General features: G+C 39.0%; 1 protein-coding gene and 1 pseudogene across 1 annotated transcript; both read left to right on the top strand.

Moving 5' to 3' along the window:
- The first annotated feature begins 10,847 nt into the window (after positions 1 to 10,847).
- ZDHHC15 (zinc finger DHHC-type palmitoyltransferase 15) lies at positions 10,848 to 120,036 on the top strand. Its single transcript, XM_037139551.2, has 12 exons — positions 10,848 to 11,285; positions 28,341 to 28,367; positions 42,561 to 42,655; positions 57,293 to 57,413; positions 62,238 to 62,307; positions 65,911 to 65,943; positions 66,703 to 66,823; positions 71,128 to 71,260; positions 72,795 to 72,921; positions 85,192 to 85,295; positions 107,195 to 107,273; positions 112,980 to 120,036. The coding sequence occupies exons 1-11, from the start codon at positions 11,150 to 11,152 to the stop codon at positions 107,239 to 107,241; spliced, it is 1,014 nt and encodes a 337-aa protein (XP_036995446.1). The 5' UTR covers positions 10,848 to 11,149; the 3' UTR covers positions 107,242 to 107,273; positions 112,980 to 120,036.
- LOC119044964 (leucine-rich repeat-containing protein 59-like) lies at positions 86,691 to 87,569 on the top strand (annotated as a pseudogene).
- Positions 120,037 to 138,774: the final 18,738 nt, after the last annotated feature.

Below are 138,774 nucleotides of genomic sequence, written 5' to 3' on the forward strand. Positions count from 1 at the left end.
AAACAAGGTATTACTAGAGGATTTTGAAATCTCTTGTGCCCATAGCAACAACAAAATCCAAGTCTGATAACCATAGCAACAAATTCCAGCTCTGGCAACCATAGCAACTAAGTAAATTTCATACCTAGTTTAACTCCTAACTAGATCAATCCAAACATCCACATTTAACACCCAGAAGAAAAAGCATGCTAATCTTAAATTATAAATAATTTATCTCAGTACATACTATTCTATACATGTTCAGCTTTCAACAACAAAAAAACTATGTGTCATAACAGAAAGCATAAAAAACAGTTTGAAGACACAAAATATCATTTGAAGTGTATTCATATATAACATGGCTGTTAGAGCTTTCAGATAGGGCATTTAAAACACCTGTGAGTAATAAGTTTAAGCAGTGGTTCTCAAAGGAGGGCAATTTTGCCTACAGGGCACATTTGGCAATGTCTGGAGGTATTTGTAATTGTCATAAAATGTGCTACTGTTATCTGTTGGGTAGAGGACAAGATGATGCTAAATATCTTAAAAGGCACAAAACAGCACCTTACAACAGAATTATCTGGCTGAGTATGTATATTATACTGAGCTTGGGAAACCTTGAAAAGCCTATGTTAAAAGTTATATTGGAAAAAGTAGAAATCATACAAGATTATATCAGGTCTTTTATTAGAGGAAAGAACATAAGAGAATAAAATAGAGATGCCAGAAATATAAAACACAAAAGCAGAAATTAGATTGTCTTTGATGGGCTCATTAGTATACTCACTACAGTTGAGAAAAATATCACTAATCTTAAAGAGGAGTCAATAGAAAATACGCAAGCTGAAATACTAAGAGGAAAGAGTAGAAAATAGGGCAGAATATGCAAGTACTGTAGAACAATAACAAATGGTGTAATTTATGTCATTGGAATCCTATAAGTAGAAGAGGGAACAAAACAGAAAAATAATATGAAAAAATAATAGCTGAGAATTCCCCAAATTACTAATAAGCTCTATTGACTAAAGAATTTCAGGGAACATCAAGTGGGGTAAATACAAAACAAAATAAAAACATATACGCACATAGCACATCATATTCACACTACTAAAAGCTAATAGCAAAAAGAAAATCTTGCAGTCAGCCAGGGATCAGGGCACATTGTCTACAGAGGAAGAAGGATAAAAATTACAGTAGATGTCTCTTCAGAAACCATACAAGCAACAAATCTCTTTTTAAGTGTTGAAAGAAAAAAACTATCATCCTAGTATTCTATATCAAGTGAAAATATCCTTGAAAAATCAACCAATGTGGCCTGACTGTTAAAGAGCACCCTGCCAGCAACAGCAGAATACACATTCTACTCAAGTACACATAAAGCATTTACCAAAATAGACCCTATCCTGAGTCATAAAACAAATCTTAACAAATGTAAAAGAATAAAAATTATACGAAGTATATTCTCTAGTAATAACATAATTAAACTAGGATCAATAATATAAACACTTCTGGAAAACCTCCACAAATTTGGAAATTAAATTAAGCACGTGTGATAGAGGAAATCTCCAAGGAAATTAAATATTTCCAACTAAGTTAAAATGAAAATATATATCAAAATTTGTGCTATGCAGCTAGAGCCCTACTTAGAGAAAAATGTATGGCATTAAATGCATCCATTAGAGGGCCTTTGGTCAAAATGGCAGTGTAGGTAAATGGAGTACTCAAATCCTTGAACAACCACATCAAAGTTACAACTAAACTACAGAACAACAACCGTTCAAAACCACCTGAGATCTAGCTGAATGGAAGTCCTACAAATAAGGATATAAAGAAATCAGCACATCAAGACTGGTAGGAGGGGTGGAGACAAGGAACAGGCAGGTCCAACAACCCACATGTGGCAGATAAAAATTGGGAGTAATATTTTGGTTGTAGAGGTCCCCAGGGAGTGAGAGTTCCCAGCCCCACAACAGGCACCCCCACTCCAGGATTCCAGTGTTGGGAAAAGAAGCCTTCATAATTGCTTGCTGTAAAAACAGTGGGCATTGTGGCCCCGGGGGACAGAGAGTTTCTGGATTCCCAGGAAATTTCTCTTAAAGGGCCCACACACTGACTTATGTGGACTCACTCCCTCTGAGCTCCAGCATGGGGGCAGCAGATTGAAAGACATCAGGGACATATGGAAAGGAACTGAAGTATCTGGCACCAGGGTGAGAACTGGAAGGGGAGCTTTCCCTCAGATAGAAATGGTGGCAGAGGCCATTTTTTTTCTGAGCACTCCCCCAAACAGAGCCCATAGGTGGGCATCATATCTGACACTCCATCAACCTGGCTCACAGTGTTTGCCCGACCCTGGTGATTCCCTGAGGCCCTGCCCCACACACCTTTCAGGCCCTCCCAAGCTGTTTCCAGTGGCTTGTCCATACAAATGGCTTGTCTTGACACACGCTTCAGATTTTCCTAAAAATCTCTCAAACAAGCAGCATCTGGCCTCAAAATGCCCAGTTAGTGGCCCCAGATCCAGAACTAGTAGCACCTGGCCTTGGTTTGCAGCTTGGCCCCACCTGGGCACCTCCGAGCCCAGTAAAAACAGCAGCCATCTGCAGATTGCTTTGTAGGTTATGATGGGTGGTCGCAGGCAGAATACAGGCTGCAGCTAACCTTAGGCTATAGCTAACTTTGGCCTGCACCTCCCTGGAGGCCACAGAACCAGGGTACCTGGTAAACAACTTCAGACCCAACCACAAACAGCACACTCAAGGGGCAGACTCAGCATGCACCAGAGTCCAGCTGAAGTAAGTCCTGCTATGTGGGGTGGACCCCAACGCAGCTGATCCTCCACAGTGGTCAGAGGTCAGTGGTTGGTTTTCACATCCAGTTCTTGCTGCTGATTGGCCAGGGGTGTGTGTAAATTTCTCCTATTGATGTGCCAATAGCAGTCAATGCTTGACTATAACAGGATGAACCTAGAGGGTATTATGCTGAGGGAAATAAATCAAAGAGAGAAAGACAAATGCTATATGATTTTACTTATATGTGGGATCTAAAGAATAAAATAAATGAATAAAGAATACAGAAACATATTCATAGGTACAGACGACAAACTGTTGCCATATAGAAGGAGGGGTGAGGGGTTGGTTAAAAAGGTGAAGTAATTAAGAAGTACAAATTGGTAGTTACAAAATAGTTACAGGGATGTAAAGTAGAGCACAGGGAATATAGTCAATAATATTGTAATAACCGTGTATGGTGTCAGGTGGGTACTACATTGATTGAGGGGATCTGGCCTAGAGAGGTTAAGTAGGGTTCTCAGGATGTTAAAGCTGATAAATGGTGGAGCTTGGATTACAACCCTAAAATCTGGCTCCAGAATTGATTTTTCTAATTAATCAAGACTCAAACTCAAACATCTATACTTGAAGTTATCTTCCCCTACATTCAAACCATACTCAGTTTGGACCTCATCCCAGAGGCCTCACTAGATATTAGTAAGTTCAGTTATACTAAACAATGTTCCCCCAGCCATTCAGATACTTACTTGTAAAACCACAACACCAGGCATAAAAGGATTTTTATAGCTACTGTTGTAGAGTTCTTTCCCAGTCTACATGCTATTGTAGATTATACCAGGGATAGTGTTACAAGATTGATAGGACTAGGTTCAGGAAAGAGGTAGAAAAGAGAAGGAAATAGTGAAAACAAAAAAAAGAAAGCAGGAAGGGCAATTCTATCTTCTACTCATCTGTGTCCTAGAATACGTAATTTCTTTAGGAAATATTCAGGCAGAGTCAGAAGCCAGCAGTCTTTTGGGTAACAAGGCCATAAAATCTGTGCTTAAGCATAGTCGATCTGCCACAAACATAATGGCACTATCACAACTAGTCACTACTTATTCTAATTATACTATGCCAAAATAATTGGTGACTGAGAACAAAACAAAGTTCATGGCACCTGCCTCATTATACTCTTTTTACTTATACTTTCAATTTGGTCCCCCTAATGTATACCCAGCCCATGGCTGTCTGCCATTCCTGGCTCCTTGAGGCTCATTGCAAAAGATAGTCCAGTTTCCCCTGATAAGGTGTAATGGAGGACTGTGGACTTATCTGACACAGTATGTGTACATGGTGGAAAGTAAAACCTCATGGTTGACACTTATGTTCATCTCCTGAAGGAGAATGGACTGATATGAAGTCTTGTATATTATAGGGTGGTACTTTGCACAGCAAGGGTTGTATCCTGACTTGTCATATTCTTTCCGCTTTCACATTTTCACAGGGCTAAGTAGAAAGGAAGCAACTGGCCTGAGAGGGAAAGGTAATGAATTCAGTAGTTATTGCCCATGACCACCCATAATAAATGACACTCAAACTTCTTAAGGTGCTATTCTTAGTGCATGCCCATGTAGATATAGCAGAACTTAAGACAGTTTCTTGAAAGTGGATCTTGCTATTTCATGCTTCAGACTTATATGAACTGACCTCACAAGGAAAAAACCCATCAGGTCCACCATCACTGATGGCCTTTTCTCAATGACTAGACTATACCAATGTATTTCTGATGAGAGTATATTTGGTCACCAATATCAAATATTTTTTAAATATTTATTTATTTTTTAGACAGAGGGGAAGAGAAAGAGAGAGGGAGAGAAACATCAATGTGTGGTTGCCTCTTACATACCCCCTATTGGGGACCTGGCCTGCAACCCAGGTACGTACCCTGGACTAGGAAGCGAACTGGGGATTCTTTGTTTTGCAGGCCTGCATCAATCCACTGAGCTACACCAGCCAGGGCTCAATTTTGATAAAGAAAGAAAAACTGGGCAATATAATCTCTGCAATCAGTCTATACCATTTTCAGCCCTGATCAAGTGATCTTCACAACCTTCCTTCTATCATAGTGACATGTAAATACTAGGAGCAATGTTACCTAATAACATACAGACCTTGGAAGACCAGCTTCAGAGAAAATGTCTAGAACTTTCTCTGCATCAAGGAACTTAGTGGTCATTTCAAATATAAATGAAAGAAAATGAGGGTATTTTCTCCTCTACCTGCGTTTGTACTATATTCCTCTATCTTTTTTTTTTGTTAGAAGGGAAACTCTTCCTTTTCCCAACCCTGCAACATACATACACATACACACACACACACATACACACACTTCAATAGAATTCTAGGGAACTTATCTGCAGTGGCATCTCTAAAAGCTGATCCCTTTTATCTATTTTCACTAAGCCCTCACTGTTTCTTTTCTACCTGTATTGATAACTTCCTCTGTGGTTTGATCTGCTGCCTATAGTTTTGACCTGCAGCTATTTGACAGATATAATATCTATTTATGATTACTTCAACATAATAAAAGTCATATATGACAAACCCTCACTGAACATACACAGTGGTGAAAAACTGCAAGTTTGTTTTGTAAGATCAGAAACAAGACAAAGATGTTCACTCTCATCACTGTTATTCAACACAGTACAGGAAATCCTAGTCAGAGCACCCAGGCAAAAATAAAATAAAAGCCATCCAAATTTGGGATAAAAAGTAATACAGTTATTATTCAGCAAGGACATGATTCTTTATATAGAAAGCCCTAACGACTTCACAAAATATTAGAAACAATAAACAAATAAAGTTGCAGTATTTCAAACCAATGTGCAAAAATCTGTTGCATTACTATACACTAAAAATGAAACCTCATGCCCTGGATGGTGTAGCTCAGTGGACTGAGCATGGGCCTGTGAAGCAAAGGGTCACTGGTTCAATTCCCAGTCAGGGCACATGCCTGGGTTGCAGGCCAGGTTCCCAGTAGGGGACACATGAGAGGCAACCATACATTGATATTTCTCTCCCACTCTTTCTTCTTCCCTTCCCCTCTCTCTAAAAATAAAATAAATAAAATATTTAAAAAAAAGAAACATCAGAAAGAGAAAGCAATGAAGAAAACAATCCTATTTACAACCACAACAAAAATTAAAATATCTAGTAATAAACTTCACAAAGGAGGTGAAAGACCTATACACTGAAAACTACAAGACACTGTTGAAAGAAATTGAGGAAAACATAAAGAAATGGAAAGATAGTCCATGTTCATGTATTGGTAGAATTAACATTGTTAAAATGGCCATATTATCTAAATCAATATACAGATTTAATGCAATCTATATCAAAGTACCAATGGCATTTTTCACATAAGTAGAAAAAATTCTCAGATTTGTATGGGGCCATGAAAGACCCCAAATAGCTATATTAATCCTGAGGGAAAAAAAGAACAAAGCCATAAATATTACAATGTCTGACTTCAAAGTATGTGTATACTACAAAGCTATAGTAATCAAAACAGTATGATATTGGCAGAAGAACAGAAACACATATTACTATAACAGAATTGGGAGCCCAGAAGTAAACCCATACATATGTGAGCAACTAATTTTTATCCAAAGAGCCAAAAACATACAATGGAGAAAGAAAATGTTCTTCAATAAATGGTGCTGGGAGAATTGAAAAGCCACATGAAGAAAAATGAAACTAGTCTTTTGACACCATACATAAATATTAATTTAAAATGGGATAAAGACTTGAACATAAGACCTGAAACAATAAAATACATAGAAGAAAGCATAGGCACTAAACTTAGGTTCTCTGCTGTCAGAGTGGGTTTTTGGAAACTTGACCCCATAGGGAAGGGATGTAAAAACAAAACTAAACAAATAGTACTAGATCAAATTAAAAAGATTCTACACAGCAAAAGAACCCATCAACAAAACAAAAAGGCAACCAGCAAAATGGGACAGGATATTTGCAAACAATACCTCTGACAAGGGGCTAATATCCAAAATACATAAAGAAAGAAGAGGACCTACATCCAAGATTGCTCTATCCAGCAAAGCTATAATTTAATAGAAGGGTAGATAAAGTGCTTCCCAGATAAGGTCAACTTGAAGGAGTTCATCATCACCCAGCCCTTATTATATGAAATGTTAAAGGGACTTATCTAAGAAAAAGAAGATGAAAATATGAACAATAAAATGACAATAAACTCACAGTTATTAACAACTGAACCTTAAAAAAAACTAAGCAAACAACTAGAACAGCAACAGAATCACAGAAATGGAGATCACATAGAGGGTTATCAGTGAGAGAATGGGAGGGGGAGAAAGAGGGAAAAGGTACAGGGAATAAGTAACATAAATGGTAGGTAGAAAATAGACAGGGGGAGGGTAAGAACAGTATAGAAAATGGAGAAGCCAAAGAACTTATATGTATGACCCATGGACATGAACTAAAGGGAGGGAATGTGGGTGAGAGGGGTTGTGCAGGGCAAAGGGGAATAAAGATAAGGGCGGGGGAATGGGACAACTGTAATAGCATAATCAATAAAATATATTTTTAAAAAGGAATACAACAACAACAAACAAACAATAAATTAAAAATAGAGAACCGGAACAGACACTTTTCTAAGGAAGACACACAGATGGCCAACATATACATAAAAGATGCTCAACATCAATGGGTATAAGGGAAATGCAAATGAAAATCATAATGAGATACCACTTCACACTTCTTAGAATTTCTATTATCAAAAAGACAAGAAATAACAAGTGTTGGAAAGGCTGTGAAGAAAAAGGAACCCTCATTCACTGCTGGTAGGAATGTAAACCACAGCCATTTTGGAAAACGATATAGAGGTTCCTCAAAAAATGAAGAATAGAGCTACTAACATTCCCTCTTCTGGGTATGTACTTGAAAAGTTTGGTAACATTATTTGTAAAGATAATATACCCCTGTGTTCATCACAGCGTTATTCACAGTAGCTGAAATATGGAAACAACCAAAGTGTCATTTGACCGATGTTTGAAAAAAAATACATGGTACATGCATACAGTGTAAATCTGCTCAGCCATAAAAAGATGAAATATTGCCATTTGTTGTGGACCACTCTGCCTGGTTTCAGGAATTGTAACTACCTCCCATGGCTAAGGATGAGTGAGCGACCTCTGGCATGCAAGCCACAGGAAACAAAGCTTGTCTCTGGTAGCAAACACTGCCTCGGTTTCCTCTCCTTGTCCCCAAAGCATGGTTGGAAGTCAATGATGGGTAAGACCCCTCACAGCAGGGGTGGGTCAACCCAAGTCAGACTTGATTGCTTGGGAGGCCATCATGGAAGGACTGGGGGGGGCTGCAACAAAGAGCAAGCAATAGACCCATGCCCCCTGGCTATGTGACATAGCCCAAGTTCCCCAGTCCTCTGGGAGAAGCACTTCCTGGCTCTAATCCACTTAAGCCTGAGAACCTGATGGGATAAAAAACCAAAAGCAACAAAAGAATAAGCAAAACAAACAAACAAATGGATACAGACAACAGTATGGTGGTTCCCAGAAGGGAAGGGGTATGGAGGAAGGGTGAAGAAGGTAAAGGGGGTCAAATATATGGTGACAGAAGGAGACTAGAATTTGGGTGGTGAGCACACAATAGAAGGAAATCCTGCTATTTGAAACAACACAGATGTAACGTGGTCATATTATGCTGAGGCAGATAAATCAGAGAAAGAAAAATACTATATGGTATCTCTTATATGTGGAATCTAACCCCCCCGAAATCTTTAAAATTTTGTATTGAATTTATTGGTACTAGATTGATTAATAAAATTATATAGGTTTCAGGTATATAATTCTGTAATACATCATCTGTACACTGTATTGTGCTCAATACCAAAATCAAGTCTCCTTCCACACCATTTCTCCTTCTTTACCCTCCTTTACCTCCTCCTACCCCCCTTTTCTTTTGGTAATCACCACACTGTTGTCTGTGTCTATGATTTTTTTCTTAGTCCCTTCATGGGCCTGTAGAGTCTTATAAGTGAAATAAGCCAGTCAGAGAATGACAAATACTTTATAATTTTAATTATATGTAGAATCTAATGAACAAAATAAACTACCAAAAAAATAGAAAGAGACATACATTCAGAGAATAAACTGACATCTGTCAGAGGGAAAACACCTGAAATCTTAAAAGCAGAGAGTAAAATGATGGCTACTGGGGAATAGAGAATGAGAGAGATGTTGTTTAAGGGCACACACCTGCAACCAGTAGATAAATAAGCCCCAGAGATCTAATACACTGTACAATGATTATAGACAACAAAACTGTAGTATAAACACTAAACTTGGTAAGAAAGTATATTTTAGTTGTTTCTAACACTATAAGAAATTATAATTATGTGATATAAGAGAAGTTTTAGCTAATGGTACAATGGCAATCATATTGCAATTATAAATGTATCAAAACAACATATTTTCACCTTAAACTTACTCAATGCTGCATGTCAAATATATCTTAAAAATTGTCAAAAAAGGGTAATTATGTGAGGTGGTGGATATGTTAACCAGCTTGATTGTGGTAATCATTGCACATAAACATTGCAGTATATATATAGCAAATCATCATGCTATACATTTTAATTGTGTACAATTTTTATTCATCAATCATATCTTGATAAAGCTGAAAAACCATATTTAATTATCCATGTCAGTACCTTAGGGCTCAGATAATTAATTGGGCTATTAAAATATTACAACTGCAATGAGTCTGCATTTCATTATATCATCAATTTAGTAATATAACCACTAAGTTACCTCAATCTAAAAAGAAAAAAAAACAAAAAACAAAGCTCTTCTACCTTCTGGAAATTTACTGTGTATATAACCATGAATAAAAAATATAGAAAACCTCGTCGAAATCCTTGTTCCCATACTGCAGTGATACAGAATGTGAATCAATGATGGGTCTCAACAAAATTGTAAATTTCTTCTTGTCATAGACCTTTGAAAATCATTAAACAGTGAGTATCAAATCCATAAATGTCAGAAGCTTGCTATACTTCTATTTTTGCACTTGCACTTTTGTCACTGAACAACTATTGCACCGATGAGAACGTAAGCTTCTTGGGGATAGGGCCTCTGTTTTGTCATTTCTTTTCTACTAAATTCGGCCTAACACAGAGCAACCACTGCAAAAACATTTGTTGAATTAACTTGCTTCCCTAATTGGTCTCCCTGCTTTCAGGCCATCCTCCTCTCTGAAATTCTGACAGTTCTTTTAGAAAAATACATCTCTGACAATGTAATTCCATGGTTCTCAAATCTTTAGTGGCTGTTCATAATCTGTTTTACAGGATTATGTACACATATCCTGTGGGGGGGCATATAAGGACCTTCAAACCCTGCCCTCAGTCAATATTCTGTCTTACAACCAGGCTCTTCTCTTCACACACCCTCTTCTCAAGCCATACTAAGTATGCCTCGAACATACTGGATTTTTTTTTTTACTCTGTACCCTTGCAAATGCTGTTTCCTCTGTTTAAAGCTCCTTCCACTCTCATGTGCCTGGCACACTTATTACCTATTAAAGCTCAGCTTAAATATCACTACCTTTGTAGCTTTTCCTGACCCGTCGCAGAATTAATGTCTCCCCCATTTGTTTTTTCTATATCAATATGTTTATTTATTCTGAAAAATGAACTAATCTGAGGGAAAAGGGAAGAAGAGAAGGAAGGAGAAAGCACCCTGTCAATGGACTTACTCAAGCAGGGACTGCAGGATTACGTGTTAAGCGTATTGTTCAAGCAACAGTGGGAGGATGAAGCTGAGTGACCTTTAAGTTATGACATGTTAAGGTGCCTCTTTGACACTGCGTGTATGTGTTGTCATGTGTGTTGGGGGCAGAGTGCAAAGAGGAAGAGAAAGAAACAGAGCTCAGAGAGGAGATGAGCATGGACTCAGTGCAGTAAGAGCAGATGGGCAGACCCAAATTTCTTCTTCTTTACAGTTTTGCAGAGGTCTAGCCCTGCATCTAGCACTGTAGCAAGTGGGTGGGAGAGGAGAAAAGGGGAGGGCTGGTACTCTCTGAGCGTGCCCAGGCTCCACTGCCTGACGGGATCACCTTCCGCTCCCAAATAGCCAGTCCCTATTCGCCGTGACTCATGCTTATTGTGCCAGCAAGGGCGCACTCGGCCCTGCAGCCCCACAGGTGGTGGTAGCTGGGTGAGAAGGTTCCAGCCAGGGTAGGCAGTGGAGCGCCGCGCAACGAGCTTTCCTGCCTCCCAGCTGCGGCCCCAACAGTTCCGACCCAGCGCCAGCAGGCCTGCTCGGTCGATCTTCGAGCTGAAGATGCGGCGGGGCTGGAAGATGGCTCTGTCCGCGGCGCTGCGGTGCTGCCGCCGGGTACTTTCTTGGGTGCCAGTGCTTGTTATCGTCCTCGTCGTGCTCTGGTCTTATTATGCCTACGTCTTTGAACTCTGCCTGGGTAAGTGGAGCTGGGCACGTAAGGTAGGGACATTATGCTCCAGCATTACGGTCTTCACGGTGGTGTTCCCTGTGCTCTTCGCCCTCACACTGCGGTTTTTCTTTACTTCTCTACAGAGCCCCCCCACCTCCAGCTGCTGGTTTCCCACAGTATTTCTTGCACCCTCCCACGAGGGTCCCGCCTGGTCTCCATCCCTTCTCACCTAGGGTTTCTCACATTATTTCCTGGCCTTGCTCACAAGGAATTCCTTGCTCTTCCCACTAGGGCTCCCTTTTCTCATACCGGACAAACACTTGTGCCGCCTTGTATTTTCGTTCTGGGGTCTCCCGCCCTACCAAAGTGAGGAAACAGCATATCCCCTATCCTTAAACTATCTACTTACATTTTGAATCCCACCAATGCATTCAACTAGGAGCGCCACATTTCCCAAATCCTCTTCCTGAGAATCTCAAAATATTTCTTGTATTATCTTACTAGCTCTCCTTTTTCCAACACAGGGATTCATCCTTTTCCTGTATCTGCTCACATTGTCTGAAGTGCTTCACATTTTCTCCCACTTGGGACTCCCCAGCACACCTTGTTCTACACCATCAATGTTAATTAACCCTTTCGCAAAGTGGTAAACCGTCCATTCACTTTCCCTGTGAGGTTCACTATTTTTTTTTTCCATTTTTCTCCACTGTAATGGGAGCCCTACAGTATTTCCTACCTTGTTCCCTCACACTAGAGCCCCTAACTTTATCACACTAAGGTTCCCTTTAGGCTCCTGCCTTCCTGCTTTGAGGAGCATTCAGTACTTCCCTTAGAGGCTCCACATTATTTTCTGACACCTCATGCTACTCAGCTTGCTTTTTATCACACTATGGCCCTGCCTTGTCCATTGTTTTCTCACACTAGAATGTCCTCTTTACTCTCTCACAAGGGTTCTCACAGTATCTGTTATACTCTTTCCAAGGGCCACTACTTTTCTAATGTTGATCTGCCCTTTCATCTTTTTTGAGATCTACTCCACACCTCCTCAATTCCTCTTCCACAGTTAGCCCCACATTTGCCATCCTCTTTCTCTGGGATTCTTCCTGTTATTTTTCTCTTACTTTCCCCTAGGATTACACTTGTACACACTGTCTTCTCAAACAGGAAAAACACCATCTGTTCCCTCTGAAATTTCCAATATTTCCTGTCCCTTTCATTGGGAACTTATTTCCTGCCCCCCTTCATTAGACCACCCATTTTTATAAATTCGAGATGTCCTCTTGTGCTCTGTCCTATCACACTAGGGAACATTCCATCTTCTCCTTATATATAAAATGGTTTCCACAGTATATCCTATTCCTATAAACTCAAAATTCCACAATTTTTCTAGACATAAACCCTAAGACCCTATCCTGTGGTTCCACTACTTGGATTACCCTAGAGTCCCTTATCTTTATCGCTAATGTCCTTATTTTATCCTATCTCCTCAGAGCATAACCTTTGCTTTTCTCACAGTGAAATCTCCCCCTGCCCCTATTGTCTCATATTGAGGAATTCCCGTTTCTTCTCTGAGATTTGACTAATAGTTATTGTCACCTTAATACTAGAATCCTATTTCTATCACCCTCAAACTTGTGTCCTATAATGTTCCCTATTCATTCAGGGTGAGCTCCCAAGATATTTCCTATCCTCTCACGTTAGGACTCCTATTTGTCCTGTTGGACATTCCCTCCCAATTTCTTCCAAGACTGCTTTATTTCTTCATACCAAATTCCTCTCGCCTTAAAAATTATGGTTAGGGTCCTGCTTTATTCCAACCCCAGGACTGACTCCACTTGTAACTCCTTTCTCTTACATATTTTACAAAGCAATAGTCCATTCCAGGTAGACTGGGTTTAACTAGGGAGGTGGCAGGTAACCTTTTCCAATATAGTATTTTCTTCTAATCAGTTTTGTGCATCAGAGTTTAAAATTTTCTCATCACCTTCTTAGATTTATTGTAGAAAATGGTGAAACAATTATTAAAATTAAATACAATTAGTTGCCTTCACAGGTACAAATTTTGGCTTTGTTCTTTTTTTGTCTAAACATGATATTGGGGTTCATTAAGTGGGCTGTGCAATGACGAAGTTTTTCTATTCTTAGACCTCACCATCTTGCTTTTTTGAAGGATTGATTGAAGGGTTAAAAGTTCAGCTCCATTATCATGGCATGGACTTTGTGTCTAAGTTCAATGCCATATTGTAGATACTGTTACACATATTTTGGAATTTTTCAATACTGACCTACATGAGCTTTGCAAAGGAAACATTTAAAAATTAATATGATTATGGCTAACAGTTACATTGTTCTTAATCTGTGGCAGGCAATACTCTAACCACTATAGATATATTATTCTCTATATATTAACTTATTCAACCCTCACAATAATCAAACTGTCTCCACTGTACAAAATGTGCAAACTAAGGCACAGATGAGCAAAATGGGGTAAAGACTAAGTTAGAACCAGTGCAAGCAGTCTATGTGTTAACTACTACAGTGCCTCCTTTCAACTAATACAGAGGTCAAAACTTATGACTCACAGGCCAAATGTAGGCTGCAGATGTATGTTATTTGGCCAGAACAGTGTTTTCTTAACATTTTGCCCCACTTACTATTATTTAAAACACAAGAGAGTAAGGTAGCCTTCACTTTCAGTTTGGCTCCACCAGTCTATCCCGTCATTTTAACATTTTACAATCTTTAACAAATTAAAGACCTGGATTTCAGAAAGATTAAATTACATTTTCTTAGTCACATGTTTAGTAAGTTAATGGACAATTGGATGTCAAGACTGCCTGATATAAAAGAAACACAACCAAATTAACAGATTTGAGTTTCAGTATGTCTCAAAAAGTAATATTAAGGACTTCTTTCCAGAAATAGAACCTGATGTCTTCCTCTCTAATGTGAGGTTAGAGCTGAAGCCCAAAAAAAGGGGGTATTTTTGTCTTAGAGTGTGAATTTTGCCATTTACTAACTACAGGACCTTCAGAAAGTTAAGAACATTTTCAGCCCCACATGGCTCACACAAACCTTAATTGTGCACTTGTTCATTCATATCAAAGACGTTGCTTAGCATCTACTATATGCCATTATAACATTGTTATTGTGAGATTATAAATAATGTAGTATGTGGAAAACCTGTATCACATTTGATAACACATTCTATGAGCTTATTAAATAATTTGTTACTATTTATTTTATTTTATTTTAATTGTTCAAGTACAGTTTTCTGCCCTTTACCCCTTTCCCAGCCCAACCCTCCAACCCTCCCAACCTCCCTCCCAAGTAACTTGTTACTATTATTAATGAGGATATAAGGGATTCTGCTTGGCTCAAGAAAATAACCAGCTTAGACTTTTAGGCAGGGAGAAAATGAAGAAATTCACTTTTTGAGGTAAAATTCTCGAGATAAAATTAACTAATTTCAAAGTATTCACTTCAGTGACCTTTAGAATATTCACGATGTTGCACACCATAACTAATATCTAGTTTCAAAACATTTAATCACTCCAAAAGGAAACCTCATTGTCATTAAAAAGTCCCTCTCCATTTCCTTCTATCCCCAGTGTCTACCGATCACTAATCTGTATTTTGTCAGTATGGATTTACCTACTTTAGATGTTTCACATAAATGGCATCATACAACACAAAGTGGGGCAAAACTAGGTTTACAATAGTTCATATGGAAAATAATATAATAATAAATAATACAAGAATAAACTCTGTTCTTCATACTCACAACTATGAACCTACTTTTGCCCCACTCTCTATGTGTGCATTTGTGTCTAGATTGTTTCAGTTAGTATAATATTTTTAAGGTCCATCCACAATGTAGTATCTAACAGTACTTCATTCATTTTTATGGCTGAATAATATTCTATTTTATGTACATACATTACTTTATTCATTCATTAGTTGATAGACATTTGGGTTGTTTCCACCTTTTGTCTATTTTGAACAGTGCTGCTATTAACAAATATTTGTTTGAATACTTGTTTTCAATTTTTTGAGTAAATATCAGGGAGTATGTGGAAATTGCTGGGCTGTATTCTATGTTAAACTTTTTAAGAAATCTCCAACATAATTTCCACAGTGGTTACACAATTTGACATTCCTACCTGTAATATAGGAGGGTTCTAATTTCTCCACATCCTCACTAACACTTGTGGTCTTCCCTTTTTATTACAGATATCATAGAGGGTGTGGAGCATCTCATGATTTTTATTTGTATTTCTATGATGATTAGTGGCGTTGAGCGTCTTCTCTTGTGCTTGTTGGCCATTTGTATATCTTCTTTTAAGAAATGCCTAGCCCTGGCTGGTGTAGCTCAGTGTACTGAGCACAGGCCTGTGAAGCAAAGGGTTGCTGGTTTGGTTCCCAGTCAGGGCACATGCCTGGGTTGCAGGCCAGGTCCCCAGTAGGGGGCACATGGGAGGGAGCCACACATTGATGTTTCTCTCCCACTCTTTCTCCTTCCCATTCCCTCTCTCTAAAAATAAGTAGGTAAAATTTTTTTAAAAAAAGAAATGCCTATTCAGGTTCTTTGCCTTTTAAAAATTGGGTTATCTGTCTTTTTGTTTTTGAATAGTAATATTTCTTTGTATATTCTTTATACTTGACTCCTATCAGATAAATAATTTACAAATACTTTCTCCCATTCCATGAGTTGCCTTTTCACTTTTTTGATAGTATTGCTTGATACATGCACAATTTTAATTTTGATAAAATTCGGTTTATCTATGTCTTTTTGTGGCCTGTGCTTTTGGTGCAAATCCAAGAATCCATTGCCAAGTGCAAGGTCATAGAAAATTATCCCTGTGTTTTCTCCTAAAAGTTGTATAGTGTTAGCTCTTACATTTGAGTCTTTGATCTATTAAGTCGATTTTTGTATATGGCATGAGGTATGAGTCCAGCTTCATTCTTTTGGATGTGGCTATGCAGTTGTTCCAGTATCATTTGTGGAAGAGGCTATTCTTTCTCCATTAAATAGTTCTGACATGATTGTCAAAGATCAACTGACCATAGGTATATGGATTTATTTCTGATCTCTTAAATCTGTCCCATCGATCCACTGTCTGTCTTTAAGCAAGTATCACAGTGTTGAGTGCTGTACCTTTGTAATAAATTTTGAAATCAAGAAGTCTGATTTTTACAACTTTATTTTTCTTCATTAAGACTGTTTTGAAATGGCATGTCTACAAAAAAAAAGACTGTTTTGCTTAGGGTCTCTTGCAATTCCACATGAATTTTAGGATGAGCTTTCCACTTCTGCAAAATGGTCAGTGAAATTTTGATTGTACTGAATTTGTATATTGTTTTGGAGAGAATTGTCATCTTAACAATATCAATTTTTCCAACCCTTTTAACATGGAGTATCTTTTCATTTATTTAGGTGTTTAATTATTTTCAGTAGTATTTTGGGATTTTATTTTATGTATTTTTTCTTTCACCCTTATTTATTATTTATTCTATTACAGTTATCCAAGTTTTTTTCCTTTTGCCCCCTCTGCCCAACCCACTCCTTTTGACCACAGTCAATCCATTCCCGTGGATTGTTCATGTCCATGAGTCATTCATATATGTTCTTTGACTAGTCCCTTCCTTTTGCTTCCACCATTAGCTGCCCCCCTCCTACAGCTATCAGTCTGTTCCATGTTTCTGTGTCTCTGATTATATTTTTCTCATTAGTTTATTTTGTTCATTAGTTATTTTATATTTTTAAATCATTACCCAAGGATATGTTTATTGATTTTACAGAAAGAGAGGGGGAGAGAGAGAGAAATTAATGTGAGAGAGAAACATTGATCAGCCATCTCCCATGTGCACCCTGACTGGGGATCCAACTGACAACCTGGGTATGTGTCTTGCCCAGGGATTGAACCCACAACCCTTTGTTGTATGGGACAGTGCTCCAATGACCTGAGCCATCCAGCCAGGGCAGTATTTTGCAATTTTAAGTGTGTAAGTCTTGAGTCTCTTTCATTAAATTTATTCCTAATATATTATTCTTTTTGATGCTATTATAAATGGAATGGTTTTCTTAATTTCTTTTTCTGATTTTTCATTGCTTGTACATAGAAATAAAACTGATATGGAGTGCTGATCCTGTGTTTTGCAACTTTGATGAATTTGTTCATTAGGTCTGACAGGTGTTTTGGTGGATTCTTTAGAATTATTTATACATAAGATCATATCATCTGAAAATAAAGATAACTTTACTTCTTTCCAATCTGGATGCTTTTTTGCTTTGCCTAATTGCACTGGTTAGAACATCCTGTTGAATAGAAGTAGTGAAAACAGGCATCCTAACCTTGTTTCTTATCTGGGGGAGAAAGCTTTCACTGAATAGCTATGGATTTTCCATAAATGCCCTTATCAAGTTGTGGAACTTCTCTTCTATTTTTATTTTCTTCAGAATTTTTTCATGAAAGTGTGTGCATAATATTGTCAAATGCTTTTCTAGTATCAGTTGAGGTTATTATGTGGGGTTTTTATTTATTCTATTAATGTAGTGCCTTACATGATTGGTTTTTATATGTTGAACTACCCTTAGATTTCTTGGACTCATCTCACTTGATCACAATGTATAATCCTTTAACATGCTGCTGAATTTGACTTGCCAGTAATTAAGCAGTTTTGTACCTATATTCATAAGAGATATTTGTATGTAGTTTTCTTTTTTTTGTAATTTCTCTATTTAGGTTGAGTGTCAGGATAATGCCGGCTTCATATAATGAGTTAGAAAGTGTTCTTTCATCTTCAAAATTGTGTAAGAGTTTGAAAAGGATTAGTGTCCATTCTTTACATATTTGGTACAATTCACTAGTGAAAACATGTGGACTTGACTTTGCTTTGTTGGGAGGCTTTTGATTACTGATTCAATGTTTTTAAAAAAAGATTTATCGCCCTGGCTGGTGTAGCTCAGTGGATTGAGCACGGGCCTGTGAAGCAAAGGATCGTGGTTTGATTCCTGGTAGGGGAATATGCCTGGGTTACAGGCCAGTTCCTAGTGGGGAACATGTGAGACACAACCACACAGTGATATTTCTCTCCCTCTCTCCTTCCCTTCCCCTATCTCTGAAAATAAATAAATATAATATTTTTTTAATTAAAGAAAAAAGATTTATTTATTTATCTTTAGAGAGAAGGGAAGGGAGGGAGAAAGAGATGGAGAGAAACATCAATGTGTGGTTGCCTCTGAGCTCCCCCAACTGGGGATCTGGCCCAGTACCTAGGCATGTGCCCTGACTTGGAATCAAACCAGCAACCCTATGATTTACCGGCCAGCGCTCAATCCACTGAGCCACACCAGTCAGGGCCTTCCAGCTAATATTTTAATATTGTTTACATCTCCCTTCAATTCTATCAAAGTTTGCTTCCTGCATTTTAGAACTTTGTTGTTAGGTGTGTATTTGTTTATAATTGTTATGTTGCCTTGATGGATTGGCCCCTTTATCAATATATAATATTCTCCATTGTCTCCTGTATCAGTTTTAACTTAAAATCTATCGTGTCTTATCATAGCCACCCTAGCTCTCTTTTGGTTACTATTTACATGGTTATCTTTGAAAAAGTGTCTTCCAAAGTGGCTGTACCATTTTGTATTCTTACCAGCAATGAATAAGAGTTCCTGTTACTCCACATACTTATCAGCACTTGGTGTCTTAAGTATTTTGGAATTTTACCATTCTAATATGTGTGTAGTGATAGCTCATTGTTTGTGCTGAATTATTATTTGATTAATTTATTTTTAATGTACCCATTTTGCTTTCCTTTACTTTCATTTTATATATTTTCAGTTTTTGTAATGCTTATCCTGTGTATTACAATTTATATGTTAACTTTATAACAATGAAATTTGAATTAATACCAGCTTAGTTTAATCGTATATGAAACTCTGCTTCTTTACAGCTCCATTCCCCACTTTATGTTGTTATTGTCATGAATTACATTTTATACATTGTGTGCCTATTAATATAGATTTATCATTGCCATTTTATGCATTTTTTAAAAATCGTGTAGTAAATAAGAATGGAAAACCAAATATACAATACTACTGGCCTGTATATTTATCTATGTAAATAGAAATCAGATTCTCCCTGCTGGGGGGGTTGTTTTTGCTGCCTGTTGTGAGTTGCTGTTTGCTTGTTCAGTGATTTTTCTGTATTAAAAACTATTCTCTGGTATGTGTGCTCTCTAAAGTCTCTGTTCCTTAAGCTTTTGGTCAGTCATTTGATAAAGATTTCACAAATGTCTGGAGACATATAAGAAATAGAAAAGAAGAAAAATATTCTACCAGCCTTTGCAGATTAGCTCTGTGTAGGGGGCACTCCTTCCACTTCTTCTAAGCCATTTAAGACTTCCTTAGCATTTACCCCTTGCTTGCCAGTGGCTGAAGGACAGTTAGAGGTAAAAGCTTAGAGTGTTCTCAGCCTTTTTGGACCATGTATCCCACCTTCTCAGTGTATGTTTCCTTCCCAGTTCCATGGTACACATAGTAGTTTTTAAACACTTACTTCCCTACCAATCTCCTTTTCAATGTTTTTTCCCCAAGCTTTTTATTCTGTCAATTGCCTATCTCAAGTGTTGTCCTGTGCTCCATGGGGGCTGCTGCAGTCAATACCTGTGCTTACAAATGCTTTCAGCAAAAGCCACCCAAGAAGGTGCCTCAAGCCTGGGAATGCTCTGACAGACAAAACATAGGAAAGCGTTTGTGTGGGTTTTTCAGGGAGACACCAGGAAGGCAAGACTCACAACCACAATTTGAGAATTGTATTATGTATTCAGTCTCTAAGCATTGGTAACCTGTATGAAGCCATTCTTTTTTAAAAAAGATTTTATGTATTATTTTTAGAGAGAGGGGAAGGGAGAGAGAAAGAGAGGGAGAGAAACAGCAATGTGTGGCTAACTCTGACATGCCCCCACTGGGGACCTGGCCCACAACCCAGCCATGTGTCCTGACTGGGAATTGAACCAGTGACCCTTTGGTTCCCAGTCCGCACTCAATCCACTGAGCTACACCAGCCAGGGCTGAAGCTGTTCTTACGGACTCTCCAGATCTTGGGTGTGGGGAATGGTAGACAGTCAGTTTACCATATTGCAGTATTCTCGTGTGAAAAAGCAGCAGCTCCTTTTTCGCCAACTCTTCCCTCCTAATTATTGGACATTCTTTACTAGATTCCACAGTTCTGCAAAAGTTGATTCTGACAGTTTTTGCCACTCTGTCCTTTGGGGAAAGGACAGAAAAACCTGTTATTCTCTACTCTACTATTTTGGAGTGACTAACAGTATCCATTTTGAGATTAAAAAACAGAATAACCAAGAGATTCATGCTTAAAGATTCATTTTGTAAAAGTTTAGTATGACTATAACATTTTCCTTTTAAATATAACTGAATTATTTTTAGTCTCTTACTTTAATAACAAAAAAGGGCAATATTAGAAAAATAAAGAAAAGGCCAAACTACCAAGATAAGTGCCACGATGCTTTAGAATAAAGGCCCTCTTTTTTCAAAGAATTCTGTAACTTCTAACAGATAAGTTTGCAAGAAAGTATTTTCCCTTATACTTATTGACTCCTTACAGATTTCATGAGTTAAAGGACATAAAAGTCAAGTCTCTTATCTAATTAATTGTTGATAGTTGTGAATTTTTTGACATTTCAGTGTTCATAGTTTTGATCTTCTTTTTCTTAGATAAGTCCCTCTAACATTTCATATAATAATGGTTTGATGATGATGAACTTCAGTTTTTCCTTGTCTGGGAAGACTTTATCTGCTCTTCCATTCTAAATGACAGCTTTTCTGGATACAGTCATCTTGGCTGTAGATCCCTGCTTTTTATGACTTAATACTTCTTGTCAGTCCCTTCTAGCCTGCAAAGTTTCTTTTGAGAAATCAGCTGACAGTCTGATGGAAACTCCCTTGTAGGTAACTGTCTCATTTTCCATGCTACTTTTCAGATTGTCTCTTCATCTTTAATCTTTGGCATTTTAATTAATTAACATGTTGCTTGGAGTGGGTCTCTTTGTGTCCATCTTGTTTGGGACTCTGTGTGCTTCTTAGACTTGCATGTCTATTTCTTTCACCAAATTAGGGAAGTTTCTTTCATTATTTTTTCAAATACATTTTCTATTTCTTGCTCTTTTTCTTCTCCTTCTGGCACCCCTATGATGTGAAAGTTGGTACATTTGAAGTTGTCCCAGAGGCTGCTTACACTATCCTCATTTTTCTGAATTCCTTTTTCTTCCTGTTGCTCTGATTGATTTTTTTTTTTGCTTCCTTACATTTTAAGTCATTGATTTAATTCTTGGCTTATTCCACTCTATTGTTGTTTCCCTGTAAATTGTTCTTTATTTCAATGAGTGTATCCTTCATTTCTGACTGGGTCTTTTTTATGCTGTTGAGGTCCTCACTAAGTTCCTTGAGCATCTCTATAACCAGTGTTTTGAGCTCTGCATCCAATAGATTGTTTATCTCCATTTTGTTTAGGTTTTTTTTTTCTGAATTTTTGATCTGTTCTTTCATTTGGGCCGTGTTTCTTTCTGTCCTTGTTTTAGCAGCCTCCCTGTGTTTGTTTCTCTGCGTTAGGTAGAGCTGCTATGACTCCCTGTCTTGGTAACATAGCCTAATGTAGTAGGTGTCCTGTGGGATCCAGTGGCACTCAAGCTGGGTACTCAAGGTGTGCCCTTCATATGGGCTGAGTAACCTCTACTCTTGTAGTTGAGTCTTGGTTGCTGTTGGCAGATCAATGAGAGGGATTTACCCATGCCATTCAGGTGCTAGGACTAACTATGACTGCTGACCACCAACCTCCACTCTCCATGGAAGATCACCTGCACAGGGTCAGGGTGGTGGTGCTGTGACATGGTCTGTAGCTGTCCACCGGGTACACAGGCTCTGGGGTTTCCCAGGTGGTGCAGGCCAAAGGTAGCTCCCGTCTGTGTTCTACCTGTGGCCACCTGCATGATCTTATATAGCAACCTGAGATGGCTGCTGTTTGTACTGGGCTTGGACATTCCCAGGCAAAGCCAAACTATGAATCTAGCTTGGCTGCTGCTAGTGCCAGGCCTGGGGCCACTTAAGAGGTATGGGGGCTGGGGGCTCACTGGGGCTGGCTGTTGCTTGTTTGAGAGGATTTAGGGAATTGTGAAGCATGAGCCAAGAGCATCCATTCGTATGCAAAACTCACAGTTAATAGTGTGGGTAGGCCCATAAGTTGAGTGGGGTGGAATCTCAGGGAATCACCAGGGTGGGGCAAACAGTGTTAGCCAGGTTGATAGTGCCTCAGATATGGCACCTGCCTGCTGGTTCTGTGGCGCTGTGGGCAGAAGGCTGATAAAAGGGACAGTGGCCTCTGCTTGCCTTTCTATGTGGGAAAAAGTTGTCCCCTAACTCCTGCCTTGACACTTCAGTTCTTCTCTGAATGCCACTGGTGTCTTTCAAACTGTTACCCTGGTGCTGGAGCTCAGAGGGAATGAGTCTGAGTAAGTCCATGTATGTGTATTTAAGTAGAACTGCTTGGGACTCCAGGAGTTTCTTCCACTGACTCAATCCCTGATGGTTTTTGCAGCCAGAAGCTATGGGGACTCACTTTCCTGGTGCTGGAACCCTGTACTGGGGTTTGTGGTGTGGAGCAGGGGCTCTTCACTCCCAAGATATCCCTCTCAAATTTTTATCTACCATATGTGTTTGTGGAACCAGCTCATTCTGCATCCCTGCCCTCCTACCAGTCTGAATAAATGTGATTTCTTTAATTCCATAGTTGTCAGACTTCCATTCAACTTGAATTCTGATGGTTCTGAATGATGGCTGTTATATTTTTTAGTTGAAATTTTAATGTGGTTGTGCAAGGAGGCAAGCCATGTTTACTTATGTCTCATCTTGACTGGAAGCCTCAGAAGTCTTTTGTAAGAGTTTATTTCAGCCAAACTGAGGACATATGCCAGGGAGCAAGATCTCAAATGCTCCCAATATGTATGTATTTATTGCCATTTCATTCTTTGTAATTATGTTTTTATTTTCTTCTTTTTCATATTAACATTTTAACTTTATTATTACTCTTTTACCTTTTTATTGAATTTATTATGGCAACATTGCTTAATAAAATTATATGTCAGGTGTATAATTCTATAATATATTATCTGTATATTGCATTGCATGTTCACCACCAAAATTTTTTCTTTTTCTAATAGAAGTCCCTTGAACATTTTTTTGGTATTACTGGTTTGTTGGTGATTAACTCTTAGTTTTTATTGTCTGGGATGGTATTTCTCCTTCAGTTTTAAATGATAGCCCTCCTGGGTAGAGTAGTCTTGGTTATATTAAATTTTGGCCAATATTTTCTGCTGAGAAATCAGGTGACAGGCTTATGTGGGTCTCCTGCAGGTGACTAAGTGCTTTTCTCTCACTGCTTTTAAGATTCTTTCTTTGTCTTTACCTTTGTCATTGTAGTTATTATGTATCTTAGTGTGAACTTCTTTGGGTTCATTTTCTTTGGGACTTTGTGTGGTTCCAGGAGTTATGTGTGTTTTTCATTCACCATGTTAGGGAAGTTTTCTTTTCTTTTGATTTAATCTATATTCTATTTTTCCCCTTACCATTTAGTCCCCTCATACCCCCCTGAGTATATCTTCACTGGCTGGTGTAGCTCAGTGGATTGAGCACAGACTTGAGAACCAAAGGTTTGCCAGTTCGATTCCCAGTCAGGGTACATGCCTGGGTTGCTGGACAGGTCCCCAGTTGGGGGCATGCGAGAGGCAACCACACATGGATGTTTCTCTCCTTCTCCTTCCCTTCCCTTCTTTCTAAAAACAAATAAATAAAATATTCAAAAAAATAAAATTGTTTTTTTTCTTTTTGCTGTTCTGATTAGTTGTTTTCTCCTACCTTGTTTTCCAAAACATTGATTCGATCCCCTGCTTCATTTAATCTATTCTGTATTTCTTCTAATGTCTTCTTTGTTCCAGATATTGTATTCTTCATGTCTGACTTATCCTTTTTTATGGTTTCTGTGTCATTTTTATGCTGTTGAAGTTCTCACTAAGTTCTTTGAGCATCCTTAGAAGTATTGTTTTGAACTCTGTATCTGGTAGATTGCTTACCTTCATTTCTTTTAGTTATTTTTCTTAAAATTTCTTGTGTTATTTCATTTGGGACATAAGTCTTTGTCTTCCCATCTTGGCTGCTTCCCTGTATTTATTTTTATGTATTAGGTAGATCTGCTACATCTCCCAGTCTTTGCACAGTGGTCTTATGTAGTAGGGGCTCATTGGTGCAGTCTCCCTTATTTTCTGATCCAAGTGATCCAGGAGTATGTCTTATGTGAACCCTCCTGTTGTAGTTGAGTCTTGATTGCTGTTGATTTAGTAGACTTCTTAAATAAAAACGAGAATGAGCCACTGCTCTTACTTGTCCCTGCTTTTACAAGCTGACATTGATCTTACTATTTAATTTTGAAACCTTGATTAGAAATGTGGTTTCTAATTATAATGTTGTACCAAAGAGGATACTGGAGTCTTTGGGGGGGCATCTTTAATATTGATTCATTCATCTATTCAGCCATTATTTATTAAAAGGCTTATATTTGCCAGGTGTTATGCTGAACAAGATTACTGATTTATTATAAAAGAGTTTAACTCAGGAATAGCCAAACAAAGAGATGCAGAGGGCAAGGTAGTAGGAAGGAGCATAGAATTTCCATGCCCTCTGCAGGTGTACCACTCTCCCTGCACCTCCACCTGTTCACCAACCAGAAGAATGTCAGCTACTCTTTATTAAGATGACCTCCAAGCTACTATTATCTCTCTCTCACTCCTTTTGAAAGAGATGTTATTAACCAAATGCAGGGTCTGGTAGAATTGATGTAGTCATGTAACATGTATGTGTAAAAGTCATGAGTTTCCAGGTTAACTTATCAAGGATTCTTGTTTCCACTTCTATTTTTATTGTCTAAGTTGTATATGTGCTTCTTTTCATCATTTTTAAGCAAAATTCATTAACTGGAAACAAAAAAGTAATTGCTGTAAATCTCCAGATAGATCTATTACCAAAAAAGGACACTATGTTGTCTGATTTTTAGCGCAGATCAAAAAAAATGGAACAAGTTTCACAAAGTCCATTCAAATGATCATTAAAAGAAGAATGTTTAAAGACTCAACAAAAATAGATGTGCAAATGAAGAAAAACAGGAGGTATAACTGATGAAGTATCTAAGGAAATAGCTTCTACAATACAGTAAAATTCCCTGTTTATTTTTAACCCAACTTTTCTGGCCTTTAAGTATTTATCATTGTGTGCCCAAACTATCTTAATTTAATAACATTTCATGATTGATAGTCATGCTTTACAATTTCACCTGACCTTAGTATCTAGTACAAGTGCATACAGATGTTTGTTAGTGAGTAAAAACAAGTAGGTCTCACTTTGCACAAATGACATTTTGAATGAAAGTTTTGTATATGTCACAATATGCCAGGAAGAAATGATTGTGAAAGGTAGACACAGCACATGGAAAAAGCCTATGAGGCTGGAATCTAATCCCAACTCTACCACTAACTTGCCATATGACCTTGAGCAAATTAGTTGATACTACTCTAATTCATTTTTCCCATCTTTAAAATGATACAGATAAATGAGATAATCCCTAAATTCTCTCTCATTTCTGATATTCTATGAAATCTTAGTTAAATACTTGCCTTGTGCCAGATACTATGCTAAACAGTATTTCCATGCATTAACTCATTTTAAATGTCAAGTAAACTTATGAAGTAGGTACTGTTAGGGAAGTTAAGGATTACACTAGGTCACAAAATAGTGTGACTGGGCCTCTCACTGAGACAGTTTGACTTCAGAGCCAGCATGCAACCTCTACACTATGTTACCTGTAAATACACAAAAGATGCTTAGTATTTAAAGATGTTCTATAGTGAATAGTTTGGAGAAATGCAAAGTCATCTCCTAACTTATCAGCTTTTAAATTCTTAACTTTTAAGTGTTTCCATTTGCTATTTTCTTATAGATATATATATTTTATTGATTATGCCATTACAGTTGTTCTATTTCCCCCCTTCATTACCCACCACCCTGCACACCCCCTCCCCCACCATTCCCCCTTTAGTTTATCACCATGTGTCTCAAGTTCTTTAGATTCTATATTTCCCCTACTATTCTTGCCCTCCCCCTATCTATTTTCTACCTACCATCTATGCTACTTATTTTCTGTACCTTCTCCTCCCTTCTCCTTTTCCCACTTCCCTGTTGCTAACCCTCCATGTGATCTTCATTTCTATGGTTCTGCTCCTGATCTAGCTGTCCTTTTAGTTTGCTTTTGTTTTAGGTATGGTTGTTAATAACTGTGAGTTTGCTGTCCTTTCACTGTTCATCTTTTTTAATCTTATTTTTCTTAGATAAGTCCCTTTAACATTTCATATAATAAGGGCTTGGTGATGATGAACTTCTTGAATTTGATCTTATCTGAGAAGCACTTTATGTGTCCTTCCATTCTAAATGAAAGCTTTGCTGGATAGAGCAATCTTGGTTGTAGGTCTTTGGATTTCATGACTTAGAATACTTCTTTCCAGCTCCTTCTTGCCTGTAAGGTCTCTTTTGAGAAATCCACTGACAGTCTGATGGGAACTCCTTTGTAGGTGACTGTCCCCTTATCTGTTGCTGCTTCTAGAATTCTCTCTTTCATTTTAATCTTGGCTAATGTAATTATGATGTGCCTTGGTGTGTTCCTTCTTGGGTCCACCTTCTTTGGGACTCTCCGAGCTTCCTGGATTTCCTGGAAGTCTATTTCCTTTGCCAGATTGGGGAAGTTCTCCTTTATTATTTGTTCAAATAAATTTTCCACTTGTGGCTGTTCCTCTTCCCCTTCTAGTATCCCTATAATTCGGACATTGGAACGTTTAAAGATGTCCTGGAGGTTCCTAAGCCTCTCCTCATTTTTTTGAATTCTTGTCTCTTCATCCTTTTCTGTTTGGTCATTTTTTTCTTCCTTCTGGTCCACTCCCTTGATTTGAGTCCCAGTTTCCTTCCCATTACTATTGGTTTCCTGTGCACTTCCCTTCATTTCAATTAGTTTAGCCTTCATATGTTTCTCTAATTTGTGACTAAAATCAACCAGTTCTGTGAACATCCTGATCAGCAGTGTTTTGAACTGTGCATCTAAGAGTTTGGCTATTTTTTGGACACTTAGAGTTATTGGCTCTGGGGCTTTGAGCTGTTCTTCTTGAACCATAATGTTTTGCTCTGTTCGCACCTGTCAGGTATAAGGAGTGGAGCCTTAAGTGTTCACCAGGGCAGGGCCACCCAGGTCGCTGGTTTGTGATGCTGTATGTGGGGGCGGGGTCAGAGAGGGACAATGGCGGTTCCCTCTGCTGCTTCCTGCCACTGGGGCCTGTGTGGTCTGTCTCAGTCTCACTTCTCGCTCCTTTGCCAGTTTATCTGCGTGCGAATGTGTGACCTAGGTCAGCCCACAGTGGGTCCAGCGCCTTGCACCCTCAGTGGGTCCGCCCACTACTCCACACCTGGGATCCACCCACTGCCTGTGGGCCTGGGTTGCTCGCCTAGGTTGGTCCAGTGGATCTTTCCTGCCCAACCCGCTCTGCTGCTGGCTCTACCCCCTTACCAGTTTGGCTGAAGGGTTCATTGTTGTCAGACTTCCGTGTAGTTCAATTTTCTATGGTTTGGCTGTGTTTTTATTGCTAAAACTTTGTTGTTTTTAAACTTAGTCGTGGGATAAGGCAGAGTGTTTCCACCTACGCCTCCATCTTGGGAGAAGTCCCTGCTATTTTATTTTAAATCAGGCTATACCTATATTTGTTTAATGAGTACCAGTTCTTAATTACTCAAGGTTTAAGATAAAGAAGATAACAAAGGATGAAATTTAATCCTTCCCTTCACTTATCTTAGCAGGCTGATGATTTCTTAAAGTACCATTGACAAACTTTATTAAAAATAGTGCTATGGAAAAATGGATTACAAAAATAGTATTTTTTAAATGCCACTAATTTTGTCCTTTTTCTCTCTTTTCACAGTCACTGTTTTGAGCTCAGCAGAAAAAGGTAAGAAGAGAGTATTGTGGATTATATTGACAGCACTGTGTCCCCTTTTCTATTTAAAAGTGAATTAATTACATAAAAACCTATAATTTGAACAACTTTTCCAGGAATACACTGAGGTGAGTGGAAGTTATGGATGATGGTTTTCAGGAAACTTACCCAGAGGTAGAGCAGAACATATTTTCTGTTGCCCTTTTGTCTATAGGACAAGAATTGAAAGTTACCAAGATTTATGAAAGCAAAGAACACAGATAAAGAACTCTGTTGGCCATAGTACTTTGTTTTCCTAGGTACCTTGCCTTTTTACCCAATTCACCCCCACTTCCAGGCATGAAGTAAGGGCTCCACAGAGAGCTTCTGAGTCTTTTACTGTCACAGTTCCTATATATTTATTGTACTCCTGTCCATTTCTCATTCTCATCTTGACCTTATCTGCAATTTATACTACCATTCCAATGAGATTGAGGTATTTTCCATTAAAAAATGTGTAAGCCAAGCACAAGTATTCACAAACCTTTAGCTTTACATTATTTTTCAGGTACAATCATAAGTATTTATGTAGCTACTTTATATAGTCACTTCTTTTTGTTTTTTTAAATTTATTTAAATTGTTGTTCAAGTACAGTTTTCTGTCTTTTATTCCCATCCCAGTCCACCCCTTCCAGTCCTCCCTCCCTCCTTCCCTCCCATTTCCACCCCCCTTAGTTTTTGTCCATGTGTCCTTTATACTTGTTCCTGTAAACCCTGCCCCCTTTCCCTTGAAATTCCCTCCTCTCTCCCCTCTGGTCACTGTCAGCCTGTTCTATATTTTGGTGTCTTTGGTTATATTTTGCTTGCTTGTTTTATTGTTTAGCTTCCTGTTAAAGGTGAGATTGTATGGTATTGTCTTTCACCTCCTGGCTTATTTCACTCAGCATAATACTTTCTTTTTTTTTAATTTATTTTTTAAAATTGATTATGCTGTTACAGTTGTTCTATTCCCCCCTTCATTCCCTTCCACCCTGCCCCCCATCCCCACCATTACCCCCCTTTAGTTTATGTCCATGTGTCCCAAGTCCTTTAGATTCTATATTTCCCATGCTATTCTTGCCCCCCATCTATTTTCTATCTACTGTCTATGCTACTTATTTTCTGTACCTCCTCCCCCCCCATCTCCTCCTCCCACTCCCCTGTTGCTAACCCTCCTTGAGATCTTCATTTCTATGTTTCCACTCCTGATCTAGCTGTTCTTTTAGTTTGCTTTCGTTTTAGGTGTGGTTGTTAATAACTGTGAGCTTGTTGTTCTTTCACTGTTCATGTTTCTTTAACTTCTTTTTCTTAGATAAGTCCCTTTAACATTTCATATAATAAGGGCTTGGTGATGATGAACTCCTTGAATTTGATCTTATCTGAGAAGCACCTTATCTGTCCTTCCATTCTAAATGAAAGTTTTGCTGGATAGAGCAATCTTGGTTGTAGGTCTTTAGATTTCATGACTTGGAATATTTCTTTCCAGCCCCTTCTTGCCTGTAAGGTCTCTTTTGAGAAATCTGCTGACAGTCTGATGGGGACTCCTTTGTAGGTGATTGTCCCCTTAGCTCTTGCTGCTTCTAGGATTCTCTCCTTCATTTTAATTTTGGCTAATGTAATTATGATATGCCTTGGTGTGTTTCTTCTTGAGTCCAACTTCTTTGGTACTCTCTGTGCTTCCTGGATTTCCTGGAAGTCTATTTCCTTTGCCAGATTGGGGAAATTCTCCTTTATTATTTGTTCAAATAAGTTTTCCACTGGTGGCTGTGCCTTTCCCCCTTCTGGTACCCCTATAATTCGGATATTGGAGCGTTTAAAGATGTCCTGGAGGTTCCTAAGACTCTCCTCATTTCTTTGAATTCTTGCTCCTTGACTCTTTTCTGTTTGGCCATTATTTGGTTTCTTCTGGGCCACTTCATTGATTTGAGTCCCAGTTTCCTTTTCATCTCTATGGGTTTTCTGTGGAATTCCATTCATTTCCCTTAGTTTAGCCTTCATATGTTTCTCTAATTTGTGGCTATAATCAACCAGATCTGTTAGGAACCTGATGACCAGTGTTTTAAACTGTGCGTCTGAGAGTTTTGCTATTTCTTCGTCGCTTAGATTTATCTCTGGGGCTCTGAGGTCTTCCTGCGACATTTTTGGTCTGTTCTGGCCCTTTAAGCGGGAGAAGCGGCGCCTTGGACTCCCAGGTCGCTGGGTTGTGACGCTGTATGTGGGGGCGTGGTCAGAGCGGGGATATGGCGGCGCCCTCTACTGCCGCAAGCCAGGGGGACCGCCGGGGCCGGTCCAAGCGCCCACTCCCTCGCCTGTCCGCTCGCCCACAGATAGGCAACCGCAGTCAACACGCAGCACCGCCTCCCCACTGTCTCCTCAGCAGTCGCTCACCTGGTGGGTTGCTCGGTCGCTCACTAGGTCCAATCCTGGGTTTGGAACCCGTGCATCTGGATTCCGCGCCTGGGTCCGTCCGACCGGAGTCCTGTGCAACCCCTCACGAGACGCCAGTTTCGCCCCTTACCGGTCAGGCTGAAGAATTTGTTGTTACTGGACTTCTGAAAAGTTCAATTTTCCGTGTTCTGGTTGTGTTTTCTGATGCTCATATTTAGTTGTCCCTAAACTTGGTTGTGTGAGAAGGTACGGCACATCCACCTATACCTCCATCTTGGCGGAAGTCGCCAGCATAATACTTTCTAGTTCCATCCATGCTGTTGCAAAGGGTAGTAGCTCCTTCTTTCTTTCTGCTGCATAGAATTCTACTGTGTAAATGTACCATAGTTTTTGGATCCATTCATTTACTGATGGACACCTAGGTTGCTTCCAACTCTTGGCTATTGTAAATTGTGCTGCTATGAACATTGGGGTGCATAGGTTCTTTTGGATTGGTGTTTCAGGGTTCTTAGGACATAATCCTGGCAGTGGAATTGCTGGGTCAAAAGGCAGGTCCATTTTTAGTTTTCTGAGAAAATTCCATACTGTTTTCCATAATGGTTGTACCAGTCTGCAATCCCACCAGCAGTGAACTAGGGTCTCCTTTTCCCCACAACCTCTCCAACATTTGTTTGTTGCTTTGTTTATGATGGCCATTCTGACCAGTGTAAAGTGGTATCTCATTGTGGTTTTAATTTGCATCTCTCTGATAGCTAGTGATATTGAGCATCTTTTCATGTGTCTCTGGATCCTCTGCATGTCCTCCTTGGAGAAATGTCTGTTCAAGTCCTTTGCCAACTTTTTAATTGGGTTAGTTGTCTTAAGAGTGGAGTCGTGTAAGTTCTTTGTATATTTTGGAGGTTAAACCCTTGTCTGAGGTATTATTGGCAAATATATTTTCCCATACAGTTGGTTTTCTTTTTATCTTAATACTGTTTTCTTTATCTGTGCAGAAGCTTTTTATTTTGATGAGATCCCATTAGTTTATTCTTTATGTCCCTTGCTGTAGGGGACATATCAGTAAAAATGTTGCTTCGTGAAATATCTGAGGTTTTCCTGCCTATGGTCTCCTCTGTATAGTCACTTTTAATTCTCATTTCATAGATATTATTGTAATTCATTAACTACAAAGCATTCATATTATGCTATTTAGAGCTCCATTTTGCTATTATTCATTCAACAGAGGTGTTGGTTATAGAGGTCACAGAGTTATGGTAAGATAGTAGGTCATAATAGTTAAAAGTGTGAGTTCTGGAGCTGAACTGTCCAAATTCAAATCCTGCCTTCAATACTTCTCAGTAAATTATGTACCCTCCTTTTGCTCATCTTATTCATATGTAAAATAGAATTATTAATACTACCTAGTTCATAAAGTTGTGAAAATTTAATGAGTTAATGTGTGTAAAGCAAAATAGTGGTAAGTAGAGCACCTTCGAGTAAGTCTTGAGTTGCCTCGTATTCTTATGTATGGTTCTTAAGGTAAGAAATCATATATAAAATAAATACTTTCTGCAATAAACACTTAAAATAACTTAGGTGGGGGTTTAGGTGTTGTTCTACCACAGTAGGAATAATAATAATATTGTTATTATTATTGAAAACTATAATTTATTGTGCTATTAGCAGGATACCTGTATCCTGCTAATACCTAGCACAATAAATTTTATATATACATATACTTATGTCCATTTTATTGAGAATGAAACTGAAGTTTAAAGAGGTTAAATAACATCCCAGGTAATCTAACTAGTAAATAGTAGCATTTAAACCCAGAACTTTCTCACTTCAAATTCCATGCTCTTAAGCAAACCTGAACTTCTCTTTTACTTTTCAATCTACAACTCCCTTATTTGCTTACTTGAGCTTCATCCTTAAACCGGATGCTCATTTACTCCTTTTTCTAGTGTTCAAAGTACTATATCTTCATGTTTTGTGTCTTATGAGTAACTCAGTCACACCAGTATAGATTGTCATTTGTAAACCCCACTGGGTTCAAAGCCTTCTTGGTAGCATCAGTCTAATTACAGAATTTGAGCTCTTTAGGAGATTATGTTGCCACAGTGTATGATTTTTAAGGTACCTTTGGAGTCTAGAATTCTGTGATCCCAAAGCACTTTCTACCTGATAACTTTTGAATTTATCAATATAGTAAAATTAAAAATAAGATTAAATTTTGCTTCTACACTGGGGCAACATGGGACAAAATGCAGGATTTAGAGACAATATCTGGGTTGGTGTTCTAGCACTACCATTTACTAACTTTGTTATCTTTGGTAAGTAACTCAGCTTCCATGAACCTCAAATTCTGTAAAATGATGCTAGTTTAATAACATCTTGCCAATTTCTTTTAAACTAGAGAGAGTAAATGTATACAGCAGTAAAATAAACTGCTTTGTAAATGTTAAGTATTAACAATCTCACTTGTAATATTATTTATTTACTTATTATTTTTCTTTTTTTCACATTTTTTTAATTTAGTTATTTTTCAAGTACAGTTTTTTGTCTATTTCTCCCATCCAAGCCCACCCCTCTGTCCCGCGCTCCTCCCTCCCCCTCCCCCCCCCCCCAGCCCTCCTACCTGTGTCCCTCTCATTTGTTCCCCCAAATCCCTCCCCCCTTCCCCCTTAAATTTCCTTCCCTCTCCCCTCTGGTCACTGTCCACTTGTTCTCTATTTCAGTGTCTTTGTTTTTATTCTCCTTGTTTGTTCGTTTTGTTGTTTAGCTTCCTGTTAAAGGTGAGATCATATGGTATTTGTCTTTCAACACCTGGCCTATTTTACTCAGCATAATGCTTTCCAGTTTCATCCATGTTGTTGCAAAGGGTAGTAGCTCCTTCTTTCTCTCTGCTGCATAGAACACTTGTAACATTTTTTATGTGTTAGGATTCTCAAAGACAGAGGAATTCATAAACTCAAATTAAATTAAATTGTAACCAGAAGGTTGAAAGTTAGACCTGTCAAGAACTTCTGAACACTAAGGCAGATGAACACTAGGAGATGCTGTGGAACCTCCTTTTCAGAAAGTATCAGACACTCAATTACCTGGCATGAGTCAGTGAGCCTTGCCTAGAAGCACACTAGTAGACCTAATGACTATTTGAGGTCTCTGCTATCCCTGTGCCTGTCTTGTGACTTGTTTCAAATTACACTGCACTGTTAAAAATGCAGTACAGCATATTGCTGCCAGCAGGAACATTGGCATACACAAAGAAAATATAAGGGACAAAGAAATGAAAGCCTCAAACATATAACCTGTTATTGTCTCCACAGCTCAAGAAAACTATAGTTAAAACATACTTTAAATGTTCCCCACCCATCCCCACCTCATATTTTTTGTCTGCTCAGTGGTTCCTCTACTAGGTTGAAGAATGTCTCTCCAAAATTAGTGTCCACCTGAAACCTGTGAGTGTGACTTAATTTAGAAATAATGTCTTTGTAGGTGTAATTAAGTTAAGTTGAAATTGTACTGGATTTTGTGGGCTCTGGCATCAATATAAGAAAAGGGAAAAGTGGATACATAGATACAGAGAGAAGATGGCCATGTGAAAACAGAGGCAGAATTTAGAGTTATGCTGCCACAAACCAAAGAACAAGAAGTATTTTCAGGAACCTCCAGAAACTAAGAAGAGGCAAGGAAGGATCCTCCCTTGGAGCCTTCCGAGAGACCATGACCTTGCCTATACCTTAATTTCCAACTTCTAGCCTCCAGCACTGTAAGAGAATAAATTTTTGTTTTTGTAAAGCCACTCAGATTGTGGTAATTTGTTATGACAGTCCTAGGAATCTAATATAGTACCTCATAAATTTTAATCTGTAATGTACTGTTAAGAACATTGTATCAGGAGCAGATAAGCACAGACTTGGGTGTCAGATATACCTGAGATCAAATCTTGATTTTGCCACTTAGTATATATATGACCATAGGGAACTTAACTTCACTAAGTTTCACTTTCTTTGTCTTTAAAATGAGGATAACAGTACCTACCTTTCATGGTTGTATGGAGCATGAAATGAGATGATGTACAAGGTATGTCCTGAAAGTGTCCAGCCATTTAGTGTCAAAATAGAGACATTTAATGAAGAAGATAACAAGATATAAGAAACATTGTACACAGGACAAGGATGCCTCAGTCCCCTTCAAAGTAGGCACCTGGGGACCTCACACAGTTCTCCCAGCATTTCTTCCACTGTTTAAAACCCTCTGCAAAATCCTTTCAGTACTATGTTGAATAAGAGAGGTGAAAGTGGGTATACCTGTATTGTTCCCTATCTTAAAGGGGAATGCTTCTAATTTTTGCCCATTGAATATGATGTTGGCTGTGGTTTTGTCACATGTGGCCTTTATTAAGTTGAAGTGCAATCCCTCTATTCTCACTTTGCTTAGGGTTTATATCATAAATGGGTGCTAGAGTTCATCAAATGCTTTTTCTGTATATAATAGATGATATGATCATTCAGTTTTTATCCTTCATTTTGTTTATGTGGTGTATCACATTTATTGATTTGTGGATTATATAAGCCTTGCATTCCTAGTATAAATCCCACTTGATCATGGTGTATGAACTTTTTAATGTGTTGCTGTATTCAGTTTGTTAATATTTGTTGAGGGTTTTAGTATGTATGTTCATGAAGTTTAATGATTTATAATTTTCTTTCTTTGTCTGGTTTTGAAATTAGGATAATGCTGACACTGTAAAATGAGCTTGGGAGTCTTCTCTCTTCTTCAAGTTTTTGGAATAGTTCGAAAAGGAGAGGTCTTAGTTCTTACCTGAATGTTTGGTAAATTCACTTGTAATGTTATCCAATCCAGGACTTTTGTTTGTTGAGAGGTTTTTTGGTTACTGTTTCAGCTAAGCTAGTTATCTGTCTATTCAAATTATCTGATTCATCCCAATTTAGTTTTGGAAGATTGTACATCTAGGAATTTATTAATTTCATCCAGATAGTCCAGTTTTTGGCATATAGTTGTTTGCAGTATTTTCTTACAATCCTTTCTATTTCTTTGGTGTCAGTTGTACTTCTACTCTTTTATTTCTGATTTTCTTCATTTGGGTCCTCTCTCTTTTTTTCTTTATGTGTCTTGTTAAGGGTTTGTCAATTTTGTTTATCTTTAAAAGAAAACCAGCTCTTGGATTCATTGATTTTTATTATTATTTTTTTAGACTATTTCATTTATTTCTGGTCTGATTTTTTATTATTTCATTCCTTCTATTTCATTACTTTGGGCTTTTTAAAAAGTGTTTTAAGTGTAATGTTAGATTGCTTATGAGCTTTTTTTGTTGTTTCTTGAGATAGTCTTATAATGCTATGAATTTCTCTCTTAGGATGGCTTTCCCTGTGTCCCACATTTTTTTGGTTCTTGTGTTTTCATTTTCATTTTTTAAATCATCTTTTGATTTCTACCTTTATCTCATTGTTAACCCATGCACTGTTTAGTAACATGTTACTTAGCTTCCATGTTTTTCAGTGTTCTTCTTGTGATCAATTTCTAGTTTTACAGCATTGTGGTCAGAGAAGATATTTGATATTATTTCAGTTTTCTTAAATTTATTGGGACTTGTTTTGTGTTCTAACATGTGATATATCCTAAAAAACATTCCATGTGCACTTGAAAAGAATGTATATTCTGCAGCTTTGGGATGAAATGCTTTGAAGGTATCAATTAAATCCATTTGATCTAGTGTGTCATCTAAGACCACCTTCTTCTTGTTGATTTTCTACTTGGGAGATCTGTCCATTGGTAAATGGGGTGTTAAATGCCTTACTATGATTGTATTTCTGTCAGTCTCTTCCTTTATATCCATCAAGATTTGCTTTACATATTTGGGTGCTCCTATGTTGGGTGCATAAATGTTTACAAGAGTTATATCCTCTTGTTGGATTGTTCCTTTTATCATTATGTAGTGTTCTTTTTTTGTCTCTTACTGTAGCCTTGGTTTTAAAGTCTATTTTGTCAGATATAAGTATTGCTACTCCAGCTTTTTATCCTTTCCATTTGCATAAAATGTCTTTTTCTATCCATTTACTTTTAGTATCTGTGTATCTTTCATCTGAGATGAGTTTCTGGAAGACAGCATATATATGAGTCTTATTTTCTTATCCATTCAGCTGCCTTATGTCTTTCATTGGAACACTTAAGCCACTTTCATTTAAATTGACTATTGATAGGTATATATCTGTTTCCATTTTATTCATTCAACTTTGTTCCTCTGATTTTTAATTTTTCTTCTTCTTAAAGAAAACCCTTTAACATTTTTTGTAATACTGGTTGGTGGTAACAAACTCCTTTAACTTTTTCTTGTCTTGGAAGCTCTCTATTTCTCCTTCAACTTTTAATGATAGCCTTTCTGAGGAAAATAGTGCCAATTATAAGTTTTTGCTTTTCAGTCCTTTGAATATTTCATGGCATGGGAATCTCTTCTGGCCTTAAATGTTTCTGTTAGGAAATCAGCTGGTAGTTTTATGGGAGCTCCTTGTAAGGTGATTAACTGCCTTTCTCTTTTGGCTCTTAAGATTCTCTCCTCTTCAGACTTTGCTGTTTATATATGATATATCTTGGTGTGGGCCTCTTTGGGTTCAACTTGTTTAGGTCTATCTGCACTTCCTGGACTTGTGTGTCTTTTTCCTTTACCACATTACAGAATTTTCTTAGTCAATATTTCTTTTTTTTTAAGATTTTATTTATTTATTTTTAGAGAAAGGGGAATCAGGAAAGAGATGGAGAGAAACATCAGTGAGTGGTTGCCTCTTGCAGGCCCCCACTGGGGACCTGGCCCACAAGTCAGGCATGTGCTTTGACTGAGAATTAAACCAAAAACCCCTTTGGTTTGCAGTCTGCACTCAGTCCACTGAGCTACACCAGCCAGGGCTACTTGATATTTCTTTAAATAGGTTCTCAATCCCTTGCTGTCTCTCTTCTCCTCTAGTATTCCTGTGATGCAGATATTTTTACAGTTCATATTATCCCAAAGGTCTTGTAAACTATCCTCATTTTTAAAATTCCTGTACTTTTTGGTTTTCTTATTGTGTGTTTTATGTAACCTTGTCTTCCAAGTCACTGATTCGATCCTCTTTTTCATCCAACCTGTTTATTCATTGTAGTCTATTTTTCAAAATATTTTATTTCTTTTTAGAGATAAGGAAAGGGAGGGAGAGAGGGAGGAAGCAAAACAGATGTACGAGAGAAACATTGATTGGTTGCCTCTCACATGCCCCCAAATGGGGACCTGGCCTGCAACCCAGACATGTATCCTGACTAGGAATTGAATCAGCAACCCTTTGGTTCACAGACTGGTGCTCAATCCACTGAGCCACACCAGCCAGGGCTATTGTAGTCTATTTTTTATTTTAGATATTGTATTCTTCATTTCTATGTTTTTATACTATTGTAGTTCTTGCTAAATTCCTTGAGCATCCTTATAACCATTAAAAAATTCTTTATGTGGTAAATTGCTTGCCATTTCATTTAGCTCCTTAAAAGAAAAGATTTCTCCTGTCTTTTCATTTGGGACATGTTTCTTTGTCTCCCCATTTTGTCTACCTCTTTGTATTTGTGTCTATGTATTAGGGAGATCTGCTTTGTCTCCCAAACTTGGGAGGATCTTTGGTGTAGCTCAGTATCAGATGCTGCATGTGATTGGCCCCTGGCAACCTGTTTGGAGTTTCCATGTGATCCAGTTTGTGGCTACCTTGGCTGGCCATGGGTGTACTTGGGAAGGACTAAGATGTAAATCAATGTCAGCTTCAACTATCACCAAATTCAGGGGCATGCAAATAAAAGGTCCTAAGTACCCTGAGATTTGCCTGTGCTCACCTTCACTTTTTCACTGTCTGTTAGGCTCACTCACTAAGGGGCCTCTGGCTGTACTTGTGTTGCATGAGAATGGTTCTCAGTGAATCACCAGGTAGGAGTGAGTAGTGTTCACCAGATACATGCAGGCTAAATCTTGGTGCCAGTGTTGGGTCTGAGGTCTTTCAGCAAGTGTCTCAGGGTATAAAAAGTCTAACTGGCACCTATCAGTTGCCCACAGACTGCTGAGATGCAGCAGGGTCTCAGGAAATCAGCGGGATGAGCCCAGTAGTGTCTATCAAGCCTGAACAATTCAAGATTTGGCTGTGTAAAGAAGGGCTCTGCACTCATTAGGACTGAAAGGAAAAAATGGCCTCCTTCCTAGGGCCACACAACTCAGTCTGTCTTAGAGTCTACCAGGAGGCAGATCTCAGCAGGACAGGGCTGTCAGGAGTTGGGAGAGTGGGACTAGCATATTTTCCATAAGTGTGATTGCCTGTCAGTCTTGGGAGTAACAGAGGAGTGGCTCTTACTGCAGAGCCACAAAACCCAGTCGCTGACGCCCCTTGATTCTCTCAGACCTCTATGCCTCTACCCAGGCAGCTGTCTCTTCAGCAGGGTGTGAGCTCTGCAGGATGGTGTGACAGGGAGTCCAGAGGGTGGAGCTATAACATTTCCCCAGACTGATGCTCTAAGGAGGTCAATGCTCCACCCATTTCACATCTCCATCCTTCCTACCTGTCTTAATGTGGCTTTTTCTGTAAATCCTTGGTTATAAAACTTCTGTTCATATGAGTATATCCTAAGAACCCTGAAACACCAATCCAAAAGAACCTATGCACGCCAACATTCATAGCAGCACAATTTACAATAGCCAAGAGTTGGAAGCAACCTAGATGCCCATCAGTAAGTGAATGGATCCAAAAACTATGGTACATTTACACAGTGGAATTCTATGCAGCAGAAAGAAAGAAGGAGCTACTACCCTTTGCAACAGCATGGATGGAACTGGAAAGCATTATGCTGAGTGAAATAAGCCAGCTGGTAGAAGACAAATACCATATGATCTCACCTTTAACAGGAACCTAAACAACAAAACAAACAAACAAGCAAAATATAACCAAAGACACCGAAATACAGACAGGCTGACAGGGACCAGAGGGGAGAGGGGAGAAAATTTCAGGGGAAAAGGGGAAGGATTCACAGGAACAAGTATAAAGGACACATGGACAAAAACTAAGGTGGCGGGGGAGTGGGAGGGAGGTGGGGAGGGCTGGGGGTGGGCTGGGATGGGAGTAAAAGACAGAAAACTGTACTTGAACAATAATTAAATAAATTTAAAAAAAAGACTTCTGTTCAGCTACTCTTCAGCTGGTTTTTCAAGTTGATTCTTTTATATTTTAGTTGTAATTCCAGTTTGGTCCTGGGAATATGTAAGTGTAACTTTTACCCATTCTGCTGCTATCTTGAATCTCCATCAACTTTTTAAAAGGAGAATGAAGAATCTTAATCTTGCCCTAGCTCATGTGGTTCAGTGGATTGAGCCAGCTTGTGAACCAAAAGGTCACCAGTTCTATTCCCAGTCAAGGCACATGCCTGGGTTGCAGGCCAGGTCCCGAGTTGGGAGCATGTGAAAGGCAACCACACACTGATATTTCCCTCCTTCCCTTTCTCCCTCCCTTCCCCTCTCTCTAAAAATAAATAAATAAGATCTTTAAAAATAAGTACAATGTTTATTTTAAAAAGAATCTCCTTTCTCAGTTATATTAAGTGAGCAATCTGTAACTTATTAACAAATGAAAAAGAAATAATGTGGAAAAACAGTATGTATTGTATACTGTTGTGGTGCTTTGTATACATAAAATATGAAAAAATACAGAACAAAATTATGACACTGTGACATTTCTTGATTTCAGGTAGGGAAATTGGGTTGCTGAGGGACAGGGATAGAAGGGAGACTTTTTACTGTGTACTATTTTATACCTTTTAATTTTGAATCTTGTGTTCGAAATAAAGAACAAACTTACAGTGACCAGAGGGGAGGAGGGAGGGGCATAACAGGGAAAAGAAGGAAAAATGTTGTCAAGGAACATGTATAAAGTACCCATGGACAAAGCCAAAGTGGGGAAGAATGGAGGGTGGGAGGTTTGGGTGGGGCGGGGATGAGAAAATGGAGACAACTGTATTTGAACAATTAAAAACACAAATACAATGAAAAACTTTTTAAAATATTTTATTTATTTATTTATTTTTATAGGGGGGAAAGGAAGGAGAAAGACAGGGAGAGAAACATCAATGTGTGGTTGCCTCTTGAGCACCCCCTGCTGGGGACCCAGCCTGCAACCCAGGCACATGCCCTGACCAGGAATCAACCTGCAACCCTTTGGTTCACAGGCTGGCATTCATTCAATCCACTGAGCCACACCAGGCAGGGCATCTGAAAAACTTTTACAATGAAAAACTTTTAAATATAAAAATTCTCCCTGGCTGGTGTAGCTCAGTGGATTGAGCGCGGGCCTGCGAACCAGACAATCGCGGTTCAATTCCCAGTCAGGGCACATGCCTGGGTTGCAGGCCAGTTCCCTGCAGGTCAGTTCCCAGCAGGGGACGCAGGAAAGGCAACCATACATTGATGTTTCTCTCCCTCTCTCCTTCCCTTCCCCTCTAAAGATAAATAAAATTTGTTAAAAAAAATAAAAAATAAAAATTCTACATGTATATTATGTTTATATATATTTATAGAAACATATAAAAATAAGAAGGTCTGGAATGATATACAACAAACACCAAACCAAACAGGTATTATGACTTAGGAAAGGGGAGGTGGGAAATTAGATGTATGTGTGGGATGGACATTTACTTTTTACTTTATGCTGCTTGAGTTTGAAAGGAGATTTTATAATTACAGAAGTTAACCACATAAAAAGAAATCTTATAGGGCTGGGGGCACTATACCAAGAGAGTACAGTTATTTTTTTTTAATTCTGCTATAAATGTATGGAAGGCTCAGCCCTATTAACATTTCTGTAACATCATTCCCATGAATATTTCTGATAGATTGAAGTTGTAAGACCTGGAGGTCACCACCCAAATTCAAGAAAATACACAATGCAATATACTGACAATATATTATAGAGTTGTACAGTTGATACACATAATTTTATTAGCAAATGTCACACAAATAAATTTAATATTTTTCTAAAAAGGGAATAAGACCTTACTATGCGAGAATTCAAAATTAAATAGTGAGCTGACCCTCAGTCTTACAATGACTTCTGTGAAGAATGCTTATAGTTCCCATATTAGAAGAACTATCCAGGAGGCAAAGGGCATAAAAAGATAAGAAGTGGATAACTACTTTTATAATGGTCCCGAAGGTATACCTTACATTTTCAAAGTGTGTAGTCTTTGGAGCTATTGAAAAGAACTTGTGATTTAGAGTCAGAATTCCTGTTTTTAAAATCTGGCTACATTTTAGAGTAGTTGTGTGAATTTGGATCATCAACTACCCCTGCAGTTAATGAACTACTCCTATAGTTAACTATTCCTATTCTATTACTTGTCTGAGAAACTTATTTAAAAATTAAATGAGATATTATGAATACACATTCTAAAGTATGTAGTGTTGTTCAAATACTGTTATTATTTTTCATCACCCACAGTGGTAGAGTTAATGACAGTTATAGTAGTTTCCCCATATTGTCATAGGGACATTACCTCTTTACTCCCAGAACTGTATGCCAACTTTTAAAACATGCAACTTCTAGAACATCCCTGGTTCAAAATTTGTCATGTTACTTGTTACTGTCACTGTGTGGGAAGAGTAAAGTTAATGTTTCATAGTAATACTAAAAAAATAATTGCTACTAGAAAAACAAAGTAGAAGTTTGTTGTTGAGCTTTATGTCTTTTTGAACTCTTAGAAGTGGGCAAAAGGACAGTATAAACACTGTTTTATTTTCTTAAATTTCAGTTATCTACCTCATATTCTACCATGCCATCTTTGTGTTCTTTACCTGGACCTACTGGAAGTCTATTTTTACACTCCCACAACAGCCAAATCAAAAGGTAAGAATACTGGTTATTTCATAAAGCCTAAAAACAGAGGAAAGTAGAAATGCCAATAATGCAAGAAAAGGACAAAAAGGAAAGTAAAAAGCTTTCTATTACAAAAACAGAGATTAAGGGTAATATTTCAAAAGGACTCTTGGTGATAAAGATAAATTAAGTGTAGGATTGCCTATTGAAGGTATTTGTGAAATCACCAGCCATGGATATATTTAATACTAGAAAACTACTACCTGCATTGATGATATAATTAGACAAACAAAAACCCATTTGGATTCTGAAAATTCATCTAGTTCAATTCTATGAAGCTATTATTTTAGAACCCAGTGAGACTGTGGAAGACAACTGTTAGGAAAAAGTTACAATAGTTCAATTGATCATTTTCAAATTGTGCTGTGTTGAATCAAAGTGTTTCCTGCAATATTTGGGAATATTTATTTAAAAATTTGTAATTATACCAGGCATTTCTATTATGTGACTACTATAAAACAGTTTTAATTCCAAAGTAGGAAAAAAAAAACAATGGAAGAGACTTAAACAGCCTGCAAACATTAAAAAAAATACTGGTTTAAATTTTACCATTTAAGGAATCAAATTGGTACACAAGAAAAAAATAAAATGCAAAACAAGGCAGCAATGCAAGAACTGATGAACATAAAAGATATAAGCATATAGAAAATAAATAGAAAAATTGTACAAGTTCTCCTTATAAGTAATTATTTAAAATATAAATGAATTAAACTATCCAGTTGAAAGGCAGATATTTATGTAATGGATTAGCATCACCTGGCTTTATGCTGTCTATATATGAGTCACTTCATTTTTTTAAAGATTATATTTAATTATTTTTAGAGAGAAGAGACGGGAGGGAGAAAGAGAGAGAGAAACATCAATGTGTGGTTGCCTCTCATGCTCCCCCTACTGGGGACCTGGTCTGCAACCCAGGCATGTGCCCTGACTGGGAATTGAACTGGTGACCCTTTGGTTTGCAGGCTGGCACTTAATCCACTGAGCCACACCAGCCAGGGCCAAATGAGTCACTTTAGAACTGAAGACATAAATAGGTCAAAGGTGAAAGGATGGAAAATATTCCAAGCAAATAGTAACCTAAAGATAGCAACAAGAGGAGCTGTACTAACATCACATAAGGGGGATTTTAAGACAAAAACTGCTGCAAGATACAAGGGAGAAAAGGATCTCACTGAGTGATGCCAGAAAGATGACAAAGTAGTAGACACTGGCCTTTGTCCTCCTACCAAAAACAACACACAGCTATGCTTGAATGAAAATAGTCATGGGAGGTCAAAAGAATCTAATTACATACCTGTAGCAACACAGCAGAACAAAAAATGGAGAATAATCATACAGGAAGAATTGCTAGGAAGATTAATTTGATGGTGACATCTTGAGAAGGCTAAGAACAAAGAAACAGGGCAGGTGCTAACAGTATCAGCCACACAACAGGTACTAATGTAGTCACCAGTGGACTCCTTTGTAGAGGACTCTGGCAGCTTTTGCCACCGAGAACCGCAACAGCCCCTGGGACAGCCATAACTTTCCACAGTTTTAACAGCAGAGGATCTCAAAATGTTTGGCAGTATGGACCCCAGCAGTCTCCACCACAGAGGATACTGGCAGCTTTTGCCACTGAGATAACCAATAGCCATCACTGCCACAGACTGTCCTTAAAGTAGGATGCTGCTGAGACCTCCCTACAAAAAGAAGCCCCTATTGTGCCATTGAGTACTGGGGATGCTACCCACAACCTTGTGCTTTCTCTAGACCCCAGGATACTTTACATGTACTTGCCACTAGATGCCAACATAACAGCCATTCCGCCCATGCTTGTCCTGCAAACCCTGGCTTCATAGCCACTCCGCCTATACCAGCACCTCAGACACCAGAGCCACTAACAACACATGATATCTCATGCTGCAGATCCCAGAGACACTATCATTCTACGCACACTTGTGCTCTGGACCCTAAATCCATGGCTACTCTGCAAGTGTTTACAACATGGAAACTGGAGCACTGCTGAAGTATATGTACCTGTACTCTAGAATCCATTACCATAGCTTTTCCACAAGTATTCAAACTTAAGACCCGAGTTGCCACCATATCAGACTCATCTATATACCACATATAGCTGCTCTTTGGACTCTAGTTCCATTACTGCTCAGCAAGTGCGTGTACCTAAGTCAATGGAGCCTATGCCTCAGACTCCAAAACCTCTGTAGCTCTGTGAGCCTGTAGATTTATAGAAGCTGGAGGCATCATACTTTCTGATTTCAAATCATGTTATAAAGGTATAATAATCAAAACAGTATACTGCTGACATAAAAACAGACACATAGATAAATGGAACAGAATCAAGAGCCCAGAAATAAACCCATGCATATATAGTCAACTAATCTTCAACAAGTTGCCAAGAATACACAATGGAAAAATAATAATCTCTTTAGTAAATGTTGGTGGAAACACTGGATATCTGTACAAAAAAGAATGAAATTGGACCTTTAGTCCATTCAAAAATAATTTAAAATGGAATAAAATAATTTAAACATAAAACCTCAAACCATGAAATTCTTAGAAAACCTACCTGAAATTGGTCTTGGTATGATTTTTTTTTTTTGGTTTTGACACCAGAAGTATATGCAACCAAACCAAAAATAAACAAGTGCAACTACATTTAACTAAAAACTGTTTACACAGCAATAAAAACAACCAACACAATGATATTGCAATATATGGAATAAGAGATAATATTTGCAAACTTTATACTTGCAAAAAGATTATTATCCAAGATATATACTGAGGTCTGTCCAGAAAAACGCCAGCTGCTGTTAATATAACTACACCAATGTAACCTGGCAGCCAAGGAGAATGGGCTGGAATGTTCATGCATGAATACTGACTAGAACTTGTTCTAGTCAGTGAGGGTGGTAGACACCATTGAGTGAGCATGTATACTGTATGGCAATTGCATTAAAAATGACTGAGCAAGTAGAGTAATAAATCTCCATCAAATTGTGCTTTAAGTTTGAACATTCCTCCACAGAAACTATTCAAATGATTCAGAAGACTGCAACTATGGGCAACTGCTAATTGGCAGCTTCATCACGACAGTGAACCTGCTCATGCATCATATCTTGTGCAGAGTTTTTTTGGTGAAACATCAAATCACTCCAGTGACTCAGCCCCCTACAGCCCAGATTTAGTGCCCCGTGACTTCTGGCTTTTCCCAAAACTAAAAGCATCATTGAAAAGAAAAAGATTTCAGACCATTAATGAGATTCAGAAAAATATGGGGGGACAGCTGATGGTGATTAGGAACACTATGTGAGGTCCCAAGGTGCCTACTTTGAAGGTAGCATTGTCCCATGTGTAATGTTTCTCGTAACTTCTTCAATAAATGTCTGTATTTTTCATATTATGTGGCTGGATACCTTCTGGAAGGGTCTTGTATGGAACTCAACAACTCAATATAAAAAAACCCCCACAAAACTAGCAACCCATTGAAAAAGACCCAAATAAACATTTTTGAAAGAAGACATATGAATAGCTAACAGGTATATGAAAAGGTGCTAAACATAGGGAAAATGCAAATTATCAGTGAAATGCAAATCAAACCAGAGAGATCACCTAACAACAGTCAGAATGGCTATTATCAAAAAGTCAAAACATAACAGGTGTTGGAGAGGATGTGAAGAAAATGGAATCCTTTAGCACTCTTGGGCATGTAAATTGTTGCTGCCACTATGGAAAACAGAATAGTTGTTCCTCAAAATATTAACAGTAGAGTTACCATATCATCCAGCAATGCCACTTCAGGGTATATATCTAAAGGAAATGAAGTCTGTATCTCAAAGAGATATCTACACTCTTATATTCATTGTGCCACTGATCACAGTGATAAAGATATGATCACAATACCTGATATCAAACTATGTTACAAGGCCACTGTAATCAAAAGTCTGTTACTGGCATAAGAACAGACATATAGATCAATGGAACAGAATGGAGAGCCGAGAAATAAAACCAGATCTCTATGATCAATTAATATTTGACAAAGGGAGCAGGGGCATAAAAAGGAGTAAAAATAGCCTCTTCAACATATGTTGTTAGGAGATCTGGACATGCAGAAAAATGAAACTCAACCAACTTAAACTATACACAAAAATAAACTCAAGATGGATAAAAGACTTAAATATAAGTCATGACACTATAAAAGTTCTAGAGGAAAACATAGGCAGGAAAATCTCAGATATTCTGCACAGCAGTATTTTCACCTATATGTCCACTAGAGCAAGGGACATAAAGGAAAGAATAAACAAATGGGACTTCATCAAAACAAAAAGCTTCTGCATGGCTAAAGAAAACATCAGCAAAATGAAAAGGGAACCAACCATATAGGAAAATATATTTGCCAATGATACCTTAGACAAGAGTTTGATCTCCAAAATATATAAAGAACTCATGATTCCACTCCAGGAAGAAAAACCATCCAATTAAAAAATGGGCAAAGGACCTGAACAGCCATTTCTCCAAGAAGGACATACAGAGGGCCCAGAGACATGTAAAGGATGCTCAGCATCACTAGCCATCAGAGATGCAAATTAAAACCACAGTGAGATACCACTTCACATGGGTCAGAATGGCCATCGTAAGCAAATCAACAAACAAGTGCTGGTGAGGTTGTGGAGAAAAGGGAACCCTAGTTCACTGTTGGTGGGATTGCAGACTGGTGTAGCCACTGTGGAAAACAGCATGGAATTTCCTCAGAAAACTAAAAATGGAACTGCCTTTTCACCCAGCAATTTCACTGTTGGGATTATACTCTAAGAATCCTGAAACACCAATTCAAAAGAACCTATGCACACCAATGTTCATAGCAGCACAATTTACAATAGTCAAGTGTTGAAGGCAACCTAGGTGCCCATCAGTAAATGATTGGATCAAAAAATATGGTACATTTACACAATTATATACTACATAGCAGAAAGAAAGAAGGAGCTCCTATCCTTCATGCTAGCATGGATATATCTGGAGAACATTATGCTAAGTGAAATAAGCCAGATGGTGAACATCAAATACCATATGATGTTACCTATAAGTGGAACCTAATCAACAAAACAACAAGCAAGCAAAATATAACCAGAGACATTGAAATAAAGAACAAAGTGACAGTAACCAGAGGGGAGGGATAATGGGGTAAAGAAGGGGAAGGGTGATCAGCAAACATGTATAAAGGAACCATGGACAAATCCAAAGAGGGGTAGGGTTGAGGGTGGGAGGTGGGGTGAGTGGGGTGGGGAAAATGGAGACAATTGTAGTTGAACAACAATAAAAATTAAAATAAAAATGTCAACAACCTATAAATATCTATGTTATAAAAAGGAGTAATATATTGCCCTGGCTGGTGTGGCTCAGTGGATTGAGTGCCGGCCTCTGAACCAAAGGGTTGCTGGTTCAATTCCCCGTCAGGGTACATTCCTGGATTATAGCCCAGGTCCCCAGTAGGGGGCATGTGAGAGGCAACCACACACTGATGTTTGTCTCCCTTTCTCCCTCCCTTCCCTTCTCTAAAACTAAAATAAAATCTTTTCAAAAAATAAAAAGGACTAATATATCAATGCAATATACATTACACCTTAAAGAATGAAAAAATTAAGAGCAGTCTAAACCCAAAGTTAGCAGAGTAAACAATAAGGATTAAAGCAGAGATAAACTAAATAAAAATAGAATACAGTAGAGGTAATCAATAAAACCAAAAGTGGGATTTTAAGATCAACTAAATTTGCAAACCTTTAGCTCAACTGACCTAGATAGAGAAAGGAGAGAAGACACAAAGTATTACTACTAGAAAGAAAAGTGGGGCACTACTATAGACTTTACATAAATAGAAATTATTAGAAAGTATTATGAAGAATTGTGTGTCAAGAAATAAAATAATCTGGATGATATGGGTAAATTCTTAGAAACACACAAACTACTACAACTAAACCAAGAAGAAATAAAATGTCTGAATATAAGTATAATGTTAAGAGGTAATAATAATAAAAAATCTATAAAGAAAAAAGACCACAACCAGATGATTTCACAGTTAAATAACAAACATTTAAAGAAGAATTAACACAAATTTTTCTCAAATTTTCTCCCCAGAAATGGAAGAGGGAGAAACACTTTGTATCATAAGCAAGAAAAAAAGTCATCTAAATTTGACATGAAGAAATAAAATGATCTGTTTTCATAGATAACATTATTAAATGAGCTTGAGAGGCTTTGCTCCTCTTGAGTTTTTTGGAGTAGCTTGAGGATAGGTATTTTTTTTCAAATATTTGATAAAATTCTTTTATGAAGCTATCCAGTCCAAAACTTTTGTTAGCTGGAAGTATTTTTTTTATTACTGCTTAAATTTAATTAATTGCAATCAGTCTATTTTGATTTAGTTTTGGAAGATTGTATGCTTGTATAAATTTATGTTTTGTCCAGATTGTCCAGCTTGTTGGCATATAGTTGTTTGTAATATTTTCTTATAAACCTTTGTATTTCTGTGGTGTCAGTTGTTACTTCCCCCTCATCATTTCTGACTTTATTTATTTGCATCTTCTCTCTTTTTTTCTTGATGTGTTTGGTTAAAGATATGTCAGTTTTTTTATTATCTTTTCAAGGAACCGGCTCTTGATTTCATTAATCTTTTGTAATTTTTGTCTCTATGGCATTTCCACTCTAATCTTTATTGTTTCCTTTCTTCTGCTTACTCTGGGCTTTGTTGTTTTTATCTATTTCTTTTAGGTGTAGGGTTAGATTGTTTATTTGAGATTTCTTGCTTCTTGAGGTAGGCCTGAAATGCTATAATTTTCCTTCTTGGAACTCTTTTTGCTGTGTTCCATAGATTTTGGGTTGTTGTGTGTTCATTTTAATTTTTCTCCAGTTAATGTTTGATTTCTTCCTTGATCTCATTATTAACACATTTATTGTTTAGTACTGTGTTATTTAGCCTTCATGTGTTTGTGTGTTTTTCTGTTTTATTTTTTGTAATTAATTTCTAGTTCCATACAATTGTGATCAGAAAATATCCTTTTTTAATCTTCAGAAGATTTTAATCTTCTTGAATTTATTAAGACTTGTTTTGTGTTCTAACAAGTGGTCTATCCTAAAGAATGTTCCACATGCACTTTATAAGAATGTAGATTTTGCTGCTGTGAGATAAAATGTTCTGTAAATATCAGGGAGATCCATTTGGTAGAGTGTGTCATGTAAGATCACTCTTGCCTATTGTTTTTTGTCTGGAAGATCTATCCATTGATATAAATAGTGTGTTAAAAAGTCCACTACTATGACTGTATTACTGTTGATCTCTCTCTTTATGTCATAAGATTTTCTTTATATATTTAGGTGTTCCTATGTTGGGTGCATATATGTTTACAAGGGTTATATTTTCTTGTTGAATTCATCCCTTTAGTATTAGGTAGTGTCTTTCTTTGTCTGTTGATACAGCCTTGGTTTTGAAGTCTATTTTGTCTGATATAAGTGTTGCTACAACAGCTTTTTGTTTTGTTTTGTTTTCACTTGCTTGGAAAAAATTTTTTTACATCCCTTTCCTTTCAGACTGTTAGTTGTACTTTATTCTGAGTGAGTCTCTTGTAGACAACATATATATAGGCCTTGTTTTCTTATCCATTCAGCAATGCTATGTCTTTTGACTAGAGCATTTAATCTGTTTACACTTAAAGTTATTATTGACAGGTATTTATTTGTTGCAGAGTTATTCTTTATAACTATGTTTATCTCCCTCTCTTTATTATTTTTTCTTCTTCTTAAGACCTTTCAACATTTCTTGCAGCACTGGTTTGGTGGTAATAAACTCCTTTAACTTTCTTTTGTCTGAGAATTTGTTTATTTTGTCTTCAATGTTAAATTATAGCCTTACTGCATAAAGTAGTTTTAGTTGTAGGCCTTTGCTTTTCATCTCTTTGAATATTTCTTGCCAATCCCTTTTGGCCTGAAATGTTTCTGTTGAAAAATCAGCTGACAGCTTTATGGGAGCTCCCTTGTACGTAACTGTCTCTTGCTGCTATAATAATTCCTTTTGACTTTATCCTTTGCCATTTTATTTTTTTAATTTTTTAAAATTTTTTATTGATTATGCTATTACAGTTGTTCTATTCCCCCCCTTCATTCCCCTCTACCCTACCCCCCATCCCCACCATTACCCCCCCCTTTAGTTTATGACCATGTGTCTCAAGTTCTTTAGATTCTATATTTCCCATGCTATTCTTGCTCCCCCCATCTATTTTCTATCTACTGTCTATGCTACTTATTTTCTGTACCTTCTCCCCCCCTTCTCCTTCTCCCACTCCCCTGTTGCTAACCCTCCTTGAGATCTTCATTTCTATGTTTCCCCTCCTGATCTAGCTGTCCTTTTAGTTTGCTTTTGTTTTAGGTGTGGTTGTTAATAACTGTGACTTTGTTGTCCTTTCACTGTTCATGTTTCTTTAACTTCTTTTTCTTCGATAAGTCCCTTTAACATTTCATATAATAAGGGCTTGGTGATGATGAACTCCTTGAATTTGATCTTATCTGAGAAGCACCTTATCTGTCCTTCCATTCTAAATGAAAGTTTTGCTGGATAGAGCAATCTTGGTTGTAGGTCTTTGGATTTCATGACTTGGAATACCTCTTTCCAGCCCCTTCTTGCCTGTAAGGTCTCTTTTGAGAAATATGCTGACAGTCTGATGGGGACTCCTTTGTAGGTGACTGTCCCCTTAGCTCTTGCTGCTTCTAGAATTCTTTCCTTCGTTTGAATCTTGGCTAATGTAATGATGATGTGCCTTGGTGTGTTCCTTCTTGGGTCCAACTTCTTTGGTACTCTCTGAGCTTCCTGGATTTCCTGGAAGTCTATTTCCTTTGCCAGATTGGGGAAGTTCTCCTTTATTATTTGTTCAAATAAGTTTTCCACTGGTGGCTGTGCCTTTCCCCCTTCTGGTACCCCTATAATTCGGATGTTGGAGTGTTTAAAGATGTCCTGGAGGTTCCTAAGACTCTCCTCATTTCTTTGAATTCTTGCTTCCTGACTCTTTTCTGTTTGGCCATTATTTGCTTTCTTCTGGTCCACTCCATTGATTTGAGTCCCAGTTTCCTTTTCATCGCTATTGGTTTCCTGTGCAATTCCATTCATTTCAATTAGTTTCGCCTTCATATGTTTGTCTAATTTGTGGCTATAATCAACCAGTTCTGTGAGGATCCTGATGACCAGTGTTTTAAACTGTGCGTCTGAGAGTTTTGCTATTTCTTCATCGCTTAGATTTATAGGCTCTGGGGCTTTGAGATCTTCTTGAGCCATTTTTGGTCTGTTCGCGCCCCTTAAGTACGAGGAGCGGAGCCTTGGACTCCCAGGTCACAGGTTTGTGACACTGTATGTGGGGGAAATGGCGGCCCCCTCCGCTGTTTCTCGCAGCTGGGTGAGGAGCAGAACCTTAGGTGGTTCACCAGGGTAGGGCTACTTAGGTTGCTGGATTATGATGCTGTATGTGGAGGCGGGGTCAGAGCGGGGAAATGGCGGTGCCCTCTGCTGCCGCTCACTGCTGGGGCCTGCTGGCTCCCGTCCAATTGCCCACTCCCTCATTTGTCTATCCATGCACGAATGCCTAACCACAGTCAACCCGCAGCCCTGCTCCCTCGCTGTTTCCCCGCGGTCTCTCGCTGAGTTGCCCACCAGTTCCAACCCTGCGCCTGAGTCCATCTGTCCGAGTTTTCCTGTGGAACCCCGCTCTGCCAGCTGCTGGTTTCGCCCTTCTTACCGGTTAGGCTGAAGAATTTGTTGTTATCAGACTTCTGAAAAGTTCAATTTTCTGTGTTCTGACTGTGTTTTCTGTTGCTAATATTAAGTTGTCTCTAAACTTGGTTGTGTGAGAAAGCACTGCGTCTCCACCTATGCCTCCATCTTGGTGGAAGTCTTTATAATTTTTGTTTGGTAAAAAGAAAAGGTGAGTCTTTTGGGCCTAATTAATAGCCAAAATATTAATTTTTCTATCACCTATATCCTATTCTATCACCACCAAAATGCCCCACCAAAACTTCATTTGCCAGCTCATTGTATTCTAATCCCCAAAAAGGCTTGGTTAGTGCCAGAAATTGAGCATCCAGGCATGGCCAATGATTCCAAACAAAAAACAACTTGTCAAATAACCACAAGGTATTCATCACATGCAAGCAGTAACACTATAACTACCAGAAAGTTATATTCCAAAAGATACCACCAAAATTAAAGTGTTGCCCCAAGGTACTAGCATTATTAAGTTAAAAATAATTTTGACAAACTTTTGAGTTAGTCAGTATAATTTTCTTTTTTTAAATATATTTTATTGATTATGCCATTACAATTGCTCGATTTCACCCCCTTTCTTGCCCTCCACCTGCACACCCCTCCCCCACCCTTCCCCCCCTTTAGTTTATAACCACGTGTCTCAAGTTCTTTAGATTCTATATTTGCCCTACTATTCTTGCCCCCCCCCATTTTCTATCTACCATCTATGGTACTAATTTTCTGTACCTTCTCCCCCCTTCTTCTCCTCCCACTCCCCTGTTGCTAACCCTCCATGTGATCTTCATTTCTATGGTTCTGCTCCTGATCTAGCTGTCCTTTTAGTTTGCTTTTGTTTTAGGTGTGTTTGTTAATAATTGTGAGTTTGCTGTCCTTTCACTGTTCATCTTTTTTATCTTCTTTTTCTTAGGTAAGTGCCTTTAACGTTTTATATAATAAGGGCTTGGTGATGATGAACTCTTTGAACTTGACCTTATCTGAGAAGCACTTTATGTATCCTTCCATTCTAAATGAAAGTTTTGCTGGATAGAGCAATCTTGGTTGTAGGTCTTTGGATTTCATGACTTGGAATACTTCTTTCCAGCCCCTTCTTGCCTGTAAGGTCTCTTTTGAGAAATCCGCTGACAGTCTGATGGGAACTCCTTTCTAGGTGACTATCCCCTTATCTCTTGCTGCTTCTAGGATTCTCTCTTTCATTTTAATCTTGGCTAATGTAATGATGATGTGCCTTGGTGTGTTCCTTCTTGGGTCCAACTTCTTTGGTACTCTCTGAGCTTCCTGGATTTCCTGGAAGTCTATTTCCTTTGCCAGATTGGGGAAGTTCTCCTTTATTATTTGTTCAAATAAGTTTTCCACTTGTGGCTGTTCCTCTTCCCTTTGTGGTACCCCTATAATTCAGATGTTGGAACGTTTAAAGATGTCCTGGAGGTTCCTAAGCCTCTCCTCATTTTTTTGAATTCTTGTTTCTTCATTCTTTTCTGTTTGGTCATTTTTTTCTTCCTACTGGTCCACTCCATTGATTTGAGTCCCAGTTTCCTTTCCATTACTATCGGTTTCCTGTATGTTTCCCTTCATTTCGGTTAGTTTAGCATTCATATGTCCCTCTAATTTGTGACTAAAATCAACCAGTTCTGTGAGCATGCTGATCACCAGCGTTTTGAACTGTGCCTCTGATAGGTTGGCAATTTCTTGGTCACTTAGAGTTATGAGCTCTGGGGCTCTGAGTTCTTGAGCCATGTTTTGATCTGTTCGAGACTGTTACTTATGAGGAGGGGAGCCTTGGGTGTTCACCAGGGCAGGGTCTCCCAGGTCGCTGGTTTGTGACGTTGTATGTGGGGGCAGGGTCAGAGAGGGACAATGGCAGTCCCCTCTGCTCCTTCTTGCTGCTAGGGCCTGTACCATCTGTCTCACTGCTTGGTCCTTTGCTGGCTTATCTGTGTGCAAATGTGTGACTGTGATCAGCCTGCCACCTTGCACCTTCACTGGGTCCCCCCATCACTACCCCACACCTGAGATCTGCCCTTGGCTGCCTGCATGCATCTGGGTGTGGGGGATCTTTTTTGCCTGCTCTGCTGCTGGCTCCGCTCCTCTAACTGGTCTGGCTGAGTGGTTCATTTTTGTCGGACTCTCGTATTGTTCAATTTTCTGTGGTTTGGCTGCTTTTTTTTTGTGGCTAAAACTTTGTTTTTAGACGTGGTTGTGCAAGAAGGCACAATGTTTCCACCTATGCCTCCATCTGGGTGGAAGTCTCATTATTTCTTTAAACAAGGTCTTGATCTCTTGCTGTCTCTCTTCTTCTGGTACGCCTATGATGCAGCTGTTGTTACACTTTTGTCCCAAAAGTTCCTCTGACTATCCTCATTTTTAATATTCCTGTTTCTTTTTGGTGCTCTGATGTGGTGTTTTCTGCTACCTTGTCTTCCAAATTACTGATTCAATTTTCTGCTTTATTTTTATTCCTTCTAGTGTATTTTTCATTTCAGATATAACATTCTTCATTTCTGAATTGCTCTTTTTTATGGTTTCTATATCCTTTTTCATGCTGTTGTAGTTCTCACTAAGTGCCTTGAGCATCCAAATTACCATTTTTCCCCCTCTGTACTTGCCTTCATTTTACTTAGGTCTTTTTCTGGAGATTTCTCTCATTCTTTTACTTGGGGCATGTTTCTTTGTCTCCCCATTTAGGCTGCCTTTTCCTGATTTTTCTGTATGTGCAAGGTAGATCTTCTCTGGGGTCTTGATAGGGTGGCCTTATGTAGTAGGTATACTGTCAGATCCGATGGCACAGTCTCCTTGATCACCTGAGCTGGGTGCTCCATGAATGTCCCTTGTGTGGATTATGTGAGCCCTCCGGTTGTAATTGAGTCTTAATTACTATTGGCCTGTACATGCATGGGTTCAACCTTCAGGCTTGCTAACTGTGAGGATCAACCCTGACCACAGTGTGCTAACTGCTGTGTAGTTGCTGACCACACTATGTGGAACTCTCCTCAGTAGAGTCTGGTGCCTGCCAACATATGCCTTTGGATATGCCTCTTGTGAATCTAATTGGATCCTGTCCTGATGTTGTCTGCAGCTGGCCACTGGATGTGTTGGTTCTGGGCTTCTTGGGATAGACTATGGTGTAGTCCGATGTCAGATGCTGCCTATGACTGGCCCTGGGCATCCTTTTTGGAGCAGTCTTGATGTGTCTTTTTTTTTTCTTTTATCCTTACCTGAGGACATTTTTTTTAATTTATTAATTTTTTTTAGAGAGGGAGGAAGGGAGACAGAAAGAGAGGGAGAGAAATTTCAGTGTGTCATTGCCTCTTGTATACCCCCCACTGGAGACCTGGCCTGCAACCCAGGCATGTACCCTGATGGGGAATCAAATCCATGACCCTTTGGTTCACAGGCCAGTCCTGAATTCACTGAGTCACACCATCTAGGGCTTGATGTGTCTTCTTTTGTAAATCCCTGGTTATAAGACTTCTGTTCTGCTAGCCTTCAATTGGTTATTTGGGTTGATTGTTCTATATTTTATTTGTAATTCCACTTTGGTCCTGCAAAGAGATGAGTGTAGCTTCTACCTACTACTCCAACACCATCTTGAGTCTCAAAAATAGATTTTTAATAACTTGTTACCATCTAGCACTTTTACACCAACTCGTGAAACAGGTATTATTGCCTCTATTGTATAGATGAATAAACTTAAACTGAGTGTCTGATTTTTAAAAGTGATTTTTTAAACTATTAAGTGGAAGAGATTTAAACTCAGAAAGTCTGGACATAGATCAGTTCCTTCTCTTGTCTTTTTAAAAGATGTTATTTATTTATCTTTAGAGGGGAAGGGAAGGAGAGAGGGAGTGAAATATCAATGTATGATTGCCTCTCATGCATCCCCTGCTGAGGACTGGCCTGCAACCCAGGCATGTGCCCTCATTGGGAATTGAACCACGATCTTTTGGTTCGTGGGCCCATGCTCAATCCACTGAGCTCCACCAGCCAGACTCAGTTCCTTCTCTTTTTTACTTTGCAGGCCAGCACTCAATTCACTGAGACATGCCAGCCAGGACCAGATTTCTTAAATTGTGAAAATTTCTAAATTTCTACTCATTTGCAAGATTAGAATATGTAGATAATATGACAAGCAGTCTCATCTAGATTCTACAAAAGTGTCACTTATGAAAAATATTTACAACTTATTAACAAATATGTTAATCATCAGTAGGGTCCTGTCAGCAAGGTGTCACATATCCGTATGCAATATCATATTGTGGTATAATGGAGTGGAAAAGGCACAAGTCTTGGAGTAAGGTGAACTAGGTTTGTGTATTAGTTTTGCTTCTTACTAGTTGAGTGAGTGTAAAAATCTCAAGTTACTTAATCTAAGTTTTATTTTATTTATAAAACAATACCACTTAGCACACAGAGTGTCAAGATTGAGATAAAAGCCAGATAAGATCATTGAGATAAATATCCAGAGAAACTTACAAGCTAAATAGGTACCTGAGATTCAAGGATAAGCAACAAATATTTTCTTCAAAATAATTAGCCCGGGCTGGTGTAGCTCAGTGGATTTAGTGCTGGCCTGCAAAGCAAGGGATCGCTGGTTTGATTCCCAGTCAAGGCACATGCCTGGGTTGCATGCCAGGTCCCCAGTAGGGGGTGTGCAAGAGACACCCACATATTAAAGTGGTTTCCCCCTTTCTCTCCCTTCCTTCCCCTCTAAAAATAAATAAAATAAAAAATTTAAAATAAAATTATTATTGTTGTTTTTTATTTTTTTGTTAACCTTGGAAAACAGTCTTGTTTCTTACTTCTGCTTTCAGTTCCACTTATCCTATACAGACAAGGAGCGCTATGAAAATGAAGAGAGACCTGAGGTCCAAAAGCAGATGCTTGTTGATATTGCCAAGAAGCTTCCAGTTTACACAAGAACCGGGAGTGGAGGTCAGTTTATTCAAAGTCAACTAGAGAGGTAGATGAGCAGAAAATTTAAGTCATCTATATCCTCAATCTAGCCCCTTTTTTCTCTTCTCTTCTGAAAAACACTATGGAGTCTTTCTCAGCATTTTATTATAAAAGATTTCAAGCATACATCTAGGATGGAAGAATTATATAATAAACATTTGTATACCCACCATTACAGTCTACCACTAACATTTTACTATATTGCTTTATCACATATCTGTTCAGAAACCCATCCCTCAATCCATCTTTAATAAAGCCACGTTATTTTGGGTGCATTTTAAGGTAAATAGCAGATATCAGTACAAATCCACCTAAATATTTTACCATTTGGGGGGCCTAAAATATACATGCATGTATAAAAACATGGACAAATTGTAAGTGTACCATTCAGTGTTTCTTCGAATGTACACATTTGTAGTAACTAAAACTTCAATAAACATTGCTACATCCCATAATGTTGTCTCATACTCATTCCTGGTAAATCCCGCTAAATACAACCACTGTTCTTATATTTTTACACCAGACTGGTTTTATCTGCTGGAGAATTTTGTATAAATGGATTTATACAGTACTTTCTGTTTTGCCTGCCTTACTGTATTCAGCATAATGCTTTTGAGACTTATTCACATGATTGTGTATTCCATTTCCTTTATTATTGAGTAATATTTTATTGTATGAGTATATCATTGTTTATTTAGTCATCCATTGATGTATATTTGGGGTTTTTCTGGTGTTAAGATATTATGAGTTAACCTGCTACAAACATTCTTGTACAAGTATTTGTGGAGAGATGTCTTCATTTTTCTTGGGTAAATATGCACTACTTTATTCACTACACCCTATTCCCTGGATCCTTGAAACATTTGTTTGCAGCCCCCAGGATACAGTGTAATAGAAGGCTCTTCTGAAGAAATGTCATTTGAGCTGAGGCTGAAAAATAAAAAGGAACTGCAAATTTAAAAAGGTCCTGGGAAAGAAGCAGGTTTGCATCATTAGAAGAAAAGAAAGACATCCACTGTGGCTGGAGGAGGGTGATACAAGTTAAGGTTGAATAATCAGTCTAAGGCCAGATGATGCAGGCCATATTAAGGCATTGGAACTTTGTTTAAAGATTTTACTTATTTATTTTCAGAGAGAAGGGGTAAGAGAGAGAGAAAGAGAGGGAAATATCAATGTGTGAGAGAGACATCAGTCTGTTGCCTGTCACACAACTGGGCCAAACTCCAGGCCTGTGCCCTGACTAGGAATTGAACTGGTGACCTTTTTGTTCACAGGCTGGCACTCAATCCACAGAGCCACACCAGCCAGAACAGGAGTTGGGATTTTCATTGTAAGCGTTTTGGAGGTCTATTGAAAGTTTTAAGTGAAGAATGATATGATCCGATTTACATTTTAATAGATCACCTGGCTCTTGTGTAGAAAATGTAGAGTGTGGGGAAAGAATAAAAGCAGAGTGAAAATTAGGCAGCAACTATGGCAGCCAACTAAGTGAGAGATGATGGTGGCTTACACTGGGCAGTACCTTTGACTGTATCTATAAAAACAATCTGTCAAAAGGTTTAATCTCCAAAATATACAAAGAACTCACACAACTGCACTCTAAGAAGACAACTAACCCAATTAAAAAATGGGAAAAGGACTTGAACAGACACTTCTCCAAGGAGGACATACAGAAGATCCAGAGACACATGAAGAGATGCTCAATATCGCTAGCCATCAGAGAGATGCAAATTAAAACCACAATGAGATACCACTTTATACCAGTCAGGATGGCTATCATAAACAAAGTAACAAACAAATGTTGGAGATGTTGTGGGGAAAAGGGGACCCTAGTTCACTGTTGGTGGGATTGCAGACTGGTGCAACCATTATGGAAAACAGTATGGAATTTTCTAAGAAAAATAAAAATCGACCTGCCTTTTGACCCAGCAATTCCACTGCTAGGATTATATCCTAAGAACCCTAAAACACCAATCTCAAAGAACCTATGCACCACAATGTTCATAGCAGCACGATTTACAATAGCCAAGAGTTGGAAGCAACCTAGGTGCCCATCAGTAAATGAATGGACCAAAAAATTATGGTACATATACACCATGGAATTCTATGCAGCATAGAGAAAGAAGGAGCTACTACCCTTTGCAACAGCATGGGTGGAACTGGAAAGCATTATGTTGAGTGAAATAGGCCAGGTGTTGAAAGGCAAATACCATATGATCTCATCTTTAACAGGAAGCTAAACAACAAAACAAACAAGCAAGCAAAATAAAAACAAAGACACTGAAATAGAAAATAGGGGGACAGCTACCAGAGGGGAGAGGGGAGGGAATTTAAAGGGAGAAAGAGGAGGGATTTAGAGGAACAAGTATAAAGGACACAGGGACAATAACTAAGGGGGGTGGAAATGGGAGAGAGGTGGGGAGCACGGGGTGGGGTGGGCTGGGGTGGGAGAAATAGACAGAAAACGGTACTTGAAAAATAATTAAATAAAATTTAAAAAAACACAGTCAAGAGAAAGAAATAGGCATCCAAATTAGGAGTGAAGTGTCACTGTTTGCAGATGACATAATTCTTTATATAGAAAACCCAAACCATAAAAACAATAAACAAATACAGTAAAGTTGCAGGATACAAAATCAATGTACAAAAATCCACTGCATTTCTATATACTACTAATAATGAAATTTCAGAAAAAGAAATGAAAATAACAATTACTTTTGCAATTGCAACAAAAGAACAAAATACCTAGGAATAAACTGAAGAAAGGCTATGAAGTACCTATATACTGAAAGCTACAAAGCATTATTACAAGAGATTGAAAAAGATGCAATGAAATAGAAAGATATTACCTGTTCATGGATTGGAAGAATCAACATAGTTGAAGTGTTCATATTACTCAAAGCAATTTACAAATTTAATGCAATCCACATTAAAAGAGACACACAGACCAGTGGAATAGAATTGAGAGCTCAGAAATAAAACCACATGTATATGGACAAATAATTTTTGACAAAGGAGCCAAAAACATACAATGGAGAAAAGAAAGCCCCTGTAATAAATGGTGATAGAGAAAAGAAAGCCCTGTAATAAACGGCAATAGGAAAATCAGAAAGCCACATGCAAAAGAATGAAATTACTAGTTTGTCCCATTATACAAAAATCAATTCAAAATGAATCAAAGAACCAAATATGACATCAGACACAATAAATTACATAGAAAAAATTATAGGTACTACATTATGGACCTTGGTCATAGAAAAAATTTTATGGGTTTGACCCCAAATACAAGGGAAATAAAGACAAAAATAAATGGGCAGAACTATATTAAACTAAAAAGCTCCTGCACAGTGAAAGAAACCACCAAGAAAACAAAAAGACAATCAACAACAAGAGGTTACTATCCAAATACGTAAAGAACTCATACGACTCAACACCAAACAAGCAATCCGATTAGAAAATGGGCAGAGGAGTTGAATGTACAAATTGGCAGTTACAAAATAGTCATGAGGATGTAAAGTACAGCATAGAGAATATAGTCAATTATATGGTAATAACTATGTATGGTGTCAGATGGGTACTAGAATTATCAGGGTGACCACTTTGTAAGGTAATCACCATGTTGTATGCCTGAAAGTAATATACTATTTTGTGTGTGTGTGTGTATATATATATATATATCAACTGTAATTGAAAGATTTTTTTAATTAAAAAAGTGAATGCCTTTTATGTAATGGAAATAATGTAAGAAAGAAGAGAGAGAGGAAGGGAGAAATGATTTTTCATATCAGACTTAAAGTAAAGAGAACCCTGAACTATGGGTTCAGGAAAACTGTACCGGTCACAGCCATGCCACTTACTCAGTGTGTGACCTTATATAATTCACTTGGTTTGACTCAGGTCTTTACTTCTTTTATCTGTGAAATGATCACTTGATGTAATTTTTCTAGAATATCTCTTCTGTTCTTCAAATTGTTATGCTGCTAAGAACCAGCATATTTACCATGCTTTATGGATTTATCTATATCATAGAATAAAGCCTCTGGAATCAGAAGATAAACTATGAATCCTACTTTTCAGATATGAGAGTTGAAGTAAACAGAGGCTAAATGATTTTCCCAAGATCACTCAAGCAGTTGACATCATGGTTTGTTTTATAATATAAAATGTTATAATTAGGTATATTATCTTATCCTAAGATATAAAAACTTTTCCCTTATCTTCATCCCCCAAAAACACTTTTAAGATTTATATAACACAACATGGTACTTCTTTCTCTCTTTGAGTATGCCTGAACCTTTCCCCACCCACTGCTTTTCTCTCTCCCCTCTCTCCAGCCCCTCTCCCTGGCTCTGGAGCATGCTCACACCTTTCCCCATCTTCTTCCCCCAGGTGTATTGCCTTTGAGTGCTCTCTCTCTCTCTCTCCCCCTCTCCCTCTTCTTCTCCCTCCCCCTTTCTGTTTCTCTCTCTCCCTATCCCCCCACTCCCTCTCCTGCCACTCACTCTCTCTCCCCTAATCTCTAAAGGGCCCTCTTTTGCCTCTGTAAATTGTTTCCTAAGCTGGCTCACTTTTTCTACCTCTGTAAACTTCTAAATATACTATCGCTAGTATTTTAAAAAAGAAATATTGATACAACAGGAAAAATACATACCACAATTCTCTTATGCAGTCTGTTTTTACTTGATAATGAAAAGTGTTTGACTACTTATAATCAGTGTATAGCAAGCTATTCAGATAGGCTGGGAAGATACATGGTATCACACTGAGCCATAATCAATGCTAACCACCATGTTTTTCTTATAGCTGTAAGATTCTGTGACCGGTGCCATTTGATCAAGCCAGATCGCTGCCACCACTGCTCTGTCTGTGCTATGTAAGTGACAGATATATTTCCCCTAGACTGAGCTTGGCCATTGATGGCATTGTCTAGACAACAGTCAGACTGATGATCTTAAGATGTAATCATTCCTAAATGAAAACATTTCCTGTCAATCATAATGAGTGCATGCCAAATACCCTCACAGGGATGATGATTTAAACTATTCTAAAGACACATGGACAAAACCAAGGTGGGGGTGGGAGAAAAGGAAGAAGGTGGGTTTGGCTGGGGTTAGGGGGAGGGGCTAGGGTTAAATGCAGACAACTGTAATTGAACAACAATAAAATGATTTAAAAAACAAACTATTCTAAGGATAGGAAAGAAAAATCAAACCCCATTTTAAAACTGAACATTTTATTTTAGAACAGTTTTAGATTAATAGAATTATTATAAAGATAGTTCTCATATGTCCGACAGCAAGTTTCTTTACTATTAACATCTTATATTAATATGGTAAATTTGTTACAATTAATGAACAAATATTTATATAATTATTTTTTTACTGAAATCTATACTTTATTTAGATTTCTTCAGTTTTCCTCTAGTGTTCTTTCTCTGTTCTAACATCCCATTCAGGACACCACATTACATTTAGTTGTCATGTCTTCTGAGGCTTCTCTTAGCTGTGATAGTTTATCAGACTTTATTTATTTTATTTTTAAAAGATTTTATTTATTTCTCTTACAGAGGGGAAGGGAGGGAGAAAGAGAGGGAGGCAAACATCAATGTGTGGTTGCCTCTCACACACCCACAACTGGGGACCTGGTCTGCCACCCAGGCATATGCCCTGACTGGGAGTTGAACCTGTGACCCTTTGGTTTGCATGCTGGCACTCAATCTATTGAGCCATACAGCCAGGGCTTTACTTTTTTTTATAACCTTGACAGCTTTTAGGATTATCAGGTATTTTGTAGAATATACTTCAGTTGGGATTTTTCTCAAGAATAGACTTAGGTAATGTATTTTGGGGAGGAAGACCATAGAGATATAGTGCCATTCTCACTGTATCATATCATAGTATAACATGATATGGTATCATAGTACATAGTATAAACATGACTTACCACTGTGATGTTAATCTTGATAATCTGGCTTGAGATAGCATTTGTCAGATATCTCCACTATAAAGTGACTCTCCCGCTTTCCAAAATGTACTCTTTGGAAGGAAGTCACTAAAGGACTGAATTATGCTCCCCCTCCTTGAAGGCAGAATATCTACATATGTTATTTTGAATTCTTCTGCATGGGTTATTTGTCTCTTCTTCATTTATTTATTTATTTATCCAATCATTTATTTATATCATTATATAGGTATGGAAATTATTTTATATTTTGTGTTATATTCAGTACTACTTTATATTGTTACTCAAATTGCTTCAGCTTTGTAAAACCCCATTTTATGTTAATAAATATAATCTTCATATCTTTCTTGGATACTTGTTCCACCTGTATTTATTTCACTCTTGATTTAAACACAGTCTGTAACCATATATTTTCTTCTGTACTTTTAGTAAACTAAGTACTGAGCAAACTGAGAGATGCTATCTTAGACTTCTTTGTATCAATATCCTAGAATTCACAATCCATTTTTAAAATATATTTTATTGATTATGCCATTACAGTTGCTTTATTCCCCCCCTTCATTCCCCTTCACCCTGCACACCCCTCCCCCACCCTTCCCCCCTTTAGTTTATGACCACGTATCTCAAGTTCCTTAGATTCTATATTTCTCGTACTATTCTTGTCCTCCCCCCTATTTTCTACTTACCATCTATGCTACTTATTTTCTGTACCTTCTCTCCCCTTCTCCTTCTCCCACTCCCCTGTTGCTAACCCTCCATGTGATCTTCATTTCTGTGGTTCACTCCTGATCTAGCTGTCCTCTTAGTTTACTTTTGTTTTAGGTGTGGTTCTTAATAACTGTGAGTTTGCTGTCCTTTCACTGTTCATCTTTTTTATCTTCTTTTTCTTAGATAAGTCCCTTTAACATTTCATATAATAATGGCTTGCTGATGATGAACTCCTTGAACTTGATCTTATCTGAGAAGCACTTTATGTGTCCTTCCATTCTAAATGAAAGCTTTGCTGGATAGAGCAATCTTGGTTGTAGGTCTTTGGATTTCATGACTTAGAATACTTCTTTCCAGCTCCTTCTTGCCTGTAAGGTCTCTTTTGAGAAATCCACTGACAGTCTGATGGGAACTCCTTTGTAGGTGACTGTCCCCTTATCTGTTGCTGCTTCTAGAATTCTCTCTTTCATTTGAATCTTGGCTAATGTAATGATGATGTGCCTTGGTGTGTTCCTTCTTGGGTCCAACTTCTTTGGGACTCTCTGAGCTTCCTGGATTTCCTGGAAGTCTATTTCCTTGGCCAGATTGGAGAAGTTCTCCTTAATTATTTGTTCGAATAAATTTTCCACTTGTGGCTGTTCCTCTTCCCCTTCTTGTATACCTATAATTTGGATGTTGGAATGTTTAAAGATGTCCTGAAGGTTCCTAAACCTCTCCTCATTTTTTTGCATTCTTGTTTCTTCATCCTTTTCTGTTTGGTCATTTTTTTCTTCCTTCTGGTCCACTCCCTTGATTTGAGTCCCAGTTTCCTTTCCATTACTATTGGTTTCCTGTATGTTTCCCTTCATTTCAATTAGTTTAGCCTTCATATATTCCTCTAATTTGTGACTATAATCAACCAGTTCTGTGAGCATCCTGATCACCAGTGTTTTGAACTCTGCATCTGAAGGTTTGGCTTTTTCTTCAGTGCTTAGAGTTATGGGCTCTGGGGCTTTGAGCTGTTTTTCTTGAGCCATAATGTTTTGATCTGTTTGCGCCTGTTAAGTATGAGGAGAGGAGCCTTAGGTGTTCACCAGGGCGGGGCCCCCCAGGTCGCTGGTTTTTGACACTGTATGTGGGGGTGGGGTCAGAGAGGACAATGGGGACAATGGTGGTCCCCTCTCTGCTGGGGCCTGCACGGTCTGTCTCAGTCTCACTGCTTGGTCCTTCTCCAGTTATCAGTGCACGAATGTGTGACCGTGATCAGCCCTCAGTGGGTCTGCCACCTTTTACCCTCAGTGGATCCGCCCACTGCTCCTCCACACCTGGGATCTGCCCACTGCCTGCATGGGTTGCGCTGTGGTCGGTCCAGTGGATCTTTCCTGCCCTACCCCGCTCTGCTGCTGGCTCTGCCCCTCTTACCAGTGTGGCTGAAGGGTTCGTTGTTGTCAGAACTAGACTTCCGTATAGTTCAATTTTCTGTGGTTTGGCTGTGTTTTTGTTGCTAAAACTTTATTGTTTTTAAACTTGGTTGTGAGAGAAGGCAGAGTGTTTCCACCTACACCTCCATCTTGGTGGAAGTCCACAATCCCTTTTAAAGGTTGGTTTTTTAGGCATGTAGCTTATTACCAGCATGATCCTATAAATTGTTGTGATTAGCTAATTATAGGAAGAACTGAGAACACAATAGTTTTATAGTAGTAGGAAATTTAGGAATGAGTGTACTGGCATCACGTACAAAATACTGGTGAGACTTTGAGTTCAATTACGAGGTACTGCTGCATTTCCATAGCCCTATTCATTACACTGTATTTTGCTCCCTGTTTAGGTGTGTATTAAAAATGGACCATCACTGCCCTTGGTAAGTCCCTTTTATTTAATTATTTTCTCTAAAAAGGTCAACATTACTCTATATGCCTACTTTACTAAGTGTAGTTGTAACATGCCTGATTCTGCTATTCACTGGTCTTTTTATGTGTGGGAGGAACAGGGGGCTTAACATTTTAAAAGCAACAGTGAATATGCCACCAAAGGCATGGTAGAGAATTCTTGTGGTCACAAAGTTAATGGTCTCTTGTCCATTAGCTTTAGTAATTAGGCATAATAATGAAATAGAGCACAAATAGTTCTTCTCTTTGATATTACACAATCAATTCAGGGTTTTTTGTTTTGTTTTGTTTTGTTTTTTGTTATCTTGATATTTGAAATACTCGATTGTTAAGCAGTTCTTCAAATTTTCCCTCTCTGATCTACAGAACCAGTCTGAAATTATCTAAACACAAAGAGAACATGCCACACTGTACTAAGTGTAGTTGCTAAGATTTTAATATGTCTTTAGCATCCAAAATCTGGATTTGCTTGGGTGTGTCAGGAACCAGTCCAGAATGATTAGAATGGCCAAGTGTCTCTGTGCCTGTAAATGAAAGTAGAAACAAATGAGACATGAACTTGTTTTTCCAATCTGTTCCTCTCAAGGGACTTTGCTTCTGTTGAGTTCCTACGCAACACATAATGAAACATCAGGAGCAACATATACTTCCATTGCTTAATTCACTTATGTATCTGTGTGTTCTCATTAAATGGGTCCTGATTTAAAATTAGTTTTTCTTTTTTTTTTCAGGGTTAATAATTGCATTGGATTTTCCAACTATAAATTCTTCCTTCAGTTCTTAGCTTATTCTGTTCTCTACTGCCTGTACATTGCTACAACGGTCTTCAGCTATTTCATCAAATACTGGAGAGTAAGTTTAAAAATCCTGAAGCCCCCCCCCAAAAACAAACACACACCTACTCCAGTCTGTGACATTGTTCACCTTATCTTTTTTTTTTACATTTTTAAATAGCTAATATGGAAGTTATCAGAAGGGAAGACACCAAAAGCAAGTTTCCCATGTTGAATATTCTGTGATGCAGGAGATTGAAAGATTCCCATTGAACAATTTTTTGGTCATATATGAGAATTTTTTTAAGGCCTTCAGGAACCTGAACTCTTGACTTTTACTGATTCTTTACAATGTATTTCTCTAGTAAAGTTTTAAAAATTCACATCTTACCAACCATAGATTTGAGAAATGTTGAAACAAATTCTACATCCTTAGTTTCTTAAGAAAAAGGGGTAACAAAGTAGTCCCTCATTGTTAGAAAATAATTTCTAATTCCTTATTCAAAGGAGAGTTCCAAAATTCCTACTGGAAAGAAAGATACATTGACTCATTTTCACATATGACCAAAATGAAGTGAGGAGTCTTATTTGAACTTTGTATAGCTGGAGTTCTAATATTGGCTCAGTTACCTGCTTCACTGGCTCATTGACAAAATCAAGTAAAATAGATGTTGAAAGCACTCTAGTTTTCAAAATATGATCCCAATAATTATAATGAAATCTAAAAAAATTTCTACTTTCATCTTTCTTGTACTTGAAGATACCAATCATATCCCATTTATTTCCAAAAGAATTGAAAGCAGATTTTCAGTTTACACATGTGTACAGGGTCTGGCTTAAATATAGTCAAACATGTTGTTTTGTTTCATGCCAACAGACTCCAGAAGACATGACCTTTGCACAACTCTAGTGCAATTACAAAGACATCATAACCTTCCAGGAAGAGAATTGTCCAAACTGAGTCTGAATAACAGAAGACAAATGTAGGCAGAGCTACCAGTTATTGTTTTAGGAATTAAACTAGAGCCTGTATAACACGAATATCTCACATCAGGTAGAGAGGTAAAGTAGCAGGGAAAGAACATGAATCCTGTGACCAGAATGTGGATTATAATAAACTGGAGGGAAAAAAAGGGAGAAAAGCAAGGCGTTTCTAAATAGCTGAGTGAAAATCTAAATAGCTGAGAATATTTAAATTGTTAAATAGTGATTCATCCCTACTAATATAGGAAATGTAGTGTAGAAAATTATAGTGACATGTATTTTCCATTCTCCCGTCCACTTACTTAATCAGTTCAGATATTCAATAACTTTAAGAATCAGGAATGGTATAATGGGTATCAAAATCTTTAACTCAGAGACTCAAAAGTATAAGCAGAAATGAAGTGTTCTCATCAATTTTGTGTTTTCCCCAAATTCAAAATATGTCATCATGTTGGTTTTTCTTTGTTGGCCCTTTTCCACAGCACAAATTCTCTTATCTACTGTTCACTTTTATGGTATGTTTGGCCTTTTATTCATACACTGAGCTACTGCCCTGAAAGTAAATAAAATCTACTGCATCCAGTTCAGCCCTAGTCTTCACTACAGACTTTACTGGTCCTTAACACAGTAAGCTACTGTTTAAGAATTGCTCTATACTCTCACAACAGAGTAAACAACACATTTTGTCTTTGGCATTCCTAATCATCCAATAATCAAATACCAAAATGCCAGCCAGGTGCCATATGGTTTTTTTTTGTTGTTGTTTTTTACTCTTGAAAGCTAATATTTGGATAGGAATCAATCACCAGAAATATGTCAATATTCACAAGCATTATAAGGAGTGAACATAGCCTTGTCCTGTCCTATGCCTTTATTTCTTCTTTGTAATATACTAGCTCTTGCCTGACAGATGAGAGGCAAAGAACCTCTCTTGGCTCGCCTTCATAATGAAAATGACATTGACAGTTCAGAGAAATGCTTCTTTGCAGTTTCTCCAGCCAGAGAGCACTTTGGCGTGGTTTACAGATGGCTTTTTCAGTGTAAATCGGGTCTCCTTTATAATGAAAAGTAAACAGTGCCATTTATTTTAAAAGCTATCATATCAAGGAAACTAGCTGTGCTCCTAATAATAGCAACATTCATTTGTATGGTAGTTTACCATTTTCAAAGCACCTTTACATCTATTATCTCATTTTATCCTCACCACAGCCTTGTGAAGTAAACAAAGCAGGAATTGTTAGTCTCATTTAAAGATGAGAAAACTGAGGCTTATTGTAGTTAGGTGACATGCTCAGGATTACCCGGCTTGTAAGTTTCAAAGTCAAGATTTGAATCTGACTCTAAGCCCAGTGATCTTACTGCCCAAATGGTCCTGCTATGGAGAAGCTCTATCTCCTTTGAAATAAAGAATTCAGAAGACCATTGGATTGTGTCTTTCCTCTCAATATTAACATAAAAGTTGCTTCCTTGATAGGAAGTTGATCTTTACCTTATAAAAATTAGTAATATACATCTCCAGTTCTGGGCTATGAGACTCCTCACAGAGGCTGTGAATTATGTTAGAACAAAGATAATAGGTATTATGTCACCAGTGTTTCCCTGAACTGTTTCTGGTGGTTATTTTTTTTTTAGTAGTTTAGTTTGGTTATCTCCTAGAAGGTAATTTTCAACATAGGGCCATCACCCTCTTCTAACAACAAAAAAAGGTAAATATTAAGTATTTTATCAAGGGACAACACAGTAGATAAGATTTGGCAAGTAATAGAGAGTCCTGTAAGAGTAATTAGGGGAAAGACTTCCAGCTCAGCTATCCAGGGTGTGAACTGACTTTATGTCATTCCCTTTTGCATAGTCATTTTCTATTTTAACATAAAAGGTAAATATTAAAATAAATATGAGTTTAAAAGCTTTAAAAAATACTCAAAAAGTAGAGATGTGAAATAAAAACCCCACCAAACAACAAACACTACAAAATAATATATGGTGTTTTTCATATAAATTCAAAACAAAACAAGCAAAAAACAACTGAATTCAGTTTCAGTGCTTAGGCCAAGAGGTATCATTTAAAAGGGAGCTTCAGATAAAAGTTCCTGAAGGTTGAAGTCCTAGCTAATAGAGATAGCTATTTTCTGAGGTGCAAATTTTATGCAATTTCACCCAGACCACGCCTCAGATGAAAGCATCTCACTGGCTTAATTCTGCTTCTCTTTGTTCTTCAAACCCACTCAGTCTGGAAGATTCCCAGTACTTCCTTACATCAAAAATAAATAAAAATCTCCTCCTCTAAGAGAAGAAAAAAAGCCTATACTACCCAAATTTGCCAAGTGTTTTCCAGCTTTAATTTTCTCCTTCCAAGCTAGAGTAGAACCAGATCCTAATGTAAGGTCCACTTCAAGAATTACCTTTAACTATATCACTCGAGATCACTTGGAAATATTTGAAAATAATTTTTCATGTGAAAATAATGATCAGCACAGGAAAGGAGGGAAGGAAGAAAAGTCATTCTCACAACTGCTCACTCCAGAATTGAATTTTTTCTAATATTTTCTTCAGAAAATGAAATGTTACATGCTGTGCATGCTATAGAACTTTAGAAAATTCATTTTGGTCTAGGGCTGCACATTTTTTAAAAATCTGGTGCCACATAGAGGACAAGATGTCCTAGCTAAAGTGTGGTGATGGCCCAAGGGAAAAAGGGGTGAGGGCTAGGTGGAGGTGAGCAAACGTAGAAAATGGAGACATCTATAAAAATATTTAGCTGCATACTTTTAAATTAGCCTGTCAAATACTGCTTGATTTTACTGTCTCAACAGTAATTTTTACAGGAGGTAATATATCAAAAAAACCCACACAGAATTAGTAGTACCTTTGAAATAAGGCCATGGCTTATGAGAAGAACATTTTAAAATTCTACGTATGTATTTTAACTTCCCATACAGATCACCATGGCATTTTCAATACACAGCATCCAAAGAAACATGACATATAAAGTATTGCAGAATAACCCACCTTAAGATAAGAGGATGAACTGTATGATCTCAAAATTACCTGTAGCCTATGGTTCATAATTTGGAAACTAAATGGAGAACAAGCCTTAGGACATTGCATACCAATTATGGACTGAGTATACCCTTTTCACATTACCTTTTTCTAGTGGGTACAATATAGACTCTGACACTGAACTGCACTTAAGAAAAAATCCATTTTGGAGTTACACTGAAAGCATACCCATAAGAGGCATGGTCATCAACAGAAAGAAGTCTTGTAAATATATTAAAAAACTATTTTTAAGTTACAGCTAGACATTTTAAACATATGAAAAATTACAAACCAATATAGAAAAGCTAGCCAAGCCTCACCACTTTAACCTTTTGTTTCTGTTTATTATTTCTTTTCTAGGGGGAATTGCCAAGTGTTCGCTCTAAGTTCCATGTCCTTTTTCTCCTCTTTGTGGCCTGCATGTTTTTTGTCAGCCTTGTGATTCTCTTTGGTTACCATTGTTGGCTTGTCAGCAGAAATAAAACCACCTTAGGTAAGACTGGCTATTAAGATTAGGGAAAAAACATATTAATGTATATCACAGTGACCTGTGTGTTGTTCCCAAGGAATACACAAACTTCCCTTGAAGCATTTTAGCTGCAGTGACATCCCCTTGTCTCCAAACTGAGACATATAAACACATTTTACCAAACTGGGGAGCCATGATGAATGAAGCTTACATACTGGAGAAAGCATTAGTGAATAAAACCTCATGATAAACCAAAAATGACCATTGCTCTTTATACTTCAGATTGCATAGTAGCTCTCTAGGTGTACAGCTTGAAATTTTTCAAAATTGTGTTCACATGAAGAAGTGAAGGAGAGAATCAGTATAGAAGTGTATGCTTGAAGGAGGAAGTAAAGGTCAATAGAGATGGAACAATCTAATGTATTGAGCACATCAAAAAATTGAGTCCTGAGAAAGAATTCAAACCAACAAATCATTGACTATCCATAATCATCAAGGAGCTGTGTAGGGACTATGAGAATGAGATAAATACATTAAATAATTGAGTCTCTAGAAAATGAGTAGAAGAAATGAACATTTTTTTCTGTCCATTACTTTGGGATATTATTTGGAGAACTGTATTTCTGATGGATTCTAGTACAACAATTTTTTCATCTATGGTGAAAGAAATATTTACATTGTATATAAATTCATGCATGAGGACTAAGGAGAAAGTGCTGAAGTGTTGAATGTTTAGCTAAAATAGATTTGACGAAAGTTTAGTACAAAAGCCACTATACTTTTAAACTCATTTGTTAATTACACTAATAGGTAAGAAAGCATTTGCACTCATTTTCTAAACCAAATATATATGTAGCACTTAGTTGCTAGGGTGGTAGATTCAGCTGCAAATGAAAAAGTACTAAAAGCTTCATGATAAAAGACTCTGAAAACAAAGAACAAAAAGGAAATGGCCAGATGCAGCCAAAGTCCATCAGTGAAAGTATTTGCTTAATGGAAGAAATGTGTGTTTAAATATAATGTTCCCTGCCATGGTCCAGTTCCTCATAGTATTTAAGGTGGTTATAGTTCACCCTGTTTCTTACACTGCAGGCTTCAGTGTGAACATCTATATTTCTGAAATGATTCAAAACCAAATCAGTGTTATGATCATCTTTTTATGTGCCATTGCTTTGGCCCCAACCCTAAAGATGGAGATCATTCAGTTGCTGTTGTTAAGTAGATTCAAATAAAGTATTATTAAATTTATTGTGTTGCCCTTTATATGCAGCATAGAAATATATTTTATGCCCATGGCTGCTTAATTATTTCTTCCATCATGTGTTTTCTTTCTGCCATTTTTTAAAAAAAGAATAACAAACTTACTTTGTATTAAGTGCTTAAAGTGGTTTTTACTAAGTAGTTTAGCAGTAGCTAAGAATGAAGGGCCTATGCTACCATAACAAAAAGGTATAGAACCAAGTCACCTTAAGAGAGAACTGTAAAATCATGATGGTCCTGAAATTTATTCCCTTATTGCTTTCTTCCTCTTTTCTTTAACTCCCCTACCCTGCCACAGAGGCCTTCTGTACTCCAGTGTTTACAAGTGGCCCAAAGAAAAATGGGTTCAACCTTGGCTTCATCAAAAATATCCAGCAGGTTTTCGGAGACAATAAGAAGTTCTGGTTAATACCTATTGGGTCCAGGTAGGTAATTACTATCACTAAAAGAAGTTGAGGCTGGATCATACCTCGAAGTAGCAGATTCAATTTTGATTGTAAGATGCAGCAGGTATCAGTGCAATGTAAAACTCTACTCCCTAAGTTTTTCAGATGACATTGAGTGCTTTCAGGGTGGTATGGCCATAGACTATTCCCTAAATTTTTCATTTCTAACTTAGCAAAGATAAATCAGGAAGTAAGGGTATGATAAAACAGACATTCTTGCAAATTTTTTATGGCAGTGTAAACTGATACCACTCTTTTATAAATGAATTTGGTAATATGTATTATAAAAATCATAAGAATATATAGGTCAATTGTCTCAATAATTCCATTTCTGAGAATATATTATAAAGATAGAGACAAACTAGGCACAAAAAATGATTATCATAGCATTATTTCCAGTCCATAATTAGGATACAACATAAAGTCTTAAAATATGGGAATATATATGAAAATTAAAAAGTCAAAAGTAATGGTTATAAAGATTATATCACAATAAGGGGGATGTTTACTATATTTTAAGTGAAAAAATGTAGAATTCAAAATGGTATGTATACTTTAATATCACTTCACTGAGACATGGTGCGCTTGTGTTGAATTGAAAGCAACCTGGAGAGCCAAGAACATGTTTTTTTTTTTTTCAATTATTATAACATATTATAATATTTATTTAAAACTGATATATCTAAAAAAATAAATTTGTAAAATAAAATAATAGAAATATATAAAAACAGCGCTTCCGGTCAAGATAGAACAGTAATCTTATATTTTTTTAATTTTATTATTGCTTTATCTTTCAATACTTTATTCCTCTCCTTTCTTTCTTCCTGTTTTAGTCCTTCTTCCTTTCTTCCCAAACTTACAGCTTTTGCCTCCCTTCTCCTGCCTTTTTTTGTATGTTTATTTGTTTGTTGCTTTGTTTTCTTTTACCCACAAGTAACACAAACAACTTGGAACTGCGAAAAGACGAGAGCTGGACCCAAAGAAGAGGCTTCCCAACAGTAGAGTCAGAGAGACAAATTTCACTTTGTTATAGCGGAGAAGCCACAAGTTGCTGCATATTTGTATAATTATTATTTTTTTCATTATTCTCACTTCTTTTATATTTTAATAGTATCTTTGTATCCCTCCTCTTTCTGTATAGGCTTCTTTGCCTTGGCTGGTTATATTGTATCATTTGACAGGTTTCCCCTGTTCTCTCTTCCACAGTGTATTGCTAATTTTCTATACTTCATGTCACTTGTATTCCTTTAGCATACTACCCAAAGTTTTATACCCCCCATTCAGAGAGATCACATAGTCTGTCATATGATTCTTGCTCTAATATTATTGTTGCTCAATAATATTAGATAACAGCTGATAAATAATAGCTGTTCTATACAACTCTAAATACTTCACAACACATCTCCCAGATCTTAGTCCACTTCACAGTTTCCTGAATTCTATTACTGGAGTAATTAACTCTATTTGCTCACATACTACACCTTTTACTATTTTTTACTCTCACCTTACCCCAGAATCTGACTGACCACAACCTCACTGCTTTCTAGATCCAACTCACTAGCCTTCCCTGTCCAACAAGAGACTTATCTTGTGTCCATCCTCTCTTAAAAGTGGCAAGTTGGGTTGAAGATTATGGTTAACACTATATATAGCCTAAAGATCTTCTATCTCTTCTCTACTGGCTGTGACTGTAAATATAAAATACTCTCTCGCTGTCATAAACCACTTTGCCTCCCTCTCCAACTGATTACCCTAAAAAAGGAGTAGGTGGAGGCAGAGAATGCCAGGATAACTGAAGGAGACTGCACCACTGAATTTCACAAGCATTCCACCACAGAAGTTCACACCATAAACCCAGGGAGTCAGAACAAATCAATTTAAGAATCTGAAGCAAACAAGAAGAGTCTCACAAACAATGGGAAGACAAAGAAACAATCCCCAAATGAAAGAAAAGGAGGAAGCCTCAAAAAGAATGTTAGATGAAATAGAGGCAAGTCAGCTATCAGATATTGAATTCTAAGCACTGGTTATCAGACAGTTCAAAGAGCTCACAATGAGCTACCAGAAACTATAGGTGAGCTACAACGATCTCACCACAAACTATATCAACATGAAAAAGAAAATAGAAACTATCAGCAAAGGCCAAGAGGAAATAAAAAATACAGTTTCTGAATTGAAGAACACAGTAGAAGGAATCAAAAGCAGAGTCAATGAAGCAGCAGATTAGATCAGTGAGGTGGAGGACAAAGTAGGAAAAAACTCACAGAAATAGCAAGAAAAGGAAAAGAGGCTCAGAAAGAATGAAGAGGGATTAAGAGAAATGCAAGACAATATGAAACATAATAATATCCAGATAATAGGGATACCAGAAGGAGAATAAGAACAAGAGATAGAAAACCTATTTGAAAAAATAATGAGGGAAAACTTCCCTAATTTGATGAGAGAAAAAGTCACACAAATCCAGGAATCACAGAGAGTCCCAATCAAGAGGAACACAAAGAGGCCCATTTCAAGACATATCATCATTAAAATGGCAAAATTTCAAGATAAAGAGAGAATCTTGAAGGCAGCAAGGGAGAAAAAGGAAGTAACACACAAGGGAGGTTAGATACTGACTTCTCAATGAGGTTAGATACTTACTTCTCAATGAAAATGCTCCAAGATAGAAGAGAATGGCAAGAAATATTCCAAGTAATGAGAACCAGAGGCCTGCAACCAAGGATACTTTACCCAGCAAGGCTCTCAATCAAGATGGAAGGCCAAATACAGAGCTTCCAAGACAAAAGAAGTCTAAAAGAATATGCCTCCACCAAACCAGCTCTGCAAGAGATGCTAAAAGGACTGCTTTAAGGAAGGTAAAGAGAGACAGAGAGGGACACAGGTACAAAAATGGCAATGAATAAGTACCTATCAATAATAATATTAAACGTAAATAGATTAAATGCTCCAATCAAAAGACATAGAATAGCTGAATGAATAAGAAAGCATGAAAGGGGGAGGGATTTGGAGGAACAAATAGGAAGGACACAGGGACGAGAACTAAGGGGGGGGGAGGAAATGGGAGGGGGGGGGGGGAGCACGGGGCAGGGGGGCTGGGATGGGAGAAATAGACAAAAAAACTGTACTTGAAAAATAACTAAATAAAATTAAAATAAATAAATAAATAAATAAATAAATAAAAAGAATACATTGTAAAACGTATCAACTGAGATTCATAGCCCATTAAATTTAAACTGCAAAAAATTAAAAAAAAATAACTAAATAAAATTAAAAAAAAAAAGAAAGCATGACCCACACATATGCCACCTAAAACAGACCCACCTCAGGACAAAACACCTACACAGACTAAAAGTGAAGGGCTGGAAACAAATTTTCCAATCAAACGGCCAGGAAAAAAAAAAGCCGGGGTAGCAATACTCATGTCAGACAAAATAGACTTCAAAAAACAAGCCATAAAGAGAGACCCAGAAGGTCACTTCACAATATTCAAGGGAAGAATCCACCAAGAAGACGTTAACATCGTAAATATATATGCACCCAACATAGGAGCACCCAAATATATAAAGAAAATCTTAGAGGATTTCAAGAGAGATATTGACACCAACACAATTATAGTAGGGGATTTTAATACTCCACTGTCAAAAATGGACAGATCTTCCAAACAAAATATCAACAATGATGTTGTGGCATTGAACAATGCCCTAGATGAAATGGACTTAACCGATATATATAGAGCCCTTCATCCCAAAGAAGGTAAATACACATTCTTTTCAAATGCACATGGAACATTTTCAAAGATAGACCACATGATAGGACAGGACACAAAACGAGCCTCAACAAATTCAAGAAAATTGAAATCATACCAAGCATTTTCTTCGACCACAAGGGACTGAAACTAGAAACCAACCCCAAAGGAAAAAACCCCAAACACCCCAAATCATGGAGACTGAATGGTATGCTATTAAACAACGAATGGGTCAAGAATGAAATTAGGGAAGAAATCAAAATGTTTCTGGAAACAAATGAAAATGAACTCACAACAACCCAAAACTTATGGGACACAGCGAAGGCAGTCCTAAGAGGGAAGTTCATAGCAATGCAGGCCTACCTAAAGAAGATAGAAACATTTCAAACAAACAACCTAACCCTACACCTGCAAGAACTCAAGGAACAACAACAAAGACAGTCCAGAGCAAGCAGAAGGAAGGAAATAACCAAGATTAGAGCAGAATTAAATGACATAGAGACTAAAAGCACAATTCTAAGGATAATGAATCCAGGAGCTGGTTTTTTGAAAAGATAAACAAAACAGACAAACTTTTATGGAGGCTCATCAAGAAAAGAAGAGAGAGGAAACAAATAAACACAATGAGAAATGAAAGAGGAGAGATTACAACTGATACCACAGAAATAGAAGGGATTGTAAGAAATTTGAAGAAGTGTATGCCAAGAAATTTGGAAACCTAGGTGAAATGGACAAATTTCTAGAAAAATATAATCTTCCAAAACTCAGAGAAGAAGCAGAAAACCTTAACAGACCAATAACAGCAGATGAAATTGAAGCAGTAATCAAAAAACTCCCATCACACAAAAGCCCTGGACCAGATGGTTTCACAGGAGAATTCTACAAAGCATTTAAAGAAGAGCTAACCCCTATTCTTCACAGACTATTCCAAAAAAATCCAAAATGATGGAAAACTCCAGAACTCTTTCTATGAAGCCGCATCATCCTAATTCCAAAACCAGATAGAGACACAACAAAGAATGAAAACTTCAGGCCAATATCGCTGATGAACATAGATGCTAAAATCCTCAACAAAATATTGGCAAATCGCATCCAACAATATATCAAAAAGATTATACACCATTGCCAAGTGGGATTCATCCCAGGGATGCAAGGATGGTTCAGTATTTGCAAATCAGTAAATGTAATACATCACATAAACAAAAGCAAAGACAAAAATCACATGATCTTATCAATAGACACGAAAAAAGCTTTTGATAAGGTACAACACCCATTTATGATAAAAACACTCAGCAAAGTGGGAATAGAGGGAACATTCCTCAATATAATAAAGGCCATTTATGAGAGACCTGCAGCCAACATTATACTCAATGGGCAAAAACTAAAATCTTTTCCACTAAGATCAAGAACAAGACAAGGATGTCCACTTTCACCACTTCTATTCAATATAGTATTGGAAGTTTTAGCCACAGCGATCAGACAAGAAAGGAAAATAAAAAGCATCCAAATCAGAAAGGAGGAAACAAAACTGTCATTGTTTGCAGATGACATGATACTATACATGGAAAATCCTGTAGACTGTACCCAAAAACTGCTCAAACTAATAAATGAATTTGGCAAAACAGCAGGATACAAAGTCAATATCCAGAAATCAAAGGCATTTTTGTATACCAACAGTGAATCAGCAGAAGCAGAAATCAAGGAAAAAATCCCATTTGATATAGCAAAAAGAAAAATAAAATATCTTGGAATAAACCTAACTAAGGAGGTAAAAAACCTGTATGCAGAAAACTACACAGCCCTGAAGAAAGAAATCAAGGAAGACACAAACAAATGGAAAATATACCTTGTTCATGGATTGGAAGAATTAACATCATCAAAATGTCCATACTACCCAAAGCAATATACAGATTCAATGCAATACCTATTAAAGTACCAATGGCATATTTCACATAGAACAAACACTTCGAAAATTTATATGGAACCATAAACGAGCCCAAATAGCAGCTGCTCTTTTGAGAAAGAAGAACAAAGTAGGGGGGATCACAATACCTGATATCAAAATGTATTACAAAGCCACTGTAATCAAAACAGCCTGGTACTGACATAAAAACAGGTACATAGACCAATGGAACAGAACAGAGAGCCCAGAAATCAACCCAACTCTCTACAGTCAATTAATATTTGACAAAGGGGGCAGTAACATAAAATGGAGTAAAGATAGCCTCTTCAACAAATGGTGTTGGGAGAACTGGACAGCTATGTGCAAAAAAATGAAACTTGAGCACCGACTTACACCATACACCAAAATAAATTCAAGGTGGATAAAAGACTTAAATGTAAGTCGTGACACCATTAAAGTCCTAGAGGAGAACATCGGCAAGAAAATCTCAGATATTTCACACAGCAACTTTTTTACTGATATGTCCCCTAGAGCAAGGAATGTAAAGGAAAGAATAAACCAATGGGATCTCATCAAAATAAAAAGCTTCCGCGTTGCTAAAGAAAACAGTATTAAATTAAAAAGTCAACCAACTTTATGTGAAAACATATTTGCCAATGATACCTCAGACAAGGGTTTAATCTCCAAAATATACAAAGAACTTACACGACTCCACTCTAAGAAGACATCTAACCCAATTAAAAAATGGGAAAAGGAATTGAACAGACACTTCTGAAAGGAGGACATACAGAACATCCAGAGACACATGAAGAGATGCTCAATATTGTTAGCTATCAGAGAGATTCAAATTAAAACCACAATGAGATACCACTTTACACTGGTCAGGATGGCTATCATAAACAAAGCAACAAACAACATATGTTGGAGAGGGTGTGGGGAAAAGACGTCCTTAGTTCACTGTTGGTGGGATTGCAGACTGGTACAACCACTATGGAAAACAGTATGGAATTTTCTCAGAAAAATAAAAATCGACCTGCCTTTTGACCCAGCAATTCCACTGCTGGGATTATATCCTAAGAATCCTAAAACATCAATGTCAAAGAACCTATGCACCACAATGTTCATAGCAGCACAATTTACAATAGCCAAGAGTTGGAAGCAACCTAGGTGCCCGTCAGTAAATGAATGGATCCAAAAATTGTGGTACATATACACAATGGAATTCTATGCTGCAGAGAGAAAGAAGGAGCTACTACCTTTTGTAACATCATGGATGGAACTGGAAAGCATTATGTTGAGTGAAATAGGCCAGGTGCTGAAAGACAAATACCATATGATCTCACCTTTAACAGGAAGCTAAACAACAAAACAAACAAGCAGAAAAAAAAACAACAAAGACACTGAAATAGAGAACAGGGGGATAGTGACCAGAGGGGAGAGGGAACGAAAGTTAAGGGAAAAAAGGGGGAAGGATTTGGAGGAACAAATAGGAAGGACACAGGGACGAGAACTAAGGGGGGTGGAAATGGGAGGGAGGTGGGGAGTGAGGGGCAGGGGAGGCTGGGATGGGAAAAATAGACAAAAAACTGTACTTGAAAAATAACTAAATAAAATTAATTTTAAAAAATTACAACTAATTAGAAAACAATCACCCTAGAGAACCATCTGAACACAAGCTGAATGGAGCTCCTATAACTAAGGATATGAATGAAGAACAAGCCACATCAAGACTGGTAGAAAGTATGCATACTGGAAATGAGCTGGTCTGACACCCATGTGTCATGATAAAGAATTGGAAGAGAGGGAATCTCAGCCATGGAGGTCCCACCTTTGAAGCAGGAGATCTCAGCCCCATACCACATACCCCAGCCTAGAACACAGGTGCTGAGAAGAGGAGTTCCTACAATATCTGACTGTGAGAATTGGTGTGGATTCTGTTTTGGTGAGATGGAGCGTTCCTATAGACCCAGGTGTCCTCTTAAAAGGCCTGAATACAGACTCACTCAACTACAAAAATTCCCCCTAGCTTTTGTGAGGACACAGCAGCTCAAAATGCACCAGGGACATATGGGGAGAAACTGAATTGTGTGGTTTCTGGGAAATAACTATTTGTTTAGCCCTACTCGAATATAGCCTGTAGGCACAGTGTCACCTGATGTGGCAAAACAAATAGATACACAGGTCCAAGAAGTGCTGAGAGTCTCAAATAGGATGAACCCAAAGAGGCCCACGCCATGACAGATCATAACTAAAATGGCAAAGGATAAAGACAAAGAAAGAATTGCAAAAGTAGCAAGAGAAAGATAGTTACCTACAAGGAAACTCCTATAAAATTGTCAGCTGATTTCTCAATAGAAATTTTGTAGGCCAGAAGGGATTGGCACAAAATATTCAAACTGATTAGAAGCAGAACACTAAAACCAAGAGTATGATACTCAGCAAGGCTATTGTTTAGAATCGGAAGCAGATAAAGAGCTTTCCAGACAAGTAAAATCATTATTACAAGAAGTGTTATAGGAACTTTTGTAAGAACAGAGAGCAAAAAAGATTATAAATATGAATAATAAAATGACAATAACTACATATCTATTAATAATCACTTTAAATGTAAGTGGATTAAAAGCTCTTGTCAAAAGACATAGAGTAGCTAAGTGAATAAGAAAACAAGACATGAAAAAACAAACAAACAAGAAAATAAGACCCAGGGGACTTCCAGTCAAGATGGAGGTAAAGGTAAACATGACTTGCCTCCTCACATAGCACCTCAAAATTACAACTAAATTATAGGACAATCATCACTCAGAATTGTCAGAAATAAAATTTAATGGAAGTCTGACAACTCCAGAATTAAAGAAACCACATCCATCCAGACTGGTAGGTGGGCTGCAGACATGGATGGTTGGTCCCACATCCATGTGTGGTGGATAAAACTTTGGGAGGCATAGCTCAGGAGTGAGGTGTCCCAGCCCCACACCAGACCCCCAGTGGAATTCCAGTGCCAGGAAGATAAGTCCCCATGACTTCTGGCTGCAAAAACCCACTGGAATTGAGTCAGTAGAAGAAACTTCTGGAGTCTCAAAGAGTTCCTTTTAAAGAACCCATACATGGACTTACCCAAACTCACTCCCTCTGAGCTCGAGCACCAGGGTAGCAGCTTGAAAGGCACCTGTGGCATATAGGGAGGGACTGAAGTGTCTGTTATCAAGGTGAGAGCTGGGAAAAAGCTTTCACCCAAAGAGAAAGGTGGGCAGAGCCACATAACTGGCAGGTGGGTGCCATATCTGAGACTCCATCCACCTGGGTAACACTGTTCGCCCCACTCTCGTGATTCCTGAGATTCCGCCCCACTCAACTTATAGCCGTCAACAATGACTTTCCCATATGAATGGCTGGTTTTGGCTCAAGCTTCAAACTTCTTAAATCATTTAAAACAAGCAATGGCTAGCCTCAGTGAGCCACTAGCCCCTGTACCCCTTGCTAAGTAGTCCTGGGCCCAACATTAGCAGCAACCAACCTAGATTCACAGATTGGCTTCACCTACAATTCCCAAGACCAGCACAATTAGCAGCCATCTCAGATTGCTCTATAGCTCAGGCAGTGTGGCCGCAGGCAAACACAGGTGGGGGTTGACATTAGCTTACAACACCTGGGAAATTTGAGGGCCTACACACCCAGTGGACAGCTACAGACCATGTCAGAACACCACCACCCTGCCCCAGCACAGCTGGTCCTCCACAGAGGGTGCAGATTGGTGGTCAGCAGTAACAACCAAAACTTACAACTTGCTGGCCTGGGTAAATCTCTCGTATTTACCTGTCAACAGCAACCAAGCCTCAACTTCAAGAGAAAGGTGTTGCCCTGGCTGGTGTAGCTCAGTGGATTGAGCATGGGCCTGTGAAGCAAAGGATCACTGGTTCAATTCCCCTGGGTTGCAGGCCAGGTCCCCAGTAGGGGCACATGAGAGGCAACCACACATTGATGTTTCTCTCCCACTCTTTCTCCTTCCCTTTCCCTCCCTCTAAAAAAATTAATGAATAATTTTTTTAAAGAGAGAAAGGTGTATTCAGCCCACACAAAGAACACACGTCCAAGTACCCAGATTTGGTGATAGGGGAGACTGTGCCACTGGACTCTATAGGACATCTATTACATTAGGCTACACTACCAAGACGGGGAGGAATAGAAGCTCTACCTAGTACATAGAAACAAACACATGGAGCCTTCCAAAATGAGGGGACAAAGAAACATAGCCCAAATGAAAGAACACATCAAAACTCCAGAAAAAGAACTAAGTAATGAGAAGATAGCCAACCTATCAGATGCAGAGTTCAAACCACTGGTAATCAGGATGCTCACAGAAATAGTTGACTATGTTCTCAAAATAGAGGAAGAAGTGAAGGCTATGCAAAGTGAAATAAAGGAAAATGTACAGGGAACCAACAGTGATGGGAAGGAAACTGGGACTCAAATCAACAGTTTGTACCAAAAGGAAGAAATAAACATTCAGCCAGAACGGAATGAAGAAACAAGAATTCAGAAAAATGAGGAGAGGCTTGGGGACCTCTGGGACAACTTTAAATGTTCCAATCTGAATCATAGGGGTGCCAGAAGGAGAAGAGGAACAGCAAGAACTTGAAAACTTATTTGAACAAATAATGAAGGAAAACTTCCCCAGTCTAGCAAAGGATATAGACTTCCAGGAAGTCCAGGAAGCTCAGAGAGTCCCAAAGAAATGGGACCCAAGGAAGAATACACCAAGACACATCATAATTAAATTCCGAAGATTAAAGATAAGGAGAGAATCTTAAAAGCAGCAAGAGAAAAGGAGACAGTTACCTACAAAGGAGTTCCCATAAGACTATCAGCTGATTTCTCAAAATAAACCTTATAAGCAAGGAGTATTCAAAGTGATGAAAAGCAGGGACCCACAATCTAGATTACTCTAAACAGCAAAGCTATCTTTTAGAATGGAAGGGTAGATAAAGTGTTTCCCAGACAGGGTAAAGCTAAAGGAGTTCATCATCATCAAGCCCTTATTATATGAAATGTTAAAGGAAGTTATATAAAACAAAAAGATCAAAACTATGAACATTGACAAGGCATCAAAATCACAGCTATCAATAACTGAATCTAAAATTTAAAAAAAACAACAACTAAGCAAACAACCAGAACAGGAACAGAATCATGGGTATGGAAATAATTTGAAGGGTTATCAGCTGGGAAGAGGAATGGGGAGAATAGGGGGAAATGTGCAGGTATTAAAAAAGCATAATAGGTAGGTACAAAATATACAGGGAAATATAAGAGTAGTATAGGAAGTGGAGAAGCCAAAGAACTTATATACATGACCCATGGACATGAACTAAGGGGGGGATTGCTGAAAGGAAATGGATACTGAGTGGAGGGGGGCACGGGGAAAATTGGGACAACTGTAATAATATAATAATATATCCTCTAAAAAAAGAATAAGCTCAAAATTGATAAAAGACTTAATTGTAAAATGTGAAACCATAAAATTCATAGAAGAAAACATAAGCAGTAAAATCTCTCACATTTATCTTAGAAATATTTTTCTGTTATATCTCCTCAGGCAAGGGAAACAAAGGAAAAGATAAACAAATGAGACTACCTCAGACTAACGAGGTTTTGCACAGCAAAGGAAACCATCAACAAAACTAAATGGGAGAACATATTCATCAATGATACATCTGATAAGGGGATGTATCATTGTGGATATTAATCCACAGTTTACAAAGAACTTATACAATTCGACACCAAAACCAAACAAACAATCCAATTAAAAAGTGGGCAGACCTGAAATCTGTTCATTTTCAGTCACACACATTTGTTAATAGGATAAAAAGTATATATAATATTGAATGAATAATGCAAAAGCCACTCCTACCAATTTGGAATGCATTCAGATATACACACTCAAATGTTCAAATTGTAACCCACTTTAGTTATGGCCAGCTCAGTTTTTTCCAAAGCATCCCATCTGCTAGTGGCCATAGATTAACCTATGAAGTAGTTCTAGGTTACTGTATATATCTATAAGGTGGATTCCACATGTGGATAATTGCACCCAGAATCTGTACTCTTAGGGATGACTCACTCTGTCTCATTTCCCCAATTCTTCATAACCTTTGCACTATACAGGCCAAAGAGTGGGGGCATTCAGACATTATTATCTGACACCAATTTGCAGCAACTTATCTCCATTGTATTCAGTGATACTGAATCTGGTAATTTTCTTTGAAAATTTAGAAGCAAACAATACGATGGATATAATTGGAATCATCATCATTAAGTAATATGTATGAAGCATTTTATTCACACATAAGATGTTTTTGTTTGTAAGCAACTCTTTAACTTGTGTCTCACAATGCCCAGTCAAACTGATGCAAAGAAATAAGATATAGCAATTGAAAGCAATATGGCAGGCAAATGATGCTATTGTAAGATTCTATTCCCTATGGTCCTAGCCAATAAAGTAAATCATTGAAATGTTGCTAATAAGTTTCTTATTTCTACTAGGATTATTACCTTACAAAAAGTCTATGTCAGTTGCAAGAGCTCACTGCCTTCTTTTTCCCTCCAGCCCTGGTGATGGACACTCCTTCCCTATGAGGTCTATGAATGAGTCACAGAATCCACTGCTAGCAAATGAAGAGGCCTGGGAAGACAATGATGATCACAACCGAGGTAAGTAGGCTCAAAAGTAAGGAATTCTTTTCTCCACCCAGCAGTCCAAGCACTAATAAAGACTATATTAATACAACCAATGTAGTATAGTGAGCAAATTGTCTAGGAAGATTATATAACATGTCAACCTGATAAGTTCCTTTTGGATGGACAAGGACAAGTATGGGCAGATTGTTTAGCAAATATGATTGACTTAGATAGGATGAGATGGCAGTTTGGGTGGTTCATTACAAGCTTTGTGATACCATGATTAATTAGATAAATCAGAAAATATAATAAACAGTGCTATGCATTTTGTAAACAGTTCTGCCAGTTTTTCACTCATTGTCCTTTGTCCTTAGTAAATTCAATCAGTGGACAATAGGTTACATTTTTGTACTCTGATTCATTCACTTTGCTTATATTTTCTGTAAAATCTCATTCCCATTCTCTTTTAGAATAGGTTGAATATGTGACAAAAAAGACAGCACTGCAGGCAAGCTACACATGCATGTAGTTTAAGTTCTCATACCATGTACCCCCATTGCCACCTATTCTTTGTCTTCATGTAATGCTATGATTACTACTGTGTCTCCAGCATTTGTTTATGTTGCTAGTAACAGGCTTCAGAGAGTAATTTTTAGTGGCTGGTCCCAATAGTAACTTGAGGCTCATTAAGGTGGGGAACAAAGATCAGAAACAACCCTTTCTAAATATTAACCCAGTTAGATTATGTAGGCCTGGATTCTATACCTGGAAGTCCAGTTTTAGAGTGAGTTATGTTAATAAGACTAATCAAGGCAAAACAGTCCCAGATCCATAGTTACAAAAGGAAAGAGTTCTGGCCCAGCCCAAAGAAGTTGTAACAAAAGAAATTCCCTTACCTTCTCTTGCTGGCTCTTTATTGAAAAACTGACTGTGTTTTGAAAACCTTCCTTAAGCTATCAGTCTTTTTGTGCAGACTTACTTGTAGCAGTTTCTAGTAAAGGTGATAAGTTTTATTTTGGTATTAAAAAACCCAAACTAATAGAAGTCAGAGACTTATGTCTTAACCTGGTTTAAAATATCTCCATAATGGGAAAAAATGCATATCTGAACCTGGTGTTGGCAAGCCGAATACTTTTAAGTGTAGATGTAGCACTATATTATAAGGAGGTTATTTTCTTAAGCCAGTTTCCAATTCCAGACCTGATAAAAAATATTCAACCATAAAACAGGTATAGTATCACCAGTGGGAGCAGGAGAGGGGAACATAATGTGGCCGGGGGAAGATGGGTGACAGAGATTTCATACCTGGGGCAGTAGAGGAAGCAGGCTTTTTTGGTTGGGTATGAGTTTGCTGAGCTGAGGAGCTGCTTCTCAGGCATCTGCTGCCAATCAAGGCCCCAGAAGGGTACTCACTCAGCCTGTGTCACCATGACCAAGGCCAGTAGCAAGGGCAAGAATCTCTGTGACAAGCTATATGGCAGCAAACTGAACCTGAGCCTCAGTGAGGTCTCAGTCAAGGAGTTGTCTGTGGTTCCAAAGGCTGCCATACTGGATCTGTCCTGCAATAAGCTGACTACTCTACCATTGGATTTCTGTGGACTCACACCTGCTGGGCTAGACTTGAGTAACAACAAACTGCAATAACTGCCACAGACCTTGGCTTTTTGGTCGACCTCCAGCACGATGTCCTCAACATTAAGTTGGTCACCCTGCCTGGCAGCTTTGCTTAGCCCAAGAGCCTGAAGTAGTTGGAATGAAGGACAACCCCTTGGATCCTGTCCTGGCTAAAGTGGCAGGGGATTGCTTGCATGAGAAGCAGTTTAAGCAGTGTGGCAACAAGATGTTACATGCAGCATGTGAAGGCTGTGTGAGTGGATTAGCAGTGAGAGAGGTAGTGGTGGCTGGAAGTATTAGAACAAGAGGCTGAGAAGAGGCTGGAGGCCAATCAGTAAGCTGAGGAGGCTCAGGAGTGGGAATTGAGGAAGTGGGAGAGGAGGAAGAGAAGAAACACTAGAGAAAGGAGTATGATGCTCTTGAATCATCCAGACAGGAGCAGAATAAAACTAAGAAAGAAACAAATTAGGCCCTGAAATCCAAGTCTGGTTCTCTATCCTGTAAGCCCACCCCTAAACACAAGCGGTTCTGGGCTGTGCTGAAGCTACTGCTGTGCATGGTCAGTGGGCTGGTGGTATGGAGGGGTGGTGACAGACATGCAGCAGCTTCTCTGCATCAGTGGATCACTATCTACAACAATGTGTTCTGGGTCTGCACAGCTATGACATCCTCCAGTGGGAGACTGATTCTTAGCAGTGAACTTGTCCTCAATAGCTGCTGTCTCCCAGTCTTGGAGCTTAGATTTATATGGAATTGGGTTCTGATGGACACAACCTCATCTTAGCATCAGACCTACTGGCAATCTCAAATGGCTGCCGATGGGTACTCAAGACCTCTTCTTTGTAGGACTTTGTTCCTTAGTCAGGGTTCCCTGGCATAAGAAGTGGAAGGTAGGGAGAGGAAAAACCTGCATGCCTAAAGGAATAGGCTTGAGGGTAGGGAGAGGAAAAACAGAGTCTTTTCTAGTTATACAAAGCTGTGCAAAGGCAAGGCTCATTTCTTCTAAATGGTCAGCTGTCAATACATTGATACATTTATACGTCACAAACCTTTTCTTTCATTTCTCTCTGGGTAGCCAGGGCAGATCAGGAGGCAGAGGTTGTTATTGTGGACTATGGAAACATTATGCTCAGCTAATCCAGCCTAAATCACAGGGGAGGGGCATACCTATTTTTTTAAAGTACTCAGGCATTCAGACATTTTAATGATCACATAAAAACTCAGCCTCAGGAAGGGACTTCAAGACTATCCAGTCCAATAGAGCACTTGCACATAAGAAATTTGAGGCCTGCCATGACTTGCTTATGGTCTCCTAGCTAGTTTGAGATAGCTAGGTTTCCATTCTGGTATCCTTTCTCCCCCTATCATTTTGCCTTCCTTATAATGTCCTGAGAAAACAGAACTCACATGAGAATTGAGTATATCTCACACCACCCCAACTCCAGTCTTCTTCCATCACCATATATCTCCCTGTACCCTCTCCTACCTCCCCTGACCCCTTTTCCCTCTGGTAATCACCATGCTGTTGTCTATGTCTATGTGGTTTTTTCATTTGCTTAATCCCTTCGACTTTTTCACCCAGCCCTGCAAGCCTCCCTCCCCTCTGACAGCTGTCAGTCTGTTCTCTATCTATGAGTCTGTTTCTATTTTGTTTGTTAGTTTATTTTGTTCTCGATTCCACATGTGAGTGAAATCATATGGTACTTGTCTTTCTCTGACTGGCTTCTTTCACTTAACATAATGCTATCCAGGTCCATCTACACTGTTGCAAAGGGTAAGATTTTGTTCTTTTTTATTGCCAAGTAGTATTCCATCGTGTAAATGCACCATGGCTTTTTTTTATCCACTCATCTAGTGATGGACACATGAGCTGCTTCCAAATCTCTAAAACACAAAACCAAAAATTTGCTTGTACTTGCTAATACAACATTTGGTGTTAATGATAACCGGGGTTTGGAAGAACTAATCTCATTCTTATCAAATGCTGGACATTTATCCAGAAAAATATTGACTTCAGACTCTAGAACATTGTGGCTCTTAAATATACTCTAATAGCCCTGGCTGGTGTAGCTCAGTGGATTGAGCACAGGTCTGTGAGGCAAAGGGTCTCTGGTTTGATTTCCAGTCAGGGCAGATGCCTGGGTTGCAGGCCGGGTCCCTAGTAGAGGACACACGAGAGGCAACCACACACTGATGTTTCTCTCCCACTCTTTCTCCTTCCCTTCCCCTCTCTCTAAAAATAAATAAATATTATACACACACACACACACTCTCTAATATACTACTCCTTTGTTTGGGCAAAACACAAAAATTTTGGGGTGAGACCATTAGTAACTGTTCATGGTAGAAGAAGTTTTTGATTTATTTTCAATTTGGTATTTTCTGCTGCCATGATAAATAATCCATGAAGAAAATTATGGGGCTTCTGATCAAAATGGAGGTATAGGTAAGCATACCTCACCTATTTGCACGATCACAGCAAAAATTACAACTTATCTACAAAATAACTATGACCCAGAATTGTCAGATAATTGAGCTGTATAGAAGTCCAACAACCAAGGAATTAAAGAAGTCACATTCATCCAGATGGGTAGGAGGGGCAGAGATGTAGAAACGAGGAGATGTGGAATGGATGGTCCCACACCCACATATGATGGATAAAAATCAGGAGGGATATCTCAGGAGCGAGGGATCCCAGCCCCATGCCAGACTATCCAGCCCAGGGATCCAGTGCCCGAAAGATAAGTCCCCATAATTTCTGGCTATATAATTTCTGGGGGTTGGGGTGGTAGAAGAAACTGTGGGATTTTCAAGTGTCTCCCCTTAAAGAGCCTGCAACGGACTTTGAACTTAAACAGACTCCCTGTGGGCTCCAGCATGGGGGGCAGCAGTTGGAAGGGCACCAGTAGCACATGGGAAGAAACTGAAGTGTTTGGCATCAGGGTGAGTGCCACTGGACAGTTTCCTCCTGAACAAAACTCTAGAGGCCAGGCAGCAGCATTGTCTCCTCTCTGAACCCTCTCCCACACAGAGCCACAAAGTAATAACACCATATCTGAGACTCCATCAATGTAGTTCACAGGGGTTGCCCCTCCCTGGCCATTATCTAAGGCTCCCCCTCATGTTGATTGATGAGTGTGCTCTACTACATTAGGCCACCTACAAAGACAGGGAGTCAAAGCAGCTCTAATACATAGAAACAAACACAGGGAGGCTGCCAAAATGAGGAGAGAAAGAAATATGGCCCAAAGGAAAGAACAGCAAAACTCCAGAAAAAGTAGTAAACAAAATGGAAATAAGCAATCTATCAGATGCAGAGTTTAAAACACTGGTTATTAGGGTGCTCAAGGACTTCATTGGGTACTTCAATAGCACAAAAAAGACCAGGCAGAAATAAAGTTTACATGAAGTGAAATAAGGAAACATTTACAAGGAATCAACAGTGAAGTGCATGAAGCTGAGAATCAAATCAATGATGTAGAACACAAGGAAGAAAAAAGTTTCAATCAGAGCAATAAAAAGAAAAAAGAATTAAAAAATTGATGCTAGGGTAAGGAGCTTCTGGTACAACTTCAAATGTACCAATATTTGAATCTCCTTCTTGCCAGAAGGAGAAGAGAAAGATCAAGAAATCTAAAACTTATTTGAAAAAATAATGAAAGAAAACTTTCCTAAGTTGGTGAAGGAAATAGACATCCAAATCCAGGAAACTCAGAAAGTCCCAAACAAGTTGGACCCAAGAGAAACACACCAAGACAAATCATCATTAAAATGCCAAAGGCTAAAGATAAAGAGGAACTCTTAAAAGCAGCAAGAGAAAAACAGAAAGTTACATACAAAGGAGTTCCCATAAGACTATCAGCTGGGACTTCCAGCCAAGATGGAGGCATAGGTGGAAACACTGTACCTCCTCACACAACCAAGTTTATGAATAACAAAGATATAGCAACCAGAATGCAACCAGAACAGAAAGAAAATTGAACTGTACCAAAGTCCGACAACAACGAACCATTCATCCAGACTAGTAAGAGGGGTAAAGTCAGTGGCAGGCAGAGAAGGGTCCCTGAAGGAAAAAGCAGCTGGACCTACCCAGGCACACAGGCAGCAGTTGGTGGATCCCAGGCATGGGGTGGAAATGGGCAGACCCAGTAAAGGCGCAAGGTGGCTGGCTGACCACAGTCACACATTTATGCACAGATAAACCAGGCAAAGGAACGAGCAGTGAGACAGACCACGCAAACCAGGGCCCCAGTGCCAGGAAATAAAGCCTAAAAGCACCAATTGGAAAAACTTTCAGGGTTTGAGGTGCCGGGAGAGGCTCCCAGGCTCACAGAGAGTTTGTTGGAGAGACCCAGAGGGTTCTGGAGGGTGCAAAAGCCCACACGTCCAGGAACCAGTACCAGAAAAGCCCAATTTGCTTTCAGGAAGCAGTTGAGGGGACCGAAATCTGAGAGAGAACAGAACAGATGCCATTGCCCCTCTACGACCCCGCCCCCACATACAGTGTCAACCCAGAAACTGGGTTGTCCCACCCTAGTGAACATCTAAGGCTTTGCCCCTCATACATAACAGGCATAAACAGACCAAAACATTATAACTCAAGAAGAAGAACAGCTCAAAGCCTCAGAGCCAATACTTCTAAGAAACCAAGAGATAGCCAACCTATCAGATGCACAGTTCAAAACACTGGTGATCAAGATGCTCACAGAACTGGTTGATTTTAGTCACAAATTAGATGAAAAAATGAAGACTACAGTAAATGAAATGAAGAAAAATGCACAGGGAAACAATAGTGATGGGAAGAAAACAGGGACTCAAATCAATGGAGTGGGCCAGAAGGAAGGAAAAAACAACCAAACAGAAAAGAATGAAGAAACAAGAATTTTAAAAAATGAGGAGAGGCTTAGGAACCTTCAGGACATCTTTAAACATTCCAACATCCCAATTATAGGGGTACCAGAAGAGGAAGAGGAACAGCAACAAGTGGAAAACATATTTGAAGAAATAATAAAGAACTTCCCCAATCTGGCAAAGGAAATAGACTTCCAGGAAATCCAGGAAGCTCAGAGAGTCCCAAAGAAGGAAGACCCAAGGAGGAACACACCAAGGCACATCATCATTACATTAGCCAAGATTCAAATGAAGGAGAGAATCCTAGAAGCAGCAAGAGATAAGGGAACAGCCACCTACAAAGGAGCTCCCATCAGACTGTCAGCTGATTTTTCAAAAGAGACCTTACAGGCAAGAAGGGGCTAGAAAGAAGTATTCCAAGTCATGAAAGGCAAGGACCTACAACCAAGATTGCTCTATCTAGCAAAGTTTTCACTTAGAATGGAAAGGCAGATAAAGTGCTTCTCAGATAAGGTCAAATCCAAAGAATTCTTAATCACCAAGCCCTTACCATATGAAATGTTAAAGGGACTTATCTAAGAAAAAGAAGATAAAAAAGATGAACAGTGAAAGGACAGCAAACTCACAGTTATTAAGAACCACACCTAAAACAAAAGCAAACCAAGAGTACAGCCAGATCAGGAGCAGAACCATAGAAATGAAGATCACATAGAGGGTTAGTAACAGGGGAGTGGGAGGAGAAGAAGGGGGGAGAAGGTACAGAAAATAAGTAGCATAGAGGGTAGGTAGAAAACAGACAGGGAGAGGGCAGAAATAGTATGGGAAATGTAGAAGCTAAAGAACTTGTGACACATGGACATAAACTAAAGGAGGGGAATTGAAGGGGAGAGGGTGTGCAGGGTAGAGGGGAATGAAGGGGCGAAATTGGACAACTGTAATGGCATAATCAATAAAACATATTAAAAAAAGAAAAACCCTATCAGCTGATTTCTCAAGAAAAAAACTTTGCAGGCTAGAAGGAACTGGCAAGAAGTATTCAAAGTGATGAAAAGCAAGAACCTACAACCTAGATTACTCTAAACAGCAAAGCTATCATTTAGAATGGAAGGGCAAATAAAGTGCCTCTCAGACAGGGTAAACCTAAAGGAGGTCATTACCACCAAGCCATTATACAGGAAATGTTAAAGGGACTTACGTAAGAAAAGGAAGATCAAAACCATGAACATTAAAATTCACAAGTATCAACAAATGAATCTTAAAAAAACAAACTAACTAAGCAAACAACCAGAACAGGTACAGAGTCATATATATGGAGATAATATGGAGGGTTATCAGCTGGTAGTGGGAGGGGGTGAATGGGGAAATGGTGCAAGTATTAAGAAGCATAGTTGACCTGGCTGGTGTGGATTTAAAGATCAGTAGATAGAGTGCTGGCCTTCGAACCAAAGGTTCACTACTAGTTAGATTCCCAGTCAGGGCACATGCCTGGGTTGCAGGCCAGGTCCCAGTAGGGAGCATGAAAAAGGCAACCATGCACTGATGTTTCTCTCCTTCTCTTTCCCTCTCTCTAAATAAATAATAAAATATCTTTTTTTAAAAAAAGAAGCATAATTGGTAGGAACAAAGACACAGAGGGTAGTTAAGATAGTATAGGAAATGGAGAAGCCAAAGAACTCACAAGCCCAACCCACGGACATGTACTGGGGTGGGTGGAATGCTGGAGGTAAGGAGAATACTGGGCAGAGGAGGGCAAAGGGGGAAAAATTGGGACAACTGTAATAGCATAATCAATAAAATATTTTTAAATGAAAATATTCAAAGTGGAAAAATACAATAAACATTACATTTTTTTTAATGGCAATCAATTCACAACCATCAACAATTGAGTCTAAGAAACAAGCTGAGACTTCTGCCAAGATGGAGGCGTAGGTGGGAATACTTTGCGTCCTCACACAACCAAACCTAAAAACAATAAAGTTTTAACAACAATAAACGCAAACAAACCACACAGAAAATTGACAATACGGAGTCCGAAAACAATGAAATGCTCAGCTAAACCGGTGAGAGGGGCTAAGCCAGCAGTGGAGCGGGTCGAGCAGGGAAGATCCCCAACCCAGGCGGTGCACAGGCAGCTGAGGGTGAGGATCCCAGGTGTGGGCTAGCTACAGGCGGACACAGGGAACAGATGCGGCTGGCTATCTGAGGTCAGTTGCGCATTTGCGCACAGATAGACCAGTGAAGAGGCGAGCATTGAGACCGTGCGGCTCAGGGCTGCGGGCTTGCACATTTGCGCTCAGATAAACAGGCAGGGGGCGAGCGGTGAGGTGGACTGGGTGAGTGGTGAGGACAGCCATTGCTCCCTCTCTGACCCCACCCCCACATACAGTGTCACAAACCAGTGACCTGGGTGGCCCCACCCTGGTGAACACCTAAGGCACCTCTCCTCATACATAACAGGCATGAACAAATAAAAACATGTCTCAAGAACAACTCAGAGCCCCAGAACCAATAAATCTAAGTGATGAAGAAATAGCCAAACTATCAGATGCACAGTTCAAAACACTGGTGATCAGAATGCTCACAGAACTGGTTGATTTTAGTCACAAATTAGAGGAACATATGAAGGCTAAACTAATTGAAATGAAGGGAAACATACAGGAAACCAATAGTAATGGAAAGGAAACTGGGACCCAAATCAAGGGAGCAAACCAGAAGGAAGGAAAAAATGACCAAACAGAAGAATATGAAGAAACAAGAATTCAAAAAAATGAGGAGAGGCTTAGGAACCTTCAGGACATCTTTAAACGCTCCAACATCCGAATTATAGGGGTACCAGAAGGGGAAGAGAAATAGTCACAAGTGGAAACCTTATTTGAACAAATAATAAAAGAGAACTTCCCCATTCTGGCAAAGGAAATAGACTTCCAGGAAATCCAGGAAGCTCAGAGAGTCCCAAAGAACTCAGACCCAAGAAGGAACACACCAAAGCACATCATCATTACATTAGCCAAGATTCAAATGAAGGAGAGAATCCTACAAGCAGCAAGAGATAAGAGGACAGTCACCTACAAAGGAGTTCCCATCAGACTGTCAGCGGATTTCTCAAAAGAGACCTTACAGGCAAGAAGGGGCTGGAAAGAAGTATTCCAAGTCATGAAAACCAAAGACCTACAACCAAGATTGCTCTATCCAGCAAAGTTTTCATTTAGAATGGAAGGACAGATAAAGTGCTTCTCAGAGAAGATCAAGTTCAAGGAGTTCATCATCACCAAGCCCTTATTATATGAAATGTTAAAGGGACTTACCTAAGAAAAAGAAGTTAAAAAAGATGAACAGTGAAAAAACAGCAAACTCAGTTATTAATAACCACACCTAAAACAAAAGCAAATTAAGAAGACAGCTAGATCAGGAGTGAACCATAGAAATGAAGATCACGTGGAGGGTTAGTAACAGGGGAGTGGGAGGAGGAGAAGGGGGGAGAAGGTACAGAAAATAAGTAGCATAGACAGTAGATAGAAAATAGATAGGGGAGGGTAAGAATGTAAGAATAGTAGGGGAAATACAGAATCTAAAGAACTTGAGACATGTGTTCATGAACTAAAGCGGGGAATGGTGGGGGAGGGGTGTGCAGGGTGGAGGGGAACGGAGGGGGGGGAATAGAACAAATGTAATGGCATAATCAATAAAATAAAAATATATATTAAAAAAACAAGCTGAGCAAACAAGCAGAACAGAAGCCAGAATTATAGATACAGTAATCATTTGGAGGGTTGTCAATTGGAAGAGGGAAGGGGGAGAATAGGGGAAAGGTGCAGGGATCAAGAAGTACAAATTGGTAGGTAAAAAACAGACAAGGGGAGGTTAAGAACAGTTTAGGAAATGGAGTAGCCAAAGAACTTATATTCATGACCCATGGCCATGAACTAAGGGGTGGAGTACTGCCAGAAGGAAGGGGGAATACAGGGTGGAGGGGTGCAAAGGGGGATAAGTTGGGACAAGTGTGATAGCATACTCAATAAAATATATTTAAAAAATAAAATAAAAATAAATCTGAGCTAATAAAAAAGAAAAATAACAGAAGAAATAAACTAGTATTTGTTAAAGCTATAGCATTGGACTCATAAGGAGAGTTATGCATTATTGTCTCTTAATTCAAGTGTCTTGCATTTATTTGAAGAGATAAGACACATACATGAAAAGTTGCTTAACAAAACACAGTGCAAGATATATTTTTGGTTAAATAAATAGACCCATAAAGTTTGTGCTAGAAGAAATAAAATGAGAGTGTGATTCCTATGAGCTGGGCTGGTCAAAAAAGGCTTTACAAAGGAAGTAAAAATTGGGTCTTAAAGATCATATAGGATTTGGCCGTGGCTGGTGTAGCTAAGTGGACTGAGTGCGAGCCTGCAAACCAAAGGGTCACTGCTTTGGTTTCTGGTCAGGGCATATGCCTAGGCTGCAGACCAGGTCCCCAGTTGGGGGCATGTGAGAGGCAACCACACATTTGTTTCTTTCCCTCTCTTTCTCCTTCCCCTCCCTTCTCTCTAAAAATAAATACACAAAATCTTTTTTAAAAGATCATATAGGATTTGGATTGGTGGAGAGGAATGAAGAAGGAGAAGGTACAAGGGAAGTCATGAATAATGCACAAGACCCCAAGCTAAGTGATAAAAAAAAGTAATCTGGCTCCAACGAAAATTTTGGATGGTAAAGAACTGGATAGGAACTTTAAGTCAGAGATGTTATCACCTTCATTTCATTATTCTCTGCAACTCTAGCAAACTAAGGTCACATATAGATGATTGTTTGATTCCAAGAGTACCAGTAACATTTCTTGAATGACTATTATATGCCAGGCGATCTACAGGCATTATCACATTTAAGAAATATAATCATGTTGTAAGTTGTAAATATTAAACATTAAATGATGTGTGGTAAATAAATTCTTACTGGGCCACCAAAAAACTACAGAACACAGAGGGAAGTCCAGCGAACAGGCTTTGCTCGATTTCTCCCTGTCTGCCACATTTAATTTATATATGCTAAGGTTCCCTTCTAAAAGCAAGTTTTTCTATCTGAATTTCTTTAGGAAGGTAAAGGGGAAGGGTCAAAGTTTCTTTCTGAATCTTTTGTTTCTTAAAATCAATATGCCCAAAGGGCTGGACTGGTCCATATTTTGGAGTGGCAAAACTTTGTTCTCTCCCAAGTTATAGTGATACAATGAAATATAAATTTTAGAAAGATTAGTCAGGTACTAGTATGCAGACTTGAAATTTGGAGATACAAGAACCAGAAAGAGGAATCGTTGGGCATGTGTCACAATGGCTTCATGAGCAGTGGCATCACTAAAAATGTAGAGGGAGGATCAAAGCCAGAGACATTTTAAATAACTGGAAATAGTCCCAGTGACTAGAGAGATCTGGGAGGCATTTGTATAGAGATGGTAGTTAAACCCATGAGAGGTGTAGAAGATAACCAAGTGAGAGAATAAGGCTAGGAAAGTACATACAATTTAAAATTTGGAATCAGCTAAGCAATGTTGACATACCTCCATGTGGACAAGGAAATGAATGGAGAAAAAGAAAGTCATAGGGTAATGTAGAATCTTAGATGACACTCATAATTCAGGGGAGAGCATCACAAAAATACTGCAAATGGCAGAGTATCGCCTCATTTTACAGATTAAACAGCTGAGGCTGGGGGGGTAGAATGACTTATGTAAGACCATGAAGCATTTGTAACTCAACCTAAGAAGGTCTTTCAGATCCCACATTGTGTTCATTTCCTTATCTTACCAATCACTGAGAACCAATGGCTAGAAAGTTTACATATATTGTTATGGTCACTTCCCAAGTATCAAGGATTTGTGTGAGAACATAAGATTTTAAAGGAAGAGAGGATATCTAGGACTAAGACTAAAGTGGAGCTACTCTTGGTTGAAATTGACATTTACTGAATAATGGTGAAATCACTGTGGCCATAGGCAGCAAAAGAAGGTGGGGGTTGGGAAAGAGATTAAGTGTAGATGGTAGAAGAAGAAGGTAAATTGACTTTCTAAATTCTGCATTTGTCTTCTAATTATGCAGAGCTGATGTTTTGAATAAACTGCATTTTTTTCAATTTAGCCCTCACCAGGTGATGACTCTACCGTTGCAGCCTTAGTTTCATCTCCCCTCGGAGTGAAACTATGAAGGAAGGTGATAATTGGGTTTTTAAGCTCAGGCTTTAATGTCTGCAAGCCTGATTTTAATTCAAATAATCACTGGAAGGAAGCATCCTGTGACAAACAGGTGTGTGGATTACAGTGGTAAAGAGTGAGAGAAACCCATTTAGCAGAATACTAAAAGCCAATTTCTGAAATGGTGCATCGCCCATCCATATCTACAGAACTTTGAGACAGCCAACCATCAGCAAGAAGTAGCAAGGCAAATAGTGCATTGCATTTGCAGAATTGCCTTCCATACTTTATCAATTACCTTCATGGTATAAATGTATGAGTGAGGTGAGATGTATGCTAAAGCATTTCCTGATACCTTTTCTCTTTGAGTTATTTGACAAACATGAGTTGTTCTCTGTCCAATGCAGCTACTTACTGTTCAGACTTAAGGACAAGAATACCCTAAGTCTGGGAGTCCAGACAAGACCGAATGTTGTACCCCACCTGAAGCTATGATTCCAAAGACATTCTCAGAGCCACTTTTACTTTTCCACTCTTCGTGGAAGAAAGCAACCTTGTGTCAGGAATCTACCTAGTTAACTGTGGCATGGGTAACCTACCCTGGGTGTCCTCTATCTTCTGGAATCCAGAGCTCACACTTTCAGGAGCACTGTGGATGGCACATTGATTTCATAAAGTAAAATGTACCAAGCAGAAACTGTAAGTGTTACCGAACAAGAGGAGGTCCGTGGGAGGGGCAATACAATATTTGGCCCACCTAGGGATGCCCAAAACTGCTGTACAACAGGGGCCCCTCCCAAAAACCAAAATACTAAAATCTACTGGGCCCTTCTGTCCGCCGCCAATTGGAAACACATCTCTTAAAGCCAGAGATTTGTGAAAAGGAAACAAAATGTTTATTTAATGCTATTCAGGCCTAATGCCACCACTAAAATATCAAAGTCCTTTAGGTTGTACACCTACACCCACACAGCGCTCCCTTCTCCCTCTGTCCCAACTCCGGGTACCGTAAATCAGGAAAAGAGCACACGTCTGTGTTGCAGGCCGCTGGCACCGTCAGCTGTGTCACTGTGCAGGATCTCGAGTTAATCCAAAGTACTGTGGTACCCTCTCATGGTCCACTGGCAAGAGTCCCTTTGTACCCAGTTCCAGTCAAAGTCACTGTTGCTTTTCAGGCCCCGCGGCCAAAGGGGGCACCCCAAAGCCGCGTGGGCCTCTTCTACCAAAGCTGCAGGAGTCCGCACTCCACCAAAAGCATGTGGCTGTCTTCTTCACCTGGCTGCAGGGATCTCCATTCTGGCAAAGCTGCCTGGGTTCTTCCCTTTCACCTGGGAAAGAGGGGGTCCACACTCTGCCAAAACCACGTGGCTCCCTCTTTCACCTCACCAACAGGGGGTCCTCACTCTGCTGAAACCGCGTGGCTCTCTCTCCCAGGCCTTCTCACTCAGGAGCGCAGCCTTTAGTTACATCCTCCTGAGTCCAAGCCCTTCTCACTCCGGAGAGCAGCCCCTCATTACCATCTCGAGTCCCTTCTGTTCCATCTTGAGTCCCCCTTCACTACCTTCTCACTCAGGAGTGCAGACTTTAGTTACATCCTCCTGAGTCCAAGCCTTTCTCACTCAGGAGAGCAGGCCTTAGTTACATTCTCCTGAGTCCCAGTCCTACCTTCTCACTCAGGAGTGCAGACCTTGATTACATCCTCCTGAGTCCCCCTAGTTACATCCTCAGTCCCTTCTAGCTCCATCTCACTCAGGAGTCCAGACTTTAGTTACATCCTCCTGAGTCCCAGTCCACTCACTCCGGAGAGCAGCCTTTAGTTACATTCTGAGTCTCAAACCCTTCTCACTCAGGAGTGCAGCCCTTAGTTCCCATCTTGAGTCCCCTAGTTCCATCCTCAGTCCCTAAGCCCTTCTCACTCAGGAGTCCAGACTTTAGTTACATCCTCCTGAGTCCCAGTCCACTCACTCCGGAGAGCAGCCTTTAGTTACATTCTGAGTCTCAAACCCTTCTCCCTCAGGAGAACAGCTCATAGATCCCATCTTGAGTCCCAGCTACTACCTTCTCCCTTCTGCCTGCCTCCAAACTTGGCCACTGCTATTTAACATATCTATGAAACCAGTTAAAGGTTATAGATATGTTAAATAACCATTCCTCCAGAGGTTAGCTCCAAAACTGTTGCTATGCAAAATAGCTCTCAATGGCCTGGCTCCATTCATCCCTTCCCCCTGGGGGGGGTGAGGACATCTTATATGTCTCTCCAATATTTCTATACACTTTGAATTCTGGACACCATTCCAAATCTTTTTTTTTTGGGGGCCCCCCCCTTGGCTGTACCCTGTATCAATATCCCTCCTTTCAGATATACACCTTCTTTATAATCATATAAAGGAAAATGGACGCAGATCTCATCTTCTTGTAACTGCTTCGAGCTGAAAATGGACGCTGTCCTACGTACTACGGGGTCAGGGGTGCCCTGAAAGGGGGGGTGCAGCACGGAGGGAGTCCTTCCTGTAAGGGGAAAGACCTTACAGGGTCCTGGTCAGTTGGCTGTCACCTGGACGTCGCAGGCTTGGTGTCCAAAGGCTGGCATTACTGGACCGTTGGCATTCTGGTCAGGTCATATTCTGGAGGTGACAGATTAGGTAAGAAATTGGAAGCACAATTAAATCATAACCATTAATTGACAAAGGCAGACACTCCAGTAAAGAATGGCTTATCTGGTGGAAGGTGTACAAGGCATGTTACACCTATCTAAAAACTCTTGTGCTCCACTATACTTCACTCAGGCTGAGGGGAATACATTAAGATTTCCCTCCTTTCAGATTTCTGCGCCCTTTCTGCCCAAGCCATCGAGACAGAAAAGGGAAATTCAGTTTCAAAGTGAAGCCCACAGACTGCCCCAGCCCTTCACCAACCCAACTACTTAGTTCAGCCAAACCGTTGAGTCTCGGGGGGTGATGACGAAGATGGGCTCCTTAAGTGAGGCCTATATTGCAACCAATCACTCATAGGCATAGGCAGGTCATAGGCATACACTCTATGAAAACAGAGAACACACAGGTTAATTTACACAACAATCCCCAAACCAGTCTCTGCGCCTGTGAGACTGTCTTTTGGGAAGACATTCCATTGCAAGATCCTTTGCACCTGTAAATTGTACATCTTCGGTAACATCACAAACCTGGTTTCAACTTTCAAATGAAAACAAACTTTCAAGACAATTAGCTGCGCCATTCTGATGTCCAATACTAAGCATTGTGATTTTCCTTGAATTATAATTTTTCTCCTTAAGATCACCCTCACTGTTATTTACAGGGACTACTTCGGGTCCCGCTTTTGATTTTGACTGTTCATTTGCATAAACACACCAAGAGCAGCCTGGATCACTTATGATCCCTAAGTCTACTTTGCTGGAACTGACACAGGGAACCCTCAGATTGACTTCTCACTCCGCCCCTCAGGGCACAAACGCAGAGCCACACACCTGCCATCTGGCTTCGCCTGTACCAGTTGTTTCGCTCAAATCCTTGAGCCTCCATTGTGCCTACAGGTTCCTTTTTAGCCAACTTTCAGGAAAGCAACCTTCGTTCCTTCCCTAGAAATACTGGCACGAACCGCACAACCAACTAAAGTACCAGGCTTTTCTTGTGGGCTTTCACTAGCTTCACAGGTCAATCCCAGTTCCTCTGAGCTTTCTGGTAACGACCAGAACACATACATGCCTCCTTCAGGCGTGACATTCCAGCCAAAGTCTTGGTTAACAAAACCACTATTAAAGACTGGTCTTATTGGTTTTATGCAAAGAAACCTTATGTCATCACTCATTCCTTTAAAATGCCAAATTTCTGGAGAGATCAGGTAGGGAGAAAAATACAAATCATAATGGAAAATCCTTTTCCTTGTTCACTTTCCTACAGAGTATGAAGTTTCAGTCTTTCCTGGAATCCTCAATTTCCTTTTCAGAGCAGATACAGAGCAAAATCTGAAACACAGTGTTCCGAAACAATACAGGTAGAGACATTCTCTCGCACCAATGCATCCACTGGTGCCTCACAGAGACATGCTCCTTCAGGCCCGGTCTCTTGGCGGAGACATGCTGCTTTGCCTCAGGCTGAAACACTCATCAGCCTCAATTGACCCTTCCTGGGTCCCAGGTGGCAAAGGCATTCTCCCCAACCGGTTACAGGTGACCTTTCCTAGGTCTTCAGGTACACAGGGTTTCTGATCAGAAACAAAACCAATGGCAGAGACTTGCTCTCTTCCAATCCGGTCTCATGGCAGAGACATGCTGCTTTGCCTCAGGCTGAAACACTTATCAGCCCCAAATGACCCTTCTTGGGTCCCGGGTGGCAAAAGCATTCTCCCCAACCGGCTACAGGTGACCTTAAACAGGTCTTCAGGTACGGAGACATGCTCTTTCAGGCCCGGTCTCTTGGCAGAGACATGCTCTTTGCCTCAGGCTGATACACTCATCAGCCCCAAATGACCCTTCCTAGGTCCCGGGTGGCAAAAGCATTCTCCCCAACCGGTTACAGGTGACCTTCACTAGGTCTTACAATACAGGTTTCTGATCAGAAACAGAACTACATGTGAGAAACTTGCTTTTCCCATGAAACCAGGAAACAAGTAGTTGAGGTTTCCTTTATTCCAGGTTTAAAACTTTCATATTCTTTATACATATTTCTACTCATCTAGATTTAACCATCACTCTCTTTTAATCTTGGTCCCTTTCCCACACTGGGAAGGACTATACTTAAACTCAGTACTTAAACTCAGTATGTGGCAGCCAAAAGTCTATAGCACTACAGGTACCTTCCACTAAAAGTCCCTAGATTCACAGGGACATTTTGCACCTTTCTGAAACTTAGACCTTGCAAATACCTTATAAAGCAGATGGTCACCCTTGGACCTCAGTTCATGACCTTCAAAACCAGAGCCATTACTATCAGAACCAGTTACACAGAGAACCTGACAGCTGCAGTGCTCACACAGCAGCAGCATACAGCCCATAATCAGAAGAGAAGCCTTATCCAGTTCCAACATGGCGGTGCCCATGCACGTGGAGTCATCCAGCATGGCAGCACCCATGCATGCAGGGTCATCCAAGATGGTGATGCCCATGCATGCTCTGTCCTCCATGGTGGGGCACTCACGTGGCTCATCCATTTTACCCAAAATGGCAGCACCCCGACTCTGGTTCCACCCACCTGGGAAGGTTCCAGGACTCCGGTTTCAGGAGCCCCGGAAGCCCCCAAGGCCCCTTCCACCAGCGGGCAAGGGGACACCACAAAGCCACCCTCTACCCAGTGGGGGTGGTGCACTGAGGCTGCAGTCACCAATGCAGGTGGAGAGCAGGCTCCACCCACCTGTAAAGGTGGGGGTTCTGCAGCTCCATTTTCTGGAGCCAAAGTGGCTCCTGGCAACCCCTGCTGCAGCGGGTGAGCAGGGCCCACTTGCAGAGGCTGCGAATCCATGGTGGAGACTTCTCCCACTTGCAGGGCAGGAGAAGCTACAGTGGGCCTCACCTCCCCAGAAAGCAGTGTCACCACAGGAGTTACTGCTGTCTGGGGTCCCTCATTCCCTGGGTTCAGAGAATTAATGAGGTTTCTTTCCTCATCATCTTTCTCCTCCTGTGATCTACTATCAGGAAGGGGTTCTAAGACCCCTTTCTCCTTCTGAACCATTACACGCTTCTCTGTAGAACTACTCATACAGTTCCAACAAAGAAAACAAAGGCTCAGAGCAAAAAGAATACAGGTGGCGTAAAGACCAGGTATTTCCCCTGCTACCGCCCACAATTCTAGCTCCATTATTGCAAAAGAGCAGTCAGAAACCAAGTTTTCAACCCAAAACACTTTCACGTCTTTGCTCCCTTCCCTCTTTTGTTTCCTTTTCACCTTTCCAGGCGTGACTAGGCGGCCGATGCCCTCAAGAGCACAGAGAAATCCTCAGAGACTGGGAAAATTCCAAAGCCTCACTCTCTCGCACCTGAGGGGGTCGGTCTGCCACGGACAATTATCGTCCCGGCGGAGTCGCCAAAAACTGTTACCGAACAAGAGGAGGTCCGTGGGAGGGGCAATACAATATTTGGCCCACCTAGGGATGCCCAAAACTGCTGTACAACAGGGGCCCCTCCCAAAAACCAAAATACTAAAATCTACTGGGCCCTTCTGTCCGCCGCCAATTGGAAACACATCTCTTAAAGCCAGAGATTTGTGAAAAGGAAACAAAATGTTTATTTAATGCTATTCAGGCCTAATGCCACCACTAAAATATCAAAGTCCTTTAGGTTGTACACCTACACCCACACAGCGCTCCCTTCTCCCTCTGTCCCAACTCCGGGTACCGTAAATCAGGAAAAGAGCACACGTCTGTGTTGCAGGCCGCTGGCACCGTCAGCTGTGTCACTGTGCAGGATCTCGAGTTAATCCAAAGTACTGTGGTACCCTCTCATGGTCCACTGGCAAGAGTCCTTTGTACCCAGTTCCAGTCAAAGTCACTGTTGCTTTTCAGGCCCCGCGGCCAAAGGGGGCACCCCAAAGCCGCGTGGGCCTCTTCTACCAAAGCTGCAGGAGTCCGCACTCCACCAAAAGCATGTGGCTGTCTTCTTCACCTGGCTGCAGGGATCTCCATTCTGGCAAAGCTGCCTGGGTTCTTCCCTTTCACCTGGGAAAGAGGGGGTCCACACTCTGCCAAAACCACGTGGCTCCCTCTTTCACCTCACCAACAGGGGGTCCTCACTCTGCTGAAACCGCGTGGCTCTCTCTCCCAGGCCTTCTCACTCAGGAGCGCAGCCTTTAGTTACATCCTCCTGAGTCCAAGCCCTTCTCACTCCAGAGAGCAGCCCCTCATTACCATCTCGAGTCCCTTCTGTTCCATCTTGAGTCCCCCTTCACTACCTTCTCACTCAGGAGTGCAGACTTTAGTTACATCCTCCTGAGTCCAAGCCTTTCTCACTCAGGAGAGCAGGCCTTAGTTACATTCTCCTGAGTCCCAGTCCTACCTTCTCACTCAGGAGTGCAGACCTTGATTACATCCTCCTGAGTCCCCCTAGTTACATCCTCAGTCCCTTCTAGCTCCATCTCACTCAGGAGTCCAGACTTTAGTTACATCCTCCTGAGTCCCAGTCCACTCACTCCGGAGAGCAGCCTTTAGTTACATTCTGAGTCTCAAACCCTTCTCACTCAGGAGTGCAGCCCTTAGTTCCCATCTTGAGTCCCCTAGTTCCATCCTCAGTCCCTAAGCCCTTCTCACTCAGGAGTCCAGACTTTAGTTACATCCTCCTGAGTCCCAGTCCACTCACTCCGGAGAGCAGCCTTTAGTTACATTCTGAGTCTCAAACCCTTCTCCCTCAGGAGAACAGCTCATAGATCCCATCTTGAGTCCCTGCTCACTACCTTCTCCCTTCTGCCTGGCTCCAAACTTGGCCACTGCTATTTAACATATCTATGAAACCAGTTAAAGGTTATAGATATGTTAAATAACCATTCCTCCAGAGGTAGCTCCAAAACTGTTGCTATGCAAAATAGCTCTCAATGGCCTGGCTCCATTCATCCCTTCCCCCTGGGGGGGGGGGGGTGAGGACATCTTATATGTCTCTCCAATATTTCTATACACTTTGAATTCTGGACACCATTCCAAATCTTTTTTTGGGGGGCCCCCCCTTGGCTGTACCCTGTATCATAAGGGTCAACCACTGTCAACTTTTTTTTAACCTCAAAGGGCCAAGTACATTTTATGCAGGGAGTATAAAGAAAGTGACTATCTGCACATTAAGTAAGCTGATTGAGCACACTTTGCTGACCCAAAATGCTGGAGGTTAGAAACAAAACATTTATACTACAAATAATATTGGCTGTTAATTTCAGAGCCTCTTATTTTCTACATACCTCATTCATTTTTAAAAACACACCAACAGCCCTGGCTGGTGTGCTCAGTGGATTGAGTGCCAGCCTGTGAGCTGAAAGGTCGCTAGTTCAATTCACATGTCTGGGTTGCAGACCAGGTTCCCATGTGTGGGTAATCGAGAGGCAACCGATCAATGTTTTTCTTGTATATCGATGTCTCTCTCCCTTTGTTTATTCTTGTCTTCCCCTCTCTCTAAAAAATAAATAAATAAAATCTTTTTAAAAACCCACACAAACACAAAGTCCTATAAGAGCTACCTCAATTATGTCCAGTAGAATAACAGCAAGACAGGGTAATTTTGTGAGTAGCAAGACCCAAAACATTCCATTAAAAACCATATGATGTTGAGCTGTCAAATACCAGGCAGTATTATAGATCAGATAATACTGATAAGTAAAATAATCTTAGTTCATAGTATAGCAGGCTGACTACTCTTGGAATGTGAATGTCTGGGTTGGTTACAAATGCTTCAGTATAACACACCAGTCTTTAGAGATTTTGCAGATGTCTGCTGCCTCTAGAGATTGGAAAAGAAGGAAATATTCTAGTGAATAAATACCCACCCATACAAGAGAAAAGGACATTTGATCACCTTCACATTTTTCCTATTTCTGTTTTTTTATGTTTTTAATTTTTATTGTTATTATATTACAGTTGTCCCAATTTTTCCCCTTTTGCCCTCCTCCATACAGCCTATCCCCCATTCCCACAGTCAGTTTTCAACTCTCGTCCATGTTTCTGGGTCATTCATACATGCTGTATAACTAGTCTCTTCCCTTTCTTTCTACCATTTTCTCACTTCCCCATCCACTCTGGTTACTGTCAGTCTGTTCCATGTTTCATGTCTCTGGTTCTATTTTGCTCACTTATTTGTTTTGTTGATTATTTTCTGCTTATAGGTGAGATCATATGGTATGTCTTTCATTGCCTGGTTTATTTTACTTAGCATAATGCTTTCCAGTTCCATCCATGCTGCCCCAAAGGGTAGGAGCTCCTTCTTTCTTTCTGCTGCATAGAATTCCATTGTGTAAATGTACCACAGTTTTTTGATCCACTCGTTTACTGATGGGCACTTAGGCTGTTTCTAGCACTTGGCTATTGTAAACTGTGCTGCTATGAACATTGGGGTGCATAGGTTCTTTTGGATTAGTGTTTTAGGGTTCTTAGGGTATATTCCCAGCAGCAGAATCACTGGGTCAAAATGCAGTTCCATTTTTAGTTTTCTGAGAAAATGCCATACTGTTTTTCACAGTGGCTGCACCAGTCTGCATTCCCACCAACACTGCACTAGGGTTCCCTTTTCTCCATAGCCTCACCAGCACTTGTTTGTTGAATGATAGCCATTCTGATGAGTGATCACCTCTACTTTTCAACCTTGCAGATTATCCAGAAGGTTCATCATCTCTTGCAGTGGAAACAGAAACGTAGCAGTTTTCACATTTCCTGCATCTCTAAGACAGGTCAGTATTCTAAGGGAGGCACACAGAATGCAACCTGGAGTGCTAAGAGGCAGCTTTGGGAGGTTACTAGGAAAAGAATAAGTTTTCACCTTGGTAAACAAGATGTTAAATTCATCACTCTTGTATTATTCACATATGTAGGAGTTCTAGACATAATTTCCCTATTATGTACTGAAAAAAGATATCTTGATTATCTGTTAACTCACATTTGTCACTTGGACAAAAAGATCTACAGGATGTCCAGAAACTGCCAAACAGCCCATTCAAGTTATGTGCTTTTATACTATGAATTACAAATCTTGTTCTGGTACATTTTAGGCCTTTAAAATGATATACATTACAAATAGGTTCTTTTTTTTTTACTCTATTTTTATTGTTGACACTATTACAGATGTCCCTATCCCCACCCCCCTGCCTGCCTCCACCTTTCCTGTGGCCATCACTACCCTGTTGTCTTTGTCTATAGATCATGCATATGTTCTTTGACTAATCTTTTCACCTTCTTTCATCCAGTCCCCCCTCACTATCTCCCTTCTGACAACTGTTCCATGAATCCATGCCTCTGTCTCTATTTTGTTCATCAGGTTATTTTGTTCGTTAGATTCCAGGCTCTTTCTGCCTGAGTCCATTATGTCAGCTAACAATCTACTCTTACCCACTCACAGGCAAAAGCACCATCTTTATACTCTAATTCTCCCAAAATGCCACTAATTTGTTCAGCAGTGTCAGGCAGCATTATACATGAGATCGTCTTTTGTCTAGTGAAAAGCTAAAGAGCCTTCTCTTTGCAACATTCACAAGGAAATAATCCAGTGTAATTCAGTATTAAATGGAGATTTTTTTTTAGTGATAGAAATACCAGTGAGTTCAAAGCTCTAATCTGATAAGCTTTCAGTTTTATTCCCGTGAAAAAGCTAGCAATTATTCAGAAGCCTATCAATCTGTTTATGGGCTCTTGGGTCTTCACTTTTTTCCCTTATAAAACTCTGCTGTGTGCCAGTATAGTTACTGTATAAGATCTTGTATTTGCCAGCTACTTTGCTGTTGTATTTGATGTATATTATCTCATTTAATCCTTGCAGCAACTCTGTGAGGTGAATGTTATTATTCCCATTTTACTTATAAGAAAACTGTAGTCCAGAGATGTTAAATCATCTTTCCAGCTAGTCAATGGATAAACTGAAATTGCAAACCGGGTCTGTCTGACCTCAGAGCATGCTCTTACCACTGTGGCACTACATTTAAAAACATAACTTCAACTATTTACCAGTACTTCACTTACAATCAAAGGTTAAAAATAGAGAAGAATTAAATGTCCTTTTATCCATAGCACTGATGAAATGTTTGATATTTAAGTGAGACAACTGGTATGGTAGCATTTGGATTTCAGTTACCCATGGCATATACCTCTCGCATTTTTTTTATTTTTGCATTTTACTATGAATATTCTATGAAGCACTAGTATTTTGACTTATTAACAGATGTTAAAGGGGAATGAAGTTCTCTGCTGAAATAAATTTAGGGAACCCTGTATTAGCAAAATTAGAGAGTTGTCTTTACCATAGGGATTCTCAAGACTTTTACTATGCAAATTAGTTTTGTGACTCTCCAAAAGGAGAATGTAGTAGCCCTCTGAACCTATTTGACTGAACTTATTTTATTTTGTGCAGATCATAGAACCTTACCTTTACTGTAGTACTTATCAGGACTTACAATATGCTAAGGAACTTTGTCAATCCCCAAAAGTGTAATAAATCTTGTCAAACTTATATTACCATATATCTCTTTTTTCAGAATGGATTGAGTGAATGTTAAATCATAAAATATATTTTGATATAATTTCCTTGATAAGAAAAATTGCTTTTAAGCAATGCTTTTCCCACAGCTCTCTGTTAAAATAGATTAAATGATTAATTTTGTAGGAAGAATGGGGGAATCATTTCAAAACTTAACCAAGATATGAAGAATTTGTAATGTGTATAGATAATTACTATAGTGATGTTTATAAAAACTCCAAATAGAAAACAACCTAAATGCCAACCAATAAAAAAATGAGTGAATAAGTTATGTATGTCTATGTCCAAGCTATTACATTCTTTATATGTATTTCTTTTATTTTTAGAAGTTTAAAAAATTAAAATATGAAGAATAAAATGATTACTCATCTACTTACAACTTAGGATTAACAAATGCTAACATGTTTTTTCTCAAATTTTTATATATAAAAATTATTGTCATGTGCCTGGCTGGTGTAGCCCAGTGGATTGAGCACAGGCTGCAAACCAAAGGATCACTGGCTCAATTTCCAGTCAGGGCACATACCTGGGTTGCAGGCCAGGTCCTCCGTGGGGGATTTGTGAGAGGCAACCACACACTGATGTTTCTCTCCCTCTCTTTCTCCTCCCCTTCTCCTCTCTCTAAAAAATAAATAAATAAAATCTTTTAAAAAATTATTGCCATGTTTATATACAATAAGCACAGATTCTAGATATTTTCTTCAGAATGAAACTATAAACTTGGAGAAACATTTGTAAAACTTATAAAACAAAATTTAACATCATTAATTCACAGATATCTTGGAAATCAGTAAAAAAAGAAAAACACAACAGTTAGAAATGGGTAAAGGTATAATTGAAAAAATAAAAGTAAAAGTGAAAAATAAACATAAAATTTGTTCAACTTCATTAGAAAGCAATACAAAATAAAATTACCCCCCCAAACAATTTCTGTCTATGAAGCAATCAATTAGTATAAATTAGAGTACCTAATGTTGGCAAGGCTATGTGGAAAACAGATGCTTTTTAAATTTTTATTGAGCTTACTGGAGTTGCATTGGTTAAAAAAATTATTTAGGTTTCAAGGTTACAATTCTATCTGTTTATTGTATTATGTGTTCACCACCCAAATTTACCACTTATCCTTCCTTTACCCTCCTGTACCCCCCTCATCCCCTTTCCCTCTGTTAATTACCATACTGATTTCTGTGTCTATGAGGGTTTTTTGCTTAATTCCTTCACCTATTTCACTGAGCACCCCCCCAATAGCTGTTAGTCTGTTCTCTGTATCTATGAGTCTGTTTCTATTTTGTTTGTTTATTTTATTCATTAGATTCCACATATAAGTGAAATCATGTGGTATTTGTCTTTCTCTGACTGGCTTATTTCAGTTAACATAATACTCTCCAGGTCCATCCATGCTGTTGCAAAAGGTAAGATTTTCTTCTTTTTTAGAGCTCGGTAGTATTCCATTGTGTAAATGTACCACAGCTTTTTTATCTACTTGTCTACTGAAAGCACTTGGGTTGCTTTCAAATCTTGGTGATTGTAAATAATGCTGCAATGAACATAGGGGTACATATATAATTTTCAATTAGGGTTTTGGGTTTCTTTGGATATATTTCCAGAAGTGGAATTACTGGGTCATAAGGCAGTTCCATGTATAATTTTCTGAGGAAAATATGTACTGTTTTCCACAGTGGCTGCCCCAATCTGCATTTCCACCAACAGTGCAGAAGGGTTCCCCTTTATCCATATCCTTGCCAGCACTTGTTGTTTGCTGACTTATTGATGATAGCCATTCTGACAGATGTGAGGTCATATCTCATTGTTGTTTTAATTTGCCTTTGTCTGATGTTGTGATATTGAGCATCTTTTCATATGTCTATGGGCCATCTGTATGTCCTCTTTGGAGAAGTGACTATTAAGGTCCTTTGCGCAAAAGCCAGTTATCAAGAGGCAAGGATTGGTGCAAGGGAAATCCATTTATTTCAGAGCCAGCAGCCTGAGAAGAGGGAAGACTAATTTCACAAAGACCATCTTAACATGTCAGTGCAGGCAGGGGTTTTTATGAGCCTGGAAGGGGTAGGAAGAACAAAGGAAACTGGTGGGAGGAAGGGGGTTGCTGGCTCCCTGTTGAAGGTGGTATGTGTGACTCAGTGCAGTGTGCTCCAGTAACCATCTCAGAGCCAATCAACAGTTGGTCTGGTTTTTGTCATCCTGGTTTTACTGTCAAAGGCAAGCAAATGTCCTGGAGCTAAAATGCCTGGAAGCTGGAGTCTGCTTCATTTGAGGTTAGTTCCTAGAATCCCTTAAGGAAACAGGCAGTTTATCCATAGCTACATGTGATTTTACAAGTCCTTATTTACAGAAACAATTTTAAGAGAATGATGGTGTGGGTTACACCAGTTCTTAGGTTTGCTGACAATGTGCTCTTTATCCCAACATGAAGGGTGCGGAAAGGCAAGCTCTCAGAGATTGGGGAAAGCTGGTCAGGCTCTGTTGCTGTGTTTCTCTGTCTGAAATGCCAATTGCCAGACATTCGCCATACCTCTGTGCTTCCTCTCTGCCCAGGTCACTGGGCTCAGCCGCAGTTTGTACTGCCCACTCCTGCAAGAATGCTCTCTAAATCTCTTTGCTCCTACTGGCTGAAGGGAGTGCCATTCCACAACCTGATTTCTCCCCTCTCCGGGCTGAGCCCCACAGTGAGTGCTGGGCTGCAGGGCTGTGTCTGTGGTTCATCTCTGTTTTTCTCCTTTCCCACTACCCCAGTTCACTCCCATTTGCCCACCTTTAGATGTTTCAATTAGTGGATCTGTCAGACATGTTTGTGCATTAGCCAGGAATCCTTTGTTGAGTTATAGCTGTTCAAATTGTTGAAACTTCAAGGGGAGAGACCAAGAAGACCTCTCATGCCACCATTCCTCTGACCTAGAATTCATTTTATAAGTACATTAAACATATTTATAACAGATAAGATAAAAAACTATGTATAACATCAAAATCACCCATAATCCACCACTGAAAGATTACTTACATTAACATTTGGCTGTATCCTCTCAAATATTTTCTATGAATATATTTTTTTAAACATTGAGGTCATATTGTATTCAGTTTTGAGTTCTGCTTTTTTTAACTAATGCTGAAAATAATTTTCCATTATATCAAGACACTGTTGTTTACTTAACCAATTCACTGCTGTTCAACATTAAGATTTTATCTAATTTTCACTATTATGAATAAGGCTGCCAATAATATCATTGGGCATAAATCTTTTTCCTAATTAATAATGATTTTCTTAGGATAAAATTTTAGAAGCAAAATTACCGGTATGAACTTTTTAACAACTCTTAATATACACACCAAATTGTTTTCCAAAAACTTATACTAATAACAGCTACCTGAGTACCCACTATGTGCCAAATATCATTTTAGATAGATTTTATTATGCCTTATTTACAGATGAAGACACTACGGTCCACTGATATTATTTGTCTAGAGTCAAAGAGACAACAGGTAGCAAAGCTAGAATTCAAATTCAGAATTGCCTAATTTCAAAGCTCATGTTATTTCCATGTGAATATTAAAATATAAATTGTTTTTGCATGATGATATTATTATATACTTACTGGATAAAATGTGGAAAATACAAATAGATAGTAGAAAAAATAAAAATAAATTACCCATGAATTCACCACTTACAACAATTTAATGTATTCCTCAGGTCTTTGTTCCAGATACAATTACTAGGTTAAAAATAACTGTAATGTTGCATATGTAATTTTGCATTCTGCTTTTATTACTTAACATTTTTAATGCTGACCCATATTCTTTATAGACATGTAACAGTTGCACGTTATTGTCAGTGGATGTTGCCATGTGTATGTTTAAGTTGTTCAGCTCACCTGTGAATTTCTGTTTTTATTCATAGGATCATCTATCTCCTATGAAGTTTACAGAGTTCAATGTTGGGACCCATCCTAATCTTCAAAATAAGTCACCATGGAGGATTGAAAGCTTCACTACATGAAAGCATTTTGTCAAATACTTGCTGTGAAAATAGGTGTTTTGGAACTTTACAAGTCATTTAATTTACTGACTGAATTCATCAATCTGGTAGCAGTTAATACCATCCAGTCTTCTTCTCTCCACCCCTACCCCACCTCAATCTGTGAAAGCCTAAATGCATATAAATCTTTCTAGAGGCTATTTTCATTCTTCTTACGTGGCAAAGAAGAATTCAAAAGACTTTCTCGGTGTCTTTAACTCCCCTGGAAAGTCTATTAATCATATCTATAGTGTCTTTGTGGAACTGAGGGGAATCAGACTGCAGACTACATTTGCTGCTTGTATGCATGTGCATTGACAAGCATGCACATATGTAGTACATTTACACAAAATTCTGCTATGGTATTGTGAAAATCAAGTTTAAAAACTCCGTGGTGTTTATTCAATATTTTTTTAAATAGCAATTTAAATATATGCTGAACTGTGAACATCATCCCTATATCAGGTCCCTAAAACTCCCCAAGAGAGATTTGACACACTGCGATCAGGGTCCTCAAATTGGGAACTGAACAGCAATGTAAATGTAAAACCTGATGTCTGTCATAGATGTGTGGTATTCCTGAAAGTACCACAGCTAGTTGGGAAGATCAGATCAAATCAGATTTCTAGTTTATTAAATATAACAATTAGTGTTTTATATACACTTGTAATACCAGCCTGTGGTAAAATTCTCTAATTACTTTTATTCTTTTTTTCTGCTACCTAGCTTTATTTTAGCTTTTATGAGTTATTGTTATGGTGAAGAAAAACTATAAGCATAGGTTATGGGCCATTGATTTTGTTAAGGAGGTTAATGGTAATTTTGGGGTTTAATTACAATACTATTATTCATCAGGATAAAATTTTACAATTGAAATTGGCCTAAGGGTTAGCATTAAAGATCTGTGTTTTCACAGCAAGCTTTAGTGTACAGATAGTGATAATCTAATAGTAATATGACAATCCTTTGTTTTTCTTTGTTTCTTGTTTTTTTAGTTTCAGTGATATCTCAGCCATGAGATAGTTTACATTCATTTCCCCATTAATTTATAATCATCCATTCTTTTAGTACCAGTACCTAAATTAATGAGTATGGACACTAATACTGCTTCTTTATAATAATACCTAACAGTATTAATGATGTTTGTTTCCCAGTCAGTGCTCTAGTGCCCAGCTCTTGACCATAGAAATCCCAGCTCTTCCAGAGATCAATCAGTGTTACAGGCATCTTCCAAATATCAAGGAGTTGAGCTCCTGGAGGAATATTAGGTTTACTAAATTATTTTCCCTCAAACCTTACTGAGTAGAAAGAGTTGCCTGCCACAATCAACTCAGTGTTCAGGCTCCAGTGGAGCTGAGAAAGTGAGCAACCCAACTATTTAAAGCAACAAAAGACTTGTTTATTTGGATTCTCTAGGTAATTTTAGTCAAGATAAGATTTTTATTATAAGTTAAATTGATCGTGGCCAGCATATCACTTGAGGGAATAGTAGACATGACTAAATATATCAGGGCCAGGGGCTGTTTCTCAAACTCAGATGCTAAGAAGCAGCCTAGAAGACTATGCATACTGGATTTCCCAATGAAATTCTGTATATTCAGATGGGAATAGTTTTCCCCTTCCTCTCTCCCTCCAAGACACTCCTTTGTTTAGGTTTCTCTTGAAAGCTTATTTGGCCATCCACATGGCCTTATGATGGACAAGACTTGCCTTCTATTTGTATACAAATGTACCTTTAAAGGTAGGCCTATTACTTCATAGCCAGTGGGCCTCAAAGAAAGCCTTTCTCTTTTCCATGTGTCATCTTCTGCCAAGGGTTTAGGCAGAGTAGCTGTTAACTATAATTCAAAGCCAGAAAGGAAGCAAGATCTTCTTTGATGCATAGAGTCTATTAGCACTCATAGAAATCAGGTCATAAAGCTCAGGAAAGGTAAAATGCAAAGCCGACAGATTTACAGTCTTCAAAAGGCCAAATAAATCAGTGTTTTTACTGGGGGCTTAGTGAAATAAAGAAACCTTATTCCTGTCTCAGCACCTTGATCTCAGTAGTTTATACACTGATAATATCCATAGATTGAGTATTGACTACATACATAAGCATTCCTCCAATTGGTTCATTATTGAAACAACAGAGAGATTTGTTTAATTAGCATATCCTTTGCCTGCTTTGGCTCCTTTGCCTGCTCTTCCTTGCAGCCCTGTCCAATAACCTCTGTGGGATCTCATTCCCCAATATTTGGTGCCCATTCTTCCCCATTTGCAACATGAGAACACTCATTAGGATCCCACAGCTAAAAGGTGCTATGTAATCTTTAGTGCTCTTATATGTATTATTGCAGGATTAGAATGAAGAGTTTAACCATAACAGTATTTCTATGTAAACCAGCACTCTCCATTCTTCCATGTTCTCATTGCTGATTTGTTCTTTCAGAGATTAGGGTACTTTATTAATGTTTTCCATTAATTCCAACAATGTTCTTAGAAATAGACAGAGTAGAAATTATTTCCGTATGGTACAGGTAGAAAAATTAAGGCCAAATAAATGAAATGCCCTCCAGAGGCACCTAGCTGTCTGGAACAAAACAATTTCCAGTGTACTGTTAGAGCGACTTGGCTTCTTAGTACTGCAATTACCATGCAGCAGCTTAGAACAGTGAGAGAAATTAGGCCAAGATCACATTTCAGAAGAGTCCTACTTTGTCTATAATCTGAAAGCATGCATTTTATGCAACTCTTTTTCTCTATGTGACATAAATGTAATATGTGCCTCTTTACCCCACTGGCCCCATGTGACACATACATTTCATACTACATGGCATCAGCCAGTCATTATCTCCTCTGGAAACCCATAGAGCCAAATCTCAGGGCTGACTTTGTCAGTGAAATTAATGTGCTTCCCCATGTTTATGCCAAATTGCACAAAATGTAGACATTGCAGTAAATGGAGACTTAAGCACAACCCTAGCAGGTATGTTTTAAGAATATTGAATGCACATATTGTAAAGTGCACCTGAAATTTAACATGACCCAAATTCACAGTAATGGAACAGTAATGCAGAGCCAATCCCTTTCCCTTCTCATCACACTATCTCCAAAATGGGCTGCCTGGTGATGAGAAGCAGATACTTTAAAGGAATAATTCTCTGTCCTCTCCTAGAAAAACGTCCAACAGTCACTGCAAGTGAAAAACATTCCATTTATACATTCTAGAACCTCTGCTTCCATAGTAGCTAAACTACTCATTTGGTTCAAAAGACATGTTCTGTGTTTCTTTCAGCCATAGAAAGCAAATAATAAGATTGTTCAACTCTTCTGAAGTCCCATGTTAGTAGAAAATTGATAAATTCCATCCAATCAGTAGAAAATGTTTTATTGAGTATGGTACATCTACATTTCTTTAACTATAGCTGTAATGTGCCATATTAAATTGTAATTTTTTGCATGCAGGTGTTATGTAATATAATAATGAATGGGTGGCTCCTAATAGCATGCAACCCATGAATGTTTACTACCCCAAAACAAATAAGGTTGTGTCCCACACAGTGTTCAAAAGTATTACATGTGTTCTTTGTACAAGCCTGGTATATGGCCATCAGCACAATGAGTTAAAACAGGCAATGAATGTTGTATATCAGGAAATACATTCTAAGTAGGGACTGGTGTTAAAGAAGAGGAAAATAACAATAAGATGCAGTCAAGGAATAATTGCTGTCACTCTGCTGGCTAAATCAGCAAAGAGACACAGCAGAAAAACCAATACTGGGTCTTGGTAATATATGAAATGTATTGGAGATCCGGAGAAAGAAAGGCCCTGGGGACCTGAGCAAGTAAGCTCAAGTTGCCAATTTGCTACAAGTCCTTTTTCCCTCCAGTCTGCTCAGAGTAATTATATATGGTATTCTTAAAACCCTGTGTCTTGCTAGAGAAATACCCACAAATACTAATCAGCCTTATCTTCCTATGTTCTTTATTAAAAGTATATGCATAAAATTGTTGTTTCTTTTATGTATTGTGCTTTTGTTAAATAATGTTGGCAAAGCCTAATATTTCAGACCACTTTGATAGAAGTTTCTATACATTTTATTTCATGAGGTTATAGCAGATTTTATTAACTCCCAGGTTGATTGTTATGTTTGGTATGTAGACTCCTCTATAACTTCTCATTTTCCAAGCACATCTCCCATCCCATGCTCAGTATTTCTCTTATGATCCAACATGGATATAACTTGGGAAATTAGCAGCAATGGATTTTAGACAGAAAACTGACTAGTCTAATGGCACTGGATTATGTTAAGTCTCTGCTCAGCCTCACACATCTTTTGCTGTTACCTCTGTTACTGTTATAAGTAAAAAGAAAAAGAAAGAACTCATGTACCTACGCATGATATGAACTCGGTTCAGTTTTTTAATACAATTAAGACTATGTTTATTGCTCTCCAGATGCATATCACCTGAAAAAATAATACAATGATTCTGAGAAAAGACCACACAGGTCCACTTTCTCTTAAATTACACATTACAGTTAGAGAAATATGTGAAGAGACCCTCATTAAATAAGCCCCAAATAAAGTTCTCCTCAATAGATGTACCATTTGCATAAAAATTCCTTATCAGAAAGCATAAAGAATATCCCCCTCAATTAGCCAACAAGAAGGCAGAAAGCATTGAAAAATGCACAGCATTAAAAGCTGAATTTGGAAGTTGTTGACTGGAATAAATAATAATGGAGAACTTGAATCAATGTCAGAGAAGCCAACCCACAGAAGTCAGGCTTAACACAAAACCAGAAAGAAGTCCTTTATTGCAGTTAAGCTCATTTTAAAAAAGTACTTTGTCCTAGGTGAATACCTCAAACATCTCTGCTGAAATCCCATTTCATTTATTGCAATACATCACCCACAAACAGTTTGAATTTATATTACAAACACAATGTAAAAAATTCAAATTTTTTACAAAGGACAACTATTTTTTCCTAGATAAAAAAAAGGCATAAATGAAGCAACATGTACATAAGAATCTTATTTGAGTAGACATTCCTAAGGAAATTCAAGATATTGATGTTTAAAAGGAAACTATACATATAAAGATATACATACAATGATTTCTACAGGAATGTGTGAACATATTGACATGCATTTCTATATTTTATAAGCAAAAAATTTAAATTAATTTTCTCACCATATACAAGGACATTGAAAAACTAGTCAGTTTCTCTTTGAATATTAAAATACTCTCACAGAGTAGCATAATGTTTCAATGTTTAGACAGACTTCTAACTCTGCAGAGGAGGAAAATATATGATAGTTAAAAACACATTTTAAGCAAACTTTTAAATAAGTATTTGAATATGTTTATGATTTTGAAAGATTTTTCTCATAAACCTTAATGGAAATATTCAAAATAATTCTGCAAATTGGCACAGTATCAGACCCAGGTCCTGACAATGTTAGTAAACTCCAAAATAAATCTGGCTGTTGCACTTCAGTGCCATTTGCAACAATATGGATAGACCCAGAAGCTGTGCTATGCAAATAAGTCAGAGAAAGACATAATTCAACTTATTTGTGAAGTTAAAAAAATCAAAACACATTAACAAAACAAAACAAACTACTGAAACAAAGAAAGTGATGTTTGCCAGGCAGAAAGAGGTAGATGAAAAGGGTAGTGGGGGATACAGTCAATAGTAGTGTGATAACTTGGCATAGTGACACATGGTTACTAGACTCAGTGTGGTAATCACATAAGATATAGAGATGTTGAATCACTGTGTCATACACCTGTAACAAGTACAATATTTTATGTCAACTATACTTAAATAAATAAGCAAATCTACAAAAAAAGAATTTCAATAAAAACAAAATACAATCACTATAGAAAGCAAAAGTTTTGTTGTTCCGGGAGCCACCATAACCACCCTGTACATATGTGCACTAACGGGAAACAGTGCCCTTATTTAACACATGTGTCCTGGTATATATGACTTTTATAGCTTTTTTGTAAGTTATTTAAAGTGCCATAAAAACTAGTTTTGGGATAAATATAGCAGTTTGATTTTGTAGGGTGCCCCTGCCTGAGATTTTGGTGACTCTTGAGACTAATACTTTGGGGTATTATTGTAAAAATGTCCATCTGTGTTTGACAGGGCAGCAAGGACATTCCAAGAACACCGTAGAGACCCCAAGATCTCTTCCCAGTCCTGGGCATTACTTGTTGTAAGGGACCCTGGGCCAAGAGGCTGCAGTATGTCCCCTGAACACACTGTGGCTATAACCTTTGACCTGAGAAAACTCAAAGAACTCCAGTGAGCACACTGGCTGCTCCCTGGTGCATCTGGAAGTCCCAGGAGGGAGCTTGGGCAGATCACCCCAGACCCCCCCAGGGCCTGTATTGTCTCATGTCCAGTCCTGTTCAATGACTACATGATTATAACAGCTGAATAAGACTCTGTATATGGAGGGGAAAGTTTTATTCTTAGAACATTAAAGAATGCAGATTACTAATTAGTCAAAAATTGTAATTACATTATACTTATCAATCCACTGTCATACCATTCATAAATTACCTTGGACAGTTAGAAAATACTTATTAATGTGGTTCTGCAGGGCCCAATCAAATGCAAATCTGAAGTTGTTTCTGAATCACAAGAATCTGTGTGCCAGGGATACTGGGTGTTGAGACTTGAAAGTTCTGTGAGATGTAAAATATCAAGGGGCGATAGAGGGGGTCATAAGCCAAGATGAGATAGAAAACATTGACATTTTAACCCCCTTCCCACTTGGTTATAATTTACCCTAAAATTTGAAGCTTTCTATTTTCAATCTATTAAAATTGTAATGCTGTTGAGGGTAAAATTAATTTAACTCTTCTATGTCTTTTTAGTTGACTGATCTAGAGACAACTTCAGATTTGCATTTCTACAGCTGCCTCTGTTTAATTATCTTACCAGAACCACATGGAACATTTATTTCTAAATGTTATGTTTAAATGTTTTCATTTGTCATGAACATATTAAGTTTTCTACATTTTATTTACCTGAAAGTTTTGGATGACCTCAGTTCAGCCAAAGTTTTCAGAAACAACTTTGCATTTATATGACTATTGTCAAAGGGTGTAGACACTACAATCCTAGATGATAAATAAAACAACATATTTGGGGATATATGCTTTTATTTCTCTGGGGTGTATACCTAGTTATGGGATTATTGGATCATATCACTCTATGTTCAACTATTTGACGAACTGCCAAACTGTTTTCTAAAGCAGAAGCATTATTTTACACTAAGCAGTGTATGAGGATTCTGATCTTTCCACACCTTTGCAAACATTTAAAAAATATTTGTCTTATTACAGCCATCCTGATGGGTGGTATCTCGTGTTGTTTTTATTAAAGTGTAGTTGGCATACAACATCATATTAGTTTCAAGTGTACAACATAGTAGTTTAACATTTCATATCTTACAATATGATCACCACACTAAGTCTAGTAACCATCTGCCACCATGCGCAGTTATCACACTCTTATTGACTATATTCCCCTTGGAATCTTTGTATTGCTACACAATCTAGCTTTTAAATCTACTTCTTCATGATAATAATTTTCATTTCCATGTGTTATCATCTTTCCACACACTATTGTCAAAAAAGAAAAGGGGGGTACTAGAAAGAAAGGCAGATAGGGATGTTGTTGAACTCATTTGAGGTTGCCTTAAACCAGGGACCCTAGCTTTATTTTCGTCATGGACTCCTTTGAAAAATCTAAGCAAGGCTATGAACACTCTCCATATAAAAATACATGAACATGCACAGAAAATTTTACCATTTCAGAGGGTTCTCAGAGACTGAAATATATTCATATATCCTACCTAGTTAAGAACTCCTATCTTATCCCTGGCTGATGTGGTTCAGTGGATTGAGCACCAGCCTGAGAACCAAAGAGTCACTGGGTCAAATCCCAGTCAGGGCACATGCCTGGATTGCAGGTCAGGTCCCCAGTGGGAGGTGTGTGAGGCAACCACACATTGATGTTTCCCTCCCTCTCTTTCTCCTTCCCTTCCCCTCTCTAAAAATAAATTAATTTTTTTCAAAAAGAATTCTTACCTTAAACTGAGTCCTGTTTTTATAGAATCAAATAAGTGAACCTGTATGGGATACTATGTTACATTATCAAATTGGGATACACTTTACCAATTAATGCAAAATCCACTACTGAGTTTATTATATTTTTAGAATTTGCTATTTGCATAATCTACCCCCCTTGCTTGAAGCTTTGGAGCAGTTGGATGAGCAGAATGGTTGTTGCTAACAATATCAGAGAGATGGGCAGTGTACATAGTCAGTACTATGTGAAATTGTCTCTTCACACAACAGGGGACAAAATATTTCTCATCAAATTAAAGAAATTTTAACATGACAACTGTTGGGATATTTAACTCATGTCAGTGTTATTTTTAGTGACATTGACATTGGTTTTTAAATGTCAGAAATTGGTTTTTAAAGATAATTTTCTGTTATAAGCATTATGCTCATTTTTATTCTCAACCCCCTGTCATTTATTGGATCTTATAAGTCACATGATTAAAGTTTGAATAGCTCTTTTAATTGTGCATGAGTAAATGCTACATGGCAGTGGTTCTTGAAGTAGAGACCCAAAGAATCATTCAAAATGAACACAAGAAACAATTTCTAGATCTATGGACCAGAAACAATTCAATTGGCCTACCACCAAAGTAGAAAAACCTGGTAATTCATTACTATGGGCTAGAGTGCTCACAGGGTTTTATGTAGTCAATAGTGAGGAAAATTATGTCTAGACTAAAGGGTACTTTGGACTTGCTCATCAAAGCTTAAAATTAAGACTTAAAAACATTAAAATGACAACTAACCACAGAACAACCATCATCCAAAACCACCTGGAATTTTACTGAATGGAAGTCCTACAACTAAGAAATTAAAGAAGAGGACACATAAACACTGGTAGGCAGGGCAGAAATGTGGAACAGACTGGTCCCACATCCAGGTGTGGCAGATAAAAATTGGGAGGGATATCTCACTGAAGAAGTCCCCCTGAGAGAAGAGGAGTCCAAGTTCCATACAAAGGCCCCCATCCTAGGGTTCCAGTGCCAGAAAAAGAAGTCCCCATAACTTCTAGTTGTAAAAACCAGTGGGGATTGAGGCTGAGAGAGATAGAGTGCTTCTACAGGGCACTACAGGCATATGGGGAGGAACTGAATTATCTGGCACCAGGGCAAGAGCTTGAGGGGGCAGCTTTCTCCCAGACAGAAGTGCTGGTACAGGACACTGTTGTTTTGATTAGCTCCCCCACTCACAGAGCCAGCAGGCAGGTGCTGTATCTGAGACTCCATTGACCTGGTTGGCACTGGCACTGTTCACTCAGCCTCGGCGATTCCCTGAGACCCTGCCCCACCCAAATTGTGAGCCCAGCCAAGCTGTTTCCAGTGGCTTTACCATATAAATGGCCTGTTTTGGTTTTCACTGCCAGCTTTCCTAATCTCTCAATGAAGCAGTGTCTGGCTTTACTGTACCCCATACCTCTCCTTAAGTGGCCCCAGGTCCTGCACTAACAGCACCTGGCCTTGGTTGGGCAACGCCAATCACAGTGCAAGTAGCAGCCATCTGCAGATTGCTTTGTAGCTCATAACAGGTGGTCCCAGGCAGAATATAGGCAGTGGCTAATCTTGGCCCACATCTCCTGGGATGCCCCAGAGCCAGTGCACCCGGTGATCTTCACAACATGTTGAAGCGCCACTATCACACAATCACCTCTACAAGCAACCCAGTTAGGAGACAAACTCAGTAGGCATCAGAGTCTCACTGAAGTAAGTCTTGATTTGTGGAGTGGACCCCTGAACAGCTGATCCACCAAGGTAGTCAGAGGTCAGTGGTCAGTGGTTAGTGGTCACAGCCAGTCCTTGCAGCCTAATGGTCTAGGGGCAAATCCTCACACAGATGTACTAACAGCAATCAAGTCTCAACTACAACAGGAGAGTGTACTCAGCCCACATGGGGGGAGCAAACCCTGAGTACCCAGCCTGTGTGATTGGGGAGAGTGTACCACTAGACCCTGCAGAACACCCAGTACATTAGGCTACTCTTCTAATGCTGGAGAACGTACAAGCTCTACCTAATGGTTAGTACTTGTATGGCAGAAGTGAAAGAGATAATATAATTTGTAGGGGAAAATGTTAAAATAGGTATTATATTTATATCCCATATGTTCAAAAAGGTAAAAATAAACATAAGTATATTAAGGAGAAATGCAAAAGATGCAAAAATTGAACTTCTAGAGTTAATGACAGAATAAAAATGTGCTGATTGTATTAACAAATAATTAGAAACTTCAGAAACATTATTAGTGACCTAAATCACAGAGCAAATTTAGTTTAGAAACTTTAATACTAAATATAAGAAGAAAAAAAACGAAAATAAAAAGAACAATCTGTAAACTGTGGAACAATGTCAAACTGCTTAATGTAAGTACAATTGCTAGTCTTAGAAGGAAGGGGGCTGAAAAATTTTTTGAAGAAATAATGGCCAGGGGACTTCTGCCAAGATAGAGGCGTAGGTGAAAAAACCGTGCCTTCTTGCACAAACAAGTGTAAAAACAACAAAGCTTTAGCAACAAAAAACATAGCCAAACCACAGAAAATTGAACTATATGAAAGTCCGACAACAACGAACCCTTCAGCCAGATCCGTAAGGGGGTGGAGCCAGCAGCAGAGCGGGGTCGGGCAAAAGAGATCCCCCAACTCAGGTTTGCAGGCAGCCAAGTGTGGATCCCAGGTGTGGGGTGGCAATGAGCGGAACCAGTGAAGGCGAAAGGCGGCAAGCTGACCGTGGTCACACATTTGCGTGCAGATAAACTAGCGAAGGAGCGAGCAGTGAGACAGACTGAGCAGGCCCCAGTGGCGGGAAGCAGCAGAGGGGACTGCTATCGCCCCTCTCCAACCCCGCCCCCACATACAGCATCACAACCCAGCAACCTGGGTAGCCTCGCCCTGGTAAACACCTAAGGCTCCCCTCCTCATATGTAACAGGCTTGAACGGACCAAAAATGGCTCAAGAAGATCTCAAAGCCCCAGAGCCTATAAATCTAAGCAATGAAGAGATAGCAAAACTTTCAGATGCACAGTTCAAAACATTGGTGATCAGGATGCTCACAGAACTGGTTGATTATAGTCACAAATTAGAGAAACAAATGAAGGCTGAACTAATTGAAATCAAGGGAAATGCATAGTAAACCAATAGTGATGGAAAGGAAACTGGGCCTCAAATCAAGGGAGTGAACCAGAAGGAAGAAAAAAATGACCAAACAGGAAAATATGAAGAAACAAGAATTCAAAAAAATGAGGAGAGGCTTAGAGAACCTTCAGGACATCTTTAAACACTTCAACATCCGAATTATAGGGGTACCAGAAGGGGAAGAGAAACAGCCATGAGTGGAAAACTTATTTGAATAAATAATTAAGGAGAACTTCCCCATTCTGGCAAAGGAAATAGACTTCCAGGAAATCCAGGAAGCTCAGAGAGTCCCAAAGAAGTTGGACCCAAGAAGGAACACACCAAGGCACATCATCATTACATTAGCCAAGATTCAAATGAAGGAGAGAATCCTAGAAGCAGCAAGAGCTAAGGGGACAGTCACCTACAAAGGAGTTCCCATCAGACTGTCAGCAGATTTCTCAAAAGAGACCTTACAGGCAAGAAGGGGCTGGAAAGAAGTATTCCAAGTCATGAAATCCAAAGACCTACAACCAAGATTGCTCTATCCAGCAAAACTTTCATTTAGAATGAAAGGACAGATAAAGTGCTTCTCAGATAAGATCAAATTCAAGGAGTTCATCATCACCAAGCTCTTATTATATGAAATATTAAAGGGACTTACCTAAGAAAGAGAAGATAAAAAAGATGAACAGTGAAAGAACAGCAAACTCACAGTTATTAACAACCACACCTAAAACAAAAATAAACTAAGAGGACAGCTAGATCAGGAGTGAACCATAGAAATGAAGATCACATGGAGGGTTAGCAACAGGGGAGTGGGAGGAGGAGAAAGGGGGAGAAGGTACAGAAAATAAGTAGCATAGATGATAGGTAGAAAATAGATAGGAGGAGGGCAAGAAAAGTATGGGAAATATAGAATCTAAAGAACCTGAGACACATGGCCATAAACTAAAGGAGCAGGGAATGGTGGGGGAGAGGGTGTGCAGGGTGGAGGGGAATGAAGGGGAGGAAAGGGGGCAACTGTAATGGCATAATCAATAAAATATATTTATAAAAAAGAAATAATGGCCAAAGGAGATAAATTGCAGAATAGTGGTGTAAGGAGTTCCATATATACTCTCCCCAGAAAAATGACTATAACTGGTAAAATTTATTTTTAAAAGGTATTACATGTGTATGGAAATTGTCCTGAGAGCATGTAGCAAATGAAGAAGCAATGATTTGAAAAAATCTTCTAAGCATTATAAAGAATTGCAAGGGACCCCAAGTAGCCAAAACATTACTGAAAATAAACAAAATAGAAGCACAACTAGATAACCACATGCAAAAGAATAAAGCCAAACCCTTACACCATACATGAAAATCAACTGAGAAGGAATCATATATTCTATATTTACATTTATACAAAATTGTTCAGTATAGGCAAATCCACAGAGACAGAAAGTAGATTAGTGATTGCCAGGGACTGTGGGAAGAAGAATAGAGAGTGACTACTAATGAATACAGGGTTTCTTATTGGATTGATCTAAATATTCTGGCAGTAGATTGTGGTGTTTGCTCAATTTTTAAATTATACTAAGAATCATTAAATTGAATATTTTAAAGGGGTTATTTTTATGGTATATTAATTATGTCTCAATAAAAATTAACAAGGGACAGCCTTGGCTGGTGCAGCTCAGTGGATTGAGCGTGGGCCTGTGAACCAAGCAACCGCAGTTTGATTCCCAGTCAGGGCACATGCCTGGGTTGCAGGCCAGTTCCCAGCAGGGGACGCAAGAGAGGCAACCCTGCATTGATATTTCTCTCTCTTTCTCCTTCTCTTCCCCTCTAAAGATAAATAAATAAAATCTTTTTAAAAATCTGCAAGGAACCTCTTTTAAAAAATTAACAAGAGAAAAAGACATAATTGCTTACATACCTTTATAAATGTGTGCATACATACGATATGAGGGCAAACAAAGAATGGTCCCTATTAGAAAGAGCCCTCTAATTTTGTAGGGGATCTAGAGTGGTGAGGGTAGGGAGGAAACTGAACAACTATACAATGCTTTCCCACATTACCTCAACTTCCTTTTTTTCTACTTGATGCAGTAATTTCAGGACCAGGACTACAACAGTGCCTGCCAGGACAAGGAATGATCCCTATGTAAGAAACTACAATTATACATTCAAACCTTTAGGACATAAGGGCCCTTTGGGATGTATTATACTTTCACCCCATATTGCAAAACTGGGATTGACAATGATTTCAGCTGTATTGCCTAGTGGCCAGGATAACCCACTAGTTCTCTATTTGTGTGTCCCTACTCTATATGAATGAGAATGGACTGAATGGAAAGCATTTGCTAGACTGTCGACAGCAATCTATACCAGCATTGTCACTTAATCTGACATTCCTTCCAAAGGTAAAAAGGTTTGGGTTAAATGAATGGCAAGTGTAAAGAGGGAAAATTCATGGGCTAAAGGTTAAAAAACAGAATAAATGGTATATGCAATGAGGGACATCCAACATTACACTAGTTCCTCAAGGGAGGCTCAGAGGAAGAGAAAAATATTGTCTCTCTGTAATTATACCAGATGACCAAGTGGGTGAAGCTATGTTTGCTCTCACAACACCCATTTTTGGACCTTAACAAGGCCAAATGGAAGCCTGAAAACCTGAGACATTTTGGTCATGTGCTATGATGTACAACATCAACTCTCAATGACAGAATAGAACTCTAGTAATGTGACGATATCTTTTATTAAATTTCAAATTATATTTACTATAAAGGATATTATTTGCTAAGAAACTTCCAGGAATTACTCTGTACTAAAAAATCAAACCATGTATTATTCAACTCCAGGCAGACTGAACACTGTAACTATAAACTTTGACCATTAAATATTAAGAAAGGCTCCTGACTGTTACGGATAAAACATAGCAACTGCATGTCTACGATATTAAAGTGTGCTGTGTATAAATACGTATTACCCTTGTTTCTGTGCATGTAAAGCTCCTCAATAAAATAGAAACAATGTGTTTCTGGTAGAAATAAATTAATAGGCATCATAGAGTGGGCTCAAATCCCTACAGAAAATGACTCCACCTGAAAGACTAGGGGAAACCTTTATGGCACACTCAGAGTACATTCATCCAGGTGTGACTACTACTCATATAACCTTAGTATTGAGGGCCCAATATTTTTGGGTACAACACATGAATACTAATTGCACTCTGGCAATTAGTACACAATGGTAATAGCATGCCTGGTGGATTAAACATTGGTCCATGAAATAGAAGATAGATGTATAATACGTCAGTGCCAGTTCAAACATGAAAGGACAAACTGAATTCATTCTTTTTTTAAATTTTAAATATATTTTATTAATTATGCCATTACAGTTGTTCTATTTCCCCCTTCATTCCCTTCCATCCTGCACACCCCCTCCCCCACCATTCCCCCCTTTAGTTTATGACCATGTGTCTTAAGTTCTTTAGATTCTATATTTCCCATACTATTCTTGCCCCCCCCATCTATTTTCTACCTACCATCTATGCTACTTATTTTCTGTACTTTCCTCCCCCCTTCTCCTTCTCCCACTTCCCTGTTGCTAACCGTCCATGTGATCTTCATTTCTATGGTTCACTCCTGATCTAGCTGTCCTCTTATTTTGCTTTTGTTTTAGGTGTGGTTGTTAATAACTGTGAGTTTGCTGTCCTTTCACTGTTCATCTTTTTTATCTTCTCTTTCTTAGGTAAGTCCCTTTAACATTTCATACAATAATGGCCTGGTGATGATGAACTCCTTGAATTTGATCTTCTCTGAGAAGCACTTTATCTGTCCTTCCATTCTAAATGAAAACTTTGCTGGATAGAGCAATCTTGGTTGTAGGTCTTTGGATTTCATGACTTGGAATACCTCTTTCCAGCCCCTTCTTGCCTGTAAAGTCTCTTTTGAGAAATCTGCTGACAGTCTGATGGGAACTCCTTTGTAGGTGACTGTCCCCTTATCTCTTGCTGCTTCTAGGATTCTCTCCTTCATTTGAATCTTGGCTAATATAATGATGATGTGCCTTGGTGTGTTCCTTCTTGGGTCCAACTTCTTTGGGACTCTCTGAGCTTCCTGGATTTCCTGGAAGTCTATTTCCTTTGCCAGATTGGGGAAATTCTCCTTTATTATTTGTTCAAATAAGTTTTCCACTGGTGGCTGTTCCTTTCCCCCTTCTGGTACCCCTATAATTCACATGTTGGAGTGTAAAGATGTCCTGGAGATGCCTAAGTCTCTTTTCATTTTTTTGAATTCTTGTTTCTTCATATTTTCCTGTTTGGTCATTATTTTCTTCCTTCTTATTTTTTTATTTTTTTTAAATTTTATTTAGTTATTTTTCAAGTACAGTTTTTTGTCTATTTTTCCCATCCCAGCCTCCCCCGCCCTCGCTCCCCACCTCCCTCCCTTTTCCACCCCCCTTAGTTCTTGTCCCTGTGTCCTTCCTATTTGTTCCTCCAAATCCCTCCCCCTTTTTCCCCTTAACTTCCCTTCCTTCTCCCCTCTGGTCACTATCCCCTTGTTCTCTATTTCAGTGTCTTTCTTTTTTTTTTCTGCTTGCTTGTTTGTTTTGTTGTTTAGCTTCCTGTTAAAGGTGAGATCATATGGTATTTGTCTTTCAGCACCTGGCCTATTTCACTAAACATAATGCTTTCCAGTTCCATCCATGATGTTGCAAAAGGTAGTAGCTCCTTCTTTCTCTCTGCAGCATAGAATTAAATTGTGTATATGTACCACAATTTTTTGATCCATTCATTTACTGATGGGCACCTAGGTTGCTTCCAACTCTTGGCTATTGAAAATTGTGCTGCTATGAACATTGTGGTGCATAGGTTCTTTGATATTGATGTTTTAGGATTCTTAGGATATAATCCCAGCAGTGGAATTGCTGGGTCAAAAGGCAGGTTGATTTTTATTTTTCTGAGAAAATTCCATACTGTTTTCCATAATGGTTGTACCAGTCTGCAATCCCACCAACAGTGGACTAAGGACCCCTTTTCCCCACAACCTCTCCAACATTTGTTGTTTGTTGCTTTGTTTATGATAGCCATCCGGACTGGTGTAAAGTGGTATCTCATTGTGGTTTTAATTTGCATCTCTCTGATAGCTAACGATATTGAGCATCTCTTCATGTGTCTCTGAATGTTCTGTATGTCCTCCTTGGAGAAGTGTTTATTCAAGTCCTTTTCCCATTTTTTAATTGGGTTGGGTGTCTTCTTAGAGTGGAGTCATGTAAGTTCTTTGTATATTTTGGAGATTAAACCTTTGTCTGAGGTATCATTGGCAAATATGTTTTCCCATACAGTTGGTTGTCTTGCTAATTTAATACTGTTTTCTTTAGCCACACAGAAGCTTTTTATTTTGATGAGATCCCATTGGTTTATTCTTTCCTTTACATTCCTTGCTCTAGGGGACATATCAGTAAAGAAGTTGCTGCGTGAAATATCTGAGATTTTCTTGCCAATGTTCTCCTCTAGGACTTTAATGGTGTCACGACTTACATTTAAGTCTTTTATCCACCTTGAATTTATTTTGGTGTATGGTGTAAGTCTGTGCTAGTTTCATTTTTTTGCACATAGCTGTCCAGTTCTCCCAACACCATTTGTTGAAGAGGCTATCTTTACTCCATTTTATGTTACTGCCCCCTTTGTCGAATATTAATTGACTGTAGAGAGTAGGGTTGATTTCTGGGCTCTCTGTTCTGTTCCATTGGTCTATGTGCCTGTTTTTATGCCAGTACCAGGCTGTTTTGATTACAGTGGCTTTGTAATACAGTTTGATATCAGGTATTGTGATCCCCCCTACTTTGTTCTTCTTTCTCAAAAGAGCAGCTGCTATTTGGGCTCGTTTATGGTTCCATATAAATTTTCGAAGTGTTTGTTCTATGTCTGTGAAATATGCCATTGGTACTTTAATAGGTATTGCATTGAATCTGTATATTGCTTTGGGTGGTGTGGACATTTTGATGATGTTAATTCTTCCAATCCATGAACAAGGTATATGTTTCCATTTGTTTGTGTCTTCCTTGATTTCTTTCTTCAGGGCTGTGTAGTTTTCTGCATACAGGTTTTTTACCTCCTTAGTTAGGTTTATTCCCAGATATTTTATTTTTCTTTTTGCTATATCAAATGGGATTTTTTCCTTGATTTTTGCTTCTGCTGATTCACTGTTGGTATACAAAAATTCCTTTGATTTCTGGATATTGACTTTGTAACCAGCTGTTTTGCCAAACTCATTAATTAGTTTTAGCAGTTTTTGGGTAGAGTCTATAGGATTTTCCATGTATACTATCATGTCATCTGCAAACAGTGACAGTTTTGTTTCCTCCTTTCCTATTTGGATGCCTTTTATTTCCTTTCCTTGCCTGATCGCTGTGGCCAAAACTTCCAATACTATATTGAATAGAAGTGGTGAAAGTGGACAACCTTGTCTTGTTCCTGATCTTAGTGGAAAAGCTTTTAGTTTTTTCCCATTGAGTATGATATTGGCTGTAGGTCTCTCATATATGGCCTTTATTATTTTGAGAAATGCTCCCTGTATTCCCATTTTGCTGAGTGTTTTTATCATAAATGGGTGTTGTACCTTATCGAAAGCTTTTTTCGTGTCTATTGATAAGATCATGTGATTTTTGTCTTTGCTTTTGTTTATGTGATGTATTACATTTACTGATTTGCGAATGTTGAACCATCCTTGCATCCCTGGGATGAATCCCACTTGATAATGGTGTATGATCTTTTTGATATATTGTTGGATGCGATTTGCCAATATTTTGTTGAGGATTTTAGCATCTATGTTCATCAGCGATATTGGCCTGAAGTTTTCTTTCTTTGTTGTATCTCTATCTGGTTTTGGAATTAAGATGATGCTGGCTTCATAAAAAGAATGTGGGAGTTTTCCATCCTTCTGGATTTTTTGAAATAGTCTGTGGAGAATAGGGGTTAGCTCTTCCTTAAATGCTTTGTAGAATTCTCCTGTGAAACCATCTGGTCCGGGGATTTTGTGTGATGGAAGTTTTTTGATTACTGCTTCAATTTCTTCTGCTGTTATTGGTGTATTTAGATTTTCTGCTTCTTTTTCACTGAGCTTTGGAAGATTGTATTTTTCTAGAAATGTGTCCATTTCACCTAGGGTTTCAAATTTCTTGGCATACAGTTCTTCATAGTAATTTCTTACAATCCCTTCTATTTCTGTGGTATCAGTTGTAATCTCTCCTCTTTCATTTCTGATTGTGTTTATTTGTGTCCTCTCTCTTTTCTTGATGAGCCTACTTAAAGGCTTGTCTATTTTGTTTATCTTCTCAAAGAACCAACTCCTGGATTCATTGATCCTTAAAATTGTGCTTTTAGTTTCTATGTCATTTAATTCTGCTCTAATCTTGGTTATTTCTTTCCTTCTGCTTGCTCTGGGCTGTCTTTGTTGTTGTTCCTCGAGTTCTTGCAGGCGTAGGGTTAGGTTGTTTGTTTGAAATGTTTCTATTTTCTTTAGGTAGGCCTGTATTGCTATAAACTTCCCTCTCAGGACTGCCTTCGCTGTGTCCCATAAGTTTTGGGTTGTTGTGAGATCATTTTCATTTGTTTCCAGAAATGTTTTGATTTCTTCCCTAATTTCATTCTTGACCCATTCATTGTTTAATAGCATACCATTCAGTCTCCATGTTTTTGGGTGCTTTGGGTTTTTTTCTTTGGGGTCGGTTTCTAATTTCAGTCCCTTGTGGTCGAAGAAAATGCTTGGTATGATTTCAATTTTCTTGAATTTTTTGAGGCTCGTTTTGTGTCCTATCATGTGGTCTATCTTTGAAAATGTTCCATGTGCATTTGAAAAGAATGTGTATTTAGCTTCTTTGGGATGAAGGACTCTATATATATATCAGTTAAGTCCATTTCATCTAGGGTGTTGTTTAATGCCACAATATCTTTGTTGATAATTTGTTTGGAAGATCTGTCCATTTTTGATAGTGGGGTGTTAAAATCCCCTACTATAATTGTGTTGCTGTCAATATCTTTCTTGAAGTCCTCTAAGATTTTCTTGATATATTTGGGTGCCCCTATGTTTGGCGCATATATGTTTACAATGTTAATGTCTTCTTGGTGGATTCTTCCCTTGAGTATAATGAAGTGACCTTCTGGGTCTTTCTTTATAGCCTTTTTTTTGAAGTCTATTTTGTCTGATATGAGAATTGCTACCCCAGCTTTTTTTCTGGTCCGTTTGCTTGGAAAACTTGTTTCCAGCCTTTCACTTTTAGTCTGTGATGGTCTTTTGTCCTGAGATGGGTCTCTTGTAGGCAGCATATGTGTGGGTCATGCTTTCTTATCCATTGAGCTATTCTGTGTCTTTTGATTGGAGAATTTAATCCATTTACGTTTAAGGTTATTATTGATAGGTACTTATTCATTGCCATTTTTGTACCTGTGTTCCTCTCTGTCTCCCTCTTATCCTTCCTTCCCTTAAAGCAGTCCTTTTAGTATTTCTTGTAGAGCTGGTTTGGTGGAGGCATATTCTTTTAGACTTCTTTTGTCTTGGAAGCTCTTTATTTGGCCATCTATCTTGATTGAGAGCCTTGCTGGGTAAAGTAGCCTTGGTTGTAGGCCTCTGGTTCTCATTACTTGAAATATTTCTTGCCATTCTTTTCTTGCTTGAAGTGTTTCCATTGAGAAGTCAGTAGCTAACCTTATTGGGGCTCCCTTGTATGTTTTTCTTTTTTCTCCCTTGCTGCCTTGAAGATTCTCTCTTTGTCTTGGAATTTTGCCATTTTGATGATGATGTGTCTTGAAGTGTGCCTCCTTGTGTTCCTCTTGGTTGGGACTCTCTGTGATTCCTGGAATTGTGAGACTTTTTCTCTTATCAAATTAGGAAAATTTTCTCTCATTACTCGTTCAAATACGTTTTCTATCCCTTGTTCTTCTTCTTCTCCTCCTGGTATTCCTATTATTCGGATATTATTACGTTTCATATTGTCTTGCATTTCTCTTAATCCCTCTTCATTCTTTCTGAGCCTCTTTTCATTTTCTTGCTCTGTGAGATGCTTTCTACCTTGTCCTCCAACTCACTAATCCTATCCTCCAGTTCATCTATCCTACTTTTGAAACTTTCTACTGTGTACTTTAATTCGGAAATTGTGTTCCTCATTTCCTCTTGTCTCTTGCTGATAGTTTCCATTTCCTTTTTGATGTTGCTGTAGTTTGCAGAGAGATCATTATAGTTCCCCTGTAGTTTCTGGTAGTTCACTGTGAGCTCTTTGAACTTCGTAATAACCAGTGCTTTGAATTCACTGTCTGATAGTTGATCAGCCTCTATTTCATCTAACATTCTTTCTGAAGTTTCTGCTTTTTCTTTCATTTGGGGATCGTTTCTTTGTCTTCCCATTGTTTGAGACTCTTCTTGTTAGTCTCTGCTTCTAAAATTGATCTGTTCTAAAACCCTGGTTTTATGGTGTAAACTTCTGTGATATGATCCTTGTGCAGACTCCTTGAAGTTTCTTGATGTTCTTCGTCTCCACCTACACTCACACTGGTCCTCGCGCTGGTCCCTGCGTTGGTCGCCTACCACTGCTGAATGTCCCGGCTCTAGTAGCCGCCTCCTCAAGCACCCAGACCCGTTACTACGGCACCAGCACAGAGGCTCGGAATGTCCCGGCTCCCCTATCTGGCTCTCTCTACTGCCCAGGGCCGTCACAGGGGTTTGGAGTGTCCTGGTTTCCGTACCTGACTCCCCGGCGTCTAGTCCTGTCTCTATGGCAGTGGCACAGAGGCTTAGAATGTCCCAACTCCCGTACCTGATTCCCCAGTGTCCAGTCCCATCACTATGGCAGCAGCACAGGGGCTGAGAGCGTCCCAGTTCCCGTAGAGGGCTCCTCTGCCACCCAGGTCTGTCTCAGGGGTTTGGAGAGTTCCCGGCTTCCGTACCTGACACCCCGGCATCCAGTCCCGTCGCTATGGCAGCGGCACAGGATCTGAGAACTTCCTGGCTCCCGTAGCTGGCTCCTCTGCTGCGTCACAGGGGTTTGGATAGTCCCGGTTTCCGTACCTGACTCCCCGGCGCCCAGTCCCGTCGCTATGGCAGCGGCACAGGATCTGTGAACGTCCAGGCTCCCTTAGCTGGCTCCTCAGGGCCCAGGCCTGTCTCTATGGCGGCGTCACAGGGGCCTTTGGTGTCCCAGCTCCTGCAACTGACCCTTCCGTTGCCCAGGCCGGTAGCTATGGCATCGGCGCAAGGGCCGAGAATGTCCCCACTCCAGTTCCTGACTCCTCTGTCTCCCAGGACCGTCACAGGGGCTTGGAATGTCCGGCTTCCGTACCTGACTCCCCGGCTCCCAGGCCTGTTGCTCTGGCGGCAGCACAGGGGCCTTGTAAGACCCAGCTCCAGTAGCTGACTCTGCCGCCATCTGGTGTTTCAGTGTCGGTAACAATCTCTGGTCTTTTAATTTCATAAATGCTGGGTAACCGATGGTTTATTGTGCTGTTTCTCTGTAGATCTGCCAGGATTTTCACCCATGAGTACAGGAGCTAGTATCAGCTCCATCTTACTCCGTCGCCATCTTCCCAGCATCCTTCTAAATTTTTTTTTATTGATTATGCTGTTACAGTTATTCTATTCCCCCTTTCATTCCCCTCCACCCTACCCCCCCATCCCCACCATTACCCCCCTTTAGTTCATGACCATGTGTCTCAAGTCCTTTAGATTCTATATTTCCCATGCTATTCTTGCCCCCCCATCTATTTTCTATCTACTGTCTATGCTACTTATTCTCTGTACCTCTCCCCCCTTCTCCTCCTCCCACTCCCCTGTTGCTAACCCTCCTTGAGATCTTCATTTCTATGTTTCCACTCCTGATCTAGCTGTCCTTTTAGTTTGCTTTCGTTTTAGGTGTGGTTGTTAATAACTGTGAGTTTGTTGTCCTTTCACTGTTCATGTTTCTTTAACTTCTTTTTCTTATGTAAGTCCCTTTAGCATTTCATATAATAAGGGCTTGGTGATGATGAACTCCTTGAATTTGATCTTCTCTGAGAGGCACTTTATCTGTCCTTCCATTCTAAATGAAAGTTTTGCTGGATAGAGCAATCTTGGTTGTAGGTCTTTGGATTTCTTGACTTGGAATACCTCTTTCCAGCCCCTTCTTGCCTGGAAGGTCTCTTTTGAGAAATCTGCTGACAGTCTGATAGGGACTCCTTTGTAGGTGACTGTCCCCTCAGCTCTTCCTGCTTCTAGGATTCTCTCCTTCATTTTAATTTTGGCTAATATAATGATGATGTGCCTTGGTGTGTTCCTTCTTGGGTCCAACTTCTTTGGGACTCTCTGAGCTTCCTGGATTTCCTGGAAGTCTATTTCCTTTGCCAGATTGGGGAAATTCTCCTTTATTATTTGTTCAAATAAGTTTTCCATTGGTGGCTGTGCCTTTCCCCCTTCTGGTACCCCTATAATTCAGATGTTGGAGCGTTTAAAGATGTCCTGGAGGTGCCTAAGTATCTTTTCATTTTTTTGAATTCTTGTTTCTTCATATTTTCCTGTTTGGTCATTATTTTCTTCCTTCTGAGTCACTTCTTGATTTGAGTCCCAGTTTCCTCTTCATCACTATTGGTTTCCTGTATGTTTCCCTTGATTTCAATTAGTTTAGCCTTCATATGTTCCTCTAATTTGTTACTATAATCAACCAGTTCTGTGAGCATCCTGATCACCAGTGTTTTGAACTGTGCATCTGAAAGTTTTGCTATCTCTTCATTGCTTAGATTTATAGGCTCTGGGGCTTTGAGATCTTCTTGAGCTATTTTTGGTCTGTTTGAGCCTGTTATGTATGAGGAGGGGAGCCTTAGGTGTTTACCAGGGCGAGGCTACCCTGGTTGCTGGGTTGTGACGCTGTATGTGGGGGCGGGGTCAGAGCAGGGAAATGGCAGCCCCCTCTGGTGCCTCTTGTCGCTGGGGCCTGCTTGGTCCCGTTGTCTCACCGCCTACTCTCTCGTTGGTCTATCTGCGCACAAATGCGGGACCACAGTCAACCTGCCGCCCTGCACCCTCGCTGGGTTTGCCGGTCATTCACTGGGTCGCTCACTGAGTCGCTCACTGGGTCCGCCCGTTGCAACCCCACGCTTGGGATCTGTGCGCCTGACTCTGTCTGACTGAGTTTTCCCGTGCAACCCCACTCCACCAGCTGCTGGCTTCATCCCTCTTATGGTCAGGCTCAAGAATTTGTTGTTATCACACTTCCGAAAAGTTCAATTTTCTGTGTTCTGGCTGTGTTTTCTGTTGCTAATATTTTGTTGTCTCTCAACTTTGTTGTGTGAGAAAGCACGGCGTCTCCACCTATGCCTCCATCTTTGTGGAAGTCTCTGAGTGCATTCTTAATGAATGGCATTAAGAAAAAAAATGCGCTAGAATAGACAAGTTAGAAGAGATACTCTTCCAGAGGAAAGGAAAAGGATGGAAATAAACTTGAAAAGATGATGAGGATTTAGTGAACTGGATCAGGCAGATTCAATGAACAATGTGGGGAAATGTTAGGACTCATTGTGGGAAATGGGGCTTGTACCTTTATTTAACAAGGTCTCTTGACTATTTTAAAACAGATTGATCCTGAAGTAGCAATGCAAGCAATGACTCTTCATACTAGGGCACATTCTAGAAAACTTATGAATATTTAAACTTATGGAAGTTCTCAGGAGGTAAGTAATTTACATTAATGCACTCTGCCTGCTGTCATCCTAATAATGGATCGAAATGATAGAGCAGTGAGCAGAACAGGCACAACTGTGAATTAGTTTTGTACTTGCAATAGGAAAGGGATGGGGCTTGCTACACAACAGCATACAATGGAAAATCTCAGTGATGTCATGTGAACAGAGACAAGATAACTAGTCTAGCTTTGTTCCCATGTTATGGACTACATTGCATATACCCAAAATTCATACGTCAAAGTAGTAACCCTCAGCACCACACAATGTGACTATATTGACAATAGGGCCTTTAAAGAAGTGATTAAGTTAAAATGAGGCCATCAGGGTGAGCCCTAATCTAGTCTGACTGGTATCCTTATATGAGAACATTTGGACAAGGGGACACACAGAATGTATGTACACAGAGGACAGACATATGAGAACACAGCAAAAAGATGGGCATCTGCGAGCCAAGGAGACTCATCAGAAAAAACTGAACCAGCCAACAACTTGATCTTGGACTTCTAGCCTCTAAAACTGTGAGAAAATGAATTTCTGTTGCTTAAGCCACTCAGTCTGTGGTATTTTGTTATGACAGCCCTAGCAAACTAATATAACATGTGACTTGGAACCTAGAAAGAACCAAATCCTGACCAATTGTGGTACCTGTCTATAATATCTGGTATATGGGCAAAGGTCAATTATGTTGGGAAGGTATACTAAATACCTCCTTAATTCTTACTGACTTGTGGAATAAAACAGAACTGTACTATAACAGTAGTGTGACATGGTGTAACACTGGCATTGCTGGTAAGATTCAATAACCTTATGTAAATAATTCCTATAATATAGATATTGATAATTATATATATTAGGAAATTGAATTAAAGCATTCTCAGGGTGTGATATCAATGAAAAATGATTGGTTTTAGGAGGAACTATATCTAGTTAATACCAGTTAATATGTTAAATACAGTAGTCCTGCCCCTTACCCACAGTTTTGCTTTCAATGGTTTCAGTTATTCATGATCAACTCCCATTCAAAAATATTAAATGGGCTTTGCCAGTGTGGTTCAATTGGTTGGGTACTGTCCTATAAAGCAAAAGGTTACGACTTCAATTCCAAGTCAGGGCACATGCCCAGGTTGCAGGTTCAGTCCCTGTGTGGGGCAATGGATTGATGTTTCTCTCACACATCGATAAGTTTCTTTCCCTTTGTCCCTCCCTTCCCCTCTCTCTAAAAAAAATAACTAAAGAAAATCTTTAAAAATATATTAAATGGGCCCTGGCTGGTGTAGCTCAGTGGATTGAGCACGGGCCTGTGAACCAGACAATTGCGGTTCGATTCCCGGTCAGGGCACATTCCTGGGTTGCAGGCCAGTTCCCTGCAGGCCAATTCCCAGCAGGAGACGCACGAAAGGCAACCATACATTGATGTTTCTCTCCCTCTCTCCTTCCCTTTCCCTCTAAAGATAAATAAATAAAAATCTTTATAAAATATATATATTAAATGGAAAATTCAGAAAATAAACAATTAGCAAGTTTTAAGTTGCGTACTATTCTGAGTAGTGTGATAAAATCTTGCCATCCTACTCAGGACATAAAGCATCTCTTTGCTAGAGCAGGGGTTTCATTTTCACCAGGGGCCACATCAGCCTCGTGGTTGCCTTCAAAGGGCAGAATGTAACCTTAGGATTGTATAAATGTAACTACTTCTGAATATTTAAGCAAGAGCTCAGGGCTGCCGTGGTTAGAAACAAGGTG

Source organism: Artibeus jamaicensis, unplaced genomic scaffold (assembly GCF_021234435.1).
Source record: "Artibeus jamaicensis isolate MK-2021 breed Jamaican fruit bat unplaced genomic scaffold, CSHL_Jam_final contig_240, whole genome shotgun sequence".
In the NCBI taxonomy this organism is placed as follows: domain Eukaryota; kingdom Metazoa; phylum Chordata; class Mammalia; order Chiroptera; family Phyllostomidae; genus Artibeus; species Artibeus jamaicensis.

Coding starts and splice junctions, on each gene's coding strand:
- ZDHHC15 (XM_037139551.2), top strand. CDS start 11,150: ATGCGGCGGGGCTGGAAGATGGCTCTGTCCGCGGCGCTGCGGTGCTGC. Junction 62,308..65,910: donor CACTGCTCTGTCTGTGCTAT/GTAAGTGACAGA, acceptor CTCCCTGTTTAG/GTGTGTATTAAAAATGGACC. Junction 71,261..72,794: donor CAGAAATAAAACCACCTTAG/GTAAGACTGGCT, acceptor ACCCTGCCACAG/AGGCCTTCTGTACTCCAGTG.